Source organism: Mustela putorius, unplaced genomic scaffold (genome assembly GCF_011764305.1).
Source record: "Mustela putorius furo isolate JIRA1106 unplaced genomic scaffold, ASM1176430v1.1 tig00001093_pilon_pilon_pilon, whole genome shotgun sequence".
NCBI lineage: Eukaryota > Metazoa > Chordata > Mammalia > Carnivora > Mustelidae > Mustela > Mustela putorius.
The window spans coordinates 813,817-957,995 of record NW_025421565.1 but is presented as its reverse complement, the minus strand read 5'-3'; the positions used below and the strand labels follow the sequence as shown (position 1 = coordinate 957,995).

General features: G+C 39.3%; 1 protein-coding gene, 2 long non-coding RNA genes and 1 pseudogene across 3 annotated transcripts; 2 read left to right on the top strand and 2 right to left on the bottom strand.

Annotated features, from left to right (window-relative positions):
* The first annotated feature begins 34,510 nt into the window (after positions 1-34,510).
* LOC123386960 lies at positions 34,511-107,688 on the top strand. Its single transcript, XR_006608768.1, has 9 exons — positions 34,511-34,634; positions 35,774-35,904; positions 64,519-64,689; positions 65,511-67,488; positions 75,130-75,256; positions 75,523-75,618; positions 104,778-105,033; positions 106,719-106,857; positions 107,009-107,688. It is a non-coding gene; the product is annotated as an uncharacterized LOC123386960 (long non-coding RNA).
* On the bottom strand, positions 82,159-92,765 carry LOC123393949. The gene is made up of 3 exons (XR_006608771.1): positions 92,041-92,765; positions 91,507-91,613; positions 82,159-83,496 (listed from the first exon to the last, which is right to left on the bottom strand). It is a non-coding gene; the product is annotated as an uncharacterized LOC123393949 (long non-coding RNA).
* On the top strand, positions 92,705-99,173 carry LOC123393941 (microtubule-associated protein 10-like). The gene is given in 6 exon segments (XM_045087308.1): positions 92,705-93,226; positions 93,228-93,270; positions 93,302-93,586; positions 93,589-94,109; positions 94,111-94,362; positions 94,364-99,173. Coding segments are annotated over 6 exon segments (2,709 nt in total). The 5' UTR covers positions 92,705-92,896; the 3' UTR covers positions 95,642-99,173.
* Positions 107,689-111,607: 3,919 nt separating the features above from the next.
* Positions 111,608-112,798, bottom strand: LOC123393932 (annotated as a pseudogene).
* Between the last annotated feature and the right edge of the window lie 31,381 nt (positions 112,799-144,179).

Sequence of the window (144,179 nt, the reverse complement as noted above, 5' to 3'; positions counted from 1 at the left end):
GACACACAGGAACCTCTGACATATCCTGGAGTTGGGGGGGATTTGGTAATGGACCTTCTTTACTTTTCTGGGAGCATGGCCTCAGTAGGCGTCTTCAGTTCCCAAGGACTCTACCTTGGGATGCCTTTTAACCCACTGGAAATAATTTGGATTGCAAAACCTAGGAAAGGACTGAGCTCCTGTAACACTGCATGGCCTCAGAGGGATCTATCAGTTAGGTCTCCTCTGCAGGAAACAGGGCAAATGGACCTAGGATACCTTCACTGCTCATACCTAGGCCTTCATTGCTCTGCACCAGGACCCCAGACCAAGGGGCTTTTGCAGAATGTGTTTTCCCAAATGAGTCAGCTAGTAAACTTAGTTTTGACATACTGGATGATAATTATGTTAGTAGGACTTCAGATAAGCCCAGTTTGCTGGGCAATCCCTAGCAAAGGGGACTCTGACCTTCTTTCTCTGTGTTTCTCCTAATAGATGTGGGGGCTTCTCCCTCACTCACTTCCTGTGTTAATGGCTATAACTGGAGCCAACTGGGGTTAGTCTAACTTGAGACAAAGACTGTAAGGAATATTCCCAAGCAGGTATGGAAACTCCCTTTGTTTCAGGAAAGTTTCCCTGTCTTCTCTGGCCCGATTTGGACTGCTTAGCCCCTTCCCCCTTGCTGGTGGGAAAGCATGGTGTCTGCTCCTCTGCTGGGGCTTATGAGCTCTAAAACTGGGAATCCTTTCTCTGCCTCCTGGCATCACCTTGTTTCCTCTGTTTCCCCCTACTCCTGTTTCTGTACCAATGTGTGTGTGGCCTGCATGACTAGCCTCTAAATCATGCACCATGGCTCCTTCTCTATTCGCTGTCAAGGAACAAGAAGAGCAGTCCTTGGACCTAACACCCCCCCCCCCGACTTCAGATCTTCCCACGCATGTCTCAGGTAAACATTCAAAGAAGTGGAGTGGGCCCAGGTGGAACGTAAATCAGTATTTGAACTAAGTTAAGTTTGTTGGTTTAATTAAGATAGACATGTCTTTGAAGTTACAGCAGTAAATGTGAAGCTTTTATTCAATCAAAGTTTACTGAAGGTCAAATAAGCTTGTGTTATTTGTTAAAATTTGTTAGCAAAGAGATGGCTAAACTGATGGTTAATTGTCTGTCTCAAAGTTTTAATGGATAATTGCTGAAGTAGCTTTCAAAGTCTTTGGTAACCTGAAAGTTTAAAGTTTTGCTTGGAAAACAAATGTAATTAAATTATGGGCATCTAGGTCTTAACCAAAGAGGATAAAATGCTAAGTCATTAATTAGTAGATGTAGGTTTGTGCTTTTGACTTCTTACTGCAAAGAAAGTAAGAGTATTTAAATCTATTAGTAAACATGTTTTGCGCTTAACGGATTCATAAATTTGCCATCTGAAGAATTCTGTTGTAACAGATCACAATTGGTTAATAACTAAATGTGTTTCTAAGAATTTAAAATTTGGCTTAGTGTAACTAAGACTGATGAAAATAAGGGAAACAACTCTGTATGTAGGAAAGTAGATGATATGTAAGAAAGATTTAAGGAATGGGAATACATTTTCTTGAAGGTAAGAGAAGGTAATTTTGTCCTAAATGAGATGGTGGTTTGGAAAGAAATGACTTGGGACAAAACCTGAATGCAAAAGAAAGTTGTAGGTTTGTGAAGGGAAATCTTCAGAAAATGAATTTTAGCTATGGTCAGGACAGACTAAGATTGAAATGAATGGGTTTTAAAAGTACATTGGTGTAAGACTGAAATTGTCTCTGTTCAAAAGGACAAAAATTTCTTAGATTAATTGATCTGCTGTTAAGAAAATGTAAAGGGTTTTCTCTTTACCTGCCCTGAAAACCCAATTTCTATGTTTTGTTTTATCACGTGTTTAACATCCCTAATTATATTGAGGCGTGTGCTTTAAAACTTTATAAGATTTTAGCAAATGCTGACAAGATTTAAGTTGTAAATCTCTTTAATTCAGGCTTTTCCTTGGTATCTCAGGCTTTTCCTTGGTATGCTAAGTTACTCGTGAAATACTGCTAAACTAATGATAAACCTTGAGTTATATTTGGCAAAATGCTATAACTATTCTAGAGATTATGCATTTCCTAATGTTTTAATGTTTTCAGAGATCATCACTTGATATTGTAATTACGGAAATGTTATGTGTCACAGGAATAACCTGATTTTCTTGCCAGCTAAATTGTAAACTCTCGTCTTTTCAGCTCTAACCATATCTATTCTGAGTTTTTGTCATTTATAATTATTTTAATTCTCTTGTAAAATGAGTTTTATCTTCAAGGAGATTCATATAAAGGACTTTCAGGACAAATACAGATATTTGATATACCTGAAAATCCTAAAACTGAAATGGGTAAGAATTTCCAAAACTAACTAAAGCTGCATTCACCAGATTTAGTAACATGGGACTAAATGAACTAAGAGATTATAGTGTTGTGTCTCTTAATGTTTTGTCTTATTTTCAACATTGCTTGTTCTCTAATGTTTGCTCTTCCAGACTAGGGATATTTTTTCTTAAGTTATCTGTAACTTACAGAGATGTAAAAGTATTGATTTGTAAACAAATTAAGGCATTCAACTTTTCTCTCTATCTTAACCCTCTGAAACCAAAAAGGCTCAGTAAGTATTCTTTCTTCCTTGGCAATCAGTCATTTGCATAAGTTCAATAAGAGTCTGTTCTCCTTGTAACAGGACAGCATTGGAAACATGGGTTATTTTACCAAGGCTTTGACTGGAATGTCATGTTTGAGAAAGACATGCATAGACTCAGATATGACCAGACAGCTTTAAGTAACTAAGGTTGACTTTATGAAACCTGGAGCCATAAAGCCCCTTGGGACTGTTGGCCTAATACCTTGCTTACAGAGTTCTCAGCAGCCTCACCAGGTGAGTCAAGAATGTTACTTCCTGGCAGGATACTTTGGGAACCTCGGGAAGAAGAATTCACCCAAATCAACAGGTATTGCAGGCATGCCTGATGGCAAGTATGTGGCTTGGCTTCTGGCCTGGAGAGGCTACTAAAAGTTCAACCTAGAGATTCCTTATATGAAGTTCCAGCAAAGCAGATTCTAAAAGATCTATATGATCACACTCACTGTTCTTGCTGAGCTTATGTAAATAATAGGCCAAGTTTGTTAAAACTGGACTTATCAAGTGAATTAGTCCTGATTTGGCTATCTCTGGAAATGAGGGTTATTCTAGAGAGAAAAACTATGTTTTAGTAACACACCTTTATGGTTGTTAAATTCTAGATTTGATTGTCTTTAAATGTTTTTTTATCTAAGCTAAACAATTTGTGGTAAACTTCAGAGAAGTTGCACAATAGCTTCTTTAGTCAATCTTGTTATTTTGTGGGGATATTAGCAGAACCCCTGGCACATGATTAAACAACTGGAAAATGGGATTGATTCCCCTACAATTGTATAACTTAACTAAAACCTTGTGTGTGGCTGGGATAATGAAGTTGCCTAAAAGCCAGCATGCCATGCTCCATAGGATTAACTATGGACTTGTGGAGATAATGGATGACCCCACTTTCTTTGAGTGGATTGGATGATGCATGTGGGACTCCCCTTATCTCCCCACGTGCCAGTTTTCTCCCACTTGCCAGTGATCCTCTGTATTCAGGATATTGTTAAGGCTGGGCCACTCAAAGGGCTCCTTAATGGTTTCATCCCTTAGTCATATTTATCCTAGAGGCCACCTCTGTTGAGGTACAATTGCAAATAGATGCCTTAGCTAAGCATAGAACAGCCTTCCTCGTATAAAGAGCCTCAAAACTCACTATGGGAAAGTCCCTGACTATAATGACTTCATATCAGGTCCAGATTTGTCTTAGAAGCCAAAGGCCACCAATGGATGACGGAGGCTGACTTATTCAATACTGGGCCATACTTACAGATATGCCAGAAATAGTACTTAAAAGTTGTCAAACTTTAAACCTAATTACCTCTATGCCTGAACCTGACCATTGTACCTCTTTCTCAATAGAGCAAAAACTTTTCAGAGGTTATTGATCTTGCTTACTCTATTTGGTCAGATTTAAGAAGCCCCTGTTGAAAATACAAATGACAGTTGGATTACTGATGACAATAGTTTTCATAAAAAGATTAAGAAAAGCTAGATATGCCATAGTGTTCACTAGCACTTTGTAATTGCCAAAGCCTTAAAAATAAACATGAACACTGACTCCAAATATGCCTTCCTGGTACTACATGCCCATGGTGCTATTTGGAAGGAAAGGGGATTGCTGTCAAGCCAGTTATAACTCCCAAACAAATATGGATCTAAGTTACAAATCCCTCCTTATCGCTATACTGAGGATAGCATATATCAAATCTGGGATACATATTTGTGGTTCACACCCATTATTGGACATCTCAGTCAAAAGGCAGTTTTCTGCTGGGAACAAAGAATCATATGTATGATACTTGGGCAAATAACACACGATATCTAGGATGGCTATCATTAGAAATGTGTTCCCAAATAATAGTACTCCAGGCTACTGACTGGTTTGCTACTGATTGAGTAAGGCAACCTGGCATGAGATGGTCAGCTTCAAATGGAACCCACTGGATATGTGGAACTAACCTGTGACCCTGCCTTCCTCCAGGGTGGGTGGGTAGGTCACTGTACTTTAGGATTTGCCTGGATTCATGCGCGTATTACTGAGACTATCACCACTCCAGCTACTCTCCCCAATTTAAAGCAAAGATGGACACGATCTGTTTTTAAATGGTATGATCACTTAGCATCCATTTTTGTTCCATCTGGGGGACTAGAGGATGTCATGTGGCATGTAGAAGCCCTTATTAAATATACGACAGAGGCACTCAGTGATTCACTAAATACCATCTCCCTAGTTAATACCAAAGTCTCACAGATATGCAAGGCAGTCCTACAAAATAGAATGGCCTTAGATGTCCTGACAGCAACACAGGGTGGCACATGTGCAACTACCAAGCAGAATGTTGCGTGTACATCTCAGACTATCACAAAAATGTCACAGGACTAATAAAAGATATGAATACTCAGATCAAGGCTCTTACAAGATCCTTCTCTCTCTCAGTGAGTGGTTTAAATTCCTGGATTGGAGGAGGACTATGGCCAACAATGAAAAATCTCTTTCTTGGGTTCCTCATTCTTATAGCCTTATTAATCTTTTTTTTTAAGATTTTATTTATTTATTTGACAGACAGAGATCACAAGGAGGCAGAGAGGCAAAGAGAGAGGAGGAATCAGGCTCCCTGGTGAGCAGAAAGCATGGCGCGGGGCTCGATCCCAGGACCCTGGGATCATGACCCGAGCTGAAGGCAGGGGCTTTAACCCACTGAGCCACCCAGGCGCCCCAAGCCTTACTAATCTTAATATGTTGCTTTGTTCAGTGTTTCTCTACTTGGTGCTGAGACTCCATTGCTGCAATGATTTCACCACGACAGATGATCCTGACCACGCACAGAGACACTTCTTCACTGACTGCGCTGGATTCAGCTGCCTCCACCTTTCATAACACCCCTATATGTTCCTCACCTGATCAATGTTGACTCGAGTAGGCAGGGATGACTCTACGCCCCTATTCAGCAGGAAGCAGTTACAGAAGAGGAGACCTTCCACCTTCAACTACCTTAAAGATTCTAAGGGTCAAAATTGTTCAGGGGGGAATAATGAGGGAGCAGGAGGCTGGCTGAAGACAAAGCAAAAGCTGGCACCTTGCACCCCCTCTCCATCCACTCCCCCTCAGTAACATGTGCAGCATTCCTCAGGCACCCCTGACTGCCATAAGAAACAAATAGTTAACTTGCAGAGATCACAATGCTGCAAGACAGAGTCTCCCTTGGTTTACAGATGTCCTAGAGATCTACAAACAAAGAAGTTACCTTATCAATAGCACAATTTCCAGAGGCAAATAACTCTATTTCTCAAGCCCTAAATAAAGTTAAATTTTTTCTAAACCAAATCTCAGTAACAAAGACGCTTGATAGCAGAAATGTGAATGGATTGCCAAAATGAAGCCTCAAGGCCTCTGGTATGCCAGCACCTTGTAGGCCCTCTTTAGCATATGAAAGCTCTGTTGAAACCTCCCTTCCCTTCCCCATAACCTACCATATCTCCCAACCCAGGGCAGCAGCTCTTCCTGCCCATGGGTCCTGTCCCCGTGCTTTAATAAACCACCATTTTGCACCAAAGTTGTCTCAAGAATTCTTTCTTGGTCCTCGTCTCCGGACCTCAACCCACTGAACCTCACCTAGGTCTGGAACTTCATCACTATGATTCAGAGAAGGAGAAAATGAAATTGCTCTGGCTTGTTATGTCAAAACTCCCACATCCCATTTTCTTCAGCAACCCATTTCAAAATCATTTCCCATAGAAAGAATGACCTGGTGGAAAATGCTCAGGACCATCCATTGCCTAAGCAATGGTGGTGATTTTTGTCAGTGCCCGTCTCAATCCGCTGTCCTTTCATGGTATAAACTCAAGGAAGGCTCTCAGCACCAAGGACATTGTCTCTCCCCTCTGGCGTGTCCATGCTCAGATGTTCATGGAAAGAGAAATCAAACACTGGTTGTCCCTCAGAAGCAAATAATGACGTTACCGAGGTGACCAAGTGGCTCAGACATTGAACCTTCTGCCTTCAGCTCAGGACCTGATCCTAGGGTCCTGAGGATGGAGGCCCACATTGGGCACCCTGCTGGAAAGGGGAGCCTGCTTCTTCCTCTCCCTCTGCTACTCCCCCTGCTTGCGATCTTGGCACTCTCTGTCTCTCCTCTGTCTTTCTGTCTTTCAAATAAATAAAATCTTGAAGAAAAATGTGTTTACCTGAGGGAGAGTGGGAATTTCCTCTATGTTGGGGCCTTGACATCAATTATGTGGTGGTTTCTGATCAATGGGGCCCAAGTGAAGGACCAGGAATGTGTAGCATGGGCCACGTTCCCTCACTTCTCTGCAAGGTCAGCACAGTCGCCCAAGGCTGTCCTGAAGGCCAGTTGAAGCCCACGGCTCCTGGGGTTATGCTTGGCTCCCAAGCTGATTCAAACTCCCAATGGTCATATAGGACCCCGCTGAGAACTCGCTTGCCTTCTGCTCCCAAAGGTCACACTTTGACCCTGCTGAGAACTCACTTGCCTTTGAGCTCTCCAATCCCGAGGAGCAGTTGATGGTACAAATGAACATGGAGGTGGCCATGTGGGCTGGGGGTGGTTGGTTTTAGGGAGGAGATGGATGAATGTGAGTGGCCCGCACTGGATGTGTAGACTTCTCTGAGGAGCCTGGATGGAAGTGAGGCTACCCTGGCTGGACGGAGTCCCTCCCTACTCTCTTATTTTTTGCCAGCATCCACTGTCTACTCTCAGGTCTCTTGATCCCCTCTGGAGGCTGTAGGTTTAGTGGACAGTCTCCTGTCTCCCTCCCTAGTCCGGGCCTGGAGAACCCAGCCAGCAGTACCTTTGAAAGCAGGAGACTGTCCACTGTGGAGCTGCCGTGTGTCCTGTCCATCCACCTGGTGGCACAGCCCATTCCCATACACTCCCAGGCATCAAGAAAAGGGCCCGTGAAGCCCTCCACATCAACCCATGAGAACACCCTGCTATCTTCCAGTGTCTCTCCTTCTAACAACAGCTGCATTTTGACCACTGACCATTCCTCTCCAATTTTGTCATGTCCATCGGGAAGAGGTGACCAGCAGTTCGCTCCCCTCAAATGTGGTGCCTTGTTCACACCAAGATTCTCCTGATCCAGGGAGAGAAGTGTGGCGTGTGACGTGTGTTGTCCCTGTAGGACTGTGTCCAAAATTGGCATTCAGAAAGAGTATGGTTTTCTGAACGTAGAAGCGATTTAAGGAAGGGAGCTTCCCCATGAAATCCCAATGAAATAACACAGACAAATGAACAAATACAGGTATCGAACCTGGAGGAGGAATCAGAGGGTGGGTAGGAAAAGCGAAAGAGAAGCTGGTCTCTGAAAAAGGGAGGCAGCCAGCTTGACAGAAGAGAATTGAGAAAATTGGTAGGCACATACCCATAGAACAGCAGTTGAGATTTCCCACTGTGGGGACCTTTTTACCCATTCACCCAAATGCCAGGGGCTCGGCTCACAGAGTGACAGTTGAAACAGAAGGATGGATGCGTGTCATCAGGTCACCGTGACGATGGCTCATGACAGAACTCTCAGGGTGAAGGTAGCCCTGCACACTGTAGGGTCATGGAGGGAAGTGGGTTGGGGAGGGGCAGATGGATGATGGGCATTGAAGAAGGCACTTTTTATGGTCAGCTCAGAGTGGTGGAGAGAAGTGATGAGTCCCTGAGATGTACTGCAGAACACAATACTGTGCTGTAAGTTAACTAACTACATTTTTGGACATTAAAAAAGGATACTCCTGAGGGCATCTAAGAGACTGAAATGTTCATTTTATTATCTGCTACTCTGGAAAACTCCTATTTATATGAGATTATGCCACAGTCTCTCCAGGAGTTCTTGGGTGGCTCAGTGGGTTGAGTATTGGCCATCTGCGCAGGTCCTGCTCTTGGAGTCCAGGACCAAACTAGCATCAGGCCCCCTGTTTGGAGGAGTACTGTTCCCTCTGCCCCTCACCTTAGTCATGCCTGCTGTGTTGAATAAGGACCCTACAATTGCACTACTGGGTATTTACCCCAAAGATACAGATGAAGTGAAAAGAAGGGCCATCTCTACCCCAATTTTTATAGCAGCAGTGGCCACGGTCGCCAAACTGTGGAAAGAACTGGGATGCCCTTCATCCGACGTATGGATAAGGAAGATGTGGTCCTATATGCTATGGAGTATGATGCCTCCATCAGAAAGGATGAATGAATACCCAACTTTTGTAGCAACATGGATGGGACTGGAAGAGATTATGCTGAGTGAAATGAGTCAAGCAGAGAGAGTCAGTTACCACAGGGTTTCACTTCTTTGTGGAGCATAACAAATAACATGGAGGACATGGGGAGATGGAGAGGAGAAGGGAGTTGAGGGAAATTGGAAGGGGAGGTGAACAATGAGAGAATATGGACTCTGGAAAACAACCTGAGGGTTGTGAAGGGGCAGGGAGGTGGGAGGTTGGGGGAGCCATGTTGTGAGGTATTAAGGAGGGCACGTATTGCATGGAGCACTGGGTGTGGTGCAAAAACAATGAATTCTGTTTTGCTGAAAAGATAGAAAATAGATAAATAATTTAAAAATAGGAAAATAAACCAGGTAACGTGATCCCCCCCCCGGTTTTTTTTTTTTTTTTTTTTTTTGTTTTTGTTTTTTTTCAACATTTCCTTAGTGATTTAGGGCCTCTTCTGATTCCATACAAATTTTAGGATTATTTGCTCCAGCTCTTTGAAGAATACCATGGAATTTTGATAGGAATGGCATTAAAAGTATAGATTGATCTAGGCAGTATAGACATTTTAACAATGTTTATTCTTCTGATCCAAGAGCATGAAATGGTCTTCCATCTTTTTGTGTCTTCTTCAATTTCTTTCATGAGTGTTCTGTAGTTCCTCGAGTACAGATCCTTTACCTCTTTAGTTAGGTTTATTTCCAGGTATCTTATGGTTCTTGGTGCTATACTAAATGGAATCAATTCTCTAATTTCCCTTTCTGTATTTTCATTATTAGTGTATAAGAAAGCCACTGATTTCTGTACATTGACTTTGCATCCTGCCACATTGATGAATTGTTGTATGAATTCTAGTAGTGTAGGGGAGGAGTCTTTCAGGTTTTCCATATAAAGAATTATGTCACCTGCAAAGAGAGAGAGTTTGACTTCTTCATTGCCAACTGGGATACCTTTTATTTCTCTTTGTTGTCTGATTGCGGTTGCTAGGACTTCTAGTACTATGTTGAACAAGAGTGGTGAGAGTGGGCATCCTTGTCATGTTCCTATTCTCAACAGGGAGGGTACAAGCTTTTTCCCATTGAGGATGATATTTACTGTGGGTCCTTCATAGATAGATTTTATGAAGTTCGGGAATGTTCCCTCTATTCCCTATACTTTGAAGCGTTTAAATCAGGAACGGAGGCTGGATTTTGCCAAATGCTTTTTCTGCATCGATTGAGAGGACCATGTGGTTCTTCTCTCTTCTCTTATTAATTTGTTCTATCACATTGATTGATTTGCGGATGTTGAACCATCCTTGCAGCCCAGGGATGAATCCCACCTGGTCATGGTGGATAATCTTTTTAATGTGCTGTTGGATCCTGTTTGCTAGGATCTTGTTGAGAATCTTAGCATCAAGCTTTACTACAAAGCTGTGATCACAAAGACAGCATGGTGCTGGCATAAAAACAGACACATAGACCAGTGGAACAGAGTAGAGAGCCCAGATATGGACCTCAACTCTATGGTCAAATAATCTTCGACAAAACAGGAAATAATATACAGTGGAAAAAAGACAGTCTCTTCAATAATGGTGCTGGGAAAACTGGACAGCTATATGTAGAAGAATGAAACTCGACCATTCTCTTACATTGCACACAAAGATAAATTCAAATGGATAAAATACCTCAATGTGAGACAGGAATCCATCAGAATCCTAGAAGAGAACATAGGCAGTAATCTCTTCGATATCAGCCCCAGAAACTTCTTTCAAGATATGTCTCCAAAGGCAAAGGAAACAAAAGCGAAAATAAACTTTTGGGACTTCATCAAAATCAAAAGCTTCTTCACAGCAAAGGAAATAGTCAAGAAAACAAAGAGGCAACCCACGGAATGGGAGAAGATATTTGCAAATGACAGTACAGACAAAAGGTTGATATCTAGGATCTATAATGAACTCTTCAAACTCAACACACACAAAACAGACAATCATATCAAAAAATGGATAGAAGATATGGACAGATACTTCTCCAATGAAGACATACAAATGGCTGTCAGACACATGAAAAAATGTTCGTCATCACTAGCCATCAGGGAGATTCAAATTAAAACTACATTGAGATATCACAGTACACCACTTAGAATGGCCAAAATTAGCAAGATAGGAAACAACATATGTTGGAGGGGATGTGGAGAAAGGGGAGCCCTCTTACACTGTTGGTGGGAATGCAAGTTGGTGTAGCCTCTTTGGAGAACAGTGTGGAGACTCCTCAAGAAATTAAAAATAGAACTTCGCTATGACCCTGCAATTGCACTCCTGGGTATTTACCCCAAAGATACAGATGGAGTGAAAAGAAAGGCCGTCTGTACCCCAATGTTTATAGCAGCAATGGCCACAGTCGCCAAACTGTGGAAAGAACCAATCATAAAAGATTTCCCTTCAACAGACGAATGGAGAAGGAAGATGTGGTCCATATACACTATGGAGTATCATGCCTCCATCAGAAAGGACGGATACCCAACTTTTCTAGCAACATAGACAGGACTGGAAGAGATTATGTTGAGTGAAATCAGGCAAGCAGAGAGAGTCAATTATCATATGGTTTCATTTATTTGTGGAGCATAACAAATAGCATGGAGGACATGGGGAGATAGAGAGGAGAAGGGAGTTGGGGGAAATTGGAAGGGGAGGTGAACCATGAGAGACTATGGACTCTGAAAAACAACCTGAGGGTTTTGAAGGGGCGGGGGGGTTGGGAGGTCGGGGTACCAGGTGGTGGGTATTATAGAGGGCACGGATTGCATGGAGCACTGGGTGTGGTGCAAAAATAATGAGTACTGTTATGCTGAAAATAAAAACTAAATATAAGGGACGCCTGGGTGGTTCAGTTGGTTAAGCAGCTGCCTTCGGCTCAGGTCATGATCCCAGCGTCCTCGGATCGAGTCCCACATCGGACTCCTTGCTCAGCAGGGAGTCTGATTCTCCCTATGCCTCTGCCTGCCATTCTGTCTGCCTGTGTTAGCTCTCTCTCCCTCTCTCTCTCTGAAAAATACATAAAAACCTATTTAAAGAAAAAAAAATAAATAAAAAAAATAGGAAAATATGTAAAGGGCTTCCTGCAGGGCTTCCCTCCCCATGAAGGCCCTATGTGCCTTCCAGGATCCCCTTGGAGGCAAGGGTGACAGTTCCTAATCTTGTCTGTGGGGTGGAGTGCCTGAGCCACAAGCTAAGGATACAAACATACGTCTGCCATTTTTCAGTAAGCTGCATTAATTTGGATCACAAGATGCCCTTTCTGCAGGGGACAGAGAGACACCTTTTGAAAACCCTGGATTCTCCCTGGGTGTCCATTTTCAAAGGCCCTTAGTGCACTGACCACCCTCTTGCCAGACCCCATCCTCCATTTCCGGTCTGCAGGGAGGTCGCCCTTTGTGGACGGTGGGTTGTCTCCAGCACTGGATGGCACCTCCGGGGCCTGCATACATGGCATGCACATGTGGTGTCCCTGCATGGACACAGAGGATGAAACAGATGACAGCTGGTAGGACCCTCTTGGCTGGTGAGGTAAGTCTGTGCACTCTGGAATGTTTGGACCCCAAACCTCTCTGCTGTTTTCACCCCTTGCGCGTGCACTCCCGGGAGCTTGGCATGCAGGGACAGAGACCCTTACAATGTAATGAATGTGGTAAAACTTTCTATCGTCAGTCAGACGTTAATGTGCATCAGAGAACTCACACTGGAGAGAATCCCTTTCAATGTAATGACTGTGGTAAAACTTTTTATCGGCAGTCAGATGTTAACGCACATCATAATTCACACAGGAAAGAAACCTTATAAATGTAATGAATGTGGGAAATCCTTTTATGAGAAATCATCCCTCACTCGACATGAGAGAACTCACACAGGGTAAAGCCCTATGAATGTAATGAATGTAGGAGAACCTTCTGCCAGAAGTCAGCCTCCACTCAACATCAGAGAACTCACACAGGAGATAGACCTTTTTGATGTAATGTATGTGGTAAAACTTACCGTCATCTGTCAGCCATTAATGTACATCAGAGAACTCACACAGGAGAGAAGCCCTTTCAGTGTCATGAATGTGAGAAATCTTTTCTTATAAAGTCGACTCTTATTAATCATCAGAGAACTCACACAGAAAAAAACCCTTTGAATGTAATGAGTGTGGGAAGAGTTTTCATCATAAATCTACCTTCACAACCCATCTGAGAATTCATTCAGGAGAGAAACCTTATAAGTGCTGTGAATGTGGAAAAACTTTTGGCTGGAAATCAGCCCTTACTAATCATCGAGGATTTCACCTAGGGCAGAAACTCTGTAGCAAAAATTTCCTGGGTTTTTCCTCATACCCATTTTTCTTTGTGGTTACCTACTAGTCAAGATTTTCTGGCTCTCCATTCACATGAGGCCATGTGACCTCTGGCATGAATTCCAAGCCTGTAAAGGACCTTGTCTGAAAGTTTTCCTACTTCCATGTTTCTTTCCGTATCAAAGGGCATAGGGATCATCCTCAGTGTACTTGGGAGCTAGTCATTAGAGATTATAGTTTCACAGGTTTGAAGGAACCAGGGTCCTCGGCAGAGTTCTGCCTTCTCTAACATTCCTTGTAAGTCTTCTCATGAACCAGAAATAAATTTCAGATTTGTTCAGACATTACAAGTTTAGGGCTTTTTGTTGTCATAGTATATCCTAGCCATCCCTTATTTCATATACCCTGTGAATCTAATGAAGGCATGAGAAACACTGTATGTCAGAGAATTCATTAGGGGGAAATTGCTCTCAGTATTCTGCATCTTAATAAACTTTGATGAACAAGTCAAGCATTTTGTAAATCAGAAGTTTACAAATTGAGACATCCTAAAATGAAATGAATGTAGGAGAATTTTCACAATCTGCTTCTGATTAGCCATCATATAATTGAGAATAGAAGCTAATAACTTGAAAAACACTTCAAAATTTATTTATCAGAGAATGCATAACAAAGGAAAATTGTGAGTTTAGGAAGTGAGGAAAACATCCTTGTCTAGAAATAATCTTATTCTAGAAGCAATGTTTTGGATGCAACACTAAATAATCATTAATAATCTACCATGGGATATTTATTTGACCACAATGGTCAACATGTGGTTTTGAGACTGCACAAGTGAGTTGAGACATCAAAGTAACAGTACTAAGTGTGTATGTGACTAAAATAGCAGCACTTTGTAAACATCAGCACTAAGTGTATATATGATTAAAGTAATAACACTAATTATATATGTGAATAATATATGTAAACAAAGTAACAGCACTAAGTGTCTCTGTGAATAAAGTAACAGCATTATGTGTTTAGGTGAATAATAAGCCTCTGAGCTTAATCAGGCTTAAACATAGGAGTGTGCCCTTCAACAGCTACATTCTGTATGCTTGATTTTTGTTTTAGGTTCCCAAATAGTTATAGTAGGAACAATGCACTCTTACCTAAGTAATATTTGTGACATACACTATGTTTTCTGACACCAACTGGTATTGTCCCATCACATACTTTTACCACAATATGTATTTTTTTAAAGAAATGTTGAATGTGTGAAATACTACATGTCATGTATGTTTTCTGCTTTCTGGTGGTACATTTAAATCAATACAGGCATTGTTAATAAACCATTCTTTTAGTAAATAAGCCAAATAATGACTGAAAAATCAAGATTTACTTGATGTATACAGTGATTCATTACACCTTTAAAATACACATCTGAAATTTTCAACATTGGTCTTGAACATTAGTTACTTATTATACTGTACAGATTGAAAGCAGTGCCCACTGAAGAAATTTTCCCCATTTATATTTGTGTTATGTTCAAAGAATACTTATATAAGTTTTAAGAGTGAAGTTCAAATTTTATGTGAGCAGAGAACTGTCTGCATTTGTATTTAGTGTGATAGAATGACACATGTTTCCTCCTACAGTTATACAAGGTCTTTTCAGACAAGCCGTTCTGTGTGTCACTTATTGTTTGAGTGACCTATGTAGCGATTTAATCTCTGCCTCAATTTTCTCATCTGAAAAATGGAGATAATATTATCTACCTCACAGATACTGTACAGTTAGGGTCAGAGTTTTCTGTTATTAGAATTAAAGGCATTTATGTTTAGAATTTGAACATTAGAAATAAAATGGTCTGTCATCCTGCAGTATGAAATGTGTTTCTGCTTCTTGAGTTGGTACGAGAAGATTCTTTTTTTTTTTTTTTACTATTACTTTATTCGTGTTTTATTATTTTTATTTTTTTTAATTTTTTATTTTTTATAAACATATATTTTTATCCCCAGGGGTACAGGTCTGTGAATCACCAGGTTTACACACTTCACAGCACTCACCAAAGCACATACCCTCCCCAATGTCCATAATTCCACCCCCTTCTCCCAAACCCCCTCTCCCCAGCAACCCTCAGTTTGTTTTGTGAGATTAAGAGTCACTTATGGTTTGTCTCCCTCCCAATCCCATCTTGTTTCATTTATTCTTCTCCTACCCACTTAAGCCCCCATGTTGCATCACCACTTCCTCATATCAGGGAGATCATATGATAGTTGTGTTTCTCTGCTTGACTTATTTCGCTAAGCATGATACGCTCTAGTTCCATCCATGTTGTCACAAATGGCAAGATTACATTTCTTTTGATAGCTGCATAGTATTCCACTGTGTATATATACCACATCTTCTTGATCCATTCATCTGTTGATGGACATCTAGGTTCTTTCCATAGTTTGGCGATTGTGGACATTGCTGCTATAAACATTCGGGTGCATGTGCCCCTTTGGATCACTACATTTGTACAAGAAGATTCTTATTAAAACCTTCTGTTTTGTCAGGTCTGTCCTTAAAACATACGAAACAAATGTGTTTAAGGTAAATGGAATAATCTGCTGATCTCTTTCTGTTGTCGATTAAATATGGTGTAAACTAAAAACCCCAACTTTGTTTTTTTTCCAAATGAATAGCCAATTGATCTTTCACCTTTTGATTCATTCACCCCTTTTTCACCGATTTGAAACCACTTTTTTATTGTATACAGATGTTTCCTTTGGTATGGCTGTTACATTTTTAGGCCCTGCATTCCTGTCCTCACTATTCTACTGGTGGTACACAATGTGGATGGGCCAACCATAGAACACCACCCTACTACCCCACACTGATGATTTCACTGTTCTTCACTCTCTGCTTTTTGCTACTGTGTATAAACTCAATGCGAATTTCAGTGGTTCTAGTAACATTTTGTCATGTCACGCTTTGTGCCTTATCCTGAGCACTATTCCTTTACTAAAACCAGCAAAATGTGGGCGCCTGGGTGGCTCAATGGGTTAAAACCTCTGCCTTCGGCTCAGGACATGATCCCAGGGTCCTGGGATCAAGCCCCACATTGGGCTCTCTGCTCTGCAGGGAGCCTGCTTTCTTCTCTGTCTCTGCCTGCCTCTCTGCCTACTTGTGATCTGTCTGTCAAATAAATAAATAAAGTCATTTAAAAAACCCCGGCAAAATGGTTTTGGGTTACATCCATGTTTATATATGTAGCTCTGACTACTTTTTAGCATCTTATATTCCATTCTATTAAAATAACTTAATTCTGTTGAAAGGCCTCTTGTTTCTAATTTTTCACAATTATGAACAATACTATTTTGGATATTGAGTATTTCATACAGAGTAGAGCTGAATCCTTAACCCACAGTGAGAAATAAGGTTTTAGTGACTGTAAATACAAATGTTTATTGATTCGATCAGTATTTATTAGTCACTTACTAAGTAGAGGGCATTGTACAGCAGTAAATAAAACAAAAGTTCTCCTCTTCCTGAGATTCAGTTCCAGTGAGACGTATCAGAGTTGTCAGAAGAGAGAAAACATAGCAGTGATTTGAACAAAAACAATATGATAAATGGCATTGTTAACTTGATGTACAGTTGTTAACTAAGGATCTGAAATGGTAAAAGGAACACTGAGTATCATGAAGATGGCAGCAATCTGAAAGGGGAGAATAAAAGTCAAGTGTACCACTCAAGTAGCAACTGCAGGCAGCAGCTACCAGATCTAGATTGGTCAAATGGAGGGAACGGGAGGATCCCTCAGAGCTGAAGTGCAGGCCACTGAAAGGAACTTGTTCCACTCATGTGGGTGTCCTAGCCCAGAGCAGGGGCCTCACGGGATTAGGGCCCATACTAGCTGAGGAGAGAGTGCTGGCTGCCTGGCACTGGTTTCTCTGATGGGGTATGATGACGCCAGTATCCACGTGTTACCAAAACCATAAACTGAATTTAGCTGCTGCTCTGGGAAGAACCTGTGCCTGACTGGCATGACACAGTATTGCTAAGGTGCTGATGGCTCAGGATGCTGATAGGAAGCCCACAGGAGACCAAGGGGAAGAAGCATGTCCCTTTGCCCTCCTCCATCCTTGCATCCCTCAAGTGAATACTGTTGGCCAGCATGACAGCCGGTAAAGCCCAAGTGTGGTTACAGTAGAAAAAGACGGGGGCCCAACCTAGTCAAGCGATTGAAATGAACATGAATAATACTGATGTTTGGTGTCACTCAGTAGTATTGAATTTGTGTGCCATCTAATAGGAGACAATGAGAATACAGCCAAAAGTGTATAACCTGAGTCTAAGCAGGAGGGACCATCAAACAAACTCACAGTGAGGTGCACTCCTTAAAATAGTGGCTCTTTGGGGCGCCTGGGTGGCTCAGTGGGTTAAGCCGCTGCCTTCGGCTCAGGTCATGATCTCAGGGTCCTGGGATCGAGCCCCGCATCAGGCTCTCTGCTCAGCAGGGAGCCTGCTTCCCTCTCTCTCTCTCTCTCCGCCTGCCTCTCCATCTACTTGTGATTTCTCTCTGTAAAATAAATAAATAAATAAAATCTTTAAAAAAATAAAATAAAATAGTGGCTCATAATCTCCAAACATGTCAAGTTCACGCAAGTCAAGAAAACTGAGAAAGTGTTCCAGGTTGAAGACTGAAGAGAGATGAAATCACAACGTGTGATCCTGGATAAATCATTTGGCTGTAAAGAAAATTATTTGGAGAATGGGTGAAAAGTGAATGGTGTCTGAGGATTAGGTGGTAGGTGTTAGTGTTAGTTTCCTGATTTTGATGTTTGAAATGTGATTATATATGCTTGTTACTAAAGTATTTGGAGCATGTCTACAACGTGCTCTCAGTAATTTGGAGAATAAAAGGTTATTTGCACTATTGTTGCAAACTTTTCCTAAGTTTAAGATTATTTTCAAAGAATTATATAGTTTGTACTTGATAGATAATTCACCTAATATTTGTTTCTTTAACTTCATTAATAATGTTAAGCTATGAATTAAAATTGGTTAATTTTAGGCTTGGTTAAAAATTAAACTGGTTCTAAGAGGCTTCTCTAGAGGAAGCTCAAGTATCCTGAACAGAAGAGCCTGGACTCTGAGCTGATTACTGTGTACTTAGAACTCATATCTCTTCCATGTGTTATTCCTCACACATGGGTATTTGGGTCACTTTTTAAATTATTTTTTAAATTTTTATTTATTTTCAGCATAACAGTATTCATTATTTTTTCACTACACCCAGTGCTCCATGCAATCCATGCCCTCTATAATACCCACCACCTGTTACCCCAACCTCCCACCCCCCTGCCACTTCAAACCCCTCAGATTGTTTTTCAGAGTTCATAGTCTCTCATGATTCACCTCCCCTTCCATTTTACCCCAACTCCCTTCTCTCTAACACCCCTTGTCCTCCATGCTATTTGTTTTGCTCCACAAATAAGTGAAACCATATGATAATTGACTCTCTCTGATTGACTTATTTCACTCAGCATAATCTCTTTTTTAAAAAAGTAAAGGGAGGGGCACCTCGGTGGCTCAGTGGGTTAAAGCCTCTGCCTTTGGCTCAGGTCATGATCCCAGGGTCCTGGGATCGAGCCCCACATCTGGTCTTTCTGCTCATTGGGGAGCCTGCTTCCTCCTCTCTCTCTCTCTCTCCCCCTCTCTGCCTGCCTCTCTGCCTACTTGTGATCTCTGTCTAAATAAATAAATACAGTCTTAAAAAAAAAGTAAATGAAATTGGAAGACATTGGCAGCTGTGACTGGTACCCATGTTTACTCCTGAGTTTTTGGTCTCTGGGCTCAGGCATTTTGTTCCTGGGCTGGCACCAGCCATTGTACTGGGAGGAAGAGGCATTGTGAATGTCCTGTGTGGATGAAGGGAGTGGCTGGGTTATCTAAGGTAACTGTCCCTCTCTGGACCCTCTGTATAGTGACTAAACATATGTTACTGAACACTTACTTCGTGTCAGGTCTTGAGCTAGAAATAGTCAAATTTAACTCACACTGAGCCAGTGAATGAATGGCTGTAGTAATGATGATGAGAATGTGAATCAGAGAGGAGAAACCACTGTCAGCAGCCTGTGGATGTAGGAGCTAAGGGTGGGAACCTCCTAGAATCCTTAAAGTGACCAAAAACTCTAGACCCATGTTGTATAATTGTACATCTTAGTTCATTCAGGCTGCTATGACGAAGCCCATAGACTAGGTGGTTTATAAGCAACAGATATTTATTTCTCCCACTTCTGGATGCTGGAAAGTCTAAGATCATGGCACTGGCAGAATTTGTGTCTGCTGAGGACCCACTTCCTGGTTCATAGAAGCCCCTTTTGTCCCTTTGTTCTCACAAGGCAGACATGGTAAGGGATCTCTTGGGATTTTTTCTTTTTAAAGATTTTATTTATTTATTTGACAGTGATCAAATGTAGGCAGAGAGGCAGGAAGAGAGAGGAGGAAGCAGGCTCCCCACTGAGCAGAGAGCCCAATGTGGGGCTCAATCCCATGACCCTGGGATTATGACCTGAGCTGAAGGCAGAGGCTATAACCCACTGAGCTACCCAGGCGCCCCAGGGGTTTCTTATATAAGGGCACCAATCCCATTCATTGAGGGTTCTACTCTCATGACCTAATAATACCCCAAAGCCCCACCTCTAAATATTAATACATTGGAATTAGTTTTGCCACATGATTTGTTTTGGAGGGAACAGCTGATATGGGACATAAACAATCTATAGTGTTATTTCTTCATTTTTATTATTTCTACTTTACAGATAATACTGGAGTGGGTTCTTTTTTAAAATTACATCTATTCATTTCTTTTCCCTTCCCTTCCCTTCCCAGCACAGGGACAGCAGTCCATTGGAGGTCAGTGAGGTCAAGACCTCTCTTGAGGTCTCTGAAGAGAGAATGTCCACACAGAGGAGCAGAGTAATACAACTGTTCCTATCACAGATACATGGGACACTGGGAGTTGGCAGCTAAGGAGATTATAGAGGAAATTACTGGCATGGTTGGATATGGATCACATTGAGGGGAAGATGAATGTATTGAAAATAGAAGCCAAGTTTCTTCCTGTTGAAAGTATTTATAAATATAGAAAGGCAGAAGACTGAACAGAACCCCGAGTTGTTGAATCAGAATTAGGTATTGGTAGGAGCTGATCATTTTTTAAATATACATGCACTGTTAGATCCACTTATGGGTGTATGTGTACATATGTGTGTAGACACATGCACATGTACATGCAGGTATACATGGGTGTGTGTGTGGGGGGGGGTGGGTGTGTGTGTGTGTGTGTGTATGTGTGTGAATGTCCTCCTTACACAGATTTCCTAGCTCTTTATGCTAGGAAATTGAGATTGCTTAGGAGCAACTCCATCCCAGTAGCAATGAGGCCTGGCTTTTAGAGTTTGGTTTCTAGATACTATTTTCCACTTGAAGGAAGCATACCCCTTAGTAAATGCCTGATTCCAGGCCTGGACTTGGAAAAGCTGATGAGCCTCAAGGAATAATGGGGGGCATAGCAAAAGCACATAAAAGCCATCTTGAAGATGCTTCTATTGGCCAAATATGGAACAACTGGATCATAAAAATGAATAGTAACTTTGGAATATAACCTGCATTATAAAACGGAAAGCTATGAATCCATATTGATACAGAAATAAGTGGGGAGAAGGGAAATTTCTTCCTTACTAGTAAATGTATGAGGAATAATGGAAATGGAAAACCAGTATTTGGTAACCATCATAGTGATTGATTCAGGTGAGATTATTAATAGATACTTAGATTTGTGAGTGAATGAGGAACGGATTATTGACAAAATCTCAGAATATATATCTCCACAATTACCAATTTCAAAGGGCTTAATGGTGCTATAATGGCAGGGAATTTTGGCAGGTACCAAAATGACAGGATGATCCTGGCTAATGACACCATGGTCATCAGCACTGTGTGGCCCCTGACATGGTATTGACTGGTCCATCTTTTCTGTGGTGACTACCGAGAAAGCATGACCTAAGTCTGATAATGAAGAAACGACAGGACAGATCCAGACTGCTGGAATCCAGGACTAGAAAGGAAAGACTTTGTTGAGACAATTGTCGAGATTGGAATGGGGTTTGTGGATTTGACAACGGTGTTCTGTCAAGGTTGATTTTCTGACTTGCTTATTTGGTTGGTGGTTTTGTATGACAGTGTCTTTGTTTTAGGAGCATGCCTAGTGGAGCCCTTTGGAAGTGTGGTGTATGACGCTTGCAGCTCTAACTAATATACTCAGGAAAAGAATAATGCTGATAGGATAGTTGATCAGACAGATATGAAACAAATGCAGGGAAATGTTAACAGTTTGGGAATGTGTTCTTGCAACTTTCCTAAAGTTTGAGATTATTTCAAAATAAACCATTAAATAATTAGTTCCTCTGGACCCCGCCTTATACATCAGTAGTCTTCTTTGCCGTAACCATTGCTTTTAGTTCAGTGTGTAACCTTTAACATCTTCCTTTCCTGTATATTTAAAACCCACATATATGTACATAGGAAGAATATATAATAAGAATACCATGTCTAAGATTATTTTTGGTATGCAAATTTTAAATAATATAGCAACATTCATGAAGTCTGGTATTTATTATTAGGAATGTTAAAATAATACAAATGCTGAATTATTAATTATTAATAGTTATTATAAAATGTTAAAACTAACTTCCCAAATGAAACTGTGCCTCTGGTTGCCATGCGGTAATGATATTTTAACTAATAAGCCTAAATTTTATAATTGTTGTTATCCTGTGAATGAGCCCCACTCTTACATAAGTGCATAGGAGGTTTCATGGGTGATTTAATGTTTTGGGCTTCTTTTAAATTACAAGTTAAAATTGAAAATATTTCTTAAAAATCTTTAAAAGTCATCTAAATGAAGGAAATAAGAAAGCCATCATAAGGCAAACCACACATCAATGATTACTGAAGACAGATGCTCATATTGAGATATTAGTTAAGTTTACAATGGGAAACGTAGTAACTTTACAGCAGAGGACCCTGGCAGACATAACTTTAACAGAGTGGTTAACATATCTTGTCATATGACATGGCAACATGATGAAATCCCTGATAGGATGCTCTGACAAGCACACATCTCTCAAGTGGTATATTGTCCCACACATACATCATCCCAATCACAAAAAAACATCAGGCAAATATAATGGGGGACATTCTACAAAGTAATCAGTAACTATTCATCAAAGTGTCAAGGTTGTGAAAGACCAGGAGGATTGAGGAGATGTCCCTTCAGTCAAGTGACATATCCTGCACAGATTGCTGGTGTCACGTCCTGCAGCTCCAGCGGGTCCTCCTTTCTGAACCTGGGATCATAGTCTTTGATGGCTTCTGAGAATGGCGACATCCTGCAGGTTTTGCCCACTTCTTGGGAGATAAATAACAAATTCTGATTACAGAAATGCAAGGTAAGTCCTTTTGGGGGGTTCTGTCTTTGTGATTTAACTCGAGAGAGAGAGAGAAGAGAGAACACTCAGGTAAGACAGTTTTATCTTCCAGGTTGGATTCCTGTTCATTGTGCTGGGACCTGAGTCTGTAGGAAAAATTCATTTGGCACAGAACCTTTATCCAGGTTCAAGGTCCACTCAAGATCTACTCTCTTCACACCTTTCAAAAGACAATGCAGTATTGTTAACTATGATTACCATGCCAGACATTATGTCCCACAGCCTTATTTATCTTGTAACTGGCAGTTTATAGCCTTTCAGCCCCTTTGCCCATTATACCCACTCCCCATACCCTGCGTCCAGCAACCCCTCATCTGTACTATGATTTGGGGTTTTTTGTTTTTGTTTTTGTTTAAAGATTCCACATATAAGTGAGATCATACAACATTTTTCTGTCACTGTCTGACTTACCTCATTTGGCATAATGTCCTCAATGTGTAGCCAATATTGTAAATGGAAGATTTCCCTTTTCGTGGCTGAATAATATTGGTGTGTGTGTTTGTTTATGAATGTATTTATATGTTTTGTTTGCCATCCATCTGTCCTAAGTGAGCACTCTTTAAGTTTTTTTTTTTTTTTTCCCAAGGCAAAAGGGACTGAGGCAGGTTTGCTGGCTCTGCTGGTTCTGCAGTTCTTAACAAGGTCTGCCTGCTTATTAATAAGTACACAGGTAGAGGAGACTCATTCTGGGTCTCCTAGCATATAGTGTTGGGTTCTACAACTACCACCAAGGCATTTTTGTTCATGGATGGATGTCAGATTAGTTGTTTAAAAAGAGAGAGAAAAAGGAGGAACCAACGTCTTATACTACAGCATCATGTTGATGTCACTCTCTAGAACATTTTTGTTTTCCACTTTTGTTTTAAGTAATCATTATGCCCAGTGTGGGGCTCAAACTCGATGACTGTGGTATCAAGAGTTGCCTGCCAAGCAGCCAAAACAAGCCAAGCACCCCTCTCTATGTTTTATTTTTAATGTGATCTTGTCTTAAATATTCTTATATAAACCAAATTCTTAATTTCAAGGTATTTTGTAATCAATCCCCTGTGTAAGTTAGTACACCTCTGCATTACCAGTTTCTTTTTTGTTGAACATCATAGCATCTTAGCATTCCACTATATGGTCTTAATTTTATTTTACTTACACAAACTAAAAGGACATTTTGTTTCTAGTATTTGCTTTTATAAATTAAGTTTTACAGAATCCTCTTAGTTATAGCTATGTCATAGCTTAGTTGCACTAAACCTAGAATTCTCTACTGTGCATTGGGATATTGGTGCTTGGACTGTGTAAACCACATTTTATACTTACCCTGATGCCTGTTAGGCTTTTCCCTAGGAGATCCTACAGGAATTTTGGAGGACAGGGTTACTGGAGGACCAACTTCTTTCTTCCTGTTTGCAGAATGATTCCTTAACAGCACCCCAGCAGTGGCTCTTCACCTTGGTCACTAGTGGTACACTACAGCTTCTTTTATTGGATTATTTAAAAATTGAGATATAATTCACAAATCTTTAAATTCACTCCCTTAAGAGCAGAAAATTCAGTGTTTCAAATATATTCACAAAGTTGTGCAACCAACACTAGTATCTAATCCCAGCAGGTGTTCTCACTCTCCAGCTTCTTTTAGCTCTCTCACATGTAGCCATATTGATCCCTCTCTGACAGGCAGCACCAGCTGAGCAGGATACCCCTCAGAGGTGTTATCCTCCCCCTCATACCTTTCTGACAGGCCTGCAGGAACTGGACGGCTCCCCTCTGAAGGTCTGAATTCCAGTTCTGCTGGTTCTTCTCTCCCTATGTATGATAACATGCCCCCGGCACCTCCCTGCTTCAGGTGTGGAATCCTCTCTTGAGGGCTAAGTTTGGATTCTTCAACTTCTTCCATCATGTTACCCTGGGGCGGTAGCTGTAGCTGCCATCTGCCATTATCCCTGTTACCCCGGTGTTCACTTTTGCCTTTAAAATACCTGGTTTTGGGGCACCTGGGTGGCTCAGTCGGTTAAAGCCTCTGCCTTCGGCACAGGTCATGATCCCAGGGTCCTGGGATTGGGTTCTCTGCTTGGGTGGGGAGCCTGCTTCCCCCTCTCTCTCTGCCTGCCTCTCTGCCTACTTGGTCCCTGTCAAATAAGTAAATAAAATCTTTAAGATAAAATCAAGATACCTGCTTTAATCTATTCTGTTAAATTTCCTCTCTTGGGGCGCCTGGGTGGGTCAGTTGGTTAAGCCTCTGCCTTCAGCTTAGGTCATGATCTCAGGGTTCTGGGATCAAGTCCCGCAGCAAGTTCTCTGCTTGGCAGGGAGTCTGCTTTCCGACCCCCACCCCCACCTGCTTGTGATCTCTCTCTGTCAAATAAATAAATAAAATCTTTTAAAAAATTTTCCCTCTCTTGTCATATTTGGTTTCTGTTCCCATCTGGACTTTGACGGATGTAAACATTCTTGTATGTACATCAGTGGAAATTAATTGCATTATTATAAAGTAATGTGTAGTTGTGGAACTGGAATTGCCAGATTAAAATTCCTTCAGAGGGGCGCCTGGGTGGCTTAGTGGGTTAAAGCCTCTGCCTTCTGCTCAGGTCGTGATCTCAGGGTCCTGGGATTGAGCCCCGCATTGGGCTCTCTGCTCTGTGGGGAGCCTACTTCCTCCTCTCTCTCTGCCTGCCTCTCTGCCTACTTGTGATCTCTGTCTGTAAAATAAATAAATAAACAAATAAATAAATAAATCTTTAAAATTCCTTCAGAATTTGATAAATATTAACCTCCAGTGAGTTTCCATGAATTAAACCCTCAGTAAAAGTGAGTAGGAATAAGTATTTTCTCAACTTGAATTTTCTCAAGTTGAATTATATCTCAACTCTTTTTAAAAAAAAAAAATATGAGTCTTATACTTCAAAATGGAATTTTACTTATTCATAATTTCCCCAGATTGGAAGTTAAGGTCACTTGGCTGGGGAAGAAATAAGTGAAGTGTGGTGAATTCATACCATGGAGTAGAACCTGGGAAATAAAAGTCAAAACTGTATTGGTATACGAAGCAACACTGATGAATCTTAAATGTATTGTATTAAGTAAAAGATAACAGATTCATAAGATTATACATGGTAAGATTCCATGTATGTGACTTTCCAGAAAAGGGAAACTGTAGGCATGAAGAAGAGATAGTAGCTGCCAAAGGAGAAGAGTGGTGAGAAAGTTTAATTTCAAAAGGGTAGCATGAAGGAATTTGGGGGGCTGTGATGAAACAGTTCTGTATTTTGACTGTGGTGGTGGTTACACAGACCTATGCATTTGTCAAAATTCATAAAACTACAGAATGAATTTTTCTGTACAGAACTTTTAAAAAATTAAATGTCAATGATATCTTTCATGTTTCTATTTAAGCATTTGCATTGTTTCAATTCTGATAATGGACTTTTATATACATTTGTCATTCATTTTCACTTTATATATTGTCATTCATTATATTAGTGCTTAGTTCTGTATCCTGTTTTAAAATTTTCTTTCTGTTGATTTAAAGATCTCTCTTTAAATTAATACATCTTTTCTTTCAAATAGTAAATAGAATTTCCTGGTTTATTTGTTTTTAGCTTTTAAAAAATAGAACTGAGTTGTTATTTTTCTAAGGTATCAGATACTTAATTTATGGTTTCTAATTTTGGTGACACAACGTGTCACCTCTATTTTTATTAACTTAGTGTTTTATTTTAAATCTTGAATCCATGTGAATTGTACCATGTGTGATCTATGTACATAACTTTACACCAAATTGTTAGGAAGGGATTGCTGTTTGGAATGTTCCATTGTTTCCTCAGTACTTTGAAGTGCTACATTTATTATACTACATTCAAAACAAACACCTAATCATGGCTTTGTTTCCATGAAGTAGATGGCAAACTATCTTTAGTCGAGTAAAATTATGCATATTGATACTTATTAGGAATTCTTCTTTTTGAAATGTTTTCTGTTACTTTGGATTTTTACTTATTCCAGATGAAGTTGAGAATGTTTTTTGTGAAGTACACTTAAGGTATACAAAATCAAAGAGAAAAAGATGTATATAAAAGTTTATGAGATTCATAGTGGAATGTTTTCAAAGAATATTGATTCTCTGAAAGGGTAGATCTTCATTTATTCAATAACCTTAATGTCGCAGAGGAAAGAATATGTTTATGTAAATAAATATATATATTTTTGGACTGTTTTATGATTTATCTACAATTTTCGTTTCTTGCTTTCATGATTTTGGATGAACTAGCTTTCTTGACCCCACCCTCTCCTCCTGGCTTTTCATTTTCTGAGAGAATCGCTGATGGTGTCAGATACAATTTTTTTAAGCATTCTTTTATGGGGTTTTTAAAAAAGATTTTGTTTATTTATTTGACAGAAATCACAAGTAGTCAAGAGAGGCAGACAGAGAGGGTGGGGGAAGCAGGCTCCCTGCCAAGCAGAGAGCCCGATGTGGGGCTGGATCTCAGGAACCTGAGACCATGACCTGAGCCGAAGGCAGAGAGGCTTTAACCCACTGAGCCACCCAGGCGCCTGTAAGCATTCTTCTACTGTATTGGTGGAATCTACTTTCTAGCATTGAAAAAGTGAACGTTATGTGCAGGTTTCCGTTCCCTGACAGCTCTAAATTGCACACTTGCAGAGAACTCAGCTATAATATGTAAGCCGTGGGGAGTCCCTGACGGGCTCTTACTGCTTGGAGAGCTATCTCAAGAGCCCCAAACTTTCTCGTGCTCGATAGAAGATTGCACTCTCAGCCAATCTCGCACCAGGGGTAGTGGGGAAAGGTAGTTCAATTGGTAGCACTGATTGCCCGGACTGCCAGGTTCTGACCATGCCTGTTTCTGCGCATGCCTAGTTCCGCCCTCTGCCTCTGTGCACTTCCTTCCACCGCTCCGTCCCGCCCCCACCTTCTATTCAGGTCTCGCGTGGGAGGCGATTCCTGCGCCGCTGAATGTCCGCGCTTTTCCCGGGCCAGTCCCTCCCAACGAGGAAGCGACAGGTGAGCCCGGAACAGCTGGACAAAGGCCGAGGTGTGGCGCTGCGCTGCCCGGGGCGGGGGGGGGGGGCGGGTCACGAGTCGGTAGGGGGTCTGTGCCCAGTAGTGTGGAGGAAACCTGCGGCCCGCCCGCGGCAGGACGGGGACGTCTGCATCAAGACTAGGGGTCGGAGACCCCCATGATCGGCCCCTGCGGGGAGCGTGTGGGGCTGTTTGTGGAGCCCCATTTTGGAGGCCGAAGGAGGAGGGCGTGTGCGCGTGCACGGTGGGTGTGCGGAACCCTTGGGTGGGGGACGGCGCTGCGGGGAGGACGTCTTCGCGTGCGCGGTGGGTGCTTACGTGCGGTGGTCGGGGAAGCGGGGCGCGCCCACCCGGGCTGTGCGGTTACCGCCATGGCGGTGCGGTTACCGCCCGGCCTAGGGGAGACCCGTTCCCTCCGCTCTCCCTTTATTCTTCCTGGAGGCTGAGCTGCCCACTAGCCGTGCCCATCACTGCACCCCGATGTGCGCTGTTAATCAGTCCTGACTTGCTCTGGCATTCACGAAGTGTCTTCAAGAATTCTCTGCTTTTGTCTTATTTAACGGAAAAAAAATTAAAAAATTAAAAAAAAAATAATTCCCCTCTTGAAGGTTAGCGACTTGTTCAGAATCACCCTGTTAGTGGCAAAGACTAAAAGTGACTCCTGACTCGTGAGAGAGAACTGTTTGCTTTTACACGCAAGGAAAAGCAAATTACATTTACAGTTCCTTTTGAAAAATGGCAACAAACAAACAGAAATTGAAACCTAGACCTTTCCTTAAAGCACTGCTTTTTATAGCTTTCTGCGGAATCACTAACCAAGGGTTTAGTAACAGTAGGGAAATTGATAAACGGGTTAGTCGGAGTATTTTTTGAACAGTTTTGGTGAAGAGTTAATGTTATTTCACTGGGTGTATTGTTTGGTCTGAACTAGTTTATTTAAACATTTTTGTGTGTGTGAGCATCAGGGGAGGCTTAAACTGTTAAATCCTCAGGGAGCAAATATTTACATTTACCCAGTGAAAAACGTTATGTCCAGGAGCTACTACATGATGATATCAGAGTCATGTTATATAAGGGGTGTTTCAGCATCCGAAGGTCGGAGGTACTGACGTTCTTCCTGTCTGTTGGACGTGTGTAGTTTCTAGGGCAGGAGGATTCTGGAGCTGCTAGGCACGCCAGATCTTCCATGGCCCCTTCCCTCTTGTAACCCAGCACATCTTCAGAGTTGTCTGCTTTTATCCAAGACAGCAGAAAATCAACAAGTCCCAGGTAAGTTATTTGTTCATTCCCCACCTTTTTTTTTTTTACAGTGGACTTTGTGAGATTTGTAGGATTCCACATGTTAAGATGGGGAAAATTAGTAATTGATAAAAATCTAACTTTACAGAAAAATATAAAGTAACATCAGGAGCAAGGCCAGGTTGGCTTATCGATGCATACTGATCATTATATATCTTAGAGTTTCTAAGGTGATCCACAAATACATCTCTGCTGTTTCTGATAACCATGGAAAAAGGAAGACACTGTATTTGGATACACACAGGCATTTTTTTTTTAAACACTAGAAGTTCTTGAAAGGTATAATTTTTGGTCTTAACATAGGGCCACATAGTGGATAACCTTCCAGTGACATGTATATATAATATAATATAACATTATATTATATACAATATATATTAATATGTATAAATTATCTTATATATTATATATATAACTATATATTATTAATATGTATAAATCATCTTATATATAATATATAACATAATTTATACATATTAATACATATATTAATATATGTATTATTACATATATTAATACATATATTATTAATATATACATTTATACATATTAACATATAATATATAATATAATCTATACATATTAATATATATAAAATATATAATTTTATATATTATATAATGTATATATATTAATTATAATTATTTTAAAATAAATTATATAAATATATAAATATAATATATAAATATTATATAAATATAAATTATATAAATCATATAAATATATAAATGTATAATTTTAATATATTAATTTATATATTAATTATATAATTTTATATTATATTATTATAGATTATAATTATATTTTATATATAATATATATTATATATAATTATATATTTATATAATAATTATATAAATATTTATATATTATAAATATAATTATGTATAATATAATTGTATGTATTATAAATATAATTATATAATATAATTATATATTATAATTAATATACATATTAATATGTATAAATTATCTTCATGAATCCTGCAGGGATTGCCTAAAGCCATTCCTCACTGAGAGTAAGAGGGTGCAAGAGATAGTTAAAGTAGTGCATTTATAATAGTCCTATTTGGTCCTGCTATAAAAGCTGGTATGTTCAGAGGAATGAATGGCCTGCATGCCTGTTAGAAAAACTCTCCGTGAGGACTTTAGCCAGCTTGTGGCAAAAGGGACTGAGGCAGGTTTGCTGGCTCTGCTGGTTCTGCAGTTCTTAACAAGGTCTGCCTGCTTATTAATAAGTACACAGGTAGAGGAGACTCATTCTGGGTCTCCTAGCATATAGTGTTGGGTTCTACAACTACCACCAAGGCATTTTTGTTCATGGATGGATGTCAGATTAGTTGTTTAAAAAGAGAGAGAAAAAAGGAGGAAACCAACGTCTTATACTACAGCATCATGTTGATGTCACTCTCTAGAACATTTTTGTTTTCCACTTTTGTTTTAAGTAATCATTATGCCCAGTGTGGGGCTCAAACTCGATGACTGTGGTATCAAGAGTTGCCTGCCAAGCAGCCAAAACAAGCCAAGCACCCCTCTCTATGTTTTATTTTTAATGTGATCTTGTCTTAAATATTCTTATATAAACCAAATTCTTAATTTCAAGGTATTTTGTAATCAATCCCCTGTGTAAGTTAGTACACCTCTGCATTACCAGTTTCTTTTTTGTTGAACATCATAGCATCTTAGCATTCCACTATATGGTCTTAATTTTATTTTACTTACACAAACTAAAAGGACATTTTGTTTCTAGTATTTGCTTTTATAAATTAAGTTTTACAGAATCCTCTTAGTTATAGCTATGTTATAGCTTAGTTGCACTAAACCTAGAATTCTCTACTGTGCATTGGGATATTGGTGCTTGGACTGTGTAAACTACATTTTATACTTACCCTGATGCCTGTTAGGCTTTTCCCTAGGAGATCCTACAGGAATTTTGGAGGACAGGGTTACTGGAGGACCAACTTCTTTCTTCCTGTTTGCAGAATGATTCCTTAACAGCACCCCAGCAGTGGCTCTTCACCTTGGTCACTAGTGGTACACTACAGCTTCTTTTATTGGATTATTTAAAAATTGAGATATAATTCACAAATCTTTAAATTCACTCCCTTAAGAGCAGAAAATTCAGTGTTTCAAATATATTCACAAAGTTGTGCAACCAACACTAGTATCTAATCCCAGCAGGTGTTCTCACTCTCCAGCTTCTTTTAGCTCTCTCACATGTAGCCATATTGATCCCTCTCTGACAGGCAGCACCAGCTGAGCAGGATACCCCTCAGAGGTGTTATCCTCCCCCTCATACCTTTCTGACAGGCCTGCAGGAACTGGACGGCTCCCCTCTGAAGGTCTGAATTCCAGTTCTGCTGGTTCTTCTCTCCCTATGTATGATAACATGCCCCCGGCACCTCCCTGCTTCAGGTGTGGAATCCTCTCTTGAGGGCTAAGTTTGGATTCTTCAACTTCTTCCATCATGTTACCCTGGGGCGGTAGCTGCCATCTGCCATTATCCCTGTTACCCCGGTGTTCACTTTTGCCTTTAAAATACCTGGTTTTGGGGCACCTGGGTGGCTCAGTCGGTTAAAGCCTCTGCCTTCGGCACAGGTCATGATCCCAGGGTCCTGGGATTGGGTTCTCTGCTTGGGTGGGGAGCCTGCTTCCCCCTCTCTCTCTGCCTGCCTCTCTGCCTACTTGGTCCCTGTCAAATAAGTAAATAAAATCTTTAAGATAAAATCAAGATACCTGCTTTAATCTATTCTGTTAAATTTCCTCTCTTGGGGCGCCTGGGTGGGTCAGTTGGTTAAGCCTCTGCCTTCAGCTTAGGTCATGATCTCAGGGTTCTGGGATCAAGTCCCGCAGCAAGTTCTCTGCTTGGCAGGGAGTCTGCTTTCCGACCCCCACCCCCACCTGCTTGTGATCTCTCTCTGTCAAATAAATAAATAAAATCTTTTAAAATTTTCCCTCTCTTGTCATATTTGGTTTCTGTTCCCATCTGGACTTTGACGGATGTAAACATTCTTGTATGTACATCAGTGGAAATTAATTGCATTATTATAAAGTAATGTGTAGTTGTGGAACTGGAATTGCCAGATTAAAATTCCTTCAGAGGGGCGCCTGGGTGGCTTAGTGGGTTAAAGCCTCTGCCTTCTGCTCAGGTCGTGATCTCAGGGTCCTGGGATTGAGCCCCGCATTGGGCTCTCTGCTCTGTGGGGAGCCTACTTCCTCCTCTCTCTCTGCCTGCCTCTCTGCCTACTTGTGATCTCTGTCTGTAAAATAAATAAATAAACAAATAAATAAATAAATCTTTAAAATTCCTTCAGAATTTGATAAATATTAACCTCCAGTGAGTTTCCATGAATTAAACCCTCAGTAAAAGTGAGTAGGAATAAGTATTTTCTCAACTTGAATTTTCTCAAGTTGAATTATATCTCAACTCTTTTTAAAAAAAAAAAAATATGAGTCTTATACTTCAAAATGGAATTTTACTTATTCATAATTTCCCCAGATTGGAAGTTAAGGTCACTTGGCTGGGGAAGAAATAAGTGAAGTGTGGTGAATTCATACCATGGAGTAGAACCTGGGAAATAAAAGTCAAAACTGTATTGGTATACGAAGCAACACTGATGAATCTTAAATGTATTGTATTAAGTAAAAGATAACAGATTCATAAGATTATACATGGTAAGATTCCATGTATGTGACTTTCCAGAAAAGGGAAACTGTAGGCATGAAGAAGAGATAGTAGCTGCCAAAGGAGAAGAGTGGTGAGAAAGTTTAATTTCAAAAGGGTAGCATGAAGGAATTTGGGGGGCTGTGATGAAACAGTTCTGTATTTTGACTGTGGTGGTGGTTACACAGACCTATGCATTTGTCAAAATTCATAAAACTACAGAATGAATTTTTCTGTACAGAACTTTTAAAAAATTAAATGTCAATGATATCTTTCATGTTTCTATTTAAGCATTTGCATTGTTTCAATTCTGATAATGGACTTTTATATACATTTGTCATTCATTTTCACTTTATATATTGTCATTCATTATATTAGTGCTTAGTTCTGTATCCTGTTTTAAAATTTTCTTTCTGTTGATTTAAAGATCTCTCTTTAAATTAATACATCTTTTCTTTCAAATAGTAAAAATAGAATTTCCTGGTTTATTTGTTTTTAGCTTTTAAAAAATAGAACTGAGTTGTTATTTTTCTAAGGTATCAGATACTTAATTTATGGTTTCTAATTTTGGTGACACAACGTGTCACCTCTATTTTTATTAACTTAGTGTTTTATTTTAAATCTTGAATCCATGTGAATTGTACCATGTGTGATCTATGTACATAACTTTACACCAAATTGTTAGGAAGGGATTGCTGTTTGGAATGTTCCATTGTTTCCTCAGTACTTTGAAGTGCTACATTTATTATACTACATTCAAAACAAACACCTAATCATGGCTTTGTTTCCATGAAGTAGATGGCAAACTATCTTTAGTCGAGTAAAATTATGCATATTGATACTTATTAGGAATTCTTCTTTTTGAAATGTTTTCTGTTACTTTGGATTTTTACTTATTCCAGATGAAGTTGAGAATGTTTTTTGTGAAGTACACTTAAGGCATACAAAAATCAAAGAGAAAAAGATGTATATAAGTTTATGAGATTCATAGTGGAATGTTTTCAAAGAATATTGATTCTCTGAAAGGGATCTTTCATTTATTCAATAACCTTAATGTCGCAGAGGAAAGAATATGTTTATGTAAATGAATATATTTATTTTTGGACTGTTTTATGATTTATCTACAATTTTCGTTTCTTGCTTTCATGACTTTTGATGAACTAGTTTTCTTGACCTCACCCTTGTCCCCTGGCTTTTCATTTTCTGAGAGAATCGCTGATGGTGTCAGATACAATTTTTTTAAGCATTCTTTTATGGGTTTTTTAAAAAAATATTTTATTTATTTATTTGACAGACAGACATCACGAGTAGAGAGGCAGACAGAGAGGGTGGGGGAAGCAGGCTCCCTGCCAAGCAGAGAGCCCGATGTGGGGCTGGATCTCAGGACCCTGAGACCATGACCTGAGCGGAAGGCAGAGAGGCTTTAACCCACTGAGCCACCCAGGCGCCCATAAGCATTCTTTTACTGTATTGGTGGAATCTACTTCCTAGCATTTGAAAAAGTGAAGGTTACATGCAGGTTCCCGTTCCCTGACAGCTCTAAATTGCACACTTGCAGAGAACTCAGCTGTAATCTGTAAGCTGTGGGGAGTCCCTGACGGGCTCTGACTGCTTGGAGAGCTATCTCAAGCGCCCCAAACTTTCTCGGGCTGGATAGAAGATTGCACTCTCAGCCAATCTCGCACCAGGGGTAGCGGGGAAAGGTAGTTCAATTGGTAGCATTGATTGCCCGGACTGCCAGGTTCTGAGCATGCCTGTTTCTGCGCATGCCTAGTTCCGCCCTCTGCCTCTGTGCACTTCCTTCCACCGCTCCGTCCCGCCCCCCCACCTTCTATTCAGGTCTCGCGTGGGAGGCGATTCCTGCGCCGCTGAATGTCCGCGCTTTTCCCGGGCCAGTCCCTCCCAACGAGGAAGCGACAGGTGAGCCCGGAACAGCTGGACAAAGGCCGAGGTGTGGCGGGTGGCGCTGCGCTGCTGCCGGGGCGGGGGGGGGGGGGCGGGTCACGAGTCGGTAGGGGGTCTGTGCCCAGTAGTGTGGAGGAAACCTGCGGCCCGCCCGCGGCAGGACGGGGACGTCTGCATCAAGACTAGGGGTCGGAGACCCCCATGATCGGCCCCTGCGGGGAGCGTGTGGGGCTGTTTGTGGAGCCCCATTTTGGAGGCCGAAGGAGGAGGGCGTGTGCGCGTGCACGGTGGGTGTGCGGAACCCTTGGGTGGGGGACGGCGCTGCGGGGAGGACGTCTTCGCGTGCGCGGTGGGTGCTTACGTGCGGTGGTCGGGGAAGCGGGGCGCGCCCACCCCGGGCTGTGCGGTTACCGCCATGGCCGTGCGGTTACCGCCCGGCCTAGGGGAGACCCGTTCCCTCCGCTCTCCCTTTATTCTTCCTGGAGGCTGAGCTGCCCACTAGCCGTGCCCATCACTGCACCCCGATGTGCGCTGTTAATCAGTCCTGACTTGCTCTGGCATTCACGAAGTGTCTTCAAGAATTCTCTGCTTTTGTCTTATTTAACTGAAAAAAAAAAAAAAAAATTAAAAAAAAAAAATAATTCCCCTCTTGAAGGTTAGCGACTTGTTCAGAATCACCCTGTTAGTGGCAAAGACTAAAAGTGACTCCTGACTCGTGAGAGAGAACTGTTTGCTTTTACACGCAAGGAAAAGCAAATTACATTTACAGTTCCTTTTGAAAAATGGCAACAAACAAACAGAAATTGAAACCTAGACCTTTCCTTAAAGCACTGCTTTTTATAGCTTTCTGCGGAATCACTAACCAAGGGTTTAGTAACAGTAGGGAAATTGATAAACGGGTTAGTCGGAGTATTTTTTGAACAGTTTTGGTGAAGAGTTAATGTTATTTCACTGGGTGTATTGTTTGGTCTGAACTAGTTTATTTAAACATTTTTGTGTGTGTGAGCATCAGGGGAGGCTTAAACTGTTAAATCCTCAGGGAGCAAATATTTACATTTACCCAGTGAAAAACGTTATGTCCAGGAGCTACTACATGATGATATCAGAGTCATGTTATATAAGGGGTGTTTCAGCATCCGAAGGTCGGAGGTACTGACGTTCTTCCTGTCTGTTGGACGTGTGTAGTTTCTAGGGCAGGAGGATTCTGGAGCTGCTAGGCACGCCAGATCTTCCATGGCCCCTTCCCTCTTGTAACCCAGCACATCTTCAGAGTTGTCTGCTTTTATCCAAGACAGCAGAAAATCAACAAGTCCCAGGTAAGTTATTTGTTCATTCCCTACCTTTTTTTTTTTTTAATAGTGGACTTTGTGAGATTTGTAGGATTCCACATGTTAAGATGGGGAAAATTAGTAATTGATAAAAATCTAACTTTACAGAAAAATATAAAGTAACATCAGGAGCAAGGCCAGGTTGGCTTATCGATGCATACTGATCATTATATATCTTAGAGTTTCTAAGGTGATCCACAAATACATCTCTGCTGTTTCTGATAACCATGGAAAAAGGAAGACACTGTATTTGGATACACACAGGCATTTTTTTTTTAAACACTAGAAGTTCTTGAAAGGTATAATTTTTGGTCTTAACATAGGGCCACATAGTGGATAACCTTCCAGTGACATGTATATATAATATAATATAACATTATATTATATACAATATATATTAATATGTATAAATTATCTTATATATTATATATATAACTATATATTATTAATATGTATAAATCATCTTATATATAATATATAACATAATTTATACATATTAATACATATATTAATATATGTATTATTACATATATTAATACATATATTATTAATATATACATTTATACATATTAACATATAATATATAATATAATCTATACATATTAATATATATAAAAAAATATAATTTTATATATTATATAATGTATATATATTAATTATAATTATTTTAAAATAAATTATATAAATATATAAATATAATATATAAATATTATATAAATATAAATTATATAAATCATATAAATATATAAATGTATAATTTTAATATATTAATTTATATATTAATTATATATATAATTTTATATTATTATATTATTATAGATTATAATTATATTATATTATATATATATATATATATATATTTATATATTTATATAATAATTATATAAATATTTATATATTATAAATATAATTATGTATAATATAATTGTATGTATTATAAATATAATTATATAATATAATTATATATTATAATTAATATACATATTAATATGTATAAATTATCTTCATGAATCCTGCAGGGATTGCCTAAAGCCATTCCTCACTGAGAGTAAGAGGGTGCAAGAGATAGTTAAAGTAGTGCATTTATAATAGTCTTATTTGGTCCTGCTATAAAAGCTGGTATGTTCAGAGGAATGAATGGCCTGCATGCCTGTTAGAAAAACTCTCCGTGAGGACTTTAGCCAGCTTGTGTATTTAAAGTTGCACAGCCAGTGGTTCAGAGCTAAATTCTCTGGTAAGTATGTCTGAGCTTCCCAGTCAAATTCTTCCCATAGAATTCTGTCCTGGTCTTTTCCCTCTGCTATTGGGATCTATCCAGGTAAAGGTGGCCAAAGATTTAATTGTAATTGCTTTCCTCGAAGAACTGCTGCATTACTCTACTGCAGCTCCTGGGGCAAGTCTTCTTGTATCAGTCTTCTAATGCCTCTTTCGTGGAGTCTTCCTCATTGAGCCGTATGGTTCGGTTCCAATTTTTTATCCTTTGTATACTAGATTTATCATCATATCAATACGCAAACATTGAAAAGATAGGTAGAGAGTTGAATAGTACTGTTCATTGTTTTGAATACTTCTAGAAATGTATAAATTATCTTCATGAATATGCAATGGTCATTTCCCCCCTCAATTGACCAGTAACTTGGGATCTATTCATATATAGTTTAGCCCTTTTATTGCTCTATTTTTCCCACTGTACAGTACCCTATATTCTAAATACTATATTTTATTGATAGGCATTTAGGTAATTTCCACTTTTCATTAATATAAATGCTGCTGTGAATATACTTGTTCTCTCTGGATAGATGCAAGTGTGTCTCCAGACTCTGGAGCAGTGCTTCTCAAAGTTAGGTTCTTTGGCCAGAAATGGCAGTATCACCTTGAAACTCGTCAGAAATGCAGATGTTTATGTATGCTCCCAGACCTTCTGGAAGAAAAATTTGAGGGCGAGGCCCAGCAACCCATATATTTTTAAAAGATTTTCTTTATTTATTTGACAGACAGAGATCACAAGTAGGTAGAGATTCAGGCAGAGAGAGAAGGAAGCAGGCTCCTCGCTGAGCAGAGAGCCCAATGGCGGGGCTCCATCCCAGGACCCTGGGATCATGACTTGAGCTGAAGGCAGAGGCTTTAACCCTTTGAGCCACCCAGGTGCCCCAGAAATCCCTATTTTTAACAAGGTGTGCATATGATGCTCATACACATCAAGTTTAAGAATTACTCCTCTATAGTACAATGATTAGAATTTTTGAGTTACAGGATATGAGCATTTCTAATTTTTCTAGGTAAACTTATTCATTAGAAGACTACTTTTCCTCTCTTCTCTCCAGATATAAAAAGTATTTTTACACTAAGGGGTGAAAACTTTAATTTCCATTTTTCTGGTTGTTGAGTTTTTTTGACTTTCATAAATCTGGCTTTTTAAGTTCTTTCAGGCTATGGAGTTTTGTAAGAATTCTTACGTATTTTAGGTGGTAATCTTTTTTTTTTTAAGATTTTTTTTTATTTATTTGACAGAGATCACAAATGGGCAGAGAGGCAGCCAGGCAAAGAGAGAGGGGAAATCAGGCTCCCTTCTGAGCAGAGAGCTCGATGGTGGGGCTCAATCCCAGGACCCTGGGATCATGACCTGAGCTGAAGGCAGAGGCTTTAACACACTGAGCCACCCAGGCGCCCCTAGGTGGTAATCTTTCATGATAATTTTTATCAATTTTCTTCTCTCCATATGCTTTGTCTTTTAATATAGTAGTATTATTTCTGGAAATTTTACATTGTGATACAACCCTTTTGCCTCTTCTATTTTTTATTATTGTTTTCCTGACCCTGGGGGCCTGATGACATTTTTCTGTTTTCTGTCTTTTTTCTAATAAGACTTTTTAAAAATATTTAGTAACTTAATCTAGAATTTTTTTTAGTATAATGTGATAAGGGATCTGATTTTATATTTGAGCATCTCTAAAAAATAAGCAGAACAATAAAAGGACTAACACAATGCACATGAGTGGGAATGCCTGCCATGTTTCTTCTCCATTATGCACGTTGCTGACTTTGGACTGGGTGGTTTTTTTCATGTTCACAAAGTATCCTTGGAGTCTTATTTTATTGAAAATTAGAATAATTTTTCCAAAGTCTTTCTTAACATTTAATGGGAATGATGATATAATTTTTTTAGATCTATTATTTTTCCATATGTCTTAAAAACTAATCTTTATTTTTTAAAAGAAGTCCTACTTGGTCAAAGAGTGTTACTCTTTTGATGATAACTGTAATTCTGTTTGTCAGTATTTTTTTCCATAACCTTGTCTATAGTATTCTTAATCATTTAAAAAATATTTAATTTGATTTCACTCATATGTGTAATTTAAGAAACAAAAGAGATGAATATATGGGAGGGGGGAAAAGGAGAGGGAAACAAGCCATAAGAGACTCTTAAGGACAGGACAGACAGGGCTGGTGGAGGGAGGTGGTGGGGATAGACTATATGGGTGATGGTATTAAAGAAGGCATTTGTGATGAGCACTGGGTGTTGTATGCAAGTGATGAATCACTGAATTCTGCTCCCGAAACCAGTATTTCACCGTATGTTAACTGACTAGAATTTAAATAAAAATTTGGAAAAAATATTTAATTTGTTCCGTATTATTCCTAATGGCTTTTCTAATTTGTTTGGACTAATATTTATCACAGATAGTATTTTATTCTTCATGGATCAGCTCTTGGTTTTATTGATTTTCACTCTGTTTTTTTCCCTTTAAAAAAAAAAAGATTTGGGGTGCCTGGGTGGCTCCATGGGTTACGCCTCTACTCCTGCTCTGGTCAAGATCTCAGGGTCCTGGGATCAAGCCCCACATCGGGCTTTCTGCTCAGCAGGAAGCCTGTTTCCTCCTCTTTATCTCTCTGCCTTTCTCCCTCCTTGTGATATCTCTCTCTGTCAAATACATCAGTAAAATCTTAAAAATTTTTTTTTTTATTTATTTGAGAGAGTGATCATGGGCATGCCTGAGCCCAGGAAGCCGGGCACAGAGAGAGGAAGAGGGTGTCTTACACAGATTCCATGCTGAGCCTGGAGCCCAATGTGGGGATCAGCCTCACAAGCCTGAGATCATGACCTGAGCAGAAATCCAGAGACTGATGCTTAACTGACTCTAGCACCCAGGCGCCCCTCCACTGTTTTTTTTTTTTTTTTAAAGATTTTATTTATTCATTTGAGAGATCGCAAGTAGGCAGTGGGTGGGGCTGGGGGTGGAAGCAGGCCCCCATCAAGCAGAGAGCCCGATGCGTGGCTCAATCCCAAGACCCTGAGATCATGACCCGAGCCGAAGGCAGAGGCTTAACCCACTGAGCCACCCAGGCTCCCTTCCACTGTTATTTTTATTAACTCCTGCTTTTACCTTTATTCTTTCCTTCAGATATCTTTGGTTATAGGATGTTTTTTGTAACTTTTTTTTTAAAGATTTTATTTATCCATTGGACAGACAGTAGTAGTAGACACAAGTAGCCAGAGGGGCAGGCAGAGAGAGAGGAAGAGAAACAGGCTCCCCGCTGAGCAGAGAGCCCGATGCGGGGCTCGATCCCAGGAGCCTGGGATCATGACCCAAGCTGAAGGCAGAGGCCTTAACCCACTGAGCCACTCAGGTGCCCCTTTTGTAACTTTTTTTGAAGATGAGTTTATTGTAAAGCTCTTTGTTATGTCCATGTAAGGATATAATTTCCCTCTACTACTACTTTGGCTGCAGAATCAGTACCAAGTATCAATATGTGGTGCTTTTTTTTTTTTTTTTTACACAGGCTTCCGTTTCCTTTCTGATGCCTTCTTTGATCACTAACCTAAAATGTATTTTATTTTTTAATCTTATTTTTTAATAAAGATTTTTATTTATTTATTTGACAGACAGAGATCACAAGTAGGCAGAGAGGCAGACAGAGAGAGAGAGAGAGGAGGGAGCAGGCTCCCCGCCAAGCAGAGAGCCAGATGCAGGGCTTGATCCCAGGACCCTGAGACCACGACCCAAGCCGAAGGCAGAGGCTCAACCCACTGAGCCACCCAGGTGCCCCTTTAATCTTATTTTTATACATACAACAAATGTATTAAAAAATCCACAGATTGTAAGTGTAGAGCCCAGTGAATTACCACAAATCTAATGCCCGCATAACTAATACATAGGTCAGAGCAAACACTGGCAGCACTTCTAAAGCCTCCCTTGTGCTCCTCTCACAATCCCTACCTGTTACTACGCTGGTCATTCATTTGTGTGTAATCAGTGGCTTCAGTGGTAGCATTAAGTAGTGAAATGATGAAGACCATCTGGCCCTCAAGACCTAAAGTATTTGCTGTCTGGCTCTTTACAAGGAAGACTTTCCAGATCCTTGGATTAGTTTATTAAATTTATTAATGTTGCCATCTTTTGTGTCCTGTTTAAAATTAATTTTCCTACTCTAAGGCCAGATAGATAATCTCCTCTGTTATTTTTTAATTTTTTTTTTGGCTTTCACATTTATGCCTGTTTTAATTGACTTGATATTTACTTTTGTTTGTTTAGAAATTTTTTTTAATATTTATTTTTTTGACAGAGATCACAAGTAGGCAGAGAGGCAGGCAGAGGGGGGGGGGTAGGCTCCCTGCTGAGCAGACAGCCCAATATGGACCTCAATCCCAGGACCCTGAGATCATGACATGAGCCAAAAGCAGAGGCTTAATCCACTGAGCCATGCAGGCACCCTGTTGAGAAATCTTTTTATCATTAGGGCATTGCATCTTTTTCAGAACAAGTATAATTTACAGAAATTATAGACGGCAGCTTTTTATCAAATACCAATGTTTAGCAATGTTTTGTTTTGCCAGAATATTATTTCAGTTGTAAAAACCATCTTCAGTTGCAAAAAGTAATCAAAAACCTTACTAGAGGGTGCTTAAGCGGTGCATCTGGTTAGGTGTCTAACTCTTGTTTTCCACTCAGGTCATGGTGTTGAGGTGGGGAGATTGAGCCTCACATTGGGCTCTGTGCTTATCACAGAGTCTGCTTGAGATTTTTTTCTCCCTCTGCCCCTCCTGCTTGTGTGCTTGCTCTCTCTAAAATAAATAAGTAAATCAAGGGGCGCCTGGGTGGCTCAGTGGGCTAAAGCCTCTGCCTTCAGCTCTGGTCATGATCTCAGGGTCCTGGGATGGAGTCCCACATCAGGCTCTCTGCTCAGCAGGGAGCCTGCTTCCTCCTCTCTCTCTCTGCCTGCCTCTCTGCCTACTTGTGACCTCTCTTTGTCAAATAAATAAATAAAATCTTTTTAAAAATAAAATAAATAAGTAAATCTTAAAACAACAAACTCTTTGGATTTAACTTGGTTTTACCAATATCCTAAGAAGTCTTAAGCTGAACAATATTTTAAGTAGGAAAACACGAACTTTTTAATAGTTTGGTATACTCTTTCTGTGGTTATAAACATATATCGACTGGTTTCTTTTATAGGAAATCTGATGAGTTTATCACATCAAGCATTACATAATCCAGGATAAGAGCTCATTACCTTCTAACTATAGTATTCTATGTAATAATTGCAAATATCAAAGGTATTTACTGGCTAATAAGTGCTACAAAATTTGAAACAAAATATGTTTACTGGATTGTTTTTCAGATTGAAGCTGCTCCTTAAGGATTTCCTGTAAATAAAATCTCCAAAGCAATTCATGTAGGGCTTAGTTTAGATCAGTACTTTTTTTTCTCGTTATCACTCCCCTTCCCATGCCCCACCTCCCTGCAGTTGCACCATATTATTAAAAACATTAAGTGCCTGGGATGTATGCTTCAGAAAGACAGTGATTGAGTGATTTCAAATAACGTGGAGTTCTTCATGTAAAAAAAGATGTGTTTTTTTTAATTTTTAATTTTTTATTAGCATAGAATGTATTATTAGCCCCAGGGGTACAGGTCTGTGAATCGCCAGGTTTACACACTTCACAGCACTCACCATAGCACATACCTTCCCCAGTGTCTGTAACCCAAACACCCTTTCCCTAACTGCCCCCCGCCAGCAACCCTCAGTTTGTTTTGTGAGATTAAGAGTCTCTTATGGTTTTTTTCCCTCCCGATCGCATAAAAAAGATGTTTTGTAGTCACAATTACTTCAAAAAGTAATTCTATCCAAATAGCCTGGCATGCTATGCTTTAGCAATTAGAGTACCATGGTTTTGACACCTGGCAGTTTATAAGTTATTCAAATGTGAAATGCTAAACGATGTGAACAGCTCTTCTCTCTTTGGAGTGCTACAAAGTTCCAGGTTGACTTTATTTTTCAGATAACATCTTAAGCCCACTTTATAGCATACTAAGTCATAAAGGACAAATCCAGGGAAGGTAATACCTTTCCTAAGACAAAACTCCAGGGAAGGTAATTTTTTATTTTTGATAAACATATATTTTTATCCCCAGGGGTACAGGTCTGTGAATCACCAGGTTTACACACTTCACAGCACTCACCAAAGCACATACCGTCCGCAATGTCCATAATCCCACCCCCTTCTCCCAAACCCCCTCCTCCAGCAACTCTCAGTTTGTTTTGTGAGATTAAGAGTCACTTGTGATTTGTCTCCCTCCCAATCCCATCTTGTTTCATTTATTCTTCTCCTACCCACTTAAGCCCCCATGTTGCATCACCACTTCCTCATATCGGGGAGATCATATGATAGTTGTCTTTCTCTGCTTGACTTATTTCACTAAGCATGATATGCTCTAGTTCCATCCATGTTGTCGCAAATGGCAAGATTTCATTTCTTTTGATGGCTGCATAGTATTCCATTGTGTATATATACCACATCTTCTTGATCCATTTATCTGTTGATGGACATCTAGGTTCTTTCCATAGTTTGGCTATTGTGGACATTGCTGCTATAAACATTCGGGTGCACGTGCCCCTTTGGATCACTACGTTTGTATCTTTAGGGTAAATACCCAATAGTGCAATTGCTGGGTCATAGGGCAGTTCTATTTTCAACATTTTGAGGAACCTCCATGCTGTTTTCCAGAGTGGCTGCACCAGCTTGCATTCCCACCAACAGTGGAGGAGGGTTCCCCTTTCTCCGCATCCTCGCCAGCATCTGTCATTTCCTGACTTGTTGATTTTAGCCATTCTGACTGGTGTGAGGTGATATCTCATTGTGGTTTTGATTTGTATTTCCCTGATGCCGAGTGATATGGAGCACTTTTTCATGTGTCTGTTGGCCATCTGGATGTCTTCTTTGCAGAAATGTCTGTTCATATCCTCTGCCCATTTCTTGATTGGATTATTTGTTCTTTGGGTGTTGAGTTTGCTAAGTTCTTTATAGATTCTGGACACTAGTCCTTTATCTGATATGTCGTTTGTAAATATCTTCTCCCATTCTGTCAGTTGTCTTTTGATTTTGTTAACTGTTTCCTTTGCTGTGCAAAAGCTTGATCTTGATGAAATCCGAATAGTTCATTTTTGCCCTTGCTTCCCTTGCCTTTTGCCTTTTTCCTAGGAAGATGTTGCTGCGGCAGAGGTCAAAGAGGTTGCTGCCTGTGTTCTCCTCAAGGATTTTGATGGATTCCTTTCGCGCATTGAGGTCCTTCATCCATTTTGAGTCTATTTTTGTGTGTGGTGTAAGGAAATGGTCCAATTTCATTTTTCTGCATGTGGCTGTCCAATTTTCCCAGCACCATTTATTGAAGAGGCTGTCTTTTTTCCATTGGACATTCTTTCCTGCTTTGTCGAAGATTAGTTGACCATAGAGTTGAGGGTCTATTTCTGGGCTCTCTATTCTGTTCCATTGATCTATGTGTCTGTTTTTGTGCCAGTACCATGCTGTCTTGATGATGACAGCTTTGTAATAGAGCTTGAAGTCCGGAATTGTGATGCCACCAACGTTGGCTTTCTTTTTCAATATCCCTTTGGCTATTCGAGGTCTTTTCTGGTTCCATATAAATTTTAGCATTATTTGTTCCATTTCTTTGAAAAAGATGGATGGTACTTTGATAGGAATTGCATTAAATGTGTAGATTTCTTTAGGTAGCATAGACATTTTCACAATATTTATTCTTCCAATCCAGGAGCATGGAACATTTTTCCATTTCTTTGTGTCTTCCTCAATTTCGTTCATGAGTATTTTATAGTTTTCTGAGTATAGATTCTGTGTCTCTTTGGTTAGGTTTATTCCTAGGTATCTTATGGTTTTGGGTGCAATTGTAATTGGGATTGACTCCTTAATATCTCTTTCTTCTGTCTTGCTGTTGGTGTAGAGAAATGCAACTGATTTCTTTGCATTGATTTTATATCCTGACACTTTACTGAATTCCTGTATAAGTTCTAGCAGTTTTGGAGTGGAGTCTTTTGGGTTTTCCACATATAGTATCATATCATCTGCGAAGAGTGATAATTTGACTTCTTTGCCGATTTGGATGCCTTTAATTTCCTTCTGTTGTCTGATTGCTGAGGCTAGGACCTCTAGTACTATGTTGAATAGCAGTGGTGATAATGGACATCCCTGCCGTGTTCCTGACCTTAGCGGAAAAGCTTTCAGTTTTTCTCCATTGAGAATGACATTTGCGGTGGGTTTTTCATAGATGGCTTTGATGATATCGAGGTATGTGCCCTCTATCCCTACACTTTGAAGAGTTTTGATCAGGAAGGGGTGCTGTACTTTGTCAAATGCTTTTTCAGCATCTATTGAGAGTATCATATGGTTCTTGTTCTTTCTTTTATTGATGTGTTGTTGCATCACATTGACTGATTTGTGGATGTTGAACCAACCTTGCAGCCCTGGAATAAATCCCACTTGGTCGTGGTGAATAATCCTTTTAATGTACTGTTGAATCCTATTGGCTAGTATTTTGTTGAGTATTTTCACATCTGTGTTCATCAAGGATATTGGTCTATAGCTCTCTTTTTTGGTGGGATCCTTGTCTGGTTTTGGGATCAAGGTGATGCTGGCCTCATAAAATGAGTTTGGAAGTTTTCCTTCCATTTCTATTTTTTGGAACAGTTTCAGGAGAATAGGAATTAGTTCTTCTTTAAATGTTTGGTATAATTCCCCCGGGAAGCCGTCTGGCCCTGGGCTTTTTGTTTGTTTGGAGATTTTTAATGACTGTTTCAATCTCCTTACTGGTTATGGGTCTGTTCAGGCTTTCTATTTCTTCCTGGTTCAGTTGTGGTAGTTTATATGTTTCTAGGAATGCATCCATTTCTTCCAGATTGTCAAATTTGTTGGCATAGAGTTGCTCATAGTATGTTCTTATAATGGTTTGTATTTCTTTGGTGTTAGTTGTGATCTCTCCGCTTTCATTCATGATTTTATTTATTTGGGTCCTTTCTCTTTGCTTTTTGATAAGTCTGGCCAGGGGTTTATCAATCTTATTAATTCTTTCAAAGAACAAGCTCCTAGTTTCGTTGATTTGTTCTATTGTTTTTTTGGTTTCTATTTCATTGATTTCTGCTCTGATCTTTATGATTTCTCTTCTCCTGCTGGGCTTAGGGTTTCTTTCTTGTTCTTTACAGCTCCTTTAGGTGAGGTTTAGGTTGTGTACCTTAGACCTTTCTTGTTTCTTGAGAAAGGCTTGTACCGCTATATATTTTCCTCTCAGGACTGCCTTTGTTTTGTCCCACAGATTTTGAACCGTTGAATTTTCATTATCATTTGTTTCCATGATTTTTTACAATTCTTCTTTAATTTCCCGGTTGACCCATTCATTCTTTAGAAGGATGCTGTTTAGTCTCCATGTATTTGGGTTCTTTCCAAACTTCCTTTTGTGGTTGAGTTCTAGCTTTAGAGCATTGTGGTCTGAAAATATGCAGGGAACGATCCCAATCTTTTGATACCGGTTGAGTCCTTTTTTAGGACCGAGGATGTGATCTATTCTGGAGAATGTTCCATGTGCACTAGAGAAGAATGTGTATTCTGTTGCTTTGGGATGAAATATTCTGAATATATCTGTGATGTCCATCTGGTCCAGTGTGTCGTTTAAGGTCTTTATTTCCTTGTTGATCTTTTGCTTGGATGATCTGTCTATTTCAGTGAGGGGAGTGTTAAAGTCCCCTACTATTATTGTATTATTGTTGATGTGTTTCTTTGATTTTGTTATTAATTGGTTTATATAGTTGGCTGCTCCCACGTTGGGGGCATAGATATTTAAAATTGTTAAATCTTCTTGTTGGACAGACCCTTTGAGTATGATATAGTGTCCTTCCTCATCTCTTATTATAGTCTTTGGCTTAAAATCTAATTGATCTGATATAAGGATTGCCACTCCTGTTTTCTTCTGATGTCCATTAGCATGGTAAATTCTTTTCCACCCCCTCACTTTAAATCTGGAGGTGTCTTCGAGCTTAAAATGAGTTTCTTGAAGGCAACATATAGATGGGTTTTCTTTTTTTATCCATTATGATACCCTGTGTCTTTTGACAGGGGCATTTAGCCTATTAACATTCAGGGTAACCATTGAGAGATATGAATTTAGGGCCATTGTATTGCCTGTAAGGTGACTGTTACTGTATATGGTTTCTGTTCCTTTCTGATCTACTACTTGTAGGCTCTCTCTTTGCTTAGAGGACCCCTTTCAATATTTCCTGTAGAGCTGGTTTGGTATTTGCAAATTCTTTCAGTTTTTGTTTGTTCTGGAAGCTTTTAATCTCTCCTTCTATTTTCAATGATAGCCTAGCTGGATATAGTATTCTTGGCTGCATGTTTTTCTCATTTAGTGCTCTGAAAATATCATGCCAGCTCTTTCTGGCCTGCCAGGTCTCTGTGGATAGGTCAGCTGCCAATCTAATATTTTTACCATTGTATGTTACAGACTTCTTTTCCCAGGCTGCTTTCAGGATTTTCTCTTTGTCACTGAGACTTGTAAATTTTACTATTAGGTGACGGGGTGTGGGCCTATTCTTATTGATTTTGAGGGGCGTTCTCTGAACCTCCTGAATTTTGATGCTCGTTCCCTTTGCCATATTGGGGAAATTCTCCCCAATAATTCTCTGCAGTATACCTTCTGCTCCCCTCTCTCTTTCTTCTTCTTCTGGAATCCCAATTATTTTAATGTTGTTTCGTCTTATGGTGTCACTTATCTCTTGAATTCTCCCCTCGTGGTCCAGTAGCTGTTTGTCCCTCTTTTGCTCAACTTCTTTATTCTCTGTCATTTGGTCTTCTATATCACTAATTCTTTCTTCTGCCTCATTTATCCTTGCAGTGAGAGCCTCCATTTTTGATTGCACCTCATTAATAGCTTTTTTGATTTCAACTTGGTTAGATTTTAGTTCTTTTATTTCTCCAGAAAGGGCTTTTATATCTCTCGAGAGGGTTTCTCTAATATCTTCCATGCCTTTTTCGAGTCCGGCTAGAACCTTGAGAATTGTCATTCTGAACTCTAGATCTGACATATTACCAATGTCTGTATTGATTAGGTCCCTAGCCTTCGGTACTGCCTCTTGTTTTTTTTTTTTTTTTGAATTTTTTCATCTTGTCATTTTGTCCAGATAAGAGTATATGAAGGGGCAAGTAAAATATTAAAAGGGTGGCAACAACCCCAGGAAAATATGCCTTAACCAAATTAGAAGAGATCCAAAATCGTGAGGGGGGAGAAAGGGGATAAAAAGAGGTTCAAAAAGGAAGAAAGATAAAAAAGAAAAAAAAAAGAAAAGTATTTTAAAAAAGAAAACACCTAAGAAAAATGTAAAAAAGCAAAAATATATATATTAGATAAACTAGTAAAAAATCGTTAAAAAAGAAAAAGGTAACAGTTAAAAAAAAATTACCCGAAGGCGAGAAAAAAAAAATGAAAAAGAAAAAAATTAAATTAACTGCAAGACTAAAAAAAATCACAGGGAAAAAGCCATGAGTTCCATGCTTGGCTTTCTCCTCCTCTGGAATTCTGCTGCTCTCCTTGGTATTGAAGCCACACTCCTTGGTAGGTGAACTTGGTCTTGGCTGGATTTCTTGTTGATCTTCTGGGGGAGGGGCTTGTTGTAATGATTCTCAAGTGTCTTTGCCCTAGGCGGAATTACACCGCCCTTACCCGGGGCCGGGGTGAGTAATCTGCTCAGGTTTGCTTTCAGGAGCTTTTGTTCCCTGAGCGATTTCTGTAGAGTTCCGGAGGACGGGAATACAAATGGCGGCCTCCAGGTCTCCAGCCCGGAGGAGCCGAGAGCCCAGGGCCGCACTCCTCAGTGTGCCCTCAGAGAACAGCGCCCAGTTACTCCCATCTGCCTGACCTCCTGCCGCGCTCCGAGCTCACCGAGCCTGCGACCAGTTCAAGGTAACACCGAGCTGCGAGCTTACTGTCGGCTCTGTCTCTGTAGCCGGCTTTCCCGTTCCAATACCCGCAAGCTCTGCGACACTCAGACACCCCCGATCCTTCTGTGACCCTGCGGGACCTGAGGACACGCTGACCCCGTGTGGGCTTCGCCCCGGTTTAGCCTCTGGAGCGATGTCCCTCAGCGGAACAGACTTTTAAAAGTCCTGATTTTGTGCGCGGTTGCTCCGCCACTTGTCGGGAGCCGGCCCCTCCCCCCAAGGTCTATCTTCCCGTCGCTTTGGGTTCACTTCTCCGCCGGTCCTACCTTTCAGAAAGTGGTTGTTTTTCTGTTTCCAGAATTGCTGTTCTTCTTCTCTTCAATCGGCCGATGGATTTTTCAGGTGTTTGCAATCTTTAGATAAGCTATCTAGCTGATCTCCGGCTAGCTGAAGTAGTCTCAGCCTGCTACTTCTCTGCCATCTTGACTCCTCCTCGTCACTTCAGTTTTTATATGCAGTTTGTGTGTACGTGTAGTTCTGTGAAATTTTATCACTTAATAGTTTGAGTAACCATCAACATAGCTTACAGAATTGAAAAGGAATCTGGAGTTTCTGTTGCATTAGAATTACAAGGGAATCACGATTTCATCACAAGAAGTTCCCTCGTGTTAATCATACTGCAGCCCCCATTCTGGCAATCATGTGAATATGAAGCTTTTTAAAAGCAGAAATAAACTGAGTAACTAGGGCCACAGCCTTAAATCCTTATGTGAAGCGTCCCTCAAGTGTACAGGATTTGCATATCCACATACAATACCTTATATAAACTCTATGTGCTTCATATGCATTATGCAACTTAATCTAGTTGTGAACACAGAACAGACACTCCTAATTTGGCAGTTGTTACCATATCAGGCACATCGCCCATGTGTGTAAGGGCTGAGCAGTTTGTAAAAGGAGGCCCACAGAGCTAGCTTGTAACCCTTTAGAATGTATAAATCAAAATAGCAAAGTGGCAAGTAGAATGTATTCAGTACAGAGGGATATCTAGTTCCTAGTCTCGTTTTCCCCATTCATTCATGGTTCATGTCAAACCAGGAGGTGCCTTGAGTGTACATATGTGAGTCCTCTAGTCCTCAGCCCAAGTTTTATACAAACCCTCTGCAAGTAGCTGCCCTCTGAGGCAGAGGCCTGTGTAGCCAGAGACAGATCTGAGCCCTTTGAGATTTTTGGCTCTGTGAGAAGGTGGGTTGAGACTGGAGTGGGTGGAGCTGGAGAGGAGCATTTATTGACTAACAGGGTATAAAGGTGGTATAATAAATTACAGCATCAGTGAGATTACACAAACCAGGTTACAGAAACAAGTGATCTTAACTTGCACAAAGAGTCTAAGCTTACATCTTAGGAAACTAGGAAAAGGAGCTGATTAAATCCAGCATAAACAAAACAAAAGAAATAATACTTTGAGCAGAAAACAGTAGAACCAAAAGATAGTTATTTGAAAAGGTCAATGAAACTGATAAACATCTTTGCTAAATTATCTAAGAAAAAGAGAAGAAACAAGGTGCTGACAATAGAATGAGGGAAAGCCATAACAACTGAGTCCATGGATATTAAAAGGATACTAATACTATGGGCTGCTCTCTGTCCACAAATTTCACAACCTAGATGAAATGAAATAGACCAGTTCCTTAAAAGACGCAATCTGCCAAAACTCACAGAAAGATCTAACTAGGCATGTAGCTGTTAAAGAAATTGAGTTAATACTTGATCTTCCAAATCAGAGAGTGTCAGGCCCAAATGTGTTCGTTAGTGAAGTCTACCAAACACTTCAGGAAGAAGTGATACCATTTCTCTACAATCTCTTCTAAAAAGTAAAAGCAGAACTACTTCTTAACTCGTTCTGTGAGGCCAGCATTGCTGTAATAGCAAAATGAGGTGGACATTACAAGAAAAGGAAACTGCAAACAGAAGTCTATGTCTTGGAACATAGGTACAGAAATCCTCAACAAGTCATTAGCAAATTGAATCCAACAGTATACATTTTCACACCATGACCAAGTGGGGTTTATTCCAGGTATGCAGTCCTGGTTCAACATTTGATAATCAGTTCATGTAACCCATCATATCAACGCAAAAGAAGAAATTACCATATGATCATACCAATAGGTGCAGAAAAGCATTTCACAAAATCTTAACCCACATTCACAATAAGAAATCTCAGCATACTAGGAATACAGGGAATTTCTTTTAACTCGGCAAGACACGTCTTCAACAGCCGTATAGCTAACATTGTACTTAATGGTGAGAATAGATGCTTCCGCGGTAAGGCAAGAAGGAAGGGGGCCCCTTTGACCACTCTTTTTCAGCCTCCTTCTGGAAGTCTTTGCTAACACAGTATTACAAAGAAAATAAACTTGGATTTGGAAGGAAGAGATAATAAAACTGTCTATATTCACACATGACATGATTCTGTAGGTAGAAAATTCCAAGGAGTCAACAATAGAATACCTTGACACTGGTAAGCAATTATAATAAGGTTACAAAGTACAGTGATTGAGTGAGTGGTAAAAAGAAATGAACTCTCAGGAATAGAAGACATGGAGGAAACTTACTTACAGTTGCTAAATGAAGAGAGCCAATCTGAAAAGACTTTACACTTTGGTTTCCATCTATAGTGCATTCTGATAACAGCGGAAGCATATGGAGACAGTAAAAAAGATGAGTGATAGCCAGGGGTTTGGGGCAAGGCAGGGAAGGTTGAATAGGTGGATTGTAGAGGATTTTTAAGACAGTGAAACAATTCTGTAGGATATTATAATAGTAGATACATGTCATTTATTTGTCAGTTCCCATAAAGTGTAAAAGACAAAGGGTAAACCCTGAGGTAAACTGTGGACTTTAGTTAGTAGTAATGTATCAATATTGGCTCATCAGTTGTAACAAATGTACCACACTAATACAATATTCAAATAACGGGACTGTAGCAGTGGGTAGAAGTGACGGGGGTATATAGGAACTCTGTACTTTCTGCACAATTTTTTGTTAACTCTAAAACTACTCTAAAAAATAAAGTGTATTAAACAACCCTGCCTGCATGTAGCAGTGTAGATGAATCTGTGAAGCTGCTTTCTTCTATACTTAAAAAAATTAAGAACTCACATTATTCAGTACCAGTTTTCCCATGGTGGGAGGCAGAATGCATTATCAGAAATTGCATATTGACAGCCACTAAACCTATTTTCAGTTATAGCTTTTCTGCTCTTGAAAGCCGTATTATCTTTCTTGGAAGTATCATGAATTTCTTACCTCTCTTCATAACATCTTGTTTCTATATTACGGTTTTTGTTTGTCATAGATTTCTGCACTGAAAATATAATCAACATTAATAAACATTTGAGATGTTTTTATAGTATTTGGAATATTCTAAATTATAGTAACTGTGGCCTGAAATTAAGGCCTAGTATAATGGACTCTTTTACCTCTGAAACCAAGATGGAATCCCACCACCAACTGAGTGAGTAGGAGACAGTTAATACACTTATCGTAATGAAGAGGATGGTCCATCCAAGATGAAGATCACCATCTAAGATGTAGTTCATCTAGTTATCATTAACTAGTTGTTCTTGACTGACTAAGTGGTTCTGTGATATGACAACGGCCCCTTGGGATAGAGCTGCCAGTTGCTGCCAGTCCTGCCTTTTGACCTGCACTGTACTGCCACCTTTTGGAGTGTCACTGTGTCTTCCCACCCTAAAAAGCTCTTGTTTCTAAGAGAGAATTGTTAATTGGCCTTACCCCAGGTGACTTCCCTTTGGGTTCAGTGTGGCTGGGAAGCTCCTTCCTATAAAGGCAGTGACAACACTGTTCCCTAACTGCATTTGCACCCCACCTACCAAAGATCTGGCTAGAACCCTGTGGTTACTGCATAGTCTGGTGACCATCCCTGACTTCTCAGGGTACCCATGCATAGCATGGTTTGTTATTGTGTACTGCTGGGATGGCATGCAGCTGTCCTTTGTGAAATTTCGGGAAGGTAAGACAACCAGCTCCAGGAGGATAAGCATGCCATTCCAGTTGTCTAATGAGCTATTGCTCAGGTAAGGGCAGGAGCCTCCCCTCTTTCCTCTGCTAGTCCTTCCCTTGCTGCCATTGTGCACACATCTGATGCCCGATGGTGTTGAGGTGCAAATTTATGGTATCCTGTGGCTCAGTTGGTGATAAGAGATCCCTTCCAAATCGCCAGAGAAAGGAGCTCAAGTGTTCTTCTGATGCAAAACCTCTAGCCAGTGAACCTGAGGTCTGCTCAGCACTGCTGTTTTATCACTACTCCAAGGGTCTAACCTTGGAATTATAGAGTTTAGTGACTTTGAATGGGGCTATAGACAAATGACCTTACTGTTTGTGAACCCTGACCCCCTGGAGATTGACTGGCATTCCCAGGAGGAAGCGACAACTGCCAAAGAGGCCAACTGCTGGGCTGTGGTGCTTTCCTTTCTGACCACCCAGGTCCATGCTACAGGTGACAAAAACAGAAACCTGTGACTTTACATGGCTAGAAGTCCAAAATATTCTGAGGGAATTTGTACAGAGAGAAAGGAGAGAGAGAGAAGATGATGGGCATGGTAGAAAAAAAGAGACGACCATACAGGAGATGATCCGTCAACCACTGAGTAATGGGCCAAGCACACTCATGCTACTCCAGTCTTCTCCCTGTGCCTGTGTTGGAAAGAAATTCTCATCTTCTTGTTTAGGGAGGAAAACACCCACTCTGTGCCTCAGCAAAGGGGATTATTCGAATGCGACTTAAGCCCAGGATCTTTAATCTGTAAGAAGCGACTATTGCCATGGAGCAGACCCATAGTCCTGAAGATCCTGCCTGGAGGATCTCTGGGGGGGGGGGGAATTTGTAAATTTGATCAGAGTAAAGAAAAAAAAAACCTGAGGTCTGTCTAGTGACAACAAAAAGGAAAGATGCAGCAAGAAAGAATGAGGAGGTGCCTGGGTGGCTCAGTGGGTTAAAGCCTCTGCCTTTGGTGCAGGTCATGATCCCAGGGTCCTGGGATCGAGCCCCGCATCGGGCCTGCTTCCCCACCCCCCCCACACCCCTGCCTGCCTCTCTGCCTACTTGTGATCTCTGTGTCAAATAAATCTTAAAAAAAAAAAGAATGAAAGAATGAAGAAGGGGGAGGGACTTGGATACAGGAAGAGGAGACCACAAAATGATGGAAATGAAGGTCCACAGATTGACCCAACTGGGGGAACATACTTAAATAATTTATACAACAAAGATAAAAGGGCATTGATTGGCTTTTGTACCTCTACTATTTAGTTTCTGAATTGACTTAAATATCTGCTGAAATGCACCATTGGCAAATTTCCATGGCCTTAAAACAGGGCTCAGATTATGGCCATATCTGGGCATTCCACTCAATTTAGTCATGTTACTCCTTAAAATCTTGGAGGAGCTACTGAATATAAAATAGAAGTTCCATAGATTAAATATTGGTATTTTCCTTAAAATTCACTTGTTGAAATATAAACCCCAGTGTGATGGTATCTGGATAAGGTTTGGTTATGAGGATGGAGCCCTCATGAATGGGAGTAGTGCCCTAATAAGATTCCAGAGAACTCCTTGGCTTTTTGCCTGCGTGAGGACAACTCAGAAAGACAGCTGTCCGTGAACAAGGAAGCAGGCCCCGACCAGACCCTGATACTGCAGGGCGCCTTGCTCTTGGACTTGCCAGCCTGCAGAGCTGTGAGAAATAAATTTCTGTTGTTTATAAGCTACCTGGTCTCTGATACTTTGTTTTAACAACCTGAACAATCTGAGACATTCAGGATAAATAGGTTCATTTTACCTTAACCAACAGAACTGTAGCCAAAGTTCTCCATGGTATAGCACCCTTTGACTTAAAGCACCATACCACAGTAGGTTCTGATCCCGTGAATATAAACTGTGGGCACTTAATCAGTTGACAAAATGGGACCCCTCATGTACCGTACACCTTTAGCTGAAACAATTGTAAAGTCCTGTTCAGAGAAGTGATTATCACTACAGCTTCTCCAATTAATAGCCCAGTATAGTCTCTTCTTAAACCTGGAAATGCTGATGGCACTTCACAATGCCATCGGTGCTATGACCCATCTGTTCAGGACCCAACACCACTTTGCTGAAATTACTCCTTCTATCCCAATAGCCACCACTACGGATTTTGTTCTCACAGATTTGGCTACTATATTCTGTTCAGTGCCCTCTTCAACAGCCTTAGCCACAATTTGCCTTCACCTCCGAATGGGGCACAGTACAACTTTTCCAGGCTACCAGTGGGATATCTCAGCACCTCTGCCTCTGCACATAGTCTTTGCAGGCAGTATCTTAATTGCATCCACATTTCTTCAGAAGCACAGGTATGACATTATACTGATGACATCCTCTTCTGAGGAGATATTTCACACATTCATTGGTTACATACACATACAAGAGAATCACAGAAGTGGATAATTCATTTCCCTATACATAACTGCAAAGATCTGGCTCAGTATTGGTAAACCAAGGGCTGCTCCATCCCTGGCACTGTCAAGAAATAGCTATTGATGATTCTCTCTGTTGTGTGTTCTTTGCACACAGAATGTTAATGCAAATACATCATTTAGTCCTTTTTGGGTTCTGCAAGCGACTTGTTCTCCACTTACAAGGTTCACTTAATTCACCAATGCTGTTACTTTCAAATTGACTCAACTTGTATAGGACCTTCTCCAAAAATAGACTCTAGAATCAATCCAAATTGAAATCGACAGGCACTGCTGTCAATGCCCTTCCGTCCCTCTAGAGACCTTAGCAATCTCCTCTAATGCCTCCTGGAGTTTGTAGACATCATCGCCATTAATGGCCTGTGAGCTTCTGGAATGAGAAACTAACTTCTTCAGCCCTGCCGTATACACCACTGGAGCATCAGTTGTTGGTCATATACTGGGCACTCGGTACATAGAGCCTGAGCTCTTTCTTTCTCAGTCAGCTGGTCGTAAACTTCTCATGAGACTATAGCTGTGAACTGAAGACAGTAAGAGGGTAGAATATAGGAGTTAGTAGAGGTCATGGGCATACTTGAGATTTCAGAACCTGCTGGAGACTAATCTTGTATATGCTGTTTCATTAAATGATGAAGGGCTGCTTGAGTACTCAGTTGTATGGCTTGGTGGATCATACAACACCTAGTTCTTGATGGGCAGTTCAGGATACATGGTAACTTGGTAGCCTGGGGTTAAGTGTTCAGTCTTAACACTGTGGCCCGCCAGGCATGCCAAAAGCTGTTTCTCAAAAGAATAGTTGTTTACAGAGGATGCATGGCTTTGCTTAAAGAATTCTAAGGGTATGCACTGTGATTCACATATAGTTGCCTGCCAAAAGCTCTAAGCAGGACCCTCCACTACCAATACTTCAAGCAATGTTAGATCTGCTGGTTAATACAGCCCTAATGGCACAGCAGTGTGCTTGGCAGCTCGGATCTGTTGCAGAACAGTCTCCTGTTCTGGACCCTACTCAAAATTGGTAGCTTCTCTGTTCACTTAGTAAATGGCTTGGAGTAGCAGACCCAAATGTGGGGTATACTGTCTTCAAAATCCAAGGTGGCCCAATAATGGTTGTACCTCTTTCCTATTGGTAGGAGGATCAACTCATTCTTTATCGTAGAAGGAATACCTTGGCATGCCCTACAGCACTGGACCCTTAGAAATTTTACCAGGTGGCATTCCCCTGCCTTTCTGTGGGATTAGATCCCACCCTGAAGCAGACAAGTGTCTTAGCAATGTGTCTTGAGTATTTGCTAATTCACTAGCACAGTAGGTTGAACCAGCATTATATCACCAGTATAATGAATCAGCAAGACATCGGGTGGAAGATAAAGACAATCCAGCTGTCTGTAGAATAGACTGTGATATAGGGCTGAAGAGTTGATAAGCCCCTGAGGTAGGACAGTGAAAGTGTATTGCTGGCCTTGCCAGCAGAAAGCAAACAGTTTATGATGGTATTTACTAATAACCATAAAGGGGGAATAAAGCATTTGCTGCTAAATAGCTTCACAGAGGGTGACAAGGGAAGTGTGGATTTGTTGTTTTATCTTGTCTCCATAGTATTTCCTTTTCTGTAAACTGTTCCTTTTCCTACTGTAGTTTTTTACAGAGGTATTATTTAGCATATGGAATGTCTTGCTTATTTTCTTTATATTCCCTCACTAGAATGTAAATACCATCAAAACTGGGAGTTTTCTCTATTTTAGTTAGTACTATAAATACAGTGTCTAGGTTACAGCATATTGTAAATATTCAAAGGATAAATGTCAAATGTATGTTTGTGTTTATATTGGATCATGAATTAAAGTGTATTTCTTACTATAAATGGAGGTTAAAAATATTTGCAAACTTTAGCAGGTTTTTACGAAGTTAAACATAGTCTGGTGTAATCCAAGTACCGCACTCCTAGGTACTCAACTTATTTGAAAACTTAACATTTACACAAAAGCCTGCATATGAATACTTATATCAACTTTATTAATAATGTCCCAAATTGGAAGCAACCAAGATACCCTTCAGTAGATGAGTGGATAAACAAACTGGCATATACATACAGTGAAATACTATTCAGTGATTTAAAAAATGGTGTGTTAAGCCACTAAAAGTTATGGAGCAATTTTAAATGCATATTAGTCAAGGAAGCCAGTCTGAAAGAGCTATTTGATGTATGATTGATTTTTATTTTTATTTTTTAAAATATTTTATTTATTTATTTGACAGAGAGAGAGAGCAATCACAGGCAGAGAGGCAGTAAGATGGGGGGGGAGCAGGCTCCCTACTGAGAAGAGAGCCTGATGTGGGGCTCAATCCCAGCACCCCAAGATCATGACCCGAGCCGAAAGCAGAGGCTTAACCCACCCAGGCATTTTTATATGACATTGGAAAAACCAGAGCTATAGAGACTAACATTTAGAAAGCTTCAAGGGGAGGTTGAGAGGGCTGAACACATGATTCACAGGAAATTTTTTCAGTGGTGAAGCTATTATTCTGTAGGATACCATTATGGTGGACGTGTGACTTTACGCATTTGTTCAGACCTGTAGGACTTTACAGTATAAATAAGGAAACTTAATGTAGGCAGATTTAAAAAGCCATTGAGGGGTTCCAAGGATACCAGAAAGGATTTTAAGCTAATTATGGAACCACCTCATTGAACGAGGTGGAGGGTGACGTGTGCTGATTTAAGTAACTATGGAAATGCGTGGAGACTATAAGCCTCAAGACAAAGAACTGCACATAAGAATTCTATCCTAGTTGATAAAGTTTTTTTCCATGGGGTACAGGTTAACAATTCTGGTACTGCTATACATTTACATTGGGATGGAACAATTAAGTAAGTGTGTAGCAGATGGGAAGAGCTAGGTTTATCACTGTTGCATTGGGACGTTACAACTGGGCAAGAAAAGGACACTAGAGTGATCCATGTGGTAGTGGTTGAGAGTTGGAAAAATCAATGTGAACTCATATTTAACTGAATATAGATACATATGCTTGCATATATAAGTTTTCATGTTTATATACACAGTGCATTATTAACTGCATTATACACACAATATATATTTTTCTCTGTCAGCTAAGGATATAAGTGCACCAATGTTCTAGAAGCAGTATGTACATGCAGTGCCCAGATCTTAGTTTCTAATACCATATTCCATATTTAATCTCTAAATAAGGACAATAACAAAGTCATACTTCCTCCATCTAACATTATACAACTATCCAGGGTGCAGCTGGAAAAAAGTCTTACACTCTTTCTGTTAAATTCATTACTGAGAACTTTGTTTTTGTATTGCTCAATGCTAACATATGCAAATTCATTTGATACTAATATATTGATCATGTACCCTACAAACTTATTGTGATCATTTATTCTGATGTTTTTGTCAGGTTCCTAAGAATTTTTTTTTTTTAATAAGTTCACATCATCTGCAGACAGAGATAGTTTTAACACTTTATTTCTGCTGTGGATCACTTTTCTTCTATATTATTGCCTAATTGCCCTGTCTAGGCCCTTAGTACAATATCATAGTACAATATTAACTTTGAGTGGTAAGAGTGGTGTGAGGACAAATAAAAATTAAAAGGACGAGGTTTAGTATTCCTCTAAAAATCTAGAGACATCTCTTTTTGTATTTTCTTTTGTAAACTTGTAAATTCTTTTTCTGCCCCTTTGACAATGAACATAAATCTTCTTAAATTCCTCTTGGCAGTTTTACAACCTAATATGTCTTTCTCAAGGACCTCAGAACCATCTCTTTGAACATCTAAGATCAAGGTCTGATAGTGTGCAGCTCCGCTGAGGGCTCTCTTCTTGGCTTGCAGACAGCTGCCATCTTGCTGTGTCCTCTCTGACTCTCTTGGGTGTTGGCACCTGGAGAGAAAGAGAAAAAGCTCACTGTCGGGCTCTCCTTATAAGGTCACTAACCTTATTGGATCAAGACCCCACCCTTATGACCTCATTTAACTTTACTTCTTTCTTCAAATATAGCCACATGATGAGTTAGGTCTTCAGTATACACATTTCATGGGACACAAATATTCAGGCCATAACAGCCCTCATGCTTACTATCCAACATTTTTTTAAATTACTGGTTCTGTCTAGTCAGCAGCTAATAAATAGTTTGCTCTTGTAGACTTGGCTAGCATGTCCTATTCAGTGCTTATTTTAATAGCCTTTCAGTTGCAGTTTACCTTCAGTTCCCAAGGGACACAACACACCTTTTTCAGACCAATCACAGCATACTTCAGTGGTTCTGCCATTCTGCTCAATCTTGGCAGACAAATTATTAACTGCATCACTCTTTGTCCAGGTGGCTGACATTGCAGCACAGGTATGACATGATATTGGTGACATCCTCCTATGAGGAGATTCTTTTGACACACTCATTAAAGACATAGAAATCCAATATCTTTTAATCTTTTTGGAGTTCTAATGATAACATAATCCTCATCTATAAATTTTGCTTACTGTCACTGCTGTTGCTTCTTACAAATTAACCCACTTCAAGTGGGGCTCTCTCCAGCCAAAAAATCTCTGTCCATATTAAAATCAGCAGGCACTCTTGTGAGTGCTTAGAAACTCCTTCATTAAAGAGACTTCGACAGTCTCGTGTCGTGACTCTTAGAGTCTCTGGACCACATATCATGGCCATTAAGTTGTCCAAGAGCTTCTGATAGAAGAGGCTGAACCTTTTAGCTTCCTGCTGTATGTCATTAGAACAACAAATTACTGGCTATATCCTGAGATATCTCAGAGATAACGGCTCTCAGAGACCTTAAGCCTATGGCCCTCCACACACAGATGCCCATTATACTTGCGTTGGAAACAACACCTCACAAACTTCACTAGCTACCAATTCCTCTTTAATATAGGATGGAGCCAAACCTGGGATCTCTGGCCTAATCCACCTGCGGTGGTAGGGTAGCCTCCCCTGTCCGCAGTCCATTGCCAAATGTTGTGGTGCAAGAGGTGGCCACCTCAAGACCCCCAAACTGCTTGGAGAGTCCCTTGGGATTAGTCAAATGAACAACAATAGGAGTTTGTTGGCACTACTATTCATCATAAAGATGATATAACTTGGTGGGATGTTGGTGTTTACATCCCTCACTCAGGAGATCTTTGATTAAAGGATGAGACCCAAACAAAATCAACAAAATTGGCCAAACTTCAGGTAGTCATTTTAGCACTGAATGCTTCTGCCAAAAAAGAGTCCCATCTCCACATTAATTATGAACTACAGAGACATTCCTTAAGAGCTGACCCCTTCAAAGAACTCTAGGAATCCCTTGCTCATGGATGCTCAAAATATAATATAAATTTTAAAATATAAATAAAAATCCTACATCTCAGGGTGTCTGCATGGTACAGTCTTAAACATCTGACCTTTGGTTTGGACTTGTGTCTTGATCTCAGGGTCATAAGATCGAGCCCCACGTTGGGCTCCTTGCTCAGCATGGTGTCTGCTTAAGACTCTTTCCCTCTCCTTTTGCCACCCCCAATAAATAAATAAATACTTTTAAAAATCACATGTCTCTATATCTACTAAAACTGTGATACAAAGATTTGTCAAGACATTCCTCTTTCTCTTTAAAGTACAAGACAGTACTAGTAGTATCCAAAGCACATATTTTATCTTTCAAAATAAATACAATTCTGGGAGAGACATAATTGTCTTCTCAAACCATTCCTCTTCAAGTTCTGGTCTAGCAAGTGGAACCCTAAATGGACTTCTAATAAGCTCCTTAAGGAGCAACTGGGATGGAAAACTAGTGGGGTATATAATTGAAGGCAAACCTGAGGCAATGGTGTTGTGAGTTGGAGTTTGCTGAAATTGAATATATCAACAAAGTAAGCATGTAAGGTGGGGTACAGGCAATTGGAGACCAAAGGACAAGTCTGGCAATTTCTGATTCCCACTGTGTGGATAGCCTTCTTGGGTAAATAAGTTTAACCAGAACCCTAAATCGTCCATAACTTATCACTCTGGATATCTGATTGGTTTTTCATCCTCCAGGTGATGTTTGATCACCTTGGCCTGTCTTTAGCAAGATTCTTGTTAGGTTGATTTAGCCTAAGTCCTCCTTAAACCTGATGTTTCCTGAGTAATTTTCCATCCACTGACCCCAGCCCTGCTCTTCGACTATAAATTCCTACTGCCCATGCTGCATTTAGAATTTAGCCTGGTTGTGTATTGAGATCTCTTTTTCCCTACTGCAACAGCCCTGAATAAAATCTGTTCGCTTACTTGTTTTTTGCTTCACTGTCCAGCTTTGTTTCTTCCTTGACAGAACAATTATTTGGCCATATTTCCATGAGTAAGTGCTGTTCTGTTCTAGATAATCCCACTTATGATGTCAATTGATTTGGAGATCCCAAGACCATCCTTGGGTTCAGTGATTTGCTAGGAAGTTTTATAGGACTCAGCATACAGTCATACTCATAGCTAAAATTTTTCCAGCAAAATTAGCAAGGGGGAATGGCTCATGGCCAATGTCCAGAGGAAACTGGACATAAGCTTCCAAAGGTTCTCTTCCAGTGAAGTCACATAGGATGTGCTTAATAACTCCAGCAATGAACTATGATAGCACATGTAGAATGTTTTCTACCGTGTAAGGTCAATAGAATCTCTGTGCTCCCAGGTTTTATGGGGGCTGGTTATGTATGTCCCTCTGCCTGATACATACTAAAATTCCAGATTCTCAGAAGGAAAGTAGGTGTTCAGCATAAACCATATTGTTTGTACAATGAAATTTAGGGGCACGGTAAGCCACTTTTTAAAAAAAGATTTTATTTATTTATTTGACAAGGTAGAGAGAGGGAGAGCACAAGGAGGGACAGCAGCAGGCAGAGGGAGAGGGAGAAGCAGGCTCCCCACTGATTAGGGTGACTGATGCGGGACTCGATCCCAGGACCCTGAGATCATGACCTGAGCCGAAGGCAGTCACCTAAGCAATTGCACCACCCAGGAGCCCAAATGTAAGCCACTTTTATCAAGTAGACTTGTAGGAACACTTGAGAAGTCCAAGTTCTCAAGCCTTTTCAAAACTCAAGTTCCCAGGTACTAGCCAGGGGGAAACCTTATAAGCAGGCCTTCTAAGGACAGCTGTCTCCATCCACTTAAATGATAATATGACTTAAATACATTTTTAGTTTGCAAGTTTGCAATGCTTTCAATGATTCAGCCTTTTTGTGGTTAGTTATGAGTTCTCACATAAAGCAGTTATGAGATTATCGTTTCAATTTTTGCAGTACTTGGTATTATCTGTTTTTATTTGCATATATTTGAATCCTAATATACCAAAATGCAAGTGTAAATCATGTGATGGATTTTCTAAAAGGTGGTCATTGATTAAGCAAGGAAAAATTTCCTTTGAAGGTTTCTGTCCAGGATGCAAAGATAGCAGTCAGGTATAAACCAGCATATACTAACTAATAGTTTAACATAAGAGTTGTATTATTTCCTCAATTAGTTCTATAGAAAGTGACAAAATAAATTTACTATTATGAGGAATTCAGATTGAGATACAGTAATTTCAGCAGAAGTTGTAAGCACCCTGTATGCTGTACATCATCAACAGTCTCTCAGCTCAGATAGACTGTTTGAATGTACTGCTGACAGAAGTGTTTTCTGATTCTGAAGTTGCAATCAGAATTTCAGGTGTCAGGATGAAATTAACAACAAAAATAATAGCTCCGCTTCTGATTACAGAGATTATCAAGGATCAAATGGTGTCACCTTTTTACAGCATCTCATGGATTCAAGTAATTACAATATAGAAAATAAATATTTTCTCTTTGCTTCTGTGCTGCTTTTGGTGGAGCTATAATAATTCCTATATATACCTATACTAATACAAATTTTGGTGGATGTTTGCATAAAGGTGCAGACATGTTTATTCCAAGTTGAAACAAAGCACAGATGATTCTATGGAAGATGTCATATCTTGGCTGTCATATGCCTCTATGCATGATACCTGCTGTTCAAATAGCTTTTGATATTCTCTCTATACCCGTTGAAGTAATTCAATTTATGCTATGTTTGAGTTGAGTGAGTGACTAAGAGATTTATGTGATTTTTGTTGGCATTCAATATTCTTCACTTCTCTTGCATACAGGAACCCACTGGCTCTCTTTAACAAACACAGTTAAGAGAGTTCTGTTTATTTAAAGCACTGAAATCATATTTCAATTCTCAAGAAAATGTCCCAATATTCTTGTTGACTATTTTTTCTTGTTGTCTTTTTAAATAATCCATTGAGTGAAACTAATTTGCTTATCTCTTGTATATAGTTTTCAGTATCTTCTTAGCAACAGGATTATGGAAACTGAAAGAAAAGCAAAAAGTATTATTAAATATTCCAGTTTTCAGTGGAACCTGAAAGCATCAAAGGAAGAATTGATGAAACCTTCATGTCAAGCTTGTTCTTAAAAGGGAAAATAATGCTTATAAATAGGAAAATAAATTGACTTGTGGATAATCATCATTGTACTTGCCATGACTGTCTTTTGAAATGAGTTTCATCTCTTAAAGAATTTGATTTTTTTAAAATAAATGTTACTAAGTGCTTTTCCAGCATGGGAACAAGTGAATTATCATGTGTAGTTTTAAAGAGGAAGGGAAAAATTGGCAAAGATAAAAAAAAAAGGTCATTAATCAAGAGAGCCAATGTAATTTTGAAGAATGGGAAAGGCAAATTATGACATGAAAGATGGTATTATGTATTTCTGCAATCAGATTTTGAAGAACAATTTCCAGTGTTAACTTCATGCCACACATAATGCTAAATTGGGTGTGTTTCCTCATCAGTGAATGTCCAGAAGGACAATACGAAATGCGAGAGACATGGATACTGTTTAAGATATGTTACAATGTAAACGGAACACAGACTGTCTCTGGAAGGAATTCTGCAAGTGCATTCTGCAAAACAAGGAACTGCTAGAAGAGCCCATCTATCAGAGAAAAAAAATAATGAAATAGGTATATATTTAGATACTAAATTATTTCGGGTAAACAACGAATAAAAATAGGGGCGCCTGGGTGGCTCAGTGGTTTGAAGCCTCTGCCTTCCGCTGGGGTCATGGTCCTAGGGTCCTGGGATCTGGCCCGCATCTGGTTCTCTGCTCAGCAGGGAGGCGGCTTCCCCTCCTCTCTCTCTGCCTGTTCTCTGCCTACTTGTGACCTGTCAAATGAATAAAATCTTAAAAAATAAATAAATAAATAAATAATTAAAAAAAAAAAAAAAAAAACCTGTATTACCAGTAGGTCCCCTGCTTGTACCTTATTTGCTAAATCAAGCAGTTCTACCCAACGTCCGCCAAGTCTGAAGGCCATACTCCAGCGAGGCCGCGCAGATATTTGGGAAACTTGGTGGGCGCCCTATGGCTGGACGTGGGAGTCGCTCCTGGCCTTCTGTGTATGTGCGCTGCACCCCTCCCGTCTAGTTCGAGTCGTCGGCTGCGGCCTCTTTTTTTTTTTTTAAATTAATTAATTTATTTTCAGCATAACAGTATTAATTATATTTTCACCACACCCAGGGATCCATGCAATCCATGCCCTCTATAATACTCACCACCTGGTACCCCGACCTCCCACCCCACCCCACCCTCCCCCCCGCCACTTCCAACCCCTCAGATTGTTTTTCAGAGTTCATAGTCTCTCATGATTCACCTCCCCTTCCATTTTACCCCAACTCCCTTCTCCTCTCTAACACCCCTTGTCCTCCATGCTATTTGTTATGCTCCACAAGTAAGTGAAACCATATGATAATTGACTCTCTCTACTTGACTTATTTCACTCAGCATAATCTCTTGAGACCACCGTCCCGGATGCTTCTGAAGCTGAGAGCACGGCCACAGGTGGGGGGCTTGGGCATGGGTGACCCTTTAAACGGGAGGTTCCCCGCGGAGAGGCGATTGACGGAGGAAGAGGCTTTGGTCCCTGAGCTCGGGGTGAGTCCTGCTCCGTCTTCATGCATCAAATGCGAACCAGCACGTCCCAGCGCTTGTTACCGAGCGAAGCTTGGTGTTTTCATCTCCGAAGTGAGGGCTCTGCCCGTCGCTGGGCACTTCTCTTTTGGGGGAACGTTGTTCTTCTCCACTCACGGTTCCTCTTGGTCTTCCAGTTCACCTGTGGTCAGTGTAGCGTCCCCATGGCAACCACGTGCGGGGCCGGGAGGTGATTAGAGCAAGCCCCAGATGGCCTAGAAGGACCTGCCTCATCCTCTGCCCGCATCAAACCTGGGTGTGAGGCAGACCCAACAGCAAACAGCTGCAGGAGCCCTGACCTTGTTTCCCTGACCTGTGAGCCTGGCACCTGAGTGGGGGGGCATCCGCCCCGCTCACCCGCTGCACCCTTCCCCGTTCCCTCAGTAGCAGCACTTGGTATTTACGGAAGGTCCAGCTTGTGATTGAGGGAGTCGGGAAGGTCCAAGAGCTGTAGATCTTGGATGGGGATTCCAACTGGCTATGCCCAGTTTTCCTGGAACAAGGCAGCTCTTGTGAGGGAGAAGGAGGGTTCCAGGAGCAGGGACCCCACCTAAGACGCCAGTCAGTTGGTCCCCAGATCTAGAGTGAAGGGGATGGGGCAAAGACTTGCTTAGCTCGAAGCAGTTTGGGTCCTGCTGCCAGAACCACGTTCATAGCCAGATTCTGGCAAACTGGGTGATGGTCCAGCTTTCAGGAGGGATGTCAGCTATGGCTGGGAGAGGAGGGTAGGGTAACAGGAACCGAAGGTATGGCTTGTTGGAGAGCTGTGGGGCATCATGTGGAAAGAAGGGCTTAGCAGCCACAGAGGAGCAAACTGCGGCCTCCATCCCTTCCTCTTTCCTCCACTCCCAGATTCTCAGCGGCCGGCTCACTACAGCACAGCCAGCGCGATCCCTCTGCCCTGGTCTGATAGAATCCGAGATGGAACGGCAGGAAAGGTGTTTAAGGCTTACCTATTTGTGCTCTGCTTAAAGATGGGACTGGGATAGGGTGGGAAGGAAATGGGTCTTCTTTCACGTACCTGCTCCTACTCATGCATTTTGTTGTGGGAGAAATAAGAGTAGACATTGAATCGCTTGATGGCCCAGGCAGCTGTTTTCTGCTTTGACAACAGATAAGTCAGAAGCAGTTTGTTGTTTTTAATCAAAAGATATGTTTGAGAACCTGAAACTGAGTTAAAGCAAACTCACCCCCCCCCCCCCTTTGGAAAAAGACCATCCCTTAAAACCCCATCCATTTTTTCAGAAACTAGTAGGATTGTCTGGTTTATAATGACCATTATAACTTGAAATATTTTGCTCTGCATCAGTTTTAATGAAAGCATTACGTTCCATTCCTTGGCTTTTCCTAATTTGTTTATTTAGTGTACCATGTTGTTTACATTTTTCTGTTTTAGAGCATACCTTGTTAGTAAATCAGGAGAAAACAAAAAATTTTTAAAGATTTTATTTTTAAGTAATTTCTACACCCAACATAGGGCTCTAACCTACAACCCCAAGATCAAGAGTTGGTTGCCCCACCAGTTGAGCCTGCCAGATGACCTGAAAACAAATGTTTTTGCATTTAAAAACTAGTGTGTCCAAGCACTATGGAATTGTGCATGGGCTGTTCCCTCCCTTCCTGCCCTCCTTTCTTCCCTTTCTCAAGGCATCTCCGCTTCAGGGGTGTTTTGCCCACAGCTGTGTGGAGTTTTTCAGGCTGATGGCATCTCTCATGTTGGTTCTTTCCTCTCAGCTGTACCCTCACGGTTATCCACACCCTTCAGGGCCAGCAGAAGATGATCACATCCCAGGTGAGCTGTTCATTTGTTCACAGTTTTGCCTAACAGTGATTGTTATATGTGAGGTTTAGAAAATGTCTCCACCTTCATATGAAATAGTAGAAATCAGGGAAAACGCAGAGCACAAGTCAACAGATCACAGTACATGGGCCAAATACAGCCTGCTGCTTATTTTTCCATGGCCCACAAACCATGAACTTTTAGGTGGTTGAGAAACAAATCAAGAGCAGTAGTTTGTGATGGGAAAGTGTATGAAATTCAGATTTCAGCATCTATATAAATTTTATTGAGACCCAGCCATCTGCATTCCTTTGAATGAAGTGGTTGTGGCTGGTTTCGTATTATAGAGGTAGAGCTGAGTGGTTGTGACAGAGACTGTGTAGCTTGGCAAGCCTGAAATATTTATTACGTGGCCATTTGCCAGAACCATTTGCAGTTTGCTGACTTCTACTACAGTAGGGCAAAGAGGCCTTGTAGATAAATGATCACATCTTGTGATCTTACTGAGTTTTGAAACCAGAACATAAGAAAGTTTTTTGATAAGCTTCATTTGGTGGCATTATGGACCTTCCAGTGACAGTCCTGCAATGATAAAAAGAAGTGGTGGGCATAGAGTAATTCTTGTCCATTCAGAGGAAAAATTGAATTGCACATGAATTGTGCCAGCAGTAGGGCTGTTGGCTGTCAAAGAAGGAGCAAGTTTGGGCAGACCACAGTGATCCAGGGTAATCAGTAGGATGAGATAGGCTTTGTGACAGTCCTGGGGATTGGAAAGTATCTAAATTTTTGCAGTCTGGTAAGTGACTCTCCTCTTTCAATTGTGGTAAAATACACAACACAAAATTCACACTTGAACCATTTTAAATTTTAGAACTATTACACTTAACACACTCACAATGTTGTGCAACCATAACCACCCTCTCCTTCCAGAATAGTTTCATCACATCAAAAGGAAACCTTATACCTTTAATGAGTGGTGCCATAATTAATGAGCAAGTTACTCTGCCATCTCCCCAGCCTCTAGCAACCACTAATCTGCTTTCTGTTTATGGATTTGTCTATTCTGGGTATCCCGTATAAATGGAAACATACAATATGAAATCTGTAATGTGTGGCTTCTCTCACTTACTTACTGTTTTGATGCCTATCCATGTCATAGCATGTACCACCACTTTTTTTTTTAATGGCTGAATGATACTCCACTGATGTGTCATACACCTTTTGTGTATCCATCAGTTGGTGGGCATTTGGAGTGATTTCATGTTTGGGTATTGAGAACAGTGCTGATATGAACATTCATGTACAAGTTTTTGTTTGAAGACCTATTTCACATCTTTTCTGGAAGTAAAATTAATGGGTCGCTCTGCATTTATTGTGAAACCACCAAACTCTTCTACAGCAAGGTCCCTTGCAAGTCCATATGAATTTTAGGTTAACCTTTCTATTTCTGCAAAGAAAAGGCTATTGAGATTTTAGTAAGGATTGCATTGAATATGTGCATCATTTGGGGGAATTTTGACATTTTAACAGTATTAGGTTTTACAGTCCGTGGACATGAGGTGTTTTTCCATTTGCTTAGGTCTTCTTCAGTTTCTTTCAGCAGTGTTTTGTAGTGTTTTTCAGTGTGCAAAGCTTACGCATCCTTGCTTAAATTTATTCTTAAGTATTCTTTTAGATGTTATTATAATGAAACCGTTTTCTTTTTTTTTTTTTTTACAAGCATATTTTATTTATTTATTTATTTATTTTTTGGCTGTGGCGAATTTTTGGCAGTATTTTTTTTTATTATAAACATATATTTTTATCCCCAGGGGTACAGGTCTGTGAATCACCAGGTTTACACACTTCACAGCACTCATAATTCAACTCTAATTTCTTTTTCAACTTTGCTGAAAGCAAGTAAGTGAAAACTGCTTGATTCGAAAAGGAGATGTTATCCATTCTCAATTACCATCCATTCCTTCCTTTAATGTCTTGGGGGTTTTTGGGTCATGGGGGTCTTGCACCTTAGTAAGATTTTTCGTATTCTTCGTGAGCATAACTTTTTGGTAAGTAATATGTAACTAGACATTTTTGGCCTAATATGAAATGTGCTGTCCTTTATATTGAGAATTTAATCCGTTCTCACTTTGTTGTTACTGATACATGGTTTTAGCTCCTTCATCTTTCATTGTAATTTTATTCTCCACACTTTGTTCTTATGTCTTTAAGAAAGTTTGCTGAGGTGAAATTTACATACTAAAGTAACTATTTTAAAGTGACCAACTGAGTTCAGTGGCACTTAGTACATTGAGAGTGTTATGCAACCACTACCTTAATTGAGTTTCAGAATATTCCCATCATTCTAAATAAAGCCTGTTACTCATTAAGGAGTTTCTCCCCATTCTCTTATTCACCCAGTCCCTGGCAGCGAGCTGTTTGTGTTCTGTCTCTATGGACTGATCTATTCTGAGTATTTCCTACAAATGGAGTCATTCAGTATATGGGCATTTGTGTCTAGCTTCCTTCACTTAGCATGTTGTTAAGGTTCATCCATGTTGTAGTACTTACCAGTACATTTTCACTTTTTTTTTCTTATTTATTGTGGTAAAATACAACATAACATAAAATTTACCATCTTAAACAATTTTAAGTGTATGCTTCAGTGGTGTTAACTGTATTCACATTCTTGTGCTTCTGTCACTCTGTTCATCCCCATAGTCTTTCATCTTGTAAAACTGAAATTCTGTACCTATTAAACAATAGCTCCCCTCTGGGAACTCCTATGATACTTCCTGATTCTGTAATTCTGACTACCCTAAGTACCTCATATAAGTGGAATCCTGTAGTATTTGTCCTTGTGTGACTGCCTTATTTCACTTAACATGAATCTTGAAGATTCATCCATGTTGTAGCATTATGCAGACTTTTTTCCATTTTTAAGGCTGAGTGATATCCCATTGTATGTATATATACATTTTGCTTATCCATTCATCTGTCCATGGACACTTGAGTTGTTTCTTGTTTTAGCTATTATGAATAACAATGCTGCTATGAAAATGAGTGTACAGACATCTTTTTGAGACCTTCTTTTAGATTTGTTCTTTTTCAAGATTGTTGTGGATATTCAGGTTTCTTTAGATTCTGTATGAATTTTAGTATGAAATATTTTTTTAAGATTTTATTTATTTATTTGACAGAGATCACAAATAGGCAGAGGGGCAGGCAGAGAGAGAAAATGGGAAGCAGGCTTCCTGCTGAGCAGAGAGCCTGATGCAGGGCTTGATCCCAGGACACTCGGATCATGACCTGAGCCAAAGGCAGAGGCTTTAACCCACTGAGTCACCCAGGCGCCCTAGGATGAATGTTTTTGATTTCTGCAAAAAATATTATTGGAATTTTGCTAGAGATTTTATTGAATCTGTTGATTGCCTTGAGTAATATTGACATTTTAACAATTAGTTTCCTAATCCATGCACATGGGACGTGTTTCCATTTATTTATGTCATCTTTTATGTCTTTTAGCACTGTTTTATAGTTTTCATTGTGCAAATCTTTTATATCTTTGATTACATTAATTCCTAAAATTTCTTTTGATGCTTTTGTAAATGAATTTGCTTTTGTAATTTCCTTTTCAGATTATTCATTGTTCCTGTATAGAAATGCAACTGACTTTTGTATGTTGTCATATCTTGCTATTTTGTTGAATTCATTTCATTGATCCAACAGCTTTTCCTGTGGAGTCTTCAGGTTTTTTCTACATATAAGATTATATCATTTGCACAGATGATTTTACTTTTTCCTTTTCAATTTGAATACTTTTATTTCTTTTTCTTGTCTAATGCTGTGACTAGACCTTCCAATACTATGCTGAATAGAAGTGATGAAAGCAGGCAGCCTTCCCTTGCTCCTGATCTTAGAAGAATAGCTTTCAGCCTTTCACCATTGAGTATAATTTTTCCTGTATTTTTTGCATACATGGCTTTTATTATATGGGGTTAGTCAGTTTAGATGGTCATGTGTTTTTTTCCTTCATTGTTTGATGTGGTGTATTATACTGATTGATTTTTGTGTGTTGAACCATCCTTGGATTCCAAGAATAGATCTACTTGGTCATGGCATATAATCCATTTTATTTTGTTTTATTTTATTTTTTAATTGAAGTGTAACATACAGTTTTATTTAGTTTAAGTTGTACAACATACTGACTCAATTGTATACATTCGTCAGTGCTTACCACAGTAAGTGTAGTCACCAACTGTTGCCATACATGATTACAGTATTATTGACTTTATTTACTGCTCTATACTTTTCATCTCCATAATTTATGTATTTTATAACTCTTCTTATATCTATTTTATATCTTTTGTGAGTTTGTAACTCTTAATCCTTTTTCTCAGCAGTCTCCTCCCCACCTCCCCTCTGGCACCACTATTTGTTCTCCGTATTTATGGATCTGTATTTTGTTTATTGGTTCCTTTGTTTTGTTTTTCAGATTCCACATGCTAATGAAATCATATGGTATTTGTCTTTTTCTGTCTGACTTATTTCACTTAGCATAATACCTTTTAGGTCCTCCTATCTTGTCACAAGATCTCATTCTTAAGGCTGAGTAATATTCTATTGTGTCTCTATATCATATCTTCTTTATTCATTCATCTATCAGTGGACACTTGGGTTCTTCCATATCTTTGCTATTGTAAATAAAGCTGCAGTAAACATATATATGCTGCATATATCTTTTCAAATTAGTTTTGTTTGTTTGTTTTTTCCCTTTGGATAAATACCCAAAGAAAGTGGAATTATTGGATCATATGATATTTCTATTTTTAATATTTTGAGGAAACTCCATACTGTTTTCCACATTGGCTGCACCAATTCCATTCCCACCAAAAATACACAGGCATCTCATTTTCTCCACATCCTCACCAACATTTGTTATTTCTTTCTGATAGTAAGCACTCTGGTGTGAGGTGGTTTCAATTTACATTTCCTTGATGATAATTGATGTTGAGCATCTTCTTATGTGTCTACTGGCCATCTGTTATGTCTTCTTTAATCAGTGGCTTTTTTCATTTGTTTGTTTTGTTTTGTTTTGGTGTTATGTTGTATATGCCCTTTATATGTTTTGTATTTTAATCCCTTATTGGATATATCATTTGCAGATACTTTCTTCCATTCACTGGGTAAATTTTTGTTTCATTGATGGGTTCATTTGTGCAAAATCTTTTTATTTTTATAGTTGCAATTTTTAATTTTTGCTTTGTTTCCCTTGCCTTAGGTGACATATCTAGAAAAATCTTTCTAGGACCAATGTCAAAGAAATTACTTGCTGTGTTTTCTAATAGGAGTTTTATAGCCTTTAATCCCTTTTGAGTGTATTTTTGTGTATGGTGTGAGAAGGTGTCCCAGTTTCATTATTTTGTACATAGCTGTTTAAATTTCCCAGCACCAGTTGTTAAAGATATGGTCTTTTTCTCAGTCTTTATTCTTGCTTCCTTTGTCGTAGATTAATTGACCATATAGGTATGGGTTTATTTCTGGGGTCTCTGTTATATTCCATTGATTTTTGTGTCTTGTTTTGTGCCAGTACCATGTATTTTGATTACTATAGCTTTGTAGTATATTATAATCCTTCTGTTTGATATTTTGTTGAGGATTTTTTACATTAGTGTTCATAAAGGATATTGGTCAGTTGTTTTCTCTTTAAAATAATTTATTTAAACAACAACAAAAAAGAATTCACTCATTTTGCCCACTCTACTCCCCACCTCTGGCAACTACCAGTTTGTTTTCTGTATTGAGAGTATTTTCTTTAAGATTCCACATATCAGAGAGATCACATGGCACTTGTCTTTTTCTCTTTCTGACTTATTTCACTTAGTATAATGCCACAAAGTCCACCCATGTTGCTATAAATGGCAAGGTTTCATTCTGTTTTATGGTTGAATAATATTCCATTGTATAGATATACCACAGTTTCTTTATGCATTCATCTGTCAATGGACAGTTAGGTTGTTCCCATATCTTAGATATTTTAAATAATGCTGCAATAAACATAAGAATGTATATAACCTTTTGAGATAATGTTCTTATTTTTTTAAATTAAATACCCAGAAGTGGAATTGCTGGATTATATGATCTAGTTTTAGTTTTTGGAAGATCCTTCATGCCATTTTTCTATAGCACCAATTAACATTTCCACCAACAGCACACAAAGGTTCCTTTTTTTTTTTTTTTTTTTTTTTTTTTTTAACATCCTCACCAGCGCCTGTTGTTATTTCTTGTGTTTTTGATAGCCATTCTAACAGGTGTAAGGTAATATCACTTTGGTCTTGACTTGCATCTCCCTAATAATTAATGATGTTGAGCATCTTTTAAATAAACCTGTTAGTCGTATGTATGTCTTCTTTGAATTAAGACTATTCAGATCTTCTGACCAATTTTTCATCAGATTTTTTTATTTTAAAAAATGAGTTCATGAGTTCTTTATATATTTTGAATATCAGTCCCTTATTAGATACATTACTTGGAAATATTTTCTCCTATTCAGTAAGTTGCCTTTCCATTTTGTTGATTTTTCTTTGGTGTATAAAAATTTTAGTTATGATGTAGTCCCATTTATTTATTCTTTCTTTTGTTGCTTTTGCTTTTGGTGTCAAATCTAAAATCATTGCCTAGACCTGTGTCAAGAAGCTTACCACCTGTGTTTTTTTCTAGAGTTTTATGTTTACATATTTTCCTGTTTCTTTGTATGCCTTGTGATTTTTTTGATTGACCACTGGGCATTTGACTCTAATAATGTGGTAACTCTGGAAATCAGATTCTTCCCATTCTGCAATGTTTTTCTTATTGTCTTGCTGATTTTGTTTATTTTCATTTATCTTTTGATTGTTGTAGGCTGTCTCTGTGCCAAGGATCTGCCTGATGTGTAAACTTAATGTCTTAGTGTTTTCTGAGCCTGTCCTTGGGTATGCACCCTTACTTTCTGATTCTCCTAGTATATGCAGTTATTTTTTAATGTCTTGGTCTTCAGTGTTTGGTTCCTAAAGGGGGAAAGGCAAAGAATGAAGGAGGAGAAAATGAAAAGGGGAAAACACAAACTGAAGGGGACTTGCAGCAACTGGGAAAATTCACTAACAGTGGCTGTGTGCCTCTTTGCACCTGTGTGATTAGAGGCATTGGTCCTCAGAGCACGGGAACTTGCACAGAACCCCTTTATAAATCGTGTTTTTGTTGCACGTGTTTATGATGTGGATACTTTAAGTCCTATGGTAGCTATGTTTTTGTATGTTTCCTTATGAGAATAACTTCTTTAAGACCAGTAAGAGTATTTTATTAAACTTGGAATTCTCAGAGACTAGGGCAGTTACAGGTACATGTGGGCACTCAGATTTTTTGTATTAAATAACAAAATAATTCACCAATGGTATTTCTATTATGATCTTTTTTTTTTTTTTTTTTAACTCACAAAGCATATCCCAAAAGAAGCTCTATAATAGAGGTCCTTAGTAACATTTTCTGGCCAGTTTTCAACAGTAAAAAATGGTAAGAATTGGTCTTTGCAGTCAAATGCTCTACCACAGAGCTATACCCCCAAGAATTGGTCTTTGAACTTTTTTCCTGTCACTTGATTTTGACCACTTCAGACTGAGCAGAAATGTGCTTTTCCAGGGATCATTGTCATTTAGGGATGTGACTGTGGGCTTTACCCAGGAGGAGTGGCAGCACCTGGACCCTGCTCAGAGGACCCTGTACAGGGATGTGATGCTGGAAAACTAGAGCCACCTTGTCTTAGTGGGTAGGTAGTGTTTGTTTCTCACATAGACCCCCAGTGTGTGTGTCTTTTTTATTTACAGAAACTTGCCGGATTTTTGGAATATAATATTTAGTTTTGAAATTTGGAGGTCAAGGATGACCTTTTGATTATCCAAAGGGATTTGTTTTCTTTTCCCTCATAACAGGGATTATTATTTATTTTTTTTATTGTATGGTCTTTGAGTTATAATGTCCTCCACCTTCAGAGGCCCTGAAACTCATCCAGTTTGTCCCACTTCTCATTCACAGGGTATTCCATCCCTGAAGCAGAAAGTGATCCTCAAGTTGGAGCAAGGAGAGGAGCCTTGGATATTAGAGGAAGAGTTCCTGAGCCAGAATGACCAGGTGAGTGAGTGATCCAGATGGAGTTTAGGAGGAAATTAGATCACAAAGCCTTAGTTCAGAGCTTTAAGGCCATAGAAATGGTCTTTAAGAATCACTTTTTAGAGGCTCTGGACCTTTGAAAGTAGCATGTTGACGTGACTCAAATATTCAGTGTCACTCAATCACCCAGTATCTCCCAGTGTCACTTTTATACACAATGTTATCTTTGTTTTCCTCCTTAGGAATAAATTATATAGAGTTAAATACACAGATCTTAAGTATACACATGTACTATATATATGTGTATATACAATATACATATAAACACACAGTGTGTGTGTGTGTGTATGTATTTAGTATCTGCCTGCTTTGATTCACTATTATGTCTATGAGAAATATTCACATTGTGTTTATGATTAGTTTATTGCTTTATATTGCTGTGTAGCATTCCACTGTGACTACCACAGTTTTTATGTCTTTATTATGTTATTGAAACATATTTAGGATACATATTTGAAACATATTTGTTTTGAGTTTGAGGTTTTTGCAAAACATTTATAAAAATTATTGTGTGTGTTGTTCTGAGGAGTATGTAAACTCTTCTGTTAGTTGTGTGACCAGAAATGGACTTGCTTGGTAGAGTGATCACATACTTAGCTTTATAACACTTTTTTAGTATATGTGCTGCCGAAGCGAGTACAAAGATTATTTATTTATTTATTTATTTGACAAAGAGAGAGATCACAGTGGGCTGTGAGGCAGGCAGAGAGAGAGAGGGAAGCAGGCTCCCCGCTGAGCAGAGAGCCTGATGCGGAGCTCGATCCCAGGACCCTGGATCATGACCAGAGCCGAAGGCAGTGGCTTAATCCACTGAGCCACCCAGGTGCCCCTACAACACTTTTTAATTTAAATAATTTTCCAAAGAGGTACCACGAAATCCTGTTGTAGCTAACAATGTATGAGAGCTTTAATTGCCATTTATTGTTGTGAGCACTTGGTATTGTCAGTCTAATTTAGCCATTTTACTCATTTTGTTGTGTTATCTCATTAGGCTTTAATTCCCATTTCTCTGATGACTGATGTTGAGCATCTTTTCATATGTTTGTTGGCTATTTGCATCTTCTTTAGCAAAGTTAACTGTTCAGATCTTTTGCCTATATTTTATGGGGCCATTAGTCTTTTTCTGTTGAATTATAGAACTTTTTTTCCAAATATGAATCTTTGGCAAATGTATGTATTGACAGTGCCTTTTCTCAATTATATAAGCCTTGTCTTACCATTTTCTTGATGACTTCTGATGACAGTTAAAAAGACTGTCCTTTCTTCTGCTGAATCATGGTTTTATCTTTGTCATTTATCAGGTGAACATATATTTGTGGTTTTGTTTCTGGGCTTTCTGTTTTGTTCTATTGGCTGTCTTTTATTTTTTTTAATTTTTATTTATTTATTTGAGAGAGAGACAGAGTGAGAGAGCATGAGAGGGGAGGTCAGAGGGAGAATCAGACTCCCCATGGAGCTGGGAGCCTGATGTGGGACTTGATCCCAGGAGTCTGGGATCATGACCTGAGCTGAAGGAAGTTGCCTAACCAACGGAGCCACCCAGGTGCCCCTACTGGCTGTCTAATAAAGGTTCCATTTATCCATCTTCTTGACATTACCATTATCTTTTATCTTTATAATATATTCAATTATAAGTCATGACATCTGGCAGTGTTAGCCTTGTAGCTTTGCTGTTTTCTTCAAGGTTGCTTGGCTATAGCATGAATACAGAATGTTGCCAAGAATATCTTTAATCTACAAAATATATTAAAATAATTTCTATGTTTCCAGATATGATGGACAGTGCTATGGTACGATGAACTTTTACATTTTCATATAAATTTTAGAATCAGCTTGTTAGTTTCCACAAAGACACACACATACACACACACCCATCCATACCCCTATACCTCCTATTTTAGGGCTTTTATTGGGGTTGCATTTATCATTTTGGAGAGAATTGGCATCTAATTCTAGTGTATAGAAAAATTGTTGGTATTCACACACTGGCTTTGTATCCTGCAATCATGCTAAGTTTACTTATTCTGATAGTTATTTTATAGTTTTTTAAAAAAATTTTAGGTCAGTAATTGTGTTGTCTATGCATAAAGACAACTTTACTTCTCCTTCCTAATTTTGTACTGGCTAAGAGTGCCAATAGCATGTTGTACAGAAGTGGTGAAGGTGAACATCTTTGTCTTGTTTTTGAATTCAGGAAGAAAGTATTGAGTATTTTAGAATTAATTTTGATTCTAACTGAAGGATTTCTATAAATGTGCCTTATTATTTTGAGGAAGTTCTCTTCTATTCCTAGTTTGCTAAGAGGGTTTTTGTTTTTAAAGATTTATTTATTAGAGAAAGAGAGCACGTGCATGGTGAAGATGCTTAACTTACTGTGCCACTGAAGTGCTCCCCCTTATTGGTTTTTTTCTGAATCATGAATGAGTATTTTGTCAAAAGTTTTCTCTGCATATATTGAGATAATCATGATTTTTCATATTTATTCTGTTAATATGGTGAGTAATCTTGATTAATTTTCCAACGTTAAGCTAACCTGATATGTCTGAAATACATTCTCTGTCATAATGTATTTTGCTCTCATAATCTCTGAATTTGGCTTTTTACAAGTTCATTTAGGATCTTTCTGTGTGTGTGTGTGTGTGTGTGTGTTCATAAGACCTATTATCCTGTAATTAGCCTTTGTTGTAATGTTTTCATGTTTGGGGTTGAAGACTGTTCTACTTTTGGGGACACCTGGTTGGCTCAGTCATTAGGTGTCTGTCTTCAGCTCAGGTCATGATCCCAGGGTCCTGGGATCGAGCCCTGCATCAGGTTCCCTGCTCAGCGGGAAGCCTGCTTCTTCCTCTCCCACCATCTCTGCTTGTGTTCCCTCTCCCACTGTCCCTCTCTTTGTCAAATAAATAAATAAATAAATAAAATCTTTTAAAAAAAAGAAAGATTGTACTACCTCGATAAGATGAGTTGAGCAGCATTTCACACTTTTCTATTCTGTGGATGATATTATGTGAGATTATGTTATTCTTTAATGTTTGGAAGATTTCACCTGTGAAGTTTCTGGGGTTTGAGGTTATCTTTTGGTGGAGATTTTAAATTTTAGACTGTTAAAGTTTTAGTATTCATCTTTGTTAATTTTACCATAAGTACAACACATGAGATTTTTGGAACAGAGCAGGTGAATTAGTATTTACTTAAAACTAAGTAACAACTTTGTGGTTTCAGTATACCTCAGTTCCTTACTCTTGGAGCAATGAGATAGAAATCCTGGTTCTGGCACCCCCACTGAAATGTGAGTCTCTCTGGAGTCTGTCCCTATCTAATTAGTCATAAATTACTTTCCAAGCCTCATTCTTTTACCTTAAGCTCCAAGTTTTATTTAAATTTATTTAAATTTGCTTAAAAAGTCCTAGCTGTGCAGAAACATAAAATTTATTTTCCCTACATTCCCACATACCACTCATTTTATTTCCAACTTCTGGCCAGTTTTTCTATGTACATGCCACTCCTCAGTCATTTTGGTTTAGTCTTTAACCACCAAGATGTGTCTTAGAAAGCTAGATGCTCTTCATTTCCGTTTGCCTTTTTACCTGGCCCAGGGCACCAATCCAGGGCCAGAAATTTGTCTTAGCATTTTGCCCAGACTTTGCCTTGGCTTACAAGGACATTCTCTTACCATAGAGCTGTGGCACATTCTGTTACCCATAGAGCTCTGGCCAGCCAGTTGAAGCTGACTTGAATGCCTTGCAGGCTGAGGCAGGGTCATGAAGCGTTTCAGCTCAAGACAGGAACAGATTCTGTACCACTTTCTAATAACTGTAGTATAGGTCAACCTACTCCCAGAGGGCATGTCCAAGGTCTGTTGCACTACTGGGTATTTCCTCAAATACTTGAAAGCTTCTGATAATCACTCCTGGTTGCAGATCACACTTAGATTGCAAATGAGTGGTTTATTTTCACACATGCACACACAAAAGCACAATCCCAGAGAGTATACCTGGAAAGAAAGATCTTTTCAGTTGTTAGGAGTACCCCTAACTCTGCCCCAAACCTGGCCCCTAGCATGACTTCTCACTGTATGGTGAGCTTTGGAATCCCCACTCCCACTAGTCCAAATCTTTGATTTTGTTGTCTCTTCAGAGGGACTGCCTTAAGTCAGTCAGTTCCAAACAGTCCCGCTTGTCCATGACCCATTCCAACCGCCCCAGTTCTCTAAGGTGTGCATGACACTTCAAGGTGTTCCGCAGGGAAAAGGTAGGGACTGTTATCTTCTGTCTTTTGATCAGAACATCAAGCACGCATGAGAGAAGCAGCTGCCAGTTTGAATGCCTGGGATCCACTACAGTTTGTCGTTGGGCGAAGCAGGATGGATGGCAGTTAGGGAGAGCAGCAGAGGCATTTCTCCTCTGGGAGAGCTCCAGGGATGGGTTGGAAGGACAAAGGTGAACAAGAACTCCGTCCCCATGTTGTTATAAAGGTTCACTTTCCCAGGTGTCAGAGTTTTTGCTTTACTTACATTGTTAAAAATCTGTGTATCTTTTTTTTTTTAAGATTTCATTTATTCGATAGAGAGACACCCAGAGAGGGAACACAAGCAGGGGGAGTGGGAGAGGGGGAATCATGCTTCCTGCAGAGCAGAGAACCCGACCTGAGCTGAAGGCAGACTCTTAACAACTGAGCCACCCAGGTGCCCCAAAATCTGTGTATCTTATTGGTAACTGTAACTTCATGTTTTTCCAGTTATCTCTACTCTCCACCAGAATTTCATCTTGGGGGTCTGAGTGAAAGGGAGACCAAAGCCCTTTAAAAGAAAAACATTTTTACACAGTTTAAACAGAATTAATTCTAATCCTTGAAACTGTTCCTTGGCCATCCTCTTGGCCTGGAGTAGCTGACAGGAGAAAGAGATATGTCATGTCCAGGGGAGTGTTCAGGGTGAGATCTTGAATTTTCAGAATTCTCAAAATAAGTGCATCTACTGCCACTGCTCCCACATATGCATATCCTTTTTCCTAATCATACCCAGTAAATAGAGTTGAGACCATCCCTTTTTGAGGATAGCTGCATTCAATAGTTTGCTTTGCTAAGGTGTGATTGCCAGGAAGGAGGTGGCACAGATAAACTTATTCTTGCTCATTCTTGGAAAGTCAACAGTAGTGAGATAGCCTCTAGAGAAAGTTAAAATTGAGTTTTGATTCACTGCCCCACCACTTTGTACCTTCCACAGGAATCCTGAGGTCAGAATACAGTTTGCTTCTGTGGTCTGGGTTGTGTGCAGGTCCTTGCATCAGAGCTAGCCCCATGGTAATGACCTGGATGGTTCTGCCAGGATCCATGGTGTTTACATAGCTCACAGCACCACAGGGCTGGCTTCCAACATATCATAGTCACAGCATCTGCTTGGCAGAGCTGAAGGCTACAACAGAGCAGGCATCTAGGAAAAACCTCTGTGACTCCAGGCTTTGGAGAGCTACCAACAAAACCTTTCTTGTAGGTAGATTCCAAGTTGATCTACCCAAAAAATGGGTTCGGCAGGCTAGGGACCCATCATCAGTCTCCAGTGGGTTAAGCATCAGATTTTAACAAGAGCTGATTAGCAAGCTCAAAATGACTTTTCCAAAAGACAGCTTCCAAAGTCTCTTTTTGGACATTGCCTCCCTAGTCATGTTCTCTCCTTTGCACACTCCCTCTCTTAGGCAAAATCCTCAGTCATAGAGGCTTGCTCTACCTCCAGTATTGTAATTTTCTAGACAGGGACACTAAATCCTCACCCATAGGGGTGCATGGGTGGCTCAAGTCATGATCTCAGGGTCCTGGGATTGAGCACCGCATCTGCAGGGAGCCTGCTTCTCCCTCTTCCTCTGCCACTCTCACTGCTTGTTCATGTGTGCTCTCTCTCTCTCTCTCTCAAACACATAAAATCTTTTAAAAAAATTCCTCACCTTCTTTAGGACTTATGCCATATTTTCTTCTACCACATATTTGGGTGTAGTAGCCACAAAACAATACAACGCTGTTTTAAAAAATTCCTTTTTTCCCCCCTTCCCTTAGTGCCTATTTTGCAGCAACTCCTAACAGCTAATTTACCATTGGCAGGTTCACAGTCACAGCTGTGTGGACCCTGGCCGCGGCAGAGCTGCAGGCCTGCCATGGGCATTTCTTTTAGGTTCCACACCCCCCAAACCTTCAGGATTTCTTCTGTGACCCATGGGCTGTTGAGAAGTGAGTTGCTTCTAAAATCATTTTTTTCTAGTTATCCTTCAGTTCTTGAGTTCTAACTTAATACATAGAATTTCAGTTTCTTGAAATAATTTCAGTTGCTTGAAATTTGTCAATACATAAAAGTTCCGTGCACACTTGAGAAGGAGGTATAGTCTGTAATTGTTTTGTATAATGTTCTGTACTGGTATTTTTTTTTTAAGATTCTATTTATTTATTTGACAGAGATCACAAGTAGGCAGAGAGGCAGGCAGAGAGAGAGGAGGGAGCAGGCTCCCTGCCGAGCAGAGAGCCCAATGTGGGGCTTGATCCCAGGACCCTGGGATCATGACCTGAGTTGAAGGCAGAGGCTTTAACCCACTGAGCCACCCAGGCGCCCCCTGCACTGGTATTTTTTCAGGTCCTTTGTATTCTGATTGTCTTTTGTCTGATGTCCTGTCAGATACTAAGAAAGGTGTTTTCAAATCTCCCAACTGTGATATTTCTTGAGGCTGTATTAATTCAGCAAATGGAAATTTAGGATTGTTACATCCCATTTTTTAATGGACTCTTCAACCATTATGCAGTGCCTGTCTCCATATATGCAGTAATACTTTTGCCTTTAAGGCTGATTTTGGTATTAGCATTGTTACAGCAGCATTCTTTTGCATTTTCATGGTATATTATTTTCTATTCTTTACGGTCAGCCTTACTGTGCTCTTAAATTTAAAGTGTGTCTCTTATAAACTGAAAGCAGTAGTTGTTTGCTAAATCTAGTCTGACATTTAAAATTTCTTATTTAGATTAGTTAGTCCATTTATGTTTACTGGTATAACTGGACTTAAGCCTGCAGTCATGCTATTTCTTTTCTTTATGTACCATGTCTTCTTTCTTGTTTTATTCCTCATTTCACAACTCCTTCTGGATTTTTTAAAAATTATACTCTTTTGCATCTATTAGTTTTTAGTTATATATTCTTTCAGAAATTTTTTAGTCTTTCAGTGGTTAAACTATGTGTAACAGTATGTAAGTGTGGACACCAGCAGTGTGAAGATGTTCAGAGTCATGGGAACTGTATGAGATCTTCTTGCTTGTGAGTATAAATAAAGGAGAGACATGATCTTTTGGCTGAATCCTGGGGCCCCACAAGGTTTAGGGGTTTAGAAGTGATGAAAATGAGGGGGACTGAGTGGTGAGGACAGTTGTAGGAATCTGTGAGGATGGACTAAAGTTGAGAGAATATGATATTCTGGAGGCCAAGAGAAGAATGTATTTCAAGGAGAAGTAAATGGACCTCAGGTCTGAAGATGGAAACATAAACAGGAAAGGAATACAAGAACAACTAACAGATGTAAATCAAACCCCACTTTTGAAAGAACAAGAAGAAAGTTAAATGACACAACAAGGGGAAGGGTTGCTAATAGCAGTGAAATACCCACTGCAGGTGTGTGCCGAGCTGCAGATTTCAGAGCTGCTACTTCCGAAGGTGGAACCTCACACTGTCAAACCTGATCTCTTAGAACAGCAGGAAGGACTTTCATGGTGGTGGTAGTTCTCTGTACTGGCTTGCTTTCTGAGGAGCAGAGGGATGGGGTAGAAGGAGGACTCGCAGACACAGGCTGTGTTGGAAAGCTGTAGTCAGTCCATCTGTGAAGTAATAGAAAATGAAAAAGACTTTATACTTGAAAAAACTAAAAGGACTTCTCTCAGTTGAAGAATAGTAAAGATTGAGGATAGGATGCAGTGCCCTTGTTAAGAAATATTCTTGCCAGTTTGGAGTACGGTTCTCTGTTCACCCCATGGGAAAGCCTGGATCAGGAAAAACTCACCTATGTTAGTACTCAGGAATTAAAATTAATAATAATAATAATAATAATAATAACAACAACAACAACAGCAGCAGCAGCAACAACAACAGCAATCACAAGATATATTTGAAGTTATTATAGGAAACAGGAGAAGACAGGATAAGCAAGTGGTAATTCACCTGAAAAATGTTGTCATGTAATGTCTAAATGTTGTCACTAGTTTTTACTATAAAATAACAACAAATAATGGCTTTGGGTGTGCAAGAACATAAAATAGGTAAATAAGACATTCTTAAAGAGATAAGACATTCTAAAAGAGATAAGACCACAAGAAGTTGTATTATGAACCATGTTATATCACAGGAAATAACTGGAAAAACAAGAATAAAATCACTGCAGTTATCAAAACACAATTTGAAAAAACAGAGGTAGAAAAGATAATGTTGAAAGTACTGTAGGAAATATGGAGGTTATAAATGAGAAACCGAAACAGAGGGTATGGAAACAGTGCATAACAGGAAGTAATGGCTTCTTGTGTTCATTACATATGTTTTATAATCTTTATCCCAAATTTCCTTTACTTGAAACAAGCTCACTTCTCCTTCCATGTCTGTCCATTAAGAAGTTAATTCCTGGTCATATAATTAGGTACTAGTATTTTACGAGACTTCTTTAACCCCCAGGATTTTGCTCTTCCAAAGAGAAAGATCTTGATTTCACTCTTTAATAATCCAGAATTACACATTATTAACGATTTTGCTTGACCATGCAGCCACATAGAGCCAGATTTTCGTAATAATTCAGAAGGTCATCACTACAAACTTAGTAAACATACATGCCAGTTTCTCAAGCATTAGACTCTGAGTTGTCAGGTATACATTGACATAGAGACTGAAAAACCATACCTTGTTATCATTCTTGTTTCATCTTCCTCATACACACACACCAAGTGTTAGGAGCAACAGGACACTTTTGATGGGGTTTATATAGATTTCTTAATAACATTTAAATATGTATTTTCATAACAAAACTAACAATATCATGAATATTAAATCTATTCCATATATGCTTTTTAAAAATATTTCATTAGCATTTTACCATTTTTGCTTGTTTTTACAGAAATATATTTTTTTAAAGTACAGACATTAAACCACTAAATCTTTCAGTATGATGCCTAAAAACTTGTGTTTGGTAAGGCTCTCCTGTTAATTAAACTGATAAAAACCATTTGTTAAACATGATTGACTTAGTATCTATTCAGAGTGTTGGAAGAAAATCATAGGTGGAGTTATGGCTGCCAGAAACATTGTTGAGTAAAAATCAGAGCTGCATTGAATACTTAAAAATTAAGTGTTTAACAAAGACATTGTTATAGCAGCGTAGCTCATGTTCATGTTAAAGTAAATTATACAAACATACTTTCTTCAGATGCTTCTGCAGACACACGTGCATCAGAATTGTCTGGGCCCAAGTCTGGTTTTGAATGTGCATGCCACAGTTTGAGAATCCACGGGAAATTCTGGGTGCAAACTTCCCAGAGTTGGTGAACTTGTCCCAGAGTTATACAGCTATGAAATGAAGAAGCTGCTATTGGAATCAGGACCCTTAGACTTCAAAGCCTATGTCGATTCCTCTAGGCCAAGTTTCTAACTGCCAAGGACCATCACAGAGCTCTCACTAAACCATTCTATCAATCTTCAGCAACACTGAGCTTATTAATGAACTCATGCCTTCAAAGCCTTAAGATGCTGCGTGATTTCCCTTAATTTCTTTCTGGAAGAGATTTATCCAATTGGTCTTTTAGGTCCCTCTTCCCCTTTAATCACTAGTACTACTTTTGCTTGCTTACACTCCAACCCCCATGCCTTGCCTTCCCTCCCACCCAGCCCTCAGTCTTTCTCTTTGGCCAGCTTAAGAGAAGGGATTTCCAGTATCAAGTTCTGGAAAGTTTAAAATAAAAATTGAAGATGCAGTGCAGAGCCTTGGGACAAGTTCACAGTGGAATTCATGGTTCTGATCCTAACCCTGCCTTGGATTTAATGACAGCATAATAGAAAAAGCTACAATTCCCCTATCCAGAAACTTAGGAGGGGAAGGGAATGACAAAACCAGAAAGAAAGAAAAAGAGATCCACATTCAAACCTTGCACACATTCTGAAGTTTAAAAGCAAGTCATCTTGACCACTAACAGAATATATCAAGGTAGTTTTCCTCCATGTCTTTTCACGATTTCATAGCCCACATTTTATTTTATTTTATTTATTTTATTTTTAGCACTGAATAAGGTACTATTGTTTGGAAGTACCACAGTTAATTTTCTGCTCACCTACCAAAAGACATCTTGATTGCTTGACTGTCACTGGGCAATTATGAAATATCTGCTATAAGCACCTATGAGCAGGCTTCTGTGTAGCTGTTAAGTTTTCAATTCTTTTGGGTAAATAAATACCAAGGACAGTGATTGCTGGATTGTATTGTAAGAATAGGTTTACATTTTTAAGATATTAACAAACTGTCTTCCCAAGTGGTGGTATCATGTTGCATTCCCACTGCAATGAATGAGAATCCCACTACTCACACCCTCATCAGCATTTGGTCAATTTTGTGGATCTCGGTTATTCTGATAGACGTGTGTGGTATCACTCTGTTGCTTTCCTTTGCATCTTCTTGATGATACAGTTTTTGGAGCATCCTTATTAAATTTTTTCTTAATTTTTATTATTACTTTAAAATTTTATTTATTTATTTGACAGAGAGAGAGATCACAAGTAGGCAGAGAGACAGAGAAAGAGAGAGAGAAAGGGAAGCAGACTCCCTGCTGAGTAGAGAGCCCAATGCGGGGCTCGATCCCAGGACCCTGAGATCATGATCTGAGCCGAAGGCAAAGGCTTAACCCACTGAACCACCCAGGCACCCCTGGAGCATCCTTTTACATGCTTATTCTCCATTCACATATCATCTTTGGTGAGGTGTCCTTTCAGGTCTTTGGCCCATTTTAGGGGGCCAAAATTTGGGTCAATTGTTTTCTTATTGTTGCACTTTAAGTATTCTTCACATATTTTGAGAAACAGGTCTCCATCAAATATGTCTTCTGAAAATATTTTCTCCCAGGGTTTGGCTTTTCTTTTAATTCTCTTAACAGTGTCTTTCACAGAGCAAAACATTTTTTTCTTTTTTTTTTTAAGATTTATCTATTTATTTGACAGACAGAGATCACAAGTAGGCAGAGAGGCAGGCAGAGAGAGGAGGAAGCAGACTCCCTTCTGAGCAGAGAGCCCAATGTGGGGCTTGATCTCAGGACCCTGAGATCATGACCTGAGCTGAAGGCAGAGGCTTAACCCACTGAGCCACCCAGGCACCACAAAACACTTTTAATTTTAACAAAATCTAGCTTATTATTTTTTTCACAGATCATGCACTTGGAGTTGTATCTAAAAAGTGTTTATTAAACCCAAGGTCATCTAGATTTTCCCTATGTTATCTTCGAGGAGTTTTATGTCTTGCATTTAAGACTGTGATCCATTTTGAATTGATTTTTGTGAAAGTTGTGTTGTTTTTTTTTTTTTCCAGTGTAGGTGTCCAGCTACTTGAGCAGCATTTGTTGAATAGACTGCCTTTGCTTTTTTCCTATTACCTTTGCTCCTTTGTCAAAAATCAGCTGATGATAGTTACATGGGTCTATTGCTGGGCTTTCTTCTGTCCCATTGATTTATTTGTGCTTTCACAAATGCCACACTGTCTTATTTACTATAGGGTAAATAAAGTCTTATTTACTTTATAGTAAGACTTGAAGATGGTAATGTCAGTTCTCCAACTCTGCTCATCAATACTGTGTTGGCTATTTTGGGCCTTCTGCCTCTCAGTCTAGAGTTCTGAACCAGTTTGTTAATAACCACAAAAGTCACTTGCTGGGATTTGGATTAGCTCAGCGTTGACTCTATAGTCAAGTCAGGAATAAAGGACATTTTGACAATATTGAGTCTTCCTGTCCATAGACATGACTCTATTTATTTAGTTTTTCTCTGATCTTGTCAGAGTTTTCTAGTTTTCCTCAGTATAAATCTATAACAGAACAGCAAATATGATCACTGAGACATTGGGTGGGCAGCAGGAAAGAGAGGCAGCCAAATGAGTCTCAAACTCACCGCTCCGAAGGCAGAGAGAACAAGGTTGAGACTATATACATATTGATGAAATGGGTGGGAAAACAACTCTTCATGAAGAAAGATGGAGCATGGAACATATATGGAACATGCGCCCCAGTTCACTTTGGGGTGGAGACTTCACACCAGAAGAAGGCAAAATTCAGCCCCTGATGTCAGGAAGTTAGCTTAGGACAAGATGCGGCATGCTGTGAGAACTGGTGTAAGCTGGATGGGGTCTTGGGTTTGTTAGCTCGGGTAAGGAATGCACGGTCTTGCCTGTTCATAAGCTGGGCCTTATCAGTTGACACTGAGTCCAGGCTTCTGCAGAGAGAGCTAGTGGATGTGCCAGTGGGGTCAGAGGAGATACAATAGCTGATTAGGGAGAAACAGTTCTCAGAAAAACAAGCTTTAAATTTTCTGCTAGTTTTGACCTTATTAGCCCTGTGGGACACTCAAGGTTTTAGATATTACCCATATTTTGTTACATTTATACCCAAATATTTCATTTGGGGGAGGTACCAAAATAAATGGTATTACATTTTTAATTTCAAATTCCAAATTTCAAATTCATTGCTGGTATATGGAGAAGTTACTGACTTGTGTATATTAACTTGATAACCTGCAATGTTGCTATCATCACTTATTAGCTCCAAGAGTTTGGCAGTTCTTCTGGATTTTCTGCATAGATGACCATGTCATCTGCAAGCAAAGACAATTTTATTTCTTCCTTGCCAATCGATATACCTTATATTCCTTCCTTTTCTTTTCTTATTGTCTTATTGCTAGGAATTCCAGTTCAATGTTGAAAAGCAGTGGTAGGCCTTACACTAGTTAGAATGGCCAAAATTAGCAAGACAGGAAACAACATGTGTTGGAGAGAATGTGGAGAAAGGGGAACCCTCTTACACTGTTGGTGGGAATGCAAGTTAATGCAGCCACTTTGGAAAACAGTGTGGAGATTCCTCAAGAAATTAAAAATAGAGCTTCCCTATGACCCTGCAATTGCACTACTGGGTATTTACCCCAGAGATACAGATGTCGTGAAAAGAAGGGCCATCTGTACCCCCATGTTTATAGCAGCAATGGCCATGGTTGCCAAACTGTGGAAAGAACCAAGATGCCCTTCAACAGACGGATGGATAAGGAAGATGTGGTCCATATACACTATGGAGTATTATGCCTCCATCAGAAAGGACGAATACCCAACTTTTGTAGCAACATGGACAGGACTGGAAGAGATTATGCTAAGTGAAATAAGTCAAGCAGAGAGGGTCAGCTATCATAGGGTTTCCATTATTTGTGGAGCATAACAAATAGCATGGAGGACATGGGGAGATGGAGAGGAGAAGGGAGTTGAGGGAAATTGGAAGGGGAGGTGAACCATGAGAGACTATGGACTCTGAAAAACAATCTGAGAGTTTTGAAGGGGTGGGGGGGTGGAAGGTTGGGGGCACCAGGTGGTGGGTATTAGAGAGGGCATGGATTTCATGGAGCACTGTGTGTGGTACAAAAACAATGAATACTGTTGTGCTGAAAAGAAATTAAAAAAAAAAAAAGCAGTGGTAAAAGGGGACACCCTCACTTTGTTCCTGATCTTAATGGGAAAGCTTCAATTTTTTCACAATAAGCCCAAGGTTAGGTCTAAGCCTTTTGTAGATTTCCCCCTAGTTAGCTCCATGTAGCCTGTCTCATTACTCAGCATTAGACCTTCCTTCTGGCAATCATCTTCAACCCTCTCAGCCCACATCAATTACAGGTGGTTATATCTAATATTGGAGCTAATCTGGACTAATCCAGAAGTCTGCAGACAGCAGAATGCCTTTACTAATGGGGCTTGGAATTAGTATTTGGTGTTTCTAGACTAAGTCTTGGGCATTTTCATGGTCCCTGAGTAACAGATTCCTCCTACGTGGGATTTGTTTGGCCCATAGAATTTCAAGTCCATTTTACGTCCCTCAGTAGCACCTTAGCTAACTTTCATTTTCCGAAGCTGAGTAAACCAGGTTGGAGCCATGACATCTAAGTGGTTTTCTGCCAGCCCCACCACGCTCCTGCAGGAGCTGATGTTTTCCCACATGTTTGCATTTCTGTGCCAAAGTAGACCAGCCACCCAAAATTCAATGCAGCTCTTACTTAATTCTACTATTGCCATTTTGTTACAATTCCTGCTAACCCATCCCATCTGCGAGATCTGTCCCTGGGGTCTACAGCCCTTATGATACAATGTACTTTAGAGAGCCAGACTGACAGTTCAATCAGTTTCATTAATCTAGGGACTATTTCCTCTCAAAATTATTAGTCTCATCATGCCTTTCTTTAGTTAATGATTCCAACTTTGTCTCTTTTCACCCTAAAGTTATTGCCCCAGAAAAGGATGTTAGCATCGTATCTCATCCTAATTCCTTAGAAATCAAGCCAAAATTCCTACAGTCTGCAGAGTCCCGAGATAACTCACATAAAAAAAGAAAAAAAAGTCTCAGTGCCATATTTATTTATAATTTATGCCTTCTATGAAGAAATTAGGTTACCATCACCATCTTGGTGTCTTGTAAACCTGTATTTCCAGCCTAGATCTCTCAAGGTTGCAGATTCCTAAATTTAACTTCTACCTTCCACCTGGATGGATATCACACTCAACATATCAGATAATGAGATTCATAGTTTTCTCTTCTGGCTTCTCCCAGTTCCTTCTTTAACAGCAATTACAAAAAATCCTGCTTCTCTGTATCTGACCCATCAATCTAATTGCCTAAAGTAGAAACCTGTGTTTCACCTTCTGTTCCCGCACACCTCACACCCAGTCAGTCAGTCCCATTAAATCGCTCTATTTCTTGAGTGTGTTTTCTCTCCACGCCATTGCCAACATCTTAATTCATGCCACCCCCACAGTAAACTTCAAACTCCTTAACATTGCATAGCAGATTTTTATCTTAAAGTGTTAATGTGCATTAATCCATAGTTTCTATCTTCTTCCTGCCTTCTCCTGTAACAAAAAAAGTTGGCTAACACATGAAAGGTAAAGTACAGAGCATATAAACTTTTACATATTGAGAACAATAGGCTCATGTCAGATAAGCTATTTACTCTAACTCATAGCTTAGTGCTTTAAAACTAAAAAGTCTATATGGTAAGTAATAAGTAAAATGGTATTTATTTTAGCAAGTTGCCAGGCTATGTAAATATACTACATTACATAGTACAAATATAGTATACTATGTATATTATTATAATAATAATGTAATATTAATATTGTTTTTATAAGGTAAGATACTATAAATACCTCATTATTTTTGGATGAGGAAAATGATTCACAATTTGTTGAGAAACTAGTATATGGTCATAGAGCCAGGATTTGAGACAGTCATTGGCCTACGGAATTTGGGCCCTCCGCCATGGCACTCTGCTATTTCTCCATGTATGACCTATGGACACTGAAACTTTTTAATTTCCATAGCAAAACTTCTACTTGTTAATTTTAGCACTATTTAAAGTTATAAAACATTATTCATATACTGGAATACAAACCATATAGAGTATCTGGGCAAGGAATATAGTCCCTCTGTAGACACTTAACAAATTCCGGAAGCAATGTCCTTATAGAAAAGGGTTTCCCTGTATGTATATGCAGGGAGACACACAAATGCTAATATTCCACATTATTAACCCTACCTAAATGATTTACTGGATGCACATATGGACTCTACCTCAGTGCTCTCCACTTGTGAATATATTGCTTTGTACTGCTCTGTGCTGTCCGTCCATGAAGCATGTCACTTGACAAACGTTTCCTCTGCAAGTAGCTAGTACGATTCTTAAGGCCAAGAGTAGTATATTCAATTTTTTTTTTTTTTACTGCAATGAAACCTCCCTCAGTCTTCACACTAAAGCATCAAATCCCTCCAATTCTGAATTTCCCTCGAGCTTCACAATGTTCTTCTGAGCTTTGATGTAATGTAATTTAACTATAAATGATAAGGCTGTCTAAAATTAAACATATTCACATCATGTCTGGCAGGAACCTCAAACTCTACAATCCCAAAAACCCAAAGTAACTTTAAAAAAAAATCAAATCTATGCCTCATTTTTTCCCCCCTTCAGGAGCAGAAAAAAAAATTTTACCCATAACTTCTCACTCCTAGTCACCAAATTCTAAATTCTCCTCTCATAAATGCCTCTTCTGTCACCCATTTCTCCTCTCCACTGACCCTGACCAAGTTCAAGCCACAGCCCTCCCTCACCTGACCCCCAGGACCGCCTCCCAGCAGGGTGCTCCGAATTCAGTGCGTTCTTAGAAGAATCCGTCCTTTGTATTCGTGTAACTACGTGTCTGAACACGTGACGGGCGCACACGTCCTCCTTCGGAGCAGCTTAGGCGAACACAGTCCTTACACGTCGCTCAAAACTCTCCGTGTCAGCAGCCTTCGTTCCAGGCCGCGGGCCACTCGCGGAGAGCGGTGTGTGTCCCCTAACACCTGCAGGAGCGCCCTCAGATCTCCTCCCCCGGCTGTGTGTGCACGTGCATAGGTACCCGTTTCGTTACACGGGGTCGTTATCGTTAATCCCATACCGGGGGCTGCTCAATGCAAGTGGGACCACAGCCGCCGTGCCCCATAATTTACCCGGACAGAGGCTGCGCGCCGCTTGCAAGCAGCGTCCCCGTCGTTTGGGTGGGCGGCAGCCAGGAAGCCCCCCGGGAGTTAACTGCTCGCTGCCGCCCTCTGCTCCGCAAGGGGAGTCCGCATTGACTTTCCGTTTTCCTCGGACTGGACCTGACCTCAAAACTGCAGGGGATCGGCACGGGTAAAAACGCGGACAAAACAAAGGAAGAAGAAGTCTGATTTCTTGCCACCACATTACCATGCTTCGTATGACACGTAATTGTGTTAACACTGAAACCTGGAAAGCAAAAGCACGTCGCGCAGGGATAAATCCCAGAGCCGCCGCAGTTTAGACCCGCGCGGGGCAGGGGGAGGGTACGGGCTTAAGTCTCGCGAGAGAGCAGGCACGAGCGCTGTGGGCTCCCTGTCTCTCGCGAGAACCAAGCTTCGGCTCCGCCCTCCACGGCGAGTGGCCGCGTCTCCAGGGGCAACAGCAATGGCGGCGCTCTTCTCCGAGCGGCTCTTCTCGCTGGAGCTGCTCGTCGACTGCGTAGTGTGTCTAGAAGTAGGGCTGCTGCTGCCGCCGCCCCTGGCCGCGGTGGAGGAGGAGCAAGAGGAGGCCGAGGAGGAGGGGGAGGGGGCATCCCCACCACGGCCATCGCGCGACTTGTGCCCGGCCGTGGCCTTCTGCCTGCTGGACTTCCCCACGCTGCTGGTTTACCCTCCGGAAGGCCCCGGAGCCCCAGCCCCGGAGCCCCGACCCGGCCTGGTCAGCTTCGGTCGCGGCAAGTCCTGTCTCTTCCGCCTGCACCCCGCCACCCTGCAGCAGCCAGCTCCTTTGGACCCCGCTTTACACCTTGCTGCTGCTGCTGCTGTTCCCCCCCCCCCCCCCCCCCACACACACCCGGGCGTCCCACGCCCGCCCCGCAGCTCCTCGGTGCCTGCAGCATCTCTCTGGCTGCCGCCGCCCTCAAGGTCCTGGGGCAGGCCACCCCAGGCTGCTCCCAGGGCCATCCAGGGAGTTTCCCGCTGCATAACCAAGTTGGGGAGCGGATTGGGGACATTGCCCTGGGCTACCACTTAACCGATTTAGGAAGCAGCTTGTTGGGGCATCTTGAGAGGCCGGTCGCTTCTACGGGAGGTGGGGTGAAGCACGGAGAGATCGGTTCCCAGATCCTGCAGGAAAAACCAGCAGCCACGCTCAGAAGCCAAGAACAAGACATGCCGACAGTTTTCTCGTGGTTTTAAAAATCCCAAAAGCACAGAAGGGTTTGGAGGAAGGAGCTTTCCCCAGTAAGACCAATTCTGGTGACACGGTTTCTGTGAAGCATGGCAAAACCAACTTAAATTCCAGTGATGTGAGGAGCGTTAGCCCCCCAAATCAGGAAGTCACAGAGTTAGACATAGAAACAAACACATTTTGCCCCCCTCCTCTGTATTACACTCATTTGACCCAAGAAAAGATGCCCCCTGTACAGGGTACAATCACCATTAAGCCTCAGATAAATGTACCTGAGGAACCGGATGGTATTTGTGTGGAGGAAAACCGCGCAACTGCCCCCAAACATACTGATTTTCTGAAACGTACTAATTCTGGGGCACATGAAAATCCTCCAGTGCCCATAAATCCTCCGCACGTTCAGGATGCAGGAGCACGTGACCAAACTTTAGATCATGTTCAAACTGAACAAAATAGAATTAATACAATAAAGGCAGCTGCCTTTGTTAAATGCCTTGTTGGTTGAGTTGTCCGTGTTATATAACCAACCTGTGGCAGGCCCTACTCAAATACATCCTCACTTAGCCTGGTTATATAGAACTGAGGATAAGAAGTCACCAGAATCTTCTGCCAAATGCACATGTAAATCTAAATATAAGGATAAGTTTCCTGTGGAGGGAAATGAAAAGAACCAAGTCGAAAATCTCAAAAAAGGTAAACATTTTGAAAAGAACAGTGGTGACCCCCCCCCCCAGAAGAGTCCCAAGGGGGAAGCTGCTTTACAGTTTAACAAATACACTTAAACTACATTTAAAGCAGACAAATCCTGATATGTTGGTAGTACATGAAAGAAGAAAGCAGTATAGAAAAATGCAAGCACAAATGTTGGGTGCAAAACTCAGAATTCCTTCATCCAAAGTTAAAGTATTAAGCTTTGCAGAACAACATCAGAAGCCACGCCAACTGCCAAAAGACGAGTGTTTGGGCTTAGATGCATCTTTTGCTGAAAACAGTGATACCTCAAAGCAAATCAGTGGAGTTTTTGATGACCCTAGCACAACTAAAGAAACTAAACTGAAATGTGCAACTGAAAAAACTGTAGATTGTGGTGAACATAGAATAGATAATGGTTTATTGGAAGAAATTGTAAGGCCTGCAAATTCCACTGTTCCACAAGGGTTTATGCATGCATGTATTTTGGAAGGAAAAGTAGAAATGAAAGTCCAAAGTCCATGTGTTTTCCAACAAGTTGCAGTTATTGACAGAACTGTAGTAGATAAAGAAATGGAAGATAAACAGGTCAAAACCACTGATGATGACATTCTTAATGATGATGTCGGTGAAGATAAACCATGTAAAAATAGTTGCTCTGAAAGCATCTCAGAACTCAGGTATTCCGATGACTTCACCAGCCCTTGCTCTTCTGAAGATTTCTCTACCTCTGAGGAAACTAGCAGAATTTTACAAACTCATGATAGCAGTCCCGGGTCAGAAAATCCAAAACATAATCAATATACAAGTAAATCTAGTGAAGCAATACTGTCCAAATGAAAAAACAGCAGTGAAAAGAGTTCTGTTCTTAGCCTGCCTTTTTCAGCTGGGTCGGCAGTATACGCATGTAAAAGATCTCATATTTCAAAGATTAAAGATAAAAGTTTGGAGGAAACGTCTAGTATCTCTACCAGTGATTTATCTTCATCACATTGGACTGAGGAGAAAGAAAACTGGATAGATTGAAACAGTATGCATAATACTGAAGTTCTAAAGAGGGGTCAGGACATCCCTACTAAACTTAAAACAAGAACTGGTTGCAAGTCTTCAGAAAAAAGCCAGTCACCTCGGACATCACAAGTGAGTTCTTATCTGCCATCTAACTTGTCGCACCTGGAACTTAATGTCCTGGACAGCAGTGCACCAGATCACTTTGACAAAGACGATGAAGTTGCCTCACTAAGTATTTACAAGCAATGCAAGGATATTTGCGAATTAGTGATGAATAAACTTCCAGGATATACAGTGTGAAAATACGTGCTTTTAAAAAACATTTTATTTTTGTATAAACTATGTGTACCATTAGTGAAACAATTTTAAATAATTTTTTACATTATTTTAGTACATAAATTACATGGGTAATTTTTAAAGAAATATGTTATTTTGATGTCTAGATAGTATTTATTAAGTTGAACAATATTAATCATAAAATTACCTTATAACCTAGGTAAGATTGAAGTTGTTTAATCTTAGAAGAATAAAAGTATCTTTCTAAACTCTGAAAAAATCAGTCATCCTAAAGCAGACTTCAGGCACACCATTAAAAATGAAGCCTAGTTAATAAGGATAATCTCAGATTCTAACGGGAATAAATCATTTGACAAATATCGAAGAACTTACTGTGTGAGATGCACAAAGGTACAAAAATGTTTAACATACAGCCCCTGTAGGTAGAGCTTACTGTTTTACACATATTTGAATTCTTTAGGGAAATCTTTGGTATATACACATCACATACCCCAATAGGTAAAGTCCTTTTTATATGTCATCATGTGCTCTACTTTTTTTTTTTAATGCAGTTTGTGTGATCACTTGATTAATGTTTATCTTCTTAAGTTTTGCGAAGGAAGGGACTGTATCTGTTTTGCCCACCAGTATATGTTCCTGGTAGCTAGCACAGTCTGGCCTTGGTTGGGGTGTGATAAAAGCATGTGTTGAACAAATTAATGAAGGCCACACATTTAAAATAACCTGATGGGAGCCAATAGAATTAAGCAGTCAAACAAGCAAAAATTCTAAGAATAAGCAGCAGAAAATCCTTATTGGAAACATGGTTATTTGACTACAATATTTTTGTTTTGGTGTCTATAAACAGCCTGCAGATGTTCAACAAAGTATTTGGGAATGGAAGCTAAGAAAGGTGTCTTCCAGTTTCTTATATAGAAATTCAGTTTATTGTTGTCATTTCAGGTTGTTCCATAGTTATTTTTAAGGTATGCAAAGTTTGTTTTTATCTAGTGATCATTTCTTTATAATTTCTTTCATTGGTTTTGTACTTAGACCTTATTGTGTTCAACTATTTACATGTAATTTTTATGTATTATATTTTAATTTTTATACTTTTAATATATCTGATCTTTTTAGATATATGGAGTGAGGCCCTAATTTTCCTTCCTTTGTAAGTAATCAAATAACAATGCAGGTATTATCCTTTGAATGATAGTAAAATTTAGAAAGGTGGTAAAAGATGAGGATACTATATTTTGAGAAACAATATGCATAAAAGAAATATGAGAATGAATATAATGTACTCATGGGACTGAGAAAATATCTTGATTAGGATGGTAGAGTGGTAGAAAGGATATTTGTTGAGTAAGAAAAGTCCCCGATCGTAGGGAGCTTTAAATCCCAAGCATAATAATAAAGACCTAAGCAATCGAAACAAAAGAGTATTTTAATTTACAGTTGAGCACCAATACGTGGTCATGGCAGTTTGAATATTAGAAATTATTGAAATAATTTCCTGAAGGCACAAATTATACCAGTAAATGTTTTGAAATATGAAGTGCTTCTTAATGGCTAATGGCTATGATCTTAATTTTTCAGTTAATATAAAGCATCTAGTGTATCATCTCAGAAAATCAAAGTAATTTAATGCTAGGTGTTATAGCTAAATATCAGCTTGGTGTGTAAATTGTTAGCAATTTTTCACTACTATGGAAGAGAAAAATATAAGCAATAATGTCAGAAACATTAGAGAAATAATTCCTTAAAAATCAGATTTTATTTGATTAGGAGTAAGTCATTGCCTGTGATGAGAATAGATGAGAAAAATGATTAATTCAGTATGTCTGGGGTACAACAAAGACTAAAGCATTAATGTACTTTAGATTACAAAACTAAGTAGGTAAATAAGATTCTCTTCAAGTCACTCCAATGGTATTTATTTCTAGAATTGTGGTGTTAGTATTAATAGCTTAATTCTAGTGAAAAATACTTCTTTTCATGCATTTAGTACTTTCTATTTTCAATCTATCTTCAAATTCTACTTCCTGTTTTAATTCTACAACCTAGAAGCTTAGTTTTTTAAGAATATCATAATAGATACTATTCCTGAAATGTTCTCTGTACCCTGAATTGCTTAAAATCATTGAAACATGAAATAGTATTTCAGGCTCTTAAATTAGGGAGACCTGTTATTTAATTGTTTGTAAAACTAAGCTACTGCAATTCAGCTTTTCTGAATAGCATAGGTAGCTGAGCTGCTGTGGGAAAAACTGAATGGGAGAGGATCTAAGAAGCAGTGAGCCACAAAATGTTAGGACCTTAGGAGGCAGCTGTCAACAGTGACAAGTCCTTTGAGCTATGACACGTACACAGATTCTGAGAGGGCTCTGCGGATGCATACAATATGTTGGTTTTTCCCTCGGTCATAGGTACACTCCCCATAGCTTCAGATACAAGGAACAATGATACTGAACTTTCTGCCTTGGGCTTCTGCTTTCTGTAGAGAGCCACCCCTTCCCATATCAATTAATTTTTATTTTATGCATATAAAAGCAGTGCATTTGTCACAGAATTATTTGGGAACCAAGCTTTTATTTTCTGCAAACATAGAGTTAAAGATCATAAATAAACAAAAAACACACCATGGTTAGAAAGGCAAAGGAATTTCATAACAAAGCAACATATAAACAAGATAAACAATATTTACATTTGTCCAATCATAAACTGTCCTTGGGCCTAGAGGTATAGCCATCTCTTAGGCTACTTACACTTTTATTGGTATTAGGATAACTGGAATTGTGCAGAATGATAATTTCCGTGCCAATATTTGCTGGATCCTTCTCATTTTTAACCTAAATCAATGCAAGGAAAACATGCTTAGTCAAAGACCAAGGCATTTTTGCTATTTTTCTCCAGAAATTTATCTGTCATTCTAGGAAATAACAGATTTCAGGAAGAGCATCATTAGGTTGGAGTGCCTAGCCATAGGAATATAATTACTTCCTTGTTTTTCAAATACTTATCTGTTATGCTAATAATGTGTATTAACTCTAGAAAAAAAATAGAAAATTCAGGTAGAAGTCTTTGCTACAAAATTGTGTATTAAGGGAAGGTTTTGGTCTTTCCTTCCAAAACCCCAATGAAATCACTGATGTAAAAATAAGAATGAACCCTTAGTAGCCCTGGAGAACAAGGCAGATGCTGCTGGAGGACAGGACCATTTGAAGAATTTCTGGAAGATAAAATGCTGGTGGAATAAGGTTGATGAAAAATGTATTAGAAACCTACCCATCAGCCTTGTCCAGGGTGGGAGCTGCTGGAGAAATGAGAAGATAGGGTTTGTTTTCTGAAGAACCTCAAATATACTTCAAACGAAGTCGACTTAGGAATAGAAGCAGGTCGTGGGCAACTTGGGGGCAGAGCAGAACTGAGGATGTGAGAAGCTGGAGCCCAGCTAAAGGTTTATCTACTAGAAAAGTTGTTGGGATCAAAGAGAAAACTAGTATTTTTGCTTTTTGACACCAAAATGTTTTTATTTTTGTTTTTGTTTTTGATTTTAAGATTTTATTTATTTATTTGACAGAGATCACAAGTAGGCAGAGGCAGGCAGAGTGAGAGAGGAGGAAGCAGGCTCCTTGCCGAGCAGAGAGCCCGATGTGGGGCTCGATCCCAGGACCCTGAGATCATGACCCAACAGAAGGCAGACACTTAACCCACTGAGCCACCCAGGTGCCCTGACACCAAAATGTTTTTAAAACATCTTTTTCAGTTTTACTGGGGAGACCACTAACACTTTAACCCTGGCCTTTGGAGATGGACGAATGGTAATTTTCATCCTTGGTCATGTTATATGAATTCTTGGAGACTATTTCTTCACTATAGGATTGGTTTGAAGATTGAACCAAATTTACCTAGCAAATGGACAGTGAATATGCGTGTGAGTGTTGAGGAAATTTAGAACTACAGAGACTATACCATGGTATCTGTATTTCTGTCCTAGGGGGCCCTATATTTTTAATTAAAATCTCAGGAAATCAACTCTTCAAAAGATTTGAACAAATTTTCCATGGCACAACAAGGCAAACAGATAAAGCATGGAGATAAAGCAAGACAGAACTTCTGGCCAGGGAAGAAGACTGTTTAGGACAGAGGGCAGAGCCACAAAACCACACAGAGGAAGGAGCCCTTCTCAGAATATTAAGCAGGGGGGCATCTAGCTTTGTGCAGAGTATTAGGCAGTGGTGAGAGAAGGGTTTGGAGGGAGAAGGGATGCAAAATTTCCTTCCCATTCCTTAAGAAAGGGAATTGAGCCAGGCCACAAGTAAGGACAAATTTTTTAAAAATAACAAAGCAAACCTATGTGCCTTGGACTATAGGAGGTTGCGTTAAAAACGTCTTTAAAATTTGTTTTAAAATTTTTCTTTCTGGATATTTCAAGTCTTTCTATAGTAGACGCAGAAAAATATTTGCCCCTTTATACACCTTGGAAGTGATGCAGTGAGTGGGGAAGGAGCTGTGAAAAATCAGTCATAATGAAAGAACCAGAAACTTTGAGAATGAGTTGGGAAGAGATGAGATAGCTTTCAGATCAGATATTGGAACCGAATAGGGGGATCCATGGCAACAGGAATCAAAAGATTCAGGTTTTAGTAAAGAATATTTGTGTGTGTTTGGGAACAGACCAGGGTAGGAGATCAGCCAAGTTTAAGACAAGTTAACAGGGGAGGTCATATACCATAAAGAAAGAATGTGGGTTGGAACAGGTCTGAGTCAGTAGCTAAGTTAGTTACTGTAGGATCAGAAACCCATACTTGTAAGCTTGACAACTAAGAATATTATCAGTTTTCTTCCTTTTTTGTTTCCTTTTTGGTTTTAATATAGTTCTTTTTTTTTAAATTTTTTTATTTTTTCAGCATAACAGTATTCATTATTTTTGCACCACACCCAGTGCTCCATGCAATCCATGCTTGAAGGATCTTTTAGTTGAGCTCAAGAGTAATAGGAAATGGATTGGGCTGTACTCCTAACTGAGCTGAAATCCTAACAGATGAGCAGTATACTCCCAGGGTCTACATACTGAAAGACAAAGAAGATATGGGGGCTCTTCGAAAGCTGCTCCTTTCTATCCAAAAGTTTCTCCTTTAGTTATCTCTTCTGTCCTGGAAAGCTTGAAGTTTTTCTTTTTGATTTATTAAGGGTAACTCTTCAATGTCAGGGCTTACACCCAACAACTGTGTGGAGTACTGTATTTCATGCTTGTGATTTCGGTGTCAATCCTGTAGACTGAATTGGGACTGAATTCTGGACTCAGAATGACATAAAAAACAATGAATGGATTGCTTTAGCTATGGAGGAAACTATTGTCAGAAGATTTGACAATAAATGATTAATGATTGCTTACATATCCAAATTCTTATGAATATTTCCAAGAACTTTGGGACTGTATTTGTTAACATGAGGGAAAAATATTTCTAATCTTCCAAAAAGAAGGTCTGAAATATGAACATTGGCTTCTCATTAGCAAAGTACTCTCTATCCTGGATATTCTCTGTAATAGCCAAAAGTCAAGTATTTAAGAGGACAGACCTATTTTCAGATGGAACTTCCTTCCGTTCCAATGCTCCTTTTCTGGAATATATGATTTCATGGTACTCTCTTGCTGTATCACTGATCACAGCATGAGTTTATTCTGTCAATCTCTCAGAACCAGTGCTAGAGGTAGGATTTTACTAAAATCATGGTCTAGCTTTTCACTGGAAATAGATTTTTTTAAAGTATTTTGGTTATGTGGTCTCCATTGTCATTAACACTAATACTTCCTGACTCTGATAAGCACTTTACAGCTGATGAGGAGCTTCCAGTATCTGACATCATCTTCAGAAGAATCCTATGAGTAAGCATTAATATAGACAAGGAAGCTGAGGTTGTTTTCCATATCCATAACCTTTCTCATTGCCATAGGAAAACTGAAAGGCTCTTAGTATAAATATTAGGAAGTTAATATTCCTTCATTATTTATATCATTTCCAGAGTCAGAGTGGATAGCAAGAACCTATAAATAGATAAAGTTTAATTTTCAACTTTATAAAACTGTGCTGTATTTCAGACCTCCCTATTATTTTGGTGTCTTCTGTTTTTATCTTCTAATTCAGTTGTTTTTACTAAACCAGGTGTATGCTTTTCTGCATCCACAAGGAGGAACTCATCCGTATGCTGAGACTATGATTATACTCTAAAGGAATCCAGGTGTGGTATTAAAAGGCAGCTGAGAGTGTTAGCCAGTTATTGCCGGAAAAGAAAACTTGAATTCAAGGAAATTTGGAACTAGAAATGATTTTATGAATCATTTAATTCAGCTCCTTCATATTACAGAAAAGGAACATGGCCCCAAGAAATGGAGTTTGCTGGTCCCTCACCCACTATAAGATTATTTCCATTTGAAAATGCTACTTCATGTGTCAAATGGGAAACACAGAACCCAAATTGTATGTCTGGATTCTAGAACATTTACACTGAAAACACTAACCAAAGAATTAACTCATTCAGAGATGTGGGAATTTCATCCTCTGTGTCACAGGAAAGGCATTATGTTTAGGACCAGGGGCAGGCCAACCTGTTAGAGTCCACACCCCTGCTATAACCTTAGGCCGGTCCCTCAAGGACTCAGTTTTCACATCTGTACAATGGAGAAATCAATGATATTTATAAGATTATAAGGATTAAATGAGGAAATATTAATGATTAGCATAACCCCTGACACCTATGAAGATATATTAGCCATCATTATTTCCCCAAATCTGGTAACATGCAGACTTTTTCCAGACGGGTGAGCTTATTGGTAATACCAACCTTTACATTTTTCCTCAAGCCAAAATTGTCTCATCCATGCTCTGAAGCACTCTACATTTCCATTGCTTACTTTTCCACATTCTTGAATATACAGCTTTAGAATAAATATTAATACCAGGGCAAGTCTTCTTAAAGAACATTTTGTATCATCCAAAAGTTCAAATTAACTGCCAGAAAGCTGTTATAAATTTTAATTTTTTAGTAACTACTTAGTAATTACTTAGTAACTACTTAGTAATTACTTAGTAACTACTTTAGTAATTACCTTGGATACAGATATCTCTTAATTTTTTAGCTTGTTTCTAGTCTTTCTTTTCCTCCTTTCCTCTCCTGCTTTTTCTCTCCTTCTCCTTCCTCTTCCTCTCTCTCTTTACATTTTGTGTTATATATGTGTCTTATGCAAAATGATATTGAAGTATAATATTCATACATGTAAGTGTGCAAAATATGAGTGTGGTTCTGTGAATTTCCTTAAGGAAGGTTTTTGTGTAACAGCATCCGGATCAAGGAATAAAACATTTCACAACCCTGTCAACCTCCTCACGCTCCCTTCCAGCTGTTCTCTCCCCTCACCCAACCATCACAAAGGGAAATGCTATCCTGCACTCCAACATCTAGATAGTTCCACAGGCCATACCGTGTGCACACTTCTGTGCCTGGTTTCTTTTGCTCAATCTTATGTTTGTGATTCACCCATATCATGGCATAGAGCTGTAGTTTATCATATCACATTGTTTTCTGATTTTTCATTGTGCTGGTACATCCCAATTTACTATATATGCTACAGCTAATGAGCATTTGGATTATTTCTAGTATTTTAGTATTAGGAGTCATGTTGTTAGCAGCCCCAAGTTCCTTATCTTCTCAGTTATTACTTACTCATCAGTAGGCCAATGGCAGAGGGTGTTGATAGAATGTGCAAGTATCAAGAGGTGAATAATACAGTTGAGTTAGTTTGGTTTGGGGCAGGGTTTCCACAGTCCTTGTGCACATAAACATTACAAAATAACAATTGTATCATTTTGATGATTCCACATACAAGTAAATGTTTTAATAGTATTTAAAACTGGCATTGCAGAATATAAAGATGAACAGTAAGATTTATGTGACTCATTTAAATTCTTAATTTATCTTTAACTAGAAAAACACTTCATGGAAGAATTTTAAGATGATCCCCAGAGATCTAGGCCTTTGTAATCTGCTTCTAATAGAATATGGTGGACATGAAAGGGTTTGGCAGATGAAATTAAAATCCCATATGAGTTAAATTTAAGTTAATAAAAAGGGAAATTATCCTAGGTGAGCCACACCTAATCAGGTGAACACTTTCAAGAGAATTACAAGTGAGAAGCTCTGTGACCTGCATTTCTGAATTCTATAGCTTAAGAGAAATGTGTTCTGCCAACACCAGTGTGAGCTGGAAAGATGAGACCCCAGCCCCACCCAAAAATGAGATTGAAGCCTATGAAACCCTGAACAGAGGACCCAACTTAGCATTCCTGGAGTCCTAACCCACAAATAATACACAGGTGCTCTTTTAAGTTGCAAAGTTTATGGCAATTAGTTATGCAGCAATAGAAAATTAATACAAAACGCCAAGAAAAATCACCATGAAAAATCAAGAGAGACCCTGGAAGAAAGGGAAAGGCTCTATACTTAGTGACTTTTCCCTCTATTTTGAACAATTGAGTCCTACATTTTGACTTTTCATGGAGCCTCCCCGAATTCTGTCACTGGCCCTAGCTGTTACTCCAAGCTGTTAAAAGGCAATCCAATTACCTACAGGCTCTCCTCTGCATTATCTAAATGTACATAATACTTGGCACAACCTTTTTGGGCATGGTTGGTGTGTATCATACTTGAGAATACTGTGCTGAAGGCTACACATTTCCTCTGAAGAATCTGAACATTATCTTTTAAATTTTAATTTTGCAGTCTGAACTAAAATGCCTACATATCACACTAGTGACGAATTTGGCTTCTGAAACTTTTGTACAGAATTACAGCAACTCTTTGGAGGTAGAATCAGTATAATTCTGCATACAATATTTTCAGTGCGTAGCATAAAATTATTGAACAATACATAACCATTTATGAACTGTATTCTTGTCAGTTACAATGATTCCTATGGATTTTTTTTTAAGACTCTTTCCACAATGCTTGCTCAGAACCAGTTGCAGACTTTTACAGTACTATGTCCTCAAAATGGTTTGTTTTGCAGACATTTGGGGGATAAGTATGTGTAACCAGGAAGGCCCACTTCCCTAGTTTAGGGTGCAAATATGACGATTATTCTTCTATATTCCAACAGATTGTGCCCGCTCCATATACTCATGTTAGCAGGAGGTCCAGCATAAAACTTTGAGAACTGTACCACCCCAAATGTCCAAGGTCTGAGAAGCTTACTTTGTCTCAATTAAGTGGCCTGTCCTACTTACAGATGCCAGGCCATGGGACTTGCCCACAAGCTGGCCTTGGTGTTTGGCTTCATTGGTTCCCATTGCTGAGACAGTGCTGCATCCGAAGTTTGTCTCTCCCTGGTCCTGACTCCAACTCAGTTCACGAAGGTACAGTTATTTTGGTTTTTACTCTTAATCTCACATTCACAGGGTGGCTGGAATACCTTCTCCCTGATGATCTAGATGTTCCACAGAGCAAGGATCACAAAGACAGGTCCTTATTTTTCTCATTTCCTTTGGGGTCTTTAGGATCCTTTCCTATGAGAGAATTTGGACATATATTATCCTAAAACATCAGAATTCCTAATAATTTCAAACATCTAAAGAGAAGGACTCATGGTTTAATCCTGTTCTTCCCTAGCCCCTATCTGACGCCCACCAAATTTACTTACCTTCTCCATCTCCATCAAATCACAAGAAGGTTCTCATCCTTAAGGCCAATTTAAAAAAATGGATGTGTATTCTACTTAAATTTACAAAACTAAGAGGGATCTCGCTCTTGACAAGAGGCCAAGAACTTCCCTAAGGAGTCTTCTGTGTCCCATTACAGAAAGGTAGTTGGCAGTGCCAGATAGCTGAAACTAACCTTTTCTGTGCTGGGCATCTTCTCCTGTTGAGTGTTGAGACTGTCTTATTCAGTCTTGTCTCTCATCCTCATCCCCAGCAAGGAGCCTACTATAGTGGATGTTGTACATTTTGGATAGATGTTGTACAATTGAACAGAAGCAATAATTAAAGCCAGTATCTATTCATAGTTGACAAAGTAGGATAGTCTATGCTTTGTCTGCCTTGCTGCTTAGCTACGTGCTACCCTGCCATCCCGAAATTTGTGGGCTGGGACACTGGGAATGGTGATCCATGAAACCCCCTCACTTGGTGTCCTGCTGTCCTAAGGAATAAACCAAGACCAAAACTCTTTGGTTGATTCCTCCAACCCACTCTTTTGGCTGATAATCTTTAGGTCTACCTGGGTTAAGAATAGAGGTGAGAACAGAGCAGGAAGATAACCTCTGCCCCTTCTGGATGTCACCTCCATTCTCCAAGTTCATTCTGGAGATCGGTTATGCAAGCCGACTCCACAGAAGTCGGATGTTTTCCGACTTTTGCAGCGGATGTTTTCCAGGCTGACAGCTCCTTCAACATATGGCATCTCCTAAGAAGCACCAGAAGATTGAAATATTCTCATCTCTGTGCTTCGACTGCATTTCTCAGAATAGTTTGGTTATAAAACTCACAACAAATAAAACTTCCTTTAACACTCTCGGGGTGTTAGGAAGAGCTAGACTGTGGTGTGTATTTAGACGACTTTGTACCTAGATTTAAATTTTTAACATTCCCTTTATAGGCAACCAGTTTCATTGTGGGCATTTTAAAGAACAGGAGTGTAAATGAATATGTTTGATCTCAAGTTGGCAGACCCATTCACTTGTTTTTATCATGTAATATTTTAAACATTCAAAAGAAGAAAAAAATACAACTAATACATCTAATTCCATTGCCCAGATTTAAGCCAGTGCTGGCCTTATGGTCTCTCCCTCTCTGAGGGTCCCTCCCTCCCTCTCCCTGTCATGCTCCCTCCCTGGTGAACAAAACATGCAGACACAACAGGCAGCTCCCTTGTTTTCTCCCCCATTTCTTTGTTTTCCCTTCCAGGGGATAAACATTACTCTGGGGTTATTGTGTTTCCTCCCCATTCCCAATGGGGGACATGTAGGTTGTTTCCAGATTTTTCTTATTACTAACAATGCTGCAGTTAATATTTTTCTTGTCCCTCTGTGCTTGAATTTCTGCAGGATTTTATACCTAAATAGAATTGCCAAGTTCAGCGATAATACACATCTTACACACTGCCAACTCTCTCTCCAGAGTGGTTGAACAACTTACCGAGCCACCAGCAGCATGAGAATTCTTCATATTCCACCGCAAAACTTGGTAAATACTAGACATTTTAATTTTCCCCGCTATATTTAGCTACTCTAGCTTTACAGTAAGTACTGAAACCTAGAAAAGCAAGTCTACTCCCTTCTTTTTATTTTATATTGTCTAAACCAGCAGTTCTCAAACTTTTTTTTTTTTTTCTCAGGAACCCATCACACCCTTAGAAATTACTCAGAGTACTCCAAAGAACTTTTGTTTATGTGGATTCTTTCCATCGATATTTACTCTACTAGAAATTGAAAGTGAGAATTTTTTTAAATGTTTAATGATGACTTCATTTAAAAGTGATATTAGTAGACCTTATTGCATGTGAACACAAATAACATTTTTTAATGAAAAATAAATAAGTTTCCAAAACAAAAAGCTTAAAAGAATGGCACTGTTCTATACTTTTGCAATTTCTTTAATGTCTGATTTAATAGATGACAGATTCTCATATCTGCTTCTGCATTCAGCCTATTGTGATATCAATTACCTGCTATGTAGCTTCTGGAAAACTCCACAGCACACTAGTGAGAGAATGAGAATGAAAAAGGCAAATAATGTTTCAGCATTTTTATGAAAATAGTTTTGACCTCATGGACCGCCCCCAATACCCAAATTGTTCACACTTGAAAAATGCTCTTTGTAGACTATCCTTGGTCCTTTTACTTTTGAAATTTAGGCTCAGCTTATGGGGTTCAACAAAATATCATAAAATGTTATTTAGGTTGCATGGAATTTAGAGATTAATTTGCTAAAATTGATACATTCATTATATTGGGTATCCATAAACACTGTAGATCATCTTATAGCTCTAAATCCTTTCCAGTGTCCTTCAATAATGCTTTAACATTTTGTCTTATCTTACATTTGTATGTTGTGATTTAATTAATTAAATTAATTACATGTATTTGGGGGGCACCTGGGTGGCTTGGTTGTTTAAGTATCTGACTCTTGATTTCAGCTCAGGTCATGATCTCAGGGTCATGGGATCAAGCCCCACATCTGGGTCCATGCTCAGTGGGGAGTCTGCTTGAGATTCTTTCTCTCTCCCTCTGCCCCCTTTCCCCCCTCATGCTATTTCTTTCTCTCCCTCAAATAAGTAAATCAATCCTTTAAGAAAAAGAAATACATTTTTTTTAAAAAACACATATTTTCAAATTGGCTGTTTGCTTGTATATAATTGGAATGGTATTGATTTTTGTGCATTAATGTTCATTCCAGCAACCTTCCTAAGCTCTTCTTCTTCCTCCTCCTCCTCATCTTCCTTCCCCTCCTCTTCTTTTTAATGGCCTATCTATAGGTTTTCTTGGTTCTTTTATGCAGACAACCACACTGATCTAAAACATGGTTTTAAAGCTCTTATACCTCTTGGGGGGTTCAGGGAAAGATAGGGAGTATTTTGTGTTGGCAAGGACCTCTTCTTGCCATACATTCGTTAAGAGCTAAGCTGAACTCACAAATGTCAAAGTGGGCAGTTAAAACAGGACAAAATTAGAGTAACAATCCAGTCACACTTATAGTAGAAGCAAAAATCTAAGCTGGAAAGGAGACTGGCTCCACCAGTGTTTAGTTTTTCCTGCCAAATGACACCAGGCTCCCACCATTTGTGGACCCAGGATGGTGAGGGGAGGGAGACGAGACAAGGATAGGATGGTCCTGAAGACGAAGTCAGAGTGGACATGAGGAGCTTCAGTCACCACGCTTACACAAAGGTGGCCTTGGCAGATCACCTGAGAAAGACCTGGACAGAGGAACCCCCAGTAAGGAGGCCGCTGATTGGAGGCCATTAGGGAAGGAATGCAGGTCTGCATAAAAGTACTGGGATAGGGCTGCCCTATGACCCAGCAATTACTCTACAGTGTGTTTACCCCAAAGATACAGATGTAGTGAAAAGAATGGCCCTACACACCCCAAAGTTCATTGCAGCAACATCCACAATAGTCAAACTGTGGAAGGGCAGAGATACCCTTCAACAGAAGAATGAATAAAGAAGGTGTGGTCCATAGATACAATGGAATATTATGCAGCCATCAGAAAGGATGAACACCCACCATCTGCATCAACATGGATGGGACTGGAGGAGATTATGTGAGTGAAATAAGTCAAGCAGAGAAAGTCAATTATATGGTTTCACTTACTTGTGGAGCATAAGGAATAGCATGGAGGACATTAGGAAAAGGAAGGGAAAAAAGAAGGGGGGATATTAGAGGAGGAGATGAACCATGAGAGACTATGGACTCCAAGTAACAAACTGAGGGTTTTAAAAGAGAGGGGGTTTGGGGGTGGGTTTGCCTGGTGGTGGGTATTAAGGAGGGCACATATTGCATGGAGCACTGGGTGTTATATGCAAACAATGAATCAGGGAACACATCAAAAACTAATGAAGTACAGTATGTTGACTAATATAACATAATAAAAAAATAAAAATAAATAAACATTTTTTAAAGTACTGGGATGGGGCCTGGTGCTGAGTACATGACAGCAGGCCCCTCCTTGCTGACTGTGCTCCAAGTGTGTGGTGAGAAGGCAGCCTTCCCTCATGACTCCTGCCACATGAAGCCCTGGTAATTTCCAGTGGTTGAGCCTGAGAAGTCACACCTAAGATTGTGGTCTAGAGCTGGATTCCTCAATGTTACACGAAGCAGTGATTAGGGACATCCTTCTCTTATTCCTGACCTTAGAAGGAATGTTCCATCATTGAGGTGCCTGATAGATAAACACTTTGGAAAGAGGTTCCCTTTAGTACTTTAGTTGTTATTATGGGATTTTTTAAACCATAAATATGTCTTGAATTTTATCAAGCATTTTTCTGTGTCTACTGAGCTAATCATATGCTTTTCTTCTCCAATCTAGTGGTGAATTAAAAAAAGAGATTTTCCAAAGTTGAATCACCCTTGCTTTCCTCTCTTGGTCTTGATGTGTTCTATTATCTATATTACTGTATTTCATTGGTTTTTACTCTACTTACAAATCACCCTTTCTTGTATTGTCTGTCTATATTTCATATCAAGGTTATAGCATCCTTGAAAAATACATCATACAACCTCTCCGTCCTCTTCTCTGGATTGATCTTGATGGGATAGGATTGGTCTGACCTTAGAGGGTTGGTAAGTCTTTTGTGAAAAATTATCTGGGCTGCTGTTCCTTTATGGTAGTATTTGCTGCTTAGATTGTGTTGGGGACCTAGTTCAATGTGATTAAAAATGTCAAATCGATTGTTGTTTCCTAAAGTTTTAAAAACAGAGCATACCACTGCCACAAAATGTGTAAAACTGACTACAGCTTGTCATACAATTTTGAAAGGTAACAAAGGCATTGAGGGTTATATTTTACTCTCGCAGACTCCAATGAGATGGATTTTTTTGTTCATTTTACTGTCTTCTCATTTGCACACAACATATTTTCCCACTTTTTATCCTCTCTTGGTTCCTTGACATCACATTCTTTTGGTTTTTCCCTCCCTTTCTAGATTCTCAGAACAAATCTTTTCTTTTCTTTTCCTCTGCATCTGCATACTGGACCCTCTCACTCTTACCCTGCCCTTCCTTTTAATCCCACCTTAACTTCCTGTCTATATTATGTGTCTCTCCAATTGCTTCCAAACCCACCCAGCTGGTGATGACCCCCTGTTTGAATCTCCAGCACAAATATCTCTTCTGAGTTCCAGTCTCAAGTGTGTCCCACACTTAGCAACAATGTGACTTTGGTTCCCACTCCCCAAAACAGTCCATATAGTTTTCTGGATTGTACTTTTCTGGGTTATACCTTCTCGACCCTACCTTTCCCCACCCCACTCTGCCACCTTTGTGGAGCACAGCCACCAACAAGCTGTGAAGTCCAGCTTCTGTTTTAGGTTTATCAGCAGAGCTGCTGGCAGGAGATTGGAGAGTTCCCTGAGTCTCTTCCTGCCAGCCTTGGGCAGGGTTGGCATAGGAAGAAGGTCATGGTTTCCATGAGACACTCTTCTATAGCTGTAGCAATGACTATGTTCTCTCTGAGTTCCAAGGATAAGGGCTCCTGGCATTACGAGTCCTGGGGTCCTTCACCACCCCTTGATGGGCCCCCTAAACTCTGTTACATATTCAACCAGAGTTCCTCTGTTAAATGATTCTCAGTTACTGTATTAGAGAGGACCACTTATTTCTCCCCAAGATTCTGACTGATATGACTTCCGAGCCACAGGACATTGCCATCACCTCTGGTTTCTCAAGACAGAAAAAGTCCCTTCTGGTCATCTACATCCAACTCCTTATCCTACCCTGTTGTTGCAACTTCCTACTTACATCTTGAAATTACACATTTCTCTCCTTGCCATGGCTAACCGGTAGCTACTTTGCTGGTCTTCCCATTTTTACTCTTGCCTCTCTTTCAGTCTACTCACTGTGGGGCAGACAAAAGCCCTTTTTAAAACTAAAGTTCAGATAATATTTCTTCACTGATTAAAACTCATTAATGGTGTTCTCTTAGGGTTTGTATAAAATCCAAATTCTTTATAATAGACCTCCCAAACATTGTACAATGGGATCTCTACTGACCTCCCCAAGATCATCTCATACCTCCCTCTAACTTGCCTTTCATTACCCCAATCACACTGTCCTCCCTGTTGTTCCTTAAACATGGTGAACTCATTCATACCTCAGGACCCTTACATACACTTTTCCTTTTCGAGGGAACTCTTGATCCCCTTCATAGAACACTTACTACTCCACTCTTCACATGTGCCTTCTCATCCTTCAGGTGTTTTTTTTTTTTTTTAATTATGCTTATAAGGTAACCTTTACAAAGTAGCATTTAAAAATAAATCCTCTCCCAACTCAAATGCCTGATAGTGTTGCCCTCATACCGGCCAGCAAATATTTATTGTATGTCTGCCACATGCCAGGCACATATACACGGCGTTTCCTCTCCTTGCCCGTGAAAGAACACTTAGCGCTTCTTCCAGGTAAACTTTCTGTGGGCTCCCTCTTGGCCTGGCTTCCTTCATTCTCAGACACGTGGATCGGCAGCCAGCAGTCCAGCTTGTCTCATCCACTCGACCTCTTCCTCAGTGACAAAACTGCACAAGGCTCTGGCCACCACCAGACGTATGGCTCCAGCCTGGGACGACCGCCCACTGCCTGAGACCGTGCAGGTCGTGTCATGTTTTCCAAGTCGGTCGAGGAAGTGGAAGGTTACATCAACTGTTTTGTCTTGTGTCACTGGAAAGTAAATCAGGTAATCCATTCCATTTACTTTTATTCTTCCACTTCCATGCTCATAAACAACTGCTTCTGCTTTTGCGCTCTTTCTTTTACCTTCTCTGGTGCTGAAGGCCATTCCTTGCTCGTCATACTGCACAGGTTCAATCAGGTGTTTTTTTGATTGAATAGTTACACTCCTACGGAATCTCTGTACAAATTCTTCTTCAGCACCACAGCGCAGTGTCAATAACCTTTCTAGCAGCTGAATGAACTGTTCATAATCTTGATCTGACAGTTTTTCCACTAACATTTCTTCTAGTTCCTCCTTAATCAGCCATCTGCTGCCAATCAGGTCTTTGGTTTCAGTTTTTTTCTGAAAATAGACCTTTGGCTTGCAACTGATTCTGACGTTTTTCTACTTCTAGTAGCTTTCCATATGCTTCATGCATTAATGAATAATACGACTGTTTGCCGGTATAAAAGAGAAAATGAAATGGACAGCCACCTTATCCCCACTGGATCGCTCTTTGTTTTGGAAAAATCTGTTCAGGATGCTTCATTACTGGCCTGGCTTGCTTCTTAAACAAACCACTCGGAAAAAGGTAAGCAATAGCTCTGTCAATGTCCTCTTGCATGAAAGTTTCTGGATCTTCTCCCATCATGTTGGCTAAACGTCTCTTTCCTGTGTTGAACTCTTCAATTTGCTTTTTAATAAAATCCACTGTGTAAGTTTCACGTCTTAAGGCTGCATACCACAGGTGTAACAACATCCTTCAGGTTTTGATTTAAATGTCGCTTCCTCAGAGAGACCCCATGACAATCTTATCAAGATTGATTTCTCTATCCCACCTTGTCCACGCCTCATTATGTCCTATCATTATATACTGTTAATTACTTCAGAGTTTATAATAAGATACAATTATGTATGTTGGCAGTTTTTTTTTTCTTTTTGGTTTGCTTTATTTCCTATTTATTTTATTTATCATTTGACTTCTAAACTTTTGGATGACAGAGACATGACTATTTTGTTCACCATTATATACCCAGATTTAAATACAATTCCTTATATTCTGGCACATGATTGCATTCAATAAATATTTGTTCAATGCATAGATGTCAGAATATTCACCAAGTAGTGTTTTCTGAAGAGGTTCACAATAAATGTCATTGGAAACTGAGGAGATAATTTTCTTCTCAAAAGAGAAGGAGAGAAGGAGAGAGAAAGACATCATATGCATGCTTTCTCCTCCCTGCCCCAAGGAATGATCAATATTTAAGTGTTCTTAGCCTGCTGAGGATCTAGAAAAGCCACTTAGCTGCAGAGTATAATTCAATTACACAATAGAGATTAAAGTTTCAGCACGGGGTATAATTACAAAGATGTTTTTCATTATGTATGTTCTAAAAAAGAGAGAGACATGAAACCCAGTGGAAAAGCATTTCAAATGGTAACCAAACACTTACTTTTGTTGCAATCACAGGAAAACTATTTCAAAGCCTCAGATCTTTGGTCTAAGTCCTTAAGCCTAATCACTTAATAATGTGGTTAAAATATTGAGAGTCCAAAGAACCCTGGGTTGGACAGGGATATTTTAAACCATCATGCTACTCCTAGAGCCATGAAATGAAGGAATGATGTATGTCTAATTATCCAAACACAGAGCACCAGCGTTTCCTCCTCTGAAATGCATTTGTTATTTGTACAACTAATTTACCCTTTAGGATTATTAATCTTCCATTGTAACTCTTTTTATATGTATCTGTGGTTTATTCCTCACTTTACGTGATAAATTTTGTGGCTAGGGATGTGTTTTAAGCCTCTTTGCATTGTCTAAATCACCTCCTAGAGGGCTATAGTGAGCATCTATTAATCTTGTAACTCAGAATCCATTCACTTTTCTTTGGATACAATATTTACTTTCCTCTGGGGATGACCTTCCACCTCTGCTCTTGAGCAATGTGATTTGATGAGCTTAACCCCACTGCTAGTTTAAAACAACAAGCATATTTCCTCTCCCAGGCAACAGTAATTGGTTGGGCACAGGACTCCGCATGAGGAAATGTTTTAAAACTTTTCTGGGAGAAACTCTCTTGCTTTCCCACTGGGTCTAAAGGATGAAGTATATTGGAAGCCATCTTGGAAGCAACCACTAGAGAGAGACTGCCTGGATATGGAGCCAACACTCCAAAATGGAAACAGGGAAACTCGGTCTTGGTCACATTTGACTCCTGGGTCATACATATGGAAAGAGTTAATTTTTGGACTCTTACATTATAGAAGCAAGTGAATTTACTTTACATTTACATTACTTGCTTATGTAATGTAATACAAATAAAGACTTTTGGATTGGTTATTCTGTCCATTCCAACCAAAATAATTTGTGTACACAGTAGACACTTCATTATTGTTTCTAATTAACTTTAACCAGTTCTGTCTTCATTTCCAGACCTCTTACAAAAACCTAAAAAAGTTTCTTTTGATTTGATTACAATGGAAAAATTAATCTTTGCCATGATGAATATTCCTTAATTCTTCCTGGACAAGCATCTCTATTTGAAATAAACAGAAATTGTTTATTAATATATTGCTAAGTTCATGATGTTTTCATGATGTCTGAAAAACTTTCCATCTGCTATTTCTCAGGGAAAAAATTAAACCTCTAGGTTTTATACTCATTTAAAACTAGAACGTATTGCTTTATTCAGAAGAATGCTCTTTATGGAAAATTAAAAATGTGTTTGTTTTTTTGTCACCAACAATGTTTGTCATCAAATAGGTCAATTTAGTTTGAAAATGTAGCTTATAATAAAGTATAAAACTACTTAAGAACTGGAATTGATTTTTCAGAATTTAGAAGTTATAAATAATTTGGTTCGTGTCAAGTGATTCAGATGTGTCAATGGATAAGGAAAATCACATGTAATCCCATTCCCAGAGATAATCACTGATATTTTGCCACATCTTTTTATACAATTTCTATATGCAGAGATATTTTTGTTAAATAAAGGAAAAGGAACCATCCTATTTATATTCTCTGTATGCTTTTTAAATTTAATAACAATAAGTGATATGACAGTCTTTCCATGTCAATACATGTAATTCATTGTGCAGATACACCATATCTTTTCAAAGCTCCTCCCTTATGAAAAAATTCTATTTAATTCCCTAACTTTATCTACTTATTATAAAGGAGGTTGATACATAATCAAATTTACATAATCTTTTAAGAATAAAATCCAAAGGGTGGCCTGAGTGGCTCAGTCGGTTAAGCATCTGGCTCTTGATCTCAGCTCAGGTTATGATCTTAGGGTGGTGAGATGGAGCCCCACGTCAGGCTCTGCACTGGGCCTGGTGCCTGCTTAAGAGTCTCTCCCTCTACCCCTTACCTAAAAAGAATAAAATCCAAAAGGAGTAATAGCTGGCATAGTTGAAAATTTAACATATATTTCCAAGTTGCCTTTCAAAAAGGTTGTACAATTCAACCTTCCAGGTAAGCAAAAAACCTCTGTATAAAATTCTTGTTTAGTTTTAACCATCTCCTAGGTGATAAATGAGCATATTTTGATGTCTCAGCTTGAATTCCTTTCATAGCTATGGGGTGAAACTGTTTTTAAATGGGTGAACTATCATGTTTTCATTACTCTGTAAAAAACATACAAACAAGAGAACCCCCTTAAGAGTCTGGGGCAATGATTCACTATTGCCCATTATTCCAGCTGTCAGGTGGGGGTGGTCGTGACTTGGATGTGTTGGCTGAGCTCTTTCCAGAATTGCTACTGGGGTGCGCTGTTACTCAGCTGGGGTGCCTTGGCTTTCTTCTACATGAGCTCCCAACATTCAGCAGGAGAGCCCAAGCTGACTGACACCCTAGAGGCAAAGGTTCTAAGAGAAGGAACAGAATCAAGCAAAGTCTCTTGATACTAGACTTGGAGCTGCCACAGTGTTGCATCTTCTTCATTTCATTGGTCAAAGGAAGTCACAAGGTCTCCTGAGATACAAGCAGGGCAAAGGCAAAGAGATGTTGCCACTTATGCAAAGAGCTACAGACTCACACTGCACAGGGTGGTGGACACAGGGAGAGCATAACTGGAGTTGTGTGTGTGTGTGTGTGTTTAACACAGGTCTACCACACATGCTTTCTTTTTATCAATATATAGTAAGGAGAACCAACTTCCATTTAACTCTTTTGAAACAAATTTATGTTTTGGACAGTATTCAGAGTTTTTCACAATGTAAAGGGAAGATTATGACAAATTTATTTCTCTGTTTCTTGGGTTAATTAAAGCATCAATTTAATGTTTTCTATTCGCTGTACACCTTTCCTGCCACACCAGGTTTCATTTTAGGCTAAATGAAGTGTAGGTTTCCCAAATCAGTTTTTGCTTAGGCTCACTAAAAATCAATCCATGAGGTCTGAATTTCTTCCTGTACATCCTTTGAAATTTAGAATGACTGAAAGGAGTGTTTTTTTTTGTTTTGTTTTGTTTTGTTTTGTTTTTTACATTCAAATGCACTTTGCTTATTTTTCAGTTTCTGATAACAATGTGCTGCCCAGTGGGGAAAATTTTCTCCCTCGACTGAATTTTCCTGGCACTAAGCTTGGGAAATTTCCTTTAAACTTTTTCCCGGAATTTTTAGCGCTGTGATCTTGAGATTTGAGTACTTTTATTTCAGGGGATAGGGCATGCCTGTACAAGATAGTCATTCAGCATGAAACCAAAGCTAGATGCTGACAATTCAAATAGCCTATTGTAAGTATGAGATCTTATTGTAAGTACGTCCTTATTGAAAGGACAACCAGAAGAGATATATAGTCAAATGACTAGACCATAGTTTTGTCTGTACTGATTCCTAAGCAGTGTAGGGTAAATCGTGACTTTACAATATTCCAGCTAACTCTAGGCATGGTACCTACCCTCCATACTTCTCATCAACCCTTGCTTGTTCAGCAGATAGAGTACTTAACCACGTATCAGACATGATGAAAAGCTTTAGGAATACACAAGCAGCAAGTCAGACACTATCCCTGGTTATGTGCTTGACATTCTACTGAAAAACCCAGATAATGAAGCAGGTGATTATAATAACATGCTGGGACTATCACTTACAGAATTCCAGCTTTGGAAGCTGGCTACTTTTATAACACAAGAAAGTAACTGTAGGAAAATATCTCAAGTTAGAAGAAAAATCTTGATTTTTGTTTTTCACTTAGCTTTGGGGGAATGTCAAGAGTGAAATGTAATTTCCTTTGTAGGTAACATGTGTTTATGTTGCTGCCTTAATTCTCCCTGTGGATCAAGCTGCAACTTTAATCTTAAAAAGCCATGTCCAGAATAGAATGGATGACCTGGAACGAAGGGTCAGTGTGACCTTCTATCTTGCTTAATAGTTTGAAAAATCCATTTCCGGACACTAAACACAAAATAGGCTTCCTCAAAGAGATTTTCTGTATTAGGGCTTTTAAATATCATATTTTCTTTTTTTTTAACATTTAACATTTTAATTTCAAGATTTAAATTGTATTGAAATTATTTATATAGCGTATAAATAACATATTTTCTAAGAAGATAGTAAATTTCTCTGAACTCCATCCACCTTCTAAAGGCTTAAATAACTTTCTTTAATAGTAAAAAGAAAATAAAAATAAAAAACTCCCTGAAGCCTACTGCCCACCTCCCCTAGACTCTTATTAATGAGAAAGAAGTCTAATGCATTATATTCTTATTCTATGAATCCTGGGTGGGAGCCCAGTATAATGTAATATTCTGTACTGCATTAGGTGACAAATGATGCCCTCGGTGGGACACCCTAGCTACCAACTACTACTGTTTGAATATCTTGCAGGTATTCCCATTTTTAACCTTAGATTTTTTTTCCTTTATTTATCCCTTCTTCTTCTTTTTTTAAATCCCAGCTCTTAAAATTGAAGCTAAGAATTTGTGCTCAGCCATTTCATTTCTGGTATCATATGCTACAGGGTACCAGGTACTCAGTACTAAAAATTCACGATTAAGTTAGGAATGCTAAGAGAATATTTCTCGTTTATAAATAAAAGCAAAGTATTTTTAATCCAATAAGAAAACCAAGAAAGCTAGTAAGGAGAATAAACTGAAAGTGGATAATACATTACTCAACAAAACTCAAACTAATATCACCTACATGGTTCATGGGCTAAACTGCTGGGTGTAAATGTGCAATGGGGAGGAGAGGGGGTAACACAGCAAGCCATCTTCTGGTGTCCAGTCCCCATACTCATCAAATGTACTTTGTCAATTCCCACTTAGTGCTTCCCAGGAACCTTTCAGCCTCTGCATTGGGGATGGGAAGTAAGAGGAGGAAGGGGCGGGCTCTTTCTCTCCTCCTTCCTTCTTTTGGTTTTAGCTTTTCGTTCTAGGTTTTCTGGATTGGGGTGAGGAAGGCATGTATGACAAAACACAGTGTCTCTTACATAACTGGTGTCCTCGTGGTCCTATCTGGCTTCTCTGCTTCCCTGGCTGGAGCTAGGTGGCCATCAGGCTCAGCTGAGTAACAGATACACAAAAATTTGCTCTCAAGGCATGCATGTGTGAGTTCTTTGAGGGGTCCTGTTAGATGAAAGGGACCTTCCCAATATCCAAGACCTTGATATCAGTTCACCCTCCACCCTCTGTAAATGATCTGCTATAGTACAATGATGCCCCATCTGTGCTGCTGCTTTTATCCCTTGCCAAATGACCGACATCTTAACTTGGGCTACTCCCAGGATGGCTTCGAGCTCCACAACCTCCCATCATTCCCCTTGGCCTGTGGAAATCCTTGCAGCCCCTCTATGCTGGAAAGTGGCCAGACACGTGTTTCCTTGGTCATACGTGGTTCCCTGCTCTGCCATTTTCCTGGACTTCTTTTTTCCTATGTTTAGGTAGGCACACATACCAATGGCACCAGCAGATATCCAGGTCCCCAGAATGGGGGCATGTCTCCCTCTTTTGCCAGTACCCATAATCTCTGTAAATGATTTTCCCAGAGTAGGTGGGGGTCAGCAACCTTCTTCTGTGAAGAGCCAGATAGTAAATATTTTCAGCTTCGTGAACCATGTACTTTCTGCTTTAACTACACAATTCTGCAATTGTAGGGATCCAGCAGCTGTTGAAAATATGGAAAGCAAGGAGCATAGTTGTGTTCAAATTAAACTTTATTTACAAAAACAGATGACAGGCTGCATTCGGCCCATGAGCTGTAGCCTGCCGACGTCTGTCCCAGAGCAGTCCCTGTGTGGTCTGGCACATGGTAAGCATTCTATGGTTTCGCGCCAAGTGGACTCAGGACCCAGACGCCTCTCTTTTCTCTCCCGCCACCATTTTCCCCCATCGCCCTCACCCTGAGGTTTCTGCTCATGTTGAAGGCAGAGGAGTGTGGCAGGAAAGTTTCAGTGAGGGTAGCAGAATGGATTGGCCTGTCTCTCATTAAGCCCTTAATTAATGCCAGTGTCCAGAGACCTACTGGTGACAACTCTCTTGGAAATGCAGGGAAGTTTCTGCTTCTTTGTCTTAGTTTGAGACCTAAGTCTCGAGCATAAGAAAAGCCTGACATGACCTCCTGTGACACTACTTATCACCACATTTTATTCTGTGGGTCAGTGATTTTAAGAAGGGACATGGTTCAGAATTGGAGAAACACAGCTGTAACTCACAAGGGGCAGTGGTCATTGACTTTGTCCTGAACTCAGCCTGTCACAAGCAGGACAGAATTCTAATACTCTCCACTAGTCCACCTTCTAGTGTTGCCCAAAATATGGATTTTTAAAGAAAATGTAGTTGATGTTTCTTTTGCTTTATAATGATAAAGAGCCTTTCTTTTTTTTCTTTTTAAATTAACATATAATGTATTATTTGCCCCAGGGGTACAGGTCTCTAAATCATCAGTCTTACACAACTCACAGCACTCACCATAGCACATACCATCCCCAGTGTCATAACCCAGCCACTCTATCCCTTCCCCCTCACCTCCAGTGCCCCTCAGTTTGTTTCCTGAGATTAAGAGTCTCTTACAGTTTATTTCCCTCCCCTAATCCATCTTGTTTCATTTCTTCCCTCCCTAACCCCCAAGATTCCCACCCTGCCTCTCAAATTCCTCATATCAGAGAGATCATATGATAATTGTCTTTTTCTGACTGACATTTCACTTAGCATAATACCCTCTAGTTTCATCCATGTCATTGCAAATGGCAATATTTCATTATTTTGATGGCTTCATATAATTCCATTGTCTATATAGACCACATTCTCTTTATCCATTTATGGTTGTTGATGGACATCTAGGTTCTTTCCATAGTTTGGCTATTGTGGACATTGCTGCTATAAACATTCGGGTGCGCATGCCCCTTTGAATCACTACATTTGTATCTCTGGAGTAAATACCCATTAGTATGACTGCTGGGTCATAAGGTAATTCCATTTTCAACTTTTTGGAGAAACTCGATACACTTTTCCAAGAGTGACTGCACCAGCTTGCATTCTCATCAACAGTGTAGGAGGGTTCCCCTTTCTCCACATCCTTGCCAACATCTGTCATTTCATGACTTGTTAATATTAGCCATCTGACTGGTGTGAGGTGGTGTCTCACGGTGGTTTTGATTTGTATTTCCCTGATGCCGAGTGATATGGAGCACTTTTTCATGTGTCTGTTGGCCATCTGGATGTCTTCTTTGCAGAAATGTCTCTTCATGTCTTCTGCCCATTTCTTGATTGGATTATTTGTTCTTTGGGTGTTGAGTTTGATAATTTCTTTCTAGATTTTGGATACTGCCCTTGATCTGATATGTTGCTTGCAAATATCTTCTCCCATTCTGTTGGTTGTCCTTTGGTTTTGCTGACTGTTTCCTTTGCTGTGCAAAAGATTTTGATCTTGTTGAAGTCCCAATAATCTATTTTTGCCTTTGCTTCCCTTGCCTTTGGCGATGTTCCTAGGAAGAAGTTGCTGTGCCTGAGGTTGAAGAGGTTGCTGCTGGTATTCTCCTCAAGAATTTTGATAGACTCCACTCTCCAATTGGGATCTTTCATCCATTCTGAGTCTATTTTTGTGTGTGGTGTAAGGAAATGGTCCAGTTTCATTCTTCTGCATGTGGCTGTCCAATTTTCCCAACACCATTTGTTGAAGAGGTTCTTTTTTCCATTAGACATTCTTTCCTGCTTTGTCGAAGATTAGTTGACCATTGAGTTAAGGGTCTATTTCTGGGCTCTCTACTCTGTTCCATTGATACATGTGTCTGTTTTTATGCCAGTACCATACTATCTTGATGATAACAGCTTTGTAATAGAAATTGAAGTCTAGAATTATGATGCCACCAACTTTGGCTTTCTGTCTCAGCATTCCTCTGGCTATTTGGGGTCTTTTCTGGTTCCATATAAATTTTCGGATTATTTGTTCAATTTCTTTGAAAAGAATAATGGTATTTTGGTAGGGATTGCATTAAACATGTAAATTGGTTTAGGTAGCATAGACATTATCACAATACCTGTTTTTCCAATCCATGAGCATAAAACATTTCTCCCTTTCTTTGTGTCTTCCTCACTTACTTTCATGAGTACTTTATAGTTATCTGAGTACAGATTCTTTGCCTCTTTGGTTAGGTTTATTCCTAGGTATCTTATGGTTTTGGGTGCAATTGTAAATGGGATCGACTCTTTTAATTTCTCTTTCTTCTGTCTTGCTGTTGGTGTATACAAATGCAAGTGATTTCTGTACATTGATTTTATATCCTGAAACTTTACTGAATTCCTGCATGAATTTGAGCAGTTTTGGAGTGGAGTCTTCCACAGAAAGTGGATTTTCCACACAAAGTATCATATCATCTGCAAAGAATGAGAGTTTGACTTCTTTTTTGCTGATTCAGATAGATGCCTTTTATTTCTTTTTGTTGTCGGATTGCTGAGGCTAGGAATTCTAGTCCTATGTTGAATAGCAATGGTGATAGTGGACACCCCTGATGTGTTCTCGACCTTAGAAGAAAAGCTCTCAGTTTCTTCCCTTTGAGAATGATATTCTCTGTTGGCTTTTCATAGATGGCCTTTATTATATTGAGGCATGTATCCTTTATCCCTACACTGTGAAGAGTTTTGATCAATAAGGGATGCTGTTCATTGTCAAATGCTTGGACACCCCTGATGTGTTCTCGACCTTAGAAGAAAAGCTCTCAGTTTCTTCCCTTTGAGAATGATATTCTCTGTTGGCTTTTCATAGATGGCCTTTATTATATTGAGGCATGTATCCTTTATCCCTACACTGTGAAGAGTTTTGATCAATAAGGGATGCTGTTCATTGTCAAATGCTTTTCAGCATCTATTGAGAGTATCATATAATTCTTGTTCTTTCTTTTATTAATGTATTGTATCACATTGATTGATTTGTAGATGTTGAACCAACCTTGAAGGCCAGGAATAACTCCCACTTGGTCATGGTGAATCATCCTTTTAATGTACTGTTGGATCCAACTGGCTAGAATTTTGGTGAGAATTTTAGCATCTGTGTTCATCAAGGATATTGGTGTGTAATTCTGATGGGGTCTTTGGTTTTGGGATCAAGGTAATGCTGGCCTCTTAAAATGAGTTTGGACGTTATCATTCCATTTCTATTTTTTGGAACAATTTCTGAGGAATAAGTATTAATTCTTCCTTAAATGTTTGGTCAAATTTCCCTGGGAAGCCGTCTGGCCCTGGGCTCTTGATTTTTGGGAGATTTTTGATGACTGCTTCAATCTCTTTACTGGTTATGGATCTATTCAGGTTTTCTATTTCTTCCTGGTTCAGTTTTGATAGTTTATATGTCTCCAGGAATGCATTCATTTCTTCCAGATTGTCAAATTTGCTGATGTACCATTGCTCATAATATGTTCTCTTTCAAAGAACCAACCCTAGTTTTGTTGATCTGTTCTACTGTTCTTTTGGTTTCTATTTCATTGATTCCTGTTCTGATCCTTATTATTTCTCTTCTTCTGCTGGGTTTTTAGGTTTTATTTGCTGTTATTTCTCCAACTCCTTTAGGTGTAGGGCTAGTTTGTGTATTTGAGACCTTTCTTGTTTCTTGAGAAAGGCTTGTGTTGCTATATACTTTCCTCTCAGGACCACCTTTGCTGTGTCCCAAATATTTAGAACAGTGGTTTTTCATTTTTATTTGTTTCCATGAAATTTTAAAATTCTTTTATTTCCTGGTTGACCCATTCATTCTTCCTTTAAAAAAATATTTTATTTATTTATTTGAGAGACAGAGAGAGGGGGAGAGAGAGCATAACAGGGGAGAAGGTCACAGGGAGAAGCAGACTTCCCACTGAGCAGGGAGCCCAATGTGAGACTCCATCCCGGGACTCCAGGATCATGACCTGAACCAAAGGCAGTTGCTTAACCAACTGAGCCACACAGGCACCCCGACCCATTCATTCTTTAATAGGATGCTTTTTAGTCTCCATGTATTTGAGTTATTTCCAACTTTCTCTCGTGGTTGAGTTCTAGTTTCAAAGCTCTGTGGTCTGAAAATATGCAGGGAATGATCCCAATCCTTTGGTACCTGTTGAGACCTGATTTGTGATCCAAGATGTGATCTATTCTGGAGAATGTCTCATGGGCACTAGAGAAGAATGTGTATTCTGTTGCTTTGGGATGAAATGTTGAATATATCTGTGATGTCCATCTGGTCCAGTGTGTCTTTTAAAGCATTTATTTCATTGCTGATCTTTTGCTTAGATGATCTGTCCATTTCGGCATGGGGTGTGTAAAAGTCCCCTGTTATTATTGTATTATTGTCTATGTTTCTTTAATTTTGTTATTAATTGGTTTATATAATTGGCTGCTCCCATGTTAGGGGCATATATATTTAAAATTGTTAGATCTTCTTGTTGGACAGACCCTTTAAAAATGATATAGTGGGGCGCCTGGGTGGCTCAGTGGGTTAAAGCCTCTGCCTTCAGCTCAGGTCATGATCCCAGGGTCCTGGGATTGAGCCCCACATTGGGCCCTCTGTTCAGCAGGGAGCCTGCTTCCCTTCCTCTCTCTCTGTCTGCCTCTCTGCCTACTTGTGATCTCTGTCAAATAAATAGTCTTCTTAAAAAAAAATGATATAGTGTCCTTCCTCATCTCCTATTATAGTCTTTGGTTTCAAATCTAATTTATCTGATATAAGGATTGCCACCGCAGCTTTGTTTTGATGTCCATTAGCATGGCAAATTGTTTTCCACCCCCTCACTTTAAATTTGGAGGTGTCTTTGTATCTACAATGAGTTTCATACAGACAGCATATCAGTGGGTCTTGTTTTTTTATCCATTCTGATACCCTGTGTCTTTTGATTGGGGATATTTAGCCCATTTATGTTCAGGATAACTATTGAAAGATATGAATTTAGTGTTATTGTATTGCCTGTAAGGTGACTGTTACTGTATATTGTCTCTGTTCCTTTCTGGTCTACTACTTTTAGGCTCTCTTTTTGCTTAGAGGACCACTTTCAATATTTCCTGTAGGGCTGGTTTGGTGTTTGCAATTTTTTTAAGGTTTTGTTTGTCCTGGAATCTTTTTATCTCTCCTTTTATTTTCAATGACAGCCTAGCTGGATATAGTATTCTTGGCTTATTACTTTTCTTGTTTAGTGCTCTGAATATATCATGCCAGTTCTTTCTGGCGTGCCAGGTCTCTGTGGATAGGTCTGCCACCAATCTAATATTTCTACCATTGTATGTTACTGACCTCTTGTCCTGAGCTGCTTTCAGAATTTTCTCTTTGTCAATGAGACTTGTACATTTTATTATTAGATGACAAGGTGTGAACCTATTTTTATTGATCTTGACGGGGATTCTCTGTACCTCCTGGATTTTGACGCCTCTTCTCTTTGCCAAATTAAGGATATTCTCTGCTATAATTTGCTCCGATATGCCTTCTGTCCCTCTCTATCTTCTTCTACTTCTGGGATCCCAATTATCCTAAAATTGTTTCATCTTATGGTATCACTTATCTCTTGAATTCCCCTGTGGGGTCCAGTAGTTGTTTGTGCCTCTTTTTCTCAGCTTCTTTATTCTCCATTATTTGGTCTTCTATATCACTAATTATCTCTTATGGCTCATTTATTCTAGCAGTAAGAGCTTCCATTTTTTATTGCACCTCATTAATAGCTTTTTTTGCTTTCAACTTGGTTATATTTTAGTTCTTTTATTTCTCTAGAAAGGGAATTTATTTCTCCAGAAAGGAATTCTCTAGTATCTTCCATGTTTTTTATTGAGCCCAGCTAGAACCTTGATAATCATCATTCTGAACTCTGGTTTGACATCTTACTAATGTCCATATTGATTAGGTCCCTAGCTATTGGTACTGCCTCTTATTCTTTTTTTCAAGGCGAGTTTTTCTTCCTTTTCATTTTATCCAGATAAGAATAGATGAATGAGAGAACAGACTGCTAAAAGGATAGCAAAAATATACACTAACCCACTAACCAAATAGAAAGAGACCCAAAATTGGGGGGAGAAAAATATAAATATATATATTAGACTAGTGAATAGACAGAGACACTCACTTGATTTTGGGTGTGTTTGGTCTGGAAGAAGAAACTGCTTCTCAAAATTTTAAAGAAATAAAAACTATATATATATATATATATATATATATATATATATATATATATGAGTAAACATGATGAAGGATTGGAATAAATCTGTAAAGATAAAAATTTTAAAAGATTACGAAAAGTAATTGATGAGATAAGAAGTTGGTTGAAAAAAGGAAAAAGAAAAGGGAAATAATGTGATAAGAAAAAAAAAAAAAAGGAAAGAATGTGATCAAGCTGGAGACCAGAATGAAGCCATGCACTAGATTTAGGGTATATTTTGATCTATTACAAGAAACTGTATCTCAAAATTTTAAAGAAAGAAAAACCTATATGTGTACAAAAAATAAAGCTAAATATAATGAAGGAATAGAATATGACCATACCAATGAAAATTAAAAAACATTTTTAAAAAGGTATAGATAAGATAAAATAGTTAAAAAAAACACATTAAAATAGGAAAGGGGAAATTTAAAAAAAATAGGATAAGAAAAAAATAAAATTAAAAAAATTTAACTTTGAGAGACTAACAAATCATAGAGAAAAAAGCCATGAATTCTATGTACTGTATTCCAGTAGCTCTGATCTTTTGTAGTTCTCATTGATCAGTGAACTTGGTCTTGGCTGGATGTTCTTGCTGATCTTCTGGGGGAGTGGTCTGTTGCCATGATTTTCAAGTGTCTTTGCCTAAGGCAGAATCGCACCACCCTTGCCAGGGGCCAGGCTAACCAATCTGCTCGGGTTCACTCTCCGGATCTTTTGTTCCCTGATCGCTTTCTGTACAGCTCTGGAGGATGGGAATGAATACGGCGGCCTCCCAGTCTCTGGCCAGAGGATCCAAGAGCTCAGGGCCCCTCTACTCAGTGCACCCTCAGAGAGAAGCAGTCGATCCCTCCCATCTCCCTGGTCTCCCGCCACACTCTGAGCGCACCTGGCCTGTGATCGAGCATTTCTATCTCTGGCACATGGCCCCATTTGGAGTCTCCAAACCCAGCAATACCTGCTGTGTGCCCCCATGCTTCTCCTCCTGGAGGAGGAAGGTGAGTCCCCTAGATCTGCCACTTGTGGGGTCCCTGCTCAAATAGTAATGGCCTGACTGCCATGGATCATGGTTTAAGGCAACCCCGAGCAAAGAGCCCCTCAGCTCCATCTCTGCAGCCAGCTTCCCCACTCCAGTACCTGGAAGCTCTGTCTCACTCAGGCAACTGTGGTCTTTTTGATACCCCACGGGTCCTGAGATCACACTGTCCCCATAAAGTCTCCACCCCCAGCTTAGCCTGTGGAGCAACATACTTCAGTGGAACAGACTTCTAAAAGTTCTGATTTTGTGCTCCAATGCTCTACCGCTTGCAGAAGCTGATCCCTCCCTCCTGTGGTCTCTCTTCCCATATATCACCTCAGATTCACTTCTCCAAATGTCCTACCTTCCAGAAAGTGGTCAATTTTCTGTCCCTAGAATTGCTGCTCTTCTCTTCTATCTGCTGCTGAGTTTGTAGGTCTTCAGGATGGTTTGATAACTATCTAGGGGAATTCCAGTGACCCAATGATATTTAGGTCTCCTACTCCTCCACCATCTTGCTCCTCCAAGAGCCTTTCTTTCATGATTCATGAAAAGAGTGCATCTCACAAAACCACACAGGTATATGGAGGTGATTTTTAGGGTGTGTTGTAAGGCCGAGGTTTTTCATCTGAATTTGTTTTATGGGATGACATCAAAAGGTGATAGTTTTAATATTCTGCCATCTCTGCATGTATCATATTTTATATATTTTAAGAAGTTCTTTCAGGCTGCAGGTACCTCTTGGAAATGTGGCTTTTCTCCCAGCTAAATGAATGATCAGACATTCCCTGCCCTTCACGTTCAGATGAGGCATTCTGAATGACTCTAAAATGGGCTTGGGCTTTGAGCTGCTTGACCAGTGGAAACAACTGGTTTTAATGTAGAACTTTTCTCACCATGTTTGAAAACTCAAGAACCCCAATTAATGACTCAGGAACGATGGTGGGGGACAGGTGGGGTCAGGCAGAGGGAAAGTCATGAGTATGGATGAAGACATGGGGACATCTGGTCCTCTTGTACTGGTTTAATTTTCTATTTATTGCAACTATTGGACTTCTACACAAGGTTTTAAAAGCAGAGATACTGTCCCTTTTTAAAAGTTTACAAACTATACTTCTAATGCTTTGGTTCTCTCTGGCCTGTGTTTCTCTCCCCAAAATAAGCATTCCACTGTGTACACATACCATAATTTATCCCTTCAGGCAATGATTTAGTGACAGCACATAAATTTTGATGGTCCTATGTTTTCATTTTTATTCAGTTCAAAAAATTTTCTAATCCCATCTCTGGCCCATGTTCTGGTAAGAAGTATTTTGTGTAATTTCTAAATATTTAGGATTTCCAGATGTGTTTTTTGTCCTGCTTTCTATCTTAATTCTGTTATGATTCTGGAACATACTGTAGAGGATATCAAGCCTTATAAATGTGTTGAAAATTTATATGACTCACTATATTATTTATATTGATGTATGTTCCATGTACACTTGAAAAGAATATGTATTCTACTTTTGTCAGTTTTAGTGATGAAAATTGCAATTAGGTCAAGATGACTGGTAGTATTATTCATATCTTCTAATCCTTGCTGATTTCAGCCTACATATTCCATCAGGTACAGAAAATGGAGTGTTTAAATCTGCAACAATTGTGAAATTGTCAATTTCTCTTTTCAGTTCTATCAGTTTTTGCTTCATGTATTTTTTTCTGCTTCAAGTATTTTGAAGATTACTTATTAGCTTAGCACATTACTTATTTAGAATTGTTATGCCCTCTTGAATAATTGACCCTTTATCTTTATGAAATAACCCTTTTTATCTTGAGAAATCGTTCTTGTTCTGAAATTTACTTTTCCTGATATTTACAGAGCTGCATTTCCTATGATTATAATTTATATAGTCTATGCTTCATCATTTTATGTTTAGAGTATCTATGTATTTATACTTAAAATTACTTCCTTTTGGGGTATTTTGGTGACCTAGTTGGTTAAGCATCTGATTCTTTTTTTTTAAAGATTTTATTTTTTTATTTGAGAGACAGAGATCACAAGTAGGCAGAGAGGCAGGCAGAGAGAGAGGAGGGAAGAGGGCTCCCTGCTAAGTAGAGAGTTCAAAGCAGGGTTCAATCCCAGGTCCCTGGGATCAACCTGAGCTGAAGGCAGGGGTTTCAATACACTGAGCCACCCAGGTGCACATGTGCTCTGCTTAAGTTTCTCTTTCCCTTTCCTCCTCCCCTAACCCTCCCTCAAAAAAAAAAAAAAAAAAAACCTACAAAAAAAAAGCCTTCCTTTTATTTAGCATATCTTTCTGTCTCCAGTCTGATATTCCTGCTTTTTCATTGATAATTTAAGACTTGTATACTTAATATAATTATCAATATACTTGCATTAAAACTTGGTTATATTTTCTATTTTCCTATCCTATGTTCCTTTCTTTTTCTAGATTTCTGCTTCCTTTTGGATTCACTGAGTATTTTTCAGGGTTTCATTTATTGCCTCTGTGGCTTACCTTTTCTTTTCCATAGTTTCTGTAGCATTAGTTGTATGTATCTTTAACATCTCATAGTCTATCTCTAACTGCAACTTACCACCTACTTATGAGGAAAGTACTCCACAGCCAGTGTACCACTTTCTTTCTTCCTATTCCTTCTGCCATACATTTTACTACTATATATTTTACAATCTCCAGGATATGTTGGATTATTTTGGGGTTTTTTTGTTTTTTTTTTATTTATTTTAAACATCAACAGAATTCATTGTTTTTGCACCACACCCAGTGCTCCATGCAATACGTGCCTCCGTAATACCCTCCACCTGGCTCCCATACCCTCCCACCCCCCCCACCCCTTCAAAACCCTCAGGTTGTTTTTCAGATTCCATAGTCTCTCATGGTTCACCTCCCCTTCCAATTTCCCTCAACTCCCTTCTTCTCTCCATCTCCCTATGTCCTCCATGTTATTTCTTATGCTCCAAAAATAAGTGAAGCCATATGATAATTGACTCTCTCTGCTTGACTTATTTCACTCAGCATAAACTCTTCCAGTCCCGTCCATGTTGATACAAAATTAGGTATTCATCCTTTCTGATGGAAGCATAATACTCCATAGTGTATATGGACCACATCTTTTTTATCCATTTGTCCGTTGAAGGACATCTTTGTTCTTTCCACAGTTTTATTTGGGCTTAATCACTCATCTATCTTTCCAAGATATTTAAGGGTATCTTGGCTCCTTCCACAGTTGGAAGGAGTTGAGATTCCATTCAACAGATGAATGGTTAAATAAAATGTGGTCCATATATACAATGGAATATTACTAAGCCATCAGAAAGGATGAATACCATTGATGTGGATGGAATTGGAGGGGATTATACTAAGAGAAATAAATCAAGCAGAGAAATACAATTATCATATGGTTTTACTTATATGTGGAACATAAGGAGTAGCATGGAGGACATTAGGAGAAGGAAAAGAAAAACAAAGGGGAGGAAATCAGAGGGGAGCATGAACCATGAGAGACTATGGGCTCTGGGAAACAAATCGAGGGTTTCAGAGGGGAAGAGTAGGGGGATGGGTTAGCCCAGTGACGGATAATAAGGAGGGCACATTTTTCATGGAGCACTGGGTATTATATGCAAACAATGAATTGTGGAACACTACATCAAAAACTAATGATGTATTGTGTGGTAATTAACATAATAAAGTATTAAGGAGGGCACATACTGCATGGAGCACTGGGTGTGATGCATAACAATGAATCTTGGAACACTGAAAAACTAAAATAAAGTTTAAAAATTTTTAAAAAGCATATACAGTGGAAAAAAGACAGTCTCTTCAATAAATGGTGCTGGGAAAATTGGACAGCTATATGTAGAAGAATGAAACTCAACCGTTCTCTTGCACCATACACAAAGATAAACTCGAAATGGATAAAAGACCTCAACGTGAGGCAGGAATCTTATCAAAATTCTAGAAGAGAACATAGGCAGTAAGCAATTTGACATCGGCCACACCAACTTTTTTCAAGATATGTCTCCAAAGGCAAAGGGAAAAAAAAATGAAAATGAACTTTTGGGACTTCATCAAGATCAAACGCTTCTGCACAGCAAAGGAAACAGTCAACAAAACAAAGAGGCAACACTTGTAATGGGAGAAGATATTTGCAAATGACATTACAGACAAAGGGATGATATCCAAGATCAATAAAGAACCCAAACTAACACACACAAAATCGATAATTATAACAAAAAATGGGCAGAAGACATGAACAAACACTTTTCCAAAGAAGACTCAAAGTCTAACAGAAACATGAAAATATGCTAATCATCATTAGCAATCAGGAAGATTCAAATAAAAACCACATTGAGATACCACATTACACGTCAGAATGGCCAAAATCAACAAGATAGTAAGCAACAAGTGTTGGAGAGGATGTGGAGAAAGGGGAACGCTCTTACACTGTCAATGGGAATGCAAGTTGGTAAAGCCACTTTGGAAAACAGTGTGGAGATTCCTTAAGAAATTAAAAATAGAGACTCCCTATGACCCTGCAATTACACTACTGGGTATTTACCCCAAAGATACAGATGTACTGAAAAGAAGGGCCATCTGTACCCCAATGGTCATAGCAGCAGTGGCCACAGTCGCCAAACTGTGTAAAGAGCCAAGATGCCCTTCAGATGAATGGATAAAGAAGATGTGGTCCATATACACTATGGAGTATTATGCCTCCATCAGAAAGGGTGAATACCCAACTTTTGTATCAACATGGACGGGACTGGAAGAGGTTATGCTGAGTGAAATAAGTCAAACAGAGAGAGTCAATTATCATATGGTTTCACTTATTTAGGGATCATAAGAAATAACATGGAGGACATAGGGAGATGGAGAGGGGAAGGGATTTGGGGGAAATTGGAGGGGGAGACGAACCATGAGAGTCTTTAGACTCTGAGGAAGAAACTGAGGGTTTTGGAGGGGGGTTGGGTGAGTGGTAATGGGTATTTTGGAGAGCACTGATTGCATGGAACACTGGGTGTGGTGCATAAACAATGAATTCTGGAACACTGAAAATAAATAAAAAATAAAAAATTTAAAAAGCATAAAACAAAATAAAAACATTTAAAACATAAAAGTCTCATATTTATCTACATATTTATTATTTGCAGTGATTTTCATTTCTTTGTGTGGACTCTTATTTCCACCTGCTATCATTTTCTTTCTGCTTAAAGAACTTTAATATTTTGAAGCGTAGGTCTACTGGAGACCAACTCTCTCAACTTATGTTTTACATTACAATATCTATTTTTCATCTTTAATTTGCAGGATATTTAAGCTGTATGTAGAAATAGTTTTGTCAGCATTGTTTTTTCTTTCAGTAATTTAATGGAGCCATTCCACTACCTTCTGGCTTATTAGTATTTGTGAGAATGCCAGAGTTATGCTTACCTTTGTTCCCCTGTTGGTAATGTGCCATTTACCCTTACCAATTTATGATTTTCTGTTTACTAGTGATTTTAACCAATTTGGTTTTGATGTGCATTATTATAGTTTTACTGCATTTTTTCTGCCAGGGATTTTTTTGGAGTGGATCTGTAGTTACATCATTTCTACAAAATTTGGAGAAATTTGGGGCATTTTTTTATTAAATGTTTTGTCTGCTATCCCTCCTTCTTAAACTCTTAATTACAAGTATGTTGCACTATTTCACATTGTTCCACAGGGAAACATGATCTGTTTTTGTTTTTTATTATTTCCTCTTTTTCCTCTGAGGTTCAATTTGAATATTTCTATTGTGATGTCTTCTAGTTCACTAATCTTTTCTTCTGCAATATTGAATTTAGTATTCAGTGTACTCAATGATTTTTTTTTAATTTCAGGCACTGTATTTTTCACATCTAAAGTACCTATTTAGTTCTTTGTTAGAGCTTTCATTAGTTTCCCCATTTGATTTGTTTTCCTTTAAATTGTTTAACATACTTATAATATGAATTTGAATGCTAGTTCATTGTTTATGACATTTCTTGGTTTGTTTCTATTGTTTAATTATTATTCTAGTTTTGAATTACATTTTTCTGCTTCTTGGCATGCCTGGAAATTTTTGATAGGAGTTTTGATAGGATGCTGGATATTTTTAATGGTAATTTGATGGGTGCGATTGCCTTCCTTTAAAAAAATCTTGAAGTGTGTTTTGTTAGGAAGCTTAGTAACTTGATCCTTCCACAGCTTATTTTGAACACTTTGTTATAATTCTGGCATGGTCTTTATTCCAGGAGTAGACTTGTGCTACTACTATGGTATCTGTGGATCTCCCTTTAACACTTGAATTTTCCAAGATCTCTCACATGACTGAGTGAAACTCATATAGCCACCACATGAGAGTGCTCAAAGCTATGCTCCACTGCCATATTCTTGACATAATTTTGGGTGGGAGAGGAGAATTTTTAGATTGAGTGATTTGTTTCTACATTTGGACTCTTCCAGATCCCAAAATGTCCTTCCAGCCTACACTGTCATTTAAGACTTACATGATTTCTCCTTGTCCCCTCCAAATCTTTTCATCTATGGCAGACCTATTTCTGTGTCTGCTGTCCTCAGGTAAAAATGCTGCTTCAGCTCTTTAAACTGCTATGAAGGGCTTTTTTTTTCTGGCTTACTATTCGATTCCATTCATCCAGAATCACCTGTGCCTGGAGCTATTTGTTCACCCCATAGAGAAATATTATTTGATTTTTCTGAGTTTTTTGTTATCGTTAGCCAAAAATGTATGATTTGCTATATCCTAATAGGACAGAGGTCTTCAAATTTGTTTTTTTTTAGAATTTAATGATGTGTTTTAATCCCTGTCATAGCTGAATAAATTACTGCATGAATACAAATTCGTCAAAATGGAGGTCATGCATTGCTGATGCCTTATATCACTGTGGTGTTTTTTTAAAATGATTTTTTTATCCTACCTACTACTTTGTATATGGTACTTGCCTTCTAACTTCATCTATGCCCTCTGATGTGAATCAGTTACTGTGCAGCCTGATCTGAAAGTATATAAACATTAGAGACAGAGACATGTTTTGTATGTGTACAATTCTTTTTTAAAACAAGATTCATGTATTTATTTGAGAGAGAGAAAGAGTGAGAACATGAGTGAGAGGGGCAGAGAGAGAGGGAGAGAGAATCCCAAGCAGACTCCTCACTGAGTGCACTGGCTGACTCGGGGCTCAGTCTCATGACCCTGAGATCACAACCTAAGCTGAAACCAAGAATCAGCTACCTAACCGACCACACCACCTAGGCACCCCAGTATGTTTATAATTCGTATCTAATGTGTGCACACATCCATACACCTGCACAAGCACAAGTATGCACACAGACAAAAACGTGTTTAAAACCCATTGAGAGGGCACCTGGGTGGCTCAGTGGGTTAAAGCCTCTGCCTTCAGCTCAGGTCATGATCCCAGGGTCCTGGGATTGAGCCCCATATCGGGCTCTCTGCTCAACGGGGAACCTGCTTTCCTCTCTCTCTCTACCTGCCTCTCTGCCTACTTGTGATCTCTGTCTGTCAAATAAATAAAATCTTTAAAAAAAAAAAAAAACGATTGAGACTGTTCAAATGGAAGATCCTTAAATGTTTTTAAAAATTCTGTATCCAAAGAGAGTTGTTATAGGTGACACACACATTCACAGCAATAAAATTACACAGCGCTGGAAACATTTCAAAACATCCATTTTCAAGATGTTCTTTCCATTCAACAAATTTCTTTTGAAAAGAAGCACTACTTTCTTTAAAAAAAACAACAACTATTTTTCCCTCAAGGCAGATTGTGTTTTTTTTTTTTTTTTTATAAAGTACTATCTGACCCACAGTATTGCAGCAGTCTTCACGTTGATAGTACTCATGTAGTGCTCTCTCCTGTGTGCTCTCTGTAGTGCTTTCACAAAGGCTTACCTAAAAATAAACCTGGACACGCCCCCACTCCATCCCCTATTTAAAGGCCTCCACTGCTGCTCAGTTGGCTTCAGGGTGAGTGCTAAACTCCTTAGCACACATAACGTCCTTCAAAGACATTCAAGGTCTTTCCAAACACTCCTAGTTATGTGCCATAGGTTCAGACTCTCTCTTTTTCCCTGGGTATGGAATATCTTTTAAACCTCTACACATTTGTATACACTGTGCCCCTTTGTTCAGAAGGTTCTTTCTCCTCTTTCTATCTAAGAAGTTTCCACTCCTCCCTTTAAGATCTAGTACATATGTCAGCTTTTCTGAGGAAATTATCCTGACTCTCACACCAGAGCTGATTTTTCCCCCACCTGGCAACCATTCTCCCTCCCATTTCAAGTTGCATAATCCACTTCAGGCAAGACAAATCTGTTTCTGCATAAGGCAGTGAGCAGCCTGAGTGAGTGGTCGGACTCACCTTGATCCCCAGAACTTACTAAAAGGACTGGGACCAGGTAGCAACTCAATAAATGTTGTCAAATGAACTAATGAAGCACATAGATGATGAAATACAAAGAAACTATGTCGTGACAACATTTTTAAATGTTTCATTTAAAATGTTTTATTTCCTTTTATGATGAAGCCAGATGAAAACCAAAGGAGGCCAGGTCATCAAAGATTGGATGGCTCATTTTCTTTCCTGGATTTTTCCAGCAAGAGGAAGATGACCATTCTCGTGTTAAACTGCAGCTGCTTTCAGTTTGAGCTGCTCTGTTTTCAGCAACATGTATGATTTTTAACTGCTAGAATTCAATAATGGACCGCGAGATGAAGTGGTGACTGAGGAGGAATTTAAATAGACGATCTTATGTGAGCAAAAGGTTCTTGAGGCCCCAAACTCAAAGTATTATTTATGGTCCTATCAGTGACATAACTAGGAATAATAGATTAAAATTAGGAGAAGAACATTTTTAGAGGAAGATGAGAAAAATCCTCCAGACAGGGAGACCTACTAGACTGTGAAATAGGCTTTCAAGTAAAGTGATGGAAACACAATCCCCGGAGACATTCTAAATAAAGGGACAATGGGCTAAGCACTTTGCAGGGGAGAATTCTGCATTGATAGCTGGAACAGGAAGGGGCAGGGGAGTAGGATAATGACCAGATGAGGCCCGTAGACTGCCTGAGAGGTCTGAAAGGAGGAGGGCGGGCTGAGATCCAGAAGTCCTGAAGAGGATGTGTTTAGGAGAGAAGCAAGACCATGCCAGTAATGGTGGGAGAAACACAAGACTCTGAATGAACATTAACACAGCCAAGGACTTTCAGCTTAGTAGAGAAGGCTGGATAGCACCAAACACTGACAATGGAAAAAGAAGCTTTTCCATTGGTTGGAAAGAGTAGATTTAGATCACAAAGGAACTTGCTGGATTTGAGAAGAGTTTACTCTAGAATAGAATTGTTAATAGGGTGCTAGAGAGAGTTCATGAAACAGGAATTGACTTGGCACACTGGGATGTATATCTTCACTTATGATCTCTCTTTCTGTGGGAGGAAGAGGGGACAGGCCAAGGTGCCACTTGTCCATAAAAACCCAGCATCTGGCAGAAAATGACGATTTGCTGAACATTTGTTAAATGAAAGAACGATGGATAAATAAGCATACATCATCAAAGCGTAGCTATGACGAAGACATGTTTCACAGTAAGGAGCAGGGTGGATTCCAAGAGAGAGAACCCAGAGCTGAGACAGCGATTGAGAGGCCTTGTAGAGTATGACACAGAGGACTGGCTTTCAAACATTTTGTCTGAGTGAAAAATGTGTGTTTTGTTGTAACTCGATTTACATACACCCACACTATCATTCACTTGTCTGCCATAAAACAAGATACAGAAAAATACTAGTATGCTGTGGTTTGAAATTGCTTTTTTATTTTATTATTATCCATAATATTGGGTGGGATAAACTAAATAGACTTCATGACTGGCTACTAATGGGTCCCATCCTTTCGTTTGAACGCACCAATAAATAACCAATGAATTATAACCAGATGACACCCAAAAAGCAGGATATATTCTTGAGGAACATAGTAAAATACAGTTTTTCTTAAAGTGGGGAGGAAAGTACCATTACTTGAAAGAAACCATGAAAATTGGCATTTGAACCTGCCAGGGTGGTTGTCAGACTTCTATAAATCTTATAACACAGACCTCTGGACATTTTTCGGAAACTTATTAGGGGACTCAAGGTGTGGGAATCAGCTAAATGCCCAGTGGATTGTTTTGATAGCTCAGCAAACTGCAAGAATTTCAAAAGAAAAGGTTAGTATCTTTTCTCTTTTTGGCAGAAAATATATCATGAGCCTTCTAATTTTAGTCAAAGTTGGATTGAATTTGAGGATTAGACATCCATCACACCAAGTTTTTATATTCCAGATTTTTTTCTCAGGGACCATCTCCTCTTACAACCTTTTATAATTCCTGTAGTCCACATCTCTAAGATAAATATGTGTAGAAATTGTTCTGGTTTTCTGTTGCTCTTCGCACTGGCAGGCACACAGAGAGCCATTTTGCTGTCTTAGCTTCCTAATGGGCCTGTTGATGTAATTCTCCCTTCATTTCTTAATAGGTTTAGAATGATCCTCTCCAGGATTCATTTCTCTCCTGACACAACAGTGAAAGGGCATTGTACTTCCCTTTCTCCCTCAGGCTGACAAAAATATCTTCCTTCTCTTTCTTGTCCTTAATTGACGCTGTTTATACTCCTAGGGATCCCTCATACCTCTTCCTTCCTGGTGGTTTTTAAAGAAACTACCTATGTTCACACCTCATTTGTCTCCGGCCATTCCCCTGTGAAGCTTCACTGGCAGTCACTCTATCCTTTGGAAGCTCTTTTTTCCATCTTGGCTTCCCCTCTGGGTCTTAATTATGTGTTTCTGAAAGTTCTTCAGCTTTCCTACAGACACGGGGATGGGGGTTCAGTGGGCCTCAATTAATGGATGCCCTAGGAGAAAAGACCTTTATGATCCACTGTGCTTGTATTTCAAAAAGAGCAAAACAAAATAATTGTTACTAGCCTTGGAAAACAGTACTGGTTTGCTTTGCAGGCTCTGTGGAGTCGGACTGCCTTCTGCTGCCTTTCCTTATGCAGCAGACAGTGGAAGTGTTGGCTCTCTGTGCGGTAGAGGTGAATAAGGAGGCAGTTAGAGGGAGATGCACTTGGGTTTTAATGCTGGGTCTGCTTCTTAATTGTGTGTGGCTTTGGCCTGGCTCTTTAGTCATTCTGAGCCCCAGTTTCTTCATTTATAAAGTAAATACAACCCTGTGACTTAGTCAGTTAAGCATCACACTCTTGTTTCCAGCTCAGGATTGATCTCAGGGTGGTGAGATAAATCCCTGTATTGGACTCAGTGCATGCATGGAGTCTGTTTGAGATTCTCTTCCTCTCCCCTGTACCCTCTCTTTCTCCAAGTAAATAAAATCTTTAAAAAAAAAAAGTATAGGGCGCCTGGGTGGCTCAGTTGGTTAAACATCTGCCTTCAGCTCAGGTCATGATCCCAGGGTCCTGGGATCGAGTCACGCATTAGGCTCCCTGCTCGCTTCTCACTCTCCCTCTATTCCTCTCCCCTGCTCAATCACTCTCGCACTCAAATAAATAAATAAATTAATTAAATAAGTGTAACACTATTTACTTTAGTAAAGTTATGGATTAAATGAGATCATGTATAATAAGTGCCCAGCACAGCAGTTCTCAAACACTGATGTGTATTTTAAATACTTAGAAATTAATGAAGAATGTGGAAGCCCACATAGAGTTTCTTTGCATTTCTACTGAGACTCTCCTGTGATTCTGATACACACCAACTTCGTAAACACTAGCCTAGCGTACTGCAGACAATCTGTATTGGCCCATTTTCACACTCAGAATAGTTGAAAAGTACTCTTGGGCATTTTATGGAAATTCATTTTGACTTAAACTTGAGTTTAAAAGGCCAGAGATTTGGAGAGGAAACGTGTTATATGAAGATAAATCTATTTTATGTCTCCAATTTGTAACCCTAGAACTGAGTTTTGGCCACATCGTTCAGCTAAGGTTTCAGTTCCTGAATGGTAATTGCATTCAAGCAGACTGATAGTAAAATATACTCTAGAAATGTGTAGTCTTCTACACTGCAGATAGACTAGAAGAGAGGAATTGAGATCACATAGTTGTAAGTGATTAAGTATAATATGATTTAAAGGAGACTGTGATTAATTAGGGATGGAAAATGGAAACCTAGAGCAACCATTGAAAAACATTTAAAAGAGGCATACATAGAAGAAGAATGGAATAAAATGATTATGCAGAAAGATGAAAAGGGAAAAAGAAGTAACAGATAAAGAAAAGATACAAAGAAGTTAGATTATCAATTTTCAAATTTACTTTCTCATTTACTCTCTGTTTTTCTGTTCTCATTCATTGATTTCTGATATTATTATTTTCTTTTTTGTTTGCTTTGGGTTAAATTCTTTTCTTTTTCTAGCTTCTAAGGATATAGGATTAAATCATTGGCTATAGACCTTTTGCTGTTTTTCTAAGATAAACATCACTGCTGTAAATTTCCCTGTAAGTTCTGCTAAGGCTACATCCTGTGAATTTGATGCACAGGTTTTCAGTGTCTTTCATTTCAAATATTTTTAAATTTCTATTGTGACATCCTTTTTGGTCATGAAAAGTATGTTGTTTGGTCTGGTTTCTCTCTCCTATTCTTTCAGTTGAGCACAAACAAATAAAAACTGGCTTCAGAAATTTTGTTTTATACTTCTTATTTTTGGTGGTTTTGTTTTAAAATCACAGAGGCTAAAAAGACTTATGAGGATTTTTGGTTTGTTTGCTTTTACTTTCTCTATAATCCATTCTCTGAATACCAGCCTCAGTGAACTGTTAAAAATACAACTATAAAAGCAGAACAGAGACTAAAGAATACTTGTTAAATGAATACACAAATGAATGAATGAAACAATTTGCTTCCTAAATTTTTTCAGTGACTTTTCTGCACTTAAAACCCACCCTTTTTATTTGGGCCTCTGGGTTTCTGCAAAATCTATGCTTTTCTTGGGTCATCTGTGCCCTCCCCTTTCCAGCATCACCTTATGCTCTCTGCTTTGTTCATTTCTCTCATGAGGTTTTCATGCTGTGACACACATAAATCCATAGTATGTGCAGGGTACATCAGGGTAAACAGGATTTATTCATCATGGCTTAGACTTATCCTCCAGCTCTTTATATAGATACATCACATTTTTTAAAAAGCTTTATTTATTTATTTTAGAGAGCGAGCACATGTGGAAGGGGCAGAGGGAAAGTGAGAAAGAGAATGTGAAGCAGACTCCAAGCTGAGTTTGCAGCCTGATGCGGGGCTTGATCTCATGACCTTGAGATTATGACCCAAGCCAAACCGACTCACATGCTTAACTAACTGTACCACCCAGGTGCCCCATAGATACATCATCTTAATTGATGACAAGTCAAAGGCAATAAATCTCTTAATTTATGTGTTTACTTGTTTATCCTGTTTCCCCATACTAAAACATAAGCTCCAAAGAGCATGGGCCATGTCTTCCTTGTCGAGTATGATAAAGTTGGTGATTATGTTAAGGAAGATGTATTATTTTTCTTTTCTTTTACTTTGAGATGAAAATTTCAAACATATATGAAAATGGAGAGCGGTACAATTATTCTCCATACCCATCACCCAGATTCAACATAATCGACATAAGTATGCCCCCCCTTGTTTTATCAATACCACTTTCCCTTTTCCCTAACCAGACAATTTTAAGGTAAATCCCAAACGTTGTATCATTTCATCCACAAACACTAGAAGATATGTGGTATCCTAGATAAGGGCATGTTTTAAACATAGCCATACTACCATTCTAACACCTAAAAAATTAAACAAAACTGTCTTAATATAATGTAAGATTGGGCCAATGTCCAAATTTCTCTTAAGAACTAGTTTGTTCAAGTGAAGTTCCAAGGCTACCGTTGCAGGGTAGTATGTAACTTTTCCTCTCCATCTTTTGTTCTTTTTCTTTCCTTCATTCTTTTTAAGATTTATTTGTTTATTTATTTATTTGAGAGAGAGAGAGAGAATGTGCATCAAAGAAGAGGTAGAGAAAGAAAGAGAAAGAGACTTTTAAAAAAAATTTATTTTTTTAATTTATTTTCATTATAACAGTATTCATTATTTTTGCACCACACCCAGTGCTCCATGCAATCCGTGCCCTCTCTAATACCCACCACCTGGTACCCCAACCTCCCACCACCCCACCTTCAAAACCCTCATATTGTTTTTCAGAGTACATAGTCTCTCATGGTTCACCTCCCCCTCCAATTTCCCCCAACTCCCTTATCCTCTCTATCTCCCATGTCCTCCATGCTATTTTTTATGCTCCACAAATAAGTAAAACCATATGATAATTGACTCTCTCTGCTTGATTTATTTCACTCAGCATAATCTCTCCCAGTCCCATGCATGTTGCTGCAAAAGGTGGGTATTCATCCTTTCTGATGGAGGCATAATACTCCATAGTGTATATGGACCACATCTTCCTTATCCATTCGTCCATTGAAGGGCATCTTGGTTTTTTCCATAGTTTGATGACCGTGGCCATTGCTGCTACAAATACTGGGGTACAGATGGCCCTTCTTTTCACGACATCTGTATCTTTGTGTAAATACCCAGGAGTGCAATGGCAGGGTCATAGGGAAGTTCTAGTTTTAATTTCTTGAGGAATCTCCACACTGTTCTTCAAAGAGGCTGCACCAACTTGCATTCCCACCAACAGTGGAAAAGGGTTCCCCTTTCTCCACATCCTCTCCAGCACATGTTGTTTCCTGTTTTGTTAATTTTGGCCATTCTAACTGGTGAAAGGTAATATCTATGTGGTTTTAATTTGAATCTCCCTGATGGCTAGTGGTGATGAACATTTTTTCATGTATCTGATAGCCATTTGTATGTCTTGATTGGAGAAGAGTCTTTTCATATCTTCTGCCCATTTTTTGATATGTTTGCCTGTTTTGTGTGTGTTGAGTTTGAGGAGTTCATTATAGATCTTGGATATCAACCTTTTGTGTGTACTGTCATTTGCAAATATCTTCTCCCATTCCATGGGTTGCCTCTTTGTTTTTTTGACTGTTTCCTTTGCTGTGCAGAAGCTTTTGATTTTGATGAAGTCCCAAAAGTTTATTTTCGCTTTTGTTTCCTTTGCCTTTGGAGACATATCTTGAAAGAAGTTGCTGTGGCTGATATCATAGAGATTACTGTCTATGTTCTCCTCAAGGAGTCTGATGGATTCCTGTCTCACGTTGAGGTCTTTTATCCACTTTGAGTTTATCTTTGTGTATGGTGTAAGAGAATGGTCGAGTTTCATTCTTCTACATATAGCTGCCCAGTTTTCACAGCACCATTTATTGAAGAGACTGTCTTTTTTCCACCGTATATTTTTTCCTGTTATGTCCAAGATTAATGGACCATAGAGTTGAGGGTCCATATCTGGGCTCTATACTCTGTTCCACTGGTCTATGTGTCTGTTTTTATGCCAGTACCATGCTGTCTTGGTGATCACAGCTTTGTTATAAAGCTTGAAATCAGGTAACGTGATGTCACCAGTTTTATTTATGTTTTTCAACACTTCCTTAGCGATTCTGGGTCTCTTCTGATTCCATACAAATTTTTCGATTATTTGCTCCAGCTCTTTGAAGAATACCAGTGGAATTTTTATTGGAATGGCATTAAAAGTATAGATCGCTCTATGCAGCATAGAAATTTAACAACATTTATTTTCCGATCCAAGAGCATGGAATGGTCTTCCAATTTTTGTGTCTTCTTCAATTTCTTTCAAGAGTGTTCTGTAGTTCCTTGAGTACATATCCTTTACCTCTTTTGTTAGGTTTATTCCCAGGTATCTTCTGGTACTTGGTGCTATAGTAAATGGAATCGATTCTCTAATTTCCCTTTCTGTATTTTCATTGTTAGTGTATAAGAAAGCCACTGATTTATGCACATTGACTTTGTATCCTGCCACATTGCTGAATTGCTGTATGAGTTCTAGTAGTTTGGGGGTGGAGTCTTTTGGGTATTCCATATAAAGAATCATGTCATTTGTGAAGAGAGAGAGTTTGACTTCTTCATTGCAAATTTGGATACCTTTTATTTCTCTTTGTTGTCTGATTGCTGTTGCTAGGACTTCTAATACTATGTTGTACAAGAGTGGTGGAAGTGGGCATCCTTGTCTTGTTCCTGATCTCAACGGGAAGGCTGCATGCTTTTTCCCATTGAGGATGATATTTGCTGTGGGTCTTTCATAGATAGATTTGATGAAGTTCAGGAATGTTCCCTCTATCCCTATACTTTGAAGCGTTTTAATCAGCAACGGATGCTGTATTTTGTCAAATGCTTTTTCTGCATCAATTGAGAGGACCATGTGGTTCTTCTCTCATATTAATTTGTTGTATCACATTGATTGATTTGTGAATGTTGAACCATCCTTGTAGCCAGGGATGAATCCCACCTGATCATGGCGGATAATCTTTTTAATGTGCTGTTGGATCCTGTTGGCTAGGATCTTGTTGAGAATCTTAGCATCCATATTCATCAGTGATATTGGTCTGAAATTCTCCTATTTGGTAGGGTCTTTGCCTGGTTTGGGGATCAGGGTAATAAAAACGTATCTATCAATAATCACTCTCAATGTGAATGGCCTAAATGCGCCCGTAAAATGGCACAGGGTTCCAGACTGAAAGTGAAGGGATGGAGAAGAATCTTTCATGCCAATGGGCCTCAAAAGAAGGCTGGGGTAGCGATTCTCATATCAGATAAATTAGACTTTAAACTAAAGACGGTAGTCAGAGATACAGAAGGACACTACATAATCCTTAAAGGGACTATCCACCAAGATGATCTAACAATTGTATTTATCTATGCTCCCAATATGGGAGCATCCAATTATTTAAGAAAACTGTTAATCAAGATAAAGAGTCATATTGATATGAATACACTAATCGTAGGAGATCTTAAGATGCCTCTCTCAGTAATAGACAGATCATCCAAGCAGAAAATCAATAAAGAAACAAGAGCATTGAATGACACATTGGACCAGATGGACCTCATAGATATATACAGAACATTCCACCCTAAAACAACAGAATACTCATTCTTCTCAAGTGCACACGGAATCTTCTCCAGAATAGACCACATACTGGGTCACAAATCAGGACTCAACCGATACCAAAAGACTTAGATGATTCCCTGCATATTCTCAGATCTCAATGCTTTGAAACTGGAGCTCAATCACAAGAAAAAGTTCAGAAGGATCTCAAAAACCTGGAAGCTAAAGGCCACCTTGCTTAATTAACAATGCTTGGATTAGCCAGGTGATCAAAGATGAACTGAAACAATTCATGGAAACCAATGAGAATGAAGACACTTCAGTCCAAAACCTATGGGATACAGCAAAGGCAGTCCTAAGAGGGAAATATATAGCCATCCAAACCTCCCTCAAAAAAATTGAAAAATCCAGAATACACTAGCTGTCTCTACACCTTAAAGAACTGGAGAATCAACAACAAATC